The sequence below is a fragment of the Salmo salar genome, chromosome ssa06 (assembly GCF_905237065.1).
Source record: "Salmo salar chromosome ssa06, Ssal_v3.1, whole genome shotgun sequence".
NCBI lineage: Eukaryota > Metazoa > Chordata > Actinopteri > Salmoniformes > Salmonidae > Salmo > Salmo salar.
Window position 1 is genome coordinate 56,354,556 of NC_059447.1, and position 144,179 is coordinate 56,498,734.

A 144,179-nucleotide genomic window follows, 5' to 3' on the forward strand; every position below is an offset into this window, starting at 1 on the left:
TGTTTGCATGAGTGTGTGTAACCTGTGTAATCAAGGTTACGTCAAAAATGGCACCCTATTCCCTATATAGTGCACTGTTTTTTTTTTACCAGGGCCCAAAGGTCTTTGTTCAAAAGTAGGGAATAGGATGCCAATTGGGATGCAGTCAATGCCTCTCAGAGGGTGGTCTGGGTCTGGCACCAAGGTAGAGGATAACTTGACTAAGAGGAACATCCATGGAGAGAGGATATTCCTTCATTTTCTAACTGAACCTGAGGTTTGGCACTGACCTGTATTTTGTATTTCGACACACACTCAGATTCAGTTCCATTATGTTTAACCATCTCAGTCTGCTCGATCTTCTCTTTCCTTTGTTTAATCTTTAACCTCCAACTACTGTGTTTCCTGAGGTATTTCCACACACACGCATGCACACACACACACACACACACACACACACACACACACACACACACACACACACACACACACACACACACACACACACACACACACACACACACACACATATACACACCCACACACACGCACGCACGCACACACACACACGTCTATGGACCATTAGGCCAATCCTTTAGTATCAGGCAACCTACAGTACCATGGCAACTAACTGCCAATATTTACAATACATTCTGGCCAGGTCCAGTGGCACCGCTGTGCAAATGTATACAGATGGAGATAAAGGGGGTTGAGGTCGGAAACAATATGTATTATGCACGTAGCACAGGAAACGGTTCTACTGCAGAGTGGAAGCACAAAGGATTACATAGGCTACTGGTTTCCTTTCTTGTTGCATGAAATGCACGAATCCTGACAAAATAGATTCCTACCAGTGTCCAGGAGGGTATTATTGCACTTTAAAGAATGGAATTAAACTGAAAGCAAATAATGATAACAGGTGGATGTAATATGAAAAGTAGAATAGTGAAAAACCCAATTCAAGTTGTTTCAGCAGCACTGATGATCTCGAAGACTGAGGGCATGACTTAAGCAAACACAAGCCTGAAATATTATATTAATGCCATGCCTCCTTTTGGCAAAACTTTCACACACAAAAATCACACATTGCCACAGTCCAGTAGGCCTACATGAGTATAATTGTGTAAAACAATCTATGTAAAATCCAATAGGTCTATTGCACAACACATGCATTAGTAGCATGGTCCCTGGAGCTCAGCTGTGCTTCACATATAGCCTCCATCCATCCCTGCTGTTCTGATGTGGTGCCAGCTTGGAGGAAGAAGGTCCGTTTCCTGTCCTTAGGAGTAATAGTCCATTCGAATGATCCGTCTCCTCCTTCAACAACCTCCACCACCGCCCCAACCAGGTTGATGGTCTTCAGAAGCTTCTGGAAGAAGTGATGTTGTTTTAGATGGCAGATATGCTTTGCATTCCAATTGGCACCCTATTCCCTATATAGTGCACTACTTTTGATGAGGGCCCCATTGGCCCTGGTCAGAAGTAGTGCACTACAAAGTGAATAGGGTGCAATTTGGGACGAGTCCATGAACCTAGGCCAATATTTTTCTGCCTTGTAATGAAATGAAATGCAATGAATGAGAAGTACTGTCTCTACATGCCAAGGATACATGTAGACTAAATAACAATAGCCTATTATATTATTGACATTGTATTCTGAGAGAGTGTTCCCAACACCTAGCTGAGTGAGACCTTGCCACCTTGCTACAGTAGCAGTAAAAGGCACGCTGTTATGGTAACAGGACAACAATGTAGCAAGGAGTTTTCATTTGCACCGTTAGAGGTCGCAGATACTACAGCCATCATAGAGTTTTCAGACAAATAACGGGATAAATAGCTGAGAAAATAGCTTATACTTCAAGGGCGTCACACACCCAAAGCCTGTCGGGTAATGTCGTTCTTCTAGTCTAGCGGCACCATCAACAGCTGGCGGGTGGAACAAAAACTAGAACTTCTAGTCCCAGAAAGTCCTGTGTTCTGTTGTTACCGAATGAGTGGGGACGGGAGTTACTATGGTGCGATAATAGGATACGCATGAACTGGTTGCGATCTGGGCTACGGGAAAAAGTTTTGAGAGGAAAGTAACGGATAGTTACTAGTCGGGCTTCGCACTCAATGCCAAAATATCGAGTTTGGAGGCACACTCTGCCTTCGCGAATTCACAGTTCAAGCGTTGGAACTTCTTGGAAGATCGGAAATAAAACAAATGTTTAATCTCCAGAGAGCGAAAACCGACGTTTACGAAAAGGTAATGTACACGCCTATAGGCTTTATGGGGGAAGTTAGGCTATAGTGAACAATATCAAGCATAGCATAACAGTTACAAGCAATTGCATGAACATGTTTTACTTCTCCCATCCAAATGAGAGCACATATCCAGATGTGTCTCTTGGTTCCAGATGTGTTAGGCTAGTTGAAATTCCTTATGCAAAGGCACAACAAGTGATCATAAGAATACCACTAATAATACTGTTATTCTATTGTTGTCATTACTATATTATTATTACCCTTTAAAGGCTTTTATTAAATTATTGTGTACAGAACAAGCTGTTTCGCAGACTATTCATTTACAGTAACTGTTGGCTAATCAATGATCAATGATAATCTGACGCATTGATCCGACAGGAGTGTTTTTTCCCTCATCAATTTTGGCCACGCGTCTCCATTAGCCTACCTACTTTCATCGTTTGCTTTTTTTGTTGCCAGGTAATTTCTGGGGAATGACAAACGTTCTGCTACACAAGGAGCAATTGATGAGAGCTGCACTGTGCCTGTTTCTTCTACTCACCATAAGAACTGGCTGTTGCTGCCCTGCGGCTGAACATTCTCCAATGGTTGGGGGCTTTTGGAGTTTTGGCAGCTCGATTTTTTTCCTCCAGGTACACTTGTGCTCAGAATGGTGTGTAGATCTGAGTAGGACGAATCAACAGGCTTTCATTAAAACATGACTTACTGTTATGGGTCTCATGTGAGCTGTCGAAGAGGAAACGTGTACAGGGCGCAAGTTACACTTCAGAGTAGGCCTAATTGTTTATTTCTATAGTGGTTGTGTTCACTATGATCTATTACTTATTCAATCGACTGGATGTTCTAAACAAGATGACCAAGATGCTTCAACATACCCGATGGCGTTGAAAAGAACTTGAGAGCTGCTCTTCTAAACAATACATGTCGTTCAACTTTGCGTCTTTACCCCGTCAAGAATCCGTCAAGGAGACATAAGCTAGCCAATGTCTGCCTGCAGCAGTTCGTCCCTTCCACCCTTACCTAGACTTTACCCCCTCTCTGTGGCCCCCCACCCAGTGGCCCCACCGACTCCCTCGCCGTCGCCAAGCCCGCCGGCAACACTCTGCGGTCGGCTGTCAAATGGGAGTCTCAGCGCCCCGAGCCCCACCAACTCCCAGTGCTCTTTCCACGGGGTGTCTTTTCTCCTCCAGATCGGACTCACCAGGGAAACGGTGAACTTGGATGCCAGCGATCTGTCCGGGCTAGCTGCGGTGAAGGAGCTTGTATGTTCAATAGTCGATCAAAAGGTAAATACTGTCTCTAATCATTTCTGGGCAATAGTGTACAATAGCATAGTCCTCCTCATGATGTATGTGGGTATGCATGAAGACATGCACTTCATTTCATGTCATACTTCATTGCTTTGTAGTCTACACGCTAGACTAGGGCTCTCCAACCCTGTTGCTGGAGAGCTACCGTCCTGTAGGTTTTCGCTCCAACCCTAATCTAGCGCACATGATTCTGATAATTAGCTGGTTGATAAACTGAATCAGATTAGTTACAACTGGGGTTGCATTGAAAACCTATAGAAGTGTAGCTCTCCAGGAACATGGTTGGAGAGCCATGGTCTAGGCTATAGTGTTACTGGTTACATATTTTAAACGGAACGTTTGAAAGATCTTGTTGGTTTCTAAGGGTTTCACGGCTCACATCTGCACTGTTTTTGTAGTAATTACTGTTTTGTAGACTGTAAACATGTGTTGTATTATACCATGAAGTGTGGCATTATATTTAAGCAATAAGGCCCGAGGAGGTGTGGTATATGGCCACGGCTAAGGGCTTTTCTTACGCACGACGCAACACGGAGTGCCTGGACACAGCCTTTAGCAGTGATATATTGGCCATATACCACAACCCCCCCGAGGTGCCTTATTGCTATTATCAACTGGTTACCAATGTAATTAGAGCAGTAAAAATAAATGTTTTGGCCTACCCATGGTATACGGTCTGATATAATCCAGCTGTCAGCCAATCAGCATTCAGGGCTCGAACCACTCAGTTTATATTGTAAAATGAGCACCAGTGTGGGGAAAAAAAAGATGCATTTGAGAGAAAAAAATGAAAACAGAGCAACAGTATATAGTTGTGGTTTTCACATGTGTTATCTTGTGTTTAAGTTTCTGCTATGAACGTGACACTTGCATTTTGCACACAATTGATGCTCCAGTGGTTGTTTAGCTGGGAGGCAGTTTATCCCTCCTGTCTTTGCAATACACATACTGTGGTAGGCTATGAAAAACAGAAGACATGGTATGCACACCAGAGTACACTACATTACTCAACAACATATTCACTTTTTCCTGTAAGCTACATTTAAGTGAGTTTGTCCCAATACCTTTGGTCCCGTAAAATGGGGGGACTATGTACAAAAAGTGCTGTAATTTCTAAACGGTTCACCCGATATGGATGAAATTACCCTAAAATGAAAGCTGACAGTTCTCTGCAGCTTAACATCATAGTCATTGTATCATTTCAAATCCAGAATACTGGAGTACAGATCCAAAACAACAAAAATGGTCATTGTCCCAATACTTTTGGAGCTCACTGTAGATGGCCTTATCACACATACCATTCGCAGTTTGTCTTTGTGTAACAATTACACAGAGTAATGTAAAACAAGTTTTTTTCTTGTATGGTTCTTGAGTAAGGGCAGAAAAACAACCTTTTGTTATGATGATGGTTGACTGACGCGACAGCAATGACAACTGAAATGCATGCAGGTAAACTCACTCACTTCTTTTCTGTTTTTTTACTGGCCGTGTTAGATTTGACAAGGGAAACGTTGTAACATAACATGGTTCGTAGTAGTGCTACATCACATATTTTCTCTTCCTCAATCTAAACATACAGTATATATCATATTACTGCATAGATATGGTGAAAGAGTGGACAATGAGGTTGCTCGGCCTTCAATCTTGCACTAAACAATACCCTTACATCTAGTATAGAAGGCATGAGTAAATAAAAATAGAATGTTTCTGAACACTTCTACATTCATGTGGATGCTACCATGGTTACGGATAATCATGCATGAATCGTGAATAATGATGAGTGAGTAAGTTACAGATGCACGAAGATCCTTTCCCCGAAACATGCTAACCTCAAGGCCTCCCGAGTGGCGCAGTGGTCTAAGGCATCACTAAAGACCCGGGTTCGATCCCAGGCTGTGTCGCAGCCGGCCGCAATACTGGGAGACCCATGAGGTGGTGCACAATTGTCCCAGCGTCGTCCGGGTTAGGGGAGGGTTTTGACCTTGTCCTAGCAACTCTTTGTGGCGGGTTGGGCGCATGCATGCTGACTTCGGTCACCAGTTGTACGGTGTTTCCTCTGACACATTGGTGCGACTGGCTTCCGGGTTAAGCGAGCAGTGCGGCTTGGCAGGGTCGTGTTTCGGGGGACGCATGGCTATCCCGAATCCGTACGGGATAGCTATGCGATGGGACAAGACTGTAACTACCAATTGGATATCACGAAAAAGGGGTAAAAAGTACCAAAAACAGTCTCGCTAACCTCTCACCGTTACAAATAACAGAGGAGGTTAGCATATGATATTTATGCCTCTGTAACTTTCTCACTCATCATTACATCATTATTCACAATTCATGTTATCCGTAATCATGGTAGTAGCATCCACATTAATGTAGAAGTGTTCAGAAACTTATTCTATACTTATTTACAATAAAAGTGACTCCAAAATGACACAATACATTATTTACCATTCATTTCTATAGGGCACAACCAAAAACACAACCAAAACAAACTGCAACTGAAGTCACAAACTTGATTTAGTCATTGCGTGCTAGGAATATGGGACCAAATGTGGCGGACTAAACGTTCATTTTTTTAAACGAAAAACCCCTCAAATAAAAGGTGACACTATACTGTCGCCTCGTATAAAACATTTGATCTCATGTCCAAAATGCTGGAGTATGGAGCCAAATTTAAAATTGTAGCTTCACTGTCCAAATAAATACATAGGGGAGTGTATATCCACTATCCATATTATCTGTGTCAACAATACAACTACATCACATTAATGATGGTGGTTCATACCAGAAAGAGATGCTTATAGACTCTCTCACCACTTCACTTTCAGAGACTACGAGCCCGATGGGCCCTGGTCAAAAGTACTGAATAGGGTGCCATTTGTGACGCAACCCAGTGTGGGAGTATTGAAACTCCGGGACTATATTTACTGTAGGTCAGGGCCATGTAATATTTGTGATCCTGTAGGAGGGGTGGAGGGGAACAGGGACTGTCCCTGGGGGGTCCAGGAAGCCAGTGGGGAAGTTCCCCTCCCCTGCAAGCCGCCATACTGTCCAGGACCGCCTCTGCCTGCCCTGCTCGGCTCCGTAGTCACCCCGGCCTCCCTGTCCTGTCACGCAACACAGCTGCAGGTTGATGTACGCTGCGGGCCGCAGACAGAGAGATGGTAGTGTGTTAAAAAAAGACCTTATGTATTTTATTGATTTATTATTTTGTCAGAAATGAGAGGGAGGGGGGGCCGACAGGTGAGAAGGGCTGAGACAGGATTTGTTCCCACGTTGCCAGAGAGTTGTGTGTTGTGGAATTTCCTTGAGGCTACAACTGTTAAAGTCAGATGATGATTGTTGCAAGAGTGGGGGAGAAGTAAATCAGATTCTGGCCATTCAATTTCACTATCAGCCATTGAAATGCTACAGTATATAAAGAGCATGAAATAGAGCGACTTACTCAGAACGAGGGGGAAATAATCTGCTTACAGCGTTTACCACTGATTATATTTTTCATTAATGTATAACAGCGTTTTAGATCTGTTTACTACGAAGTGCAATTGAGCAAAAGGAACTGAATTGCAGATTGCTGACCTATTCCTTAATGTCCAAACAAATGCACTTTGCTCGAATAAAAAGATCGGTCTGTCTTGCAAACGCTTAACCCAGTGTTGGAACTAAAGAATTAGAATGAACTAGAACTGTAATGATTCACTCCATCCCATCATTCTATTTCTATGGTTCAGAGGTCGTCATCCTTCATCATCATTTTCGTCAGTACTGGCTATGGCGATATTATTCTAGGGTCTTTTTGCGCAGCCCCCGTTAAGCGCAAGGGCTTGTAGAGTGTCAGCCCTCAGGTTGAGGCGCAAGTCTTGTTTAGCGTGAGCCAGTTAAATTGGTCCTGGAGATATGGCTCCTTGCCAATGAATGCACTAATAACGGTCACCAACGGTGTCTTTTTGTGTTCGTAGTTATCAAATGCTCAGTGAGTTCTTCCTACACCTGATTATTGTGTAGTGGACGTCCAGCAAGTCTTTGGACAAAGCTTTATTCTCTTTTAAACCTTATGACATGAGTTGTTAATATGTTATATACTAAGTAACTTCCATAATTCCGGCGTTGTTATTATGGCTGTTATTCGACTACATGCATTGTGTGACATGAATGACATGTCAAGGTGACTGGAGCCATGGAACTATGCTGTTGGTGTATGAATGACTGGCCACCCACCCCCACCCCCTCCCCCTCTCCTGCATGTGGAGCTGTGTCGTGTTGGTGGAGTGTGTGATTCCTGCTCAAAGTACCACAGGCTAATCATTTGTTTCAGCCAGTGCACAGGACAAGACTGGAACAGCAGAGAGAACAACGATTAACTACAGATGTTGGATCTTAATTTGATCACTCTTTTGTTGCAGAGAATTTTCCTGCAGAACTTGTAGTGTAATCAAGGCGTAAAAAGGCTTCTAACTTTAAAATGACAGACTTGATTTGCCCAAACGAAAAATGTATCAACCCCTACATTATGATCCACATAATAATTCACATTTCCTGTTGCTGCAGGATTATTTCCCTGCTGTAGCAAACTGGCTCAAATTAAGATCCTACATCAGATCCTGGTTTATACTTCCTTGATGAAGTTCTGTCTATACCAATTTCTCATTAGTTCTGTAACTGATGCATCTGATGGTGTGGTGTCATAGTATGAACATGACTGAGCTCCTCTCTCTTATGAATACCACCTTTTCAATAGGCTCTGGTAAAAAGTAGTGCTTTATATAGGGAATAGGTGGATTGAAGAGCAAAGATGAAAGAGAGAGAGAGGGAGAGAGAGTGGGATAGAGAGAAAGTGTGAGAGAGCTAGCGAGAGAGAGGGCGGGAGGGAGAGAGAGAGAGAGGGAAAGAGAGGGACATTTCACCTTGCAGACCATATTCAATTCAGGGATGGCCCATAGAGAATAACATGTGTCTCTTAGGGCATATTATCAACGTTAGATAAGTGCAAATGGCAGCTGATTGTGATGACTCGTTGCGACTGACCTTGTATTATTTGAGCCAGTTCACAGGCGGCAATCCGGAATCTCTCTACGCTTTAATTCATCGGTGATGCTGCTGCTCCTTGTATGTTGGAGAATAAGAATTACAATGGAATTACCTTTCTTTGAGCATTTTGTTTAGTACCATTGCATGGTTCTTAATGATTTATATAAACTTTTATGATTGCCCTTTTTATTAATAAACCAGGCCTAATACTGGCGGAGCCAGTATTATTTTATAATCTCCACAAATCCTGATATTTTTGACTAGATTTTCTTAACCTTTATATTTAACTAGGCAAGTCAGTTAAGAACAAATTCTTATTTTCAATGACGGCCTAGGAACAGTGGGTTAACTGCCTTGTTCAGGGGCAATACAGTACATATAGAGCCCTGGGGGATTTGGTGAAATCAGTTGAGCAGGTTTTCATTGTTCAGTCTTTGTGATGTTCGTTCCTGTTACTTAGAATGATCCCCAGAATGGATGACTGCGCTTGGTGGGATTCTCTGTCCGTTCTAGCTCTAGTTCAATGCGTTAGTGCGACCTGCTAACGTTCAGGAAGGTTAAGCGTTAGCCACGCTAACAGAGCTACGTCCGAAAATTTGACCTACTCCCTCTTTATTGGACAGGCAAGGGTCATTGTCACATTCCTGTAGAATGTGTTCAGCTTTAAGGGCTTCGATCTCTGTATGAGCCGTGGGCCTTGCTTAACATCCCTGGTTTGGTTGCGTCCCAAATGGTACCCTATTACCTATATAGTGCACTACTTTTGACCAGAGCTCTAGGATCTTAACTTGAGGCAGTTTGTTACAGCAGGAATATAATCCTGAAGCAACTGGAAATGTGAATTATTATGTGGATTATAATTCCCGGATCGTTTTTGTAGGGGTTGATACATTTTTCACAAGGGGAAACTCAAGTCTTACAAACTTTAGTCGTCTTTTTAAACCTCAGAAACAGAACACATTTTACATTTGCTGCATTGCAGGAAAGTTCTCCTGCAACAGGGTGATCAAATTAAGATCCTACATAGGGAAGGGGGGCTTGGAACTAGTCTGAAATCCCTATTCAGACTATGTAATGTGAACCGTGTGTGATATGTTAGACCGTGTAAGGCCAAAAGTGGGATCTCTGGTTTGGACGTCTGAGGCAGTGTCCCAAATGGCACCCTATTCCCCTATAGACCCTGCCCAAAAGTAGTGCACTATATAGAGACTAGGGTGACATTTGGGACACGGTCTAAATTAATTGTGAAGGTACTGGAGTTATGACATTTTGAAGTTCTATATACTCATCATCGAAGGTACGCAAAAGGGCCAAATAAAAGTAATGAGGTGCATAAAGCGTTTTCTAAAATGTCAGTGAGTTTTTGGGCACACTTTATTTGGATTGTCCAGATCTGCTCTTCAGATGGACATACTATCAACAAACTATCTGTTGATAAGCAACTGCTTGTTAAGAATACGGTTAGAGTTAGGGTTAGGTTTAGAATAATGGTTAGGGTAAAGGTTAGGGTTAGGGTTATTCGATAGTTAGTTGTAATGTTACTGATAGTCTGTTGAGCAACTACAGATGGACTATCCAAATAAAGTGTTGCTAAGGAATTTCCAGATAAAATACTGGTGGTATCCACACTTAATGGAACTAATTCAATGAAATGTGAACCAATGGGAATAAAGCCATCTTCTACTCTCATGAAGTCTACATTGTGTTTGATCTTCCTCTTAGTTGTTTTTGTTATCTGTGAATTCGTCTTTCGGAAATATTCTGTCTTCCACAATAAACTAAAAGAATTGCTCCATGTGAACATTATATTTTCAGTTCCTGTCTGCAAACACCACTTCCTTTTTACTGAGCTCCTTAGACGGTGCCCCAAATAGTATTTCTAGGAAGGAGAAAAGTGACATCCATGTATGTATGTCTGTATTGTGGGGACCTCTGCCTTCCACCATTGGCTGTCACATGGTGTGGACGGTGTGGATTGGGCACGCGCAATCTTTCATTCATGGGTTTAGTGACCGGCAACGCTGCGGCCCAAATGGCACCCTATTATCTTTTCAGTGCACTACTTTTGACAAGAGACAATAGGGGTCTAGGGTGCCATGTGGTTAAATATTGCCAGTGAGTCCAGCCATCTGGCCAACTCTGCACTCCTTTCCTCAGCTCAGCGCGCACTGACCTGCCTGTCTGACATCCCCCTTCGTTATTGGATAGAGGTGGAATTTATCTGTCTTTAACTAACACAGACCCTGAAGTACTGCTGTAGGATATACAGTTGAAGTTGGAAGTTTACATACACCTTAGCCAAATACATTTAAACTCAGTTTTTCACAATTCCTGACATTTAATCAGAGTAAAAATTCCCTGTCTTAGGTCAGTTAGGATCACCACTTTATTTTAAGAATTTGAAATGTCAGAATAATAGTAGAGAGAATGATTTATTTCAGCTTTTATTTCTTTCATCACATTCCCAGTGGGTCAGAAGTTTACATACACTCAATTAGTATTTGGTAGCATTGCCTTTAAAATGTTTAACTTGGGTCAAACGTTTCGGGTATCCTTCCACAAGCTTCCCACAATAAGTTGGGTGAATTCTGGCCAATTCCTCCTGACAGAGCTGGTGTAACTGAGTCAGGTTTGTAGGCCTCATTGCTCGCACACGCTTTTTCAGTTCTGCCCACAAATGTTCTATGGGATTGAGGCCAGGGCTTTGTGATGGCCACTCCAATACCTTGACTTTATTGTCCTTAAGCCATTTTGCCACAACTTTGGAAGTATGCTTGGGGTCATTGTCCATTTGGAAGACCCATTAGCGACCAAGCTTTAACTTCCTGACTGATGTCTTGAGATGTTGCTTCAATATATCCACATAATTTTCCTCCCTCATGATGCCATCTATTTTGTGAAGTGCAGCAGTCCCTCCTGCAGCAAAGCACCCCCACAACATGATGCTGCCACCCCTGTGCTTCACGGTTGGGATGGTGTTCTTCAGCTTGCAAGCATCCCCCTTTTTCCTCCAAACATAACGATGGTCATTATGGCTAAACAGTTCTATTTTTCTTTCATCAGACCAGAGGACATTTCTCCAAAAAGTACAATCTTTGTCCCCATGTGCAGTTGCAAACCGTAGTCTGGCTTTTTTATGGCGGTTTTGGAGCAGTGGTTTTTTCCTTGCTGAGCGGCCTTTCAGGTTATGTCTATATAGGACTCGTTTTACTGTGGATGTAGATACTTTTGTACCTGTTTCCTCCAGCACCTTCACAAGGTCCTTTGCTGTTGTTCTGGGATTGATTTGCACTTTTCACACCAAAGTACGTTCATCTCTACGAGACAGAACGCATCTCCTTCCTGAGCGGTATGATGGCTGCGTGGTCCCATAGTGTTTATACTTGTGCACTATTGTTTGTACAGATGAACGTGGTACCTTCAGGAGTTAGGAAATTGGTCCCAAGGATGACCCAGACTCTACAATTTTCTTTCTGAGGTCTTGGCTGATTTCTTTTGATTTTCCCATGATGTCAAGCAAAGAGGCACTGAGTTTGAAGGTAGGCCTTGAAATACATCCACAGGTACACCTCCAATTGACTCAAATGATGTCAATTAGCCTATCAGAAGCTTCTAAAGCCATGACATCATTTTCTAGAATTTTCCAAGCTTTTTAAAGGCACAGTCAACTTAGTGTATGTGAACTTCTGACCCACTGGAATTGTGATACAGTGAATTACAAGTGAAATAATCTGTCTGTAAACAATTGTTGGATAAACTACTTGTGTCAAGCACTTTGTAGATGTCCTAACCGACTAGCCAAAACCATAGTTTGTTAACAAGAAATTTGTGGAGTGGTTGCAAAACAAGTTTTAATGACTCCAACCTAAGTGTATGTAAACTTCCGACTTCGTCTGTATCTTGTCTCTTTTCAGAAAGTCCCTGTCAGACAGTGCTATTTTTTCTACGTTGAAAGCCTTTTGTCCCTCACTGCGAAAAGAAACAGGAATAGTCTTCAGTACAATACAGTGTAAAAATAGCCAAGGACTTTTGGAGTTATACAAAAGCGTGTTTCTGAGAAGTCGACTCAAACACTTGGAAATAGAATTGTGTTGTTTTAGTTGTCTCAGTAGCCTATACTATGTATCCAGTCTGACATTCCCTAAGGCGTAGCTGGCTGTCAACATCTCTATGCTTCTTATTGTGAATCATACTGATACAGCGGGGTCTGTCCAGTACGGAACTAGGAGGTGGAGACAGAGTATTTACTGATGCCCACTGATTGTGCAATAGGACATCTACAGTATGTGGATTCTGTTCAGCCCTCTGAAACAGGGCCCTAAAGGACGAGACACACCGTAACGAAACCGTGCACACTAGATCACCTGCTGGGTGTTGACGAATGGTTAGAGTCAACATGTAGAATCATCGGAATATGATCAGAAAATCATGCCCACAGTATTCTGTGGTCAGACGCGATAGGACAGCCTCCCTCTGCTTATAACAGTGTGTCGGTGCGGTCTGTTTTGTCCTTTACGGTTAAATGCAACGACCCGGCTGCCCTCACCACCTCATATGAGGAAATATCAACTCGGCTTATTGATAGCTTCCCACATGAGGAAGGAGAACATAGGATTTGACTGGCGTCAATGTCAAGCTCATTGTGAGGGCTGGAGGGACAAACGTTGACCTGGCCGATGAGGAACAGAACAGCGATGCGGGGTGTATCTTGCAGATGCTGTTCATTGATAACAGTGCATCACTTTTCATATGATCTGTTTTGCTTAAGTTTGCTTACGTATGCCCGGAAGCTTGACTGGGATTTGACCTACACTTAATGGCAGTACACTGTATGCACTGTGTGTATGCCTTAATGTACAGTATCTCCCACTGTAGAATGCCCTCACTGTTTTAGACTTATAGTCTGACAACGTCACTATTGTGGAATCAACCCCTCCCGGTCTGAAAATGATATTATTTTAAATCAATTGCTTTATACAGGACGAGCCAGGCCTTGTGTTGTCCTTATCTCTCCCTTAGAGAGAGAGAGAGAGAGAGAGAGAGCAAGACACGAGGGAGCGAGAGTGAGAGAGAGAGAGAAAGCAAGAGGGAGCGTCAGAGAGCGTGCGAGAGCAAGAGAGATAGGAAGATCGAGAGAGAGAGAGATCCAGTAGTCTAATGCATATGGCTGCAGTTTACCAGCCTCAGAGACCAGGGCTCTCATCTGGTCAATAGAACAGTCAGATGTATGATCCGTCATTGGTCAGCTTGCTTAAGGGAGAGTTATCCCTGTGCATGTGATCAGCTTTAATATAACCTTCTCTGAATGTGACTCTCCCCTAAGTGTTTAATGTCAATGGCTACGTCCCGAATGGCACCCTATTCCTTACATAGTGCACTATTTTTGACAAGAGCCCTATGGGCACCCTGGTCAAAAGTGGTGGACTGTATAGGGAATAGGGTGCCATTTGGGACACAAACATGTACTGATATGACATACTCGTTTCCTATACCATAATGCAAGTGATCATCCCTTCCGAGAGCAAAGTAATTGAGATTTGATTATACTGTGCGCAGTTTAACCTACCATTTGAGGCATGTTTTTCCAAGAGCTTCTCGTCTGCAAAGGGAGGGAGATATGGGGTTTTTGGCTTATGAATTGGAAAAACTGTCCCAAATTGCCTCAAAAAGCAGTTTAATTAAAAGCTTTATCTCGCCTCACTGGCATGTATATGCGCTCCCTCTGGGGTTGATTGTGAGCCTCTAGAAGCCCAGTGTTTGTTGATGTCTTTTGGTAGGCAGCTGTTTGAGTGTGTGACTTCCTCTACTCTCCTGGTTGATGTCATTTCCATTTAAAAAGACCCATGAGCAGCAACATATGACGTTCATAGGTCAAATCTGAGCTCTACTGTGCTGTACTGTACTGAGCTCTACTGTGCTGTACTTTAATGTCCAAACGTGTGAAACATAGACCTCTATGATTGATTCAGAGTTGCAACCAAATTTGGTCTTGTTTGGGGGCGGAGCTCATTAAAATAATAGCCAGTTTGTAGAATAATACCCCAAAATGCAAAAGAGGATATTGCATATTTATTCCTTTGTGTACCTATTTAGGATAGATCAACATGAAGAGAAGGACATTCATGTCCATAATTATGCATTTCTGTGTAATACAGATCAGGGACCCATGGTGAAATTCTGTTACCGCAATTCTGTTACCGGATGTAAATCCACTTCACTTACTGTAGTTCAATAACCAAAATAGTTTTTGTTCTAACTCAGTGTGTCATGTCATAGCTGACACCCCGTTATTTCTGCTTAATTCAGAGTAACAGAGTTTTTGGAAAACGTGGTCACATTAACATTTTACCGAAATTCTGTTACAAAAATTTGCATCTGCACAGTTCTTCCAGTAAATGTGTTTTTGTAAAATGTGCAGTGTAAATTGTTCAAAGTAGTCCTTGTGCATAGAGTTGCATGTTTTTTTAAAACTTTTAAATCGACGCTTTTTGTTTGGCATAAACAAAAACCAAAGAAACGTTACTGTGGAATTGCCCTTGGTGCACTGCACAGTAATCCACAGTCAGGCGCGGGTGAGTAATGGTTACACAGCTGTAGCCCTAATTAAATCATTTAGCCCGTGTGTCTTTTTTTTGACCTTCTGTTTTTACAATCCTTTTTCCGTTTCATGTTTGGCTCCCTCCCTGTAACGACTTTGAAGCATATTTGTAGCAGAACAACCAAGCAGTTCAGTCATTGTTTCCAAATCTACCACCAAACCACCAGATTCAGCAGTGAAAATGTCCATATTTGAATGAAAAGTAATGAAAAATGTCATAAGGTGTCTATTCTTTAAAAAATGAAATAAAAATAAGTGTGTGTATAGCAGGGTTGTGGCGTTATCCAGGGAGAAGAACGGCACGTCTTCCAATGTGAATGTGGACAGACAGGGGGACTGAGTTCTCTTCAGGGTTACGTCCCAAATGGCACCCTATTCCCCATACAGTGCACTACTTTTGACCAGGGTCCATAGGGCTCTGGTCAAAAGGAGTGCACTATCTAGGGAAAAGAGTGTCATATGGGATGGGGACTCTGTTTGTTTGTTTTCACGTCGTTTTTGCTGGTAAAAGGAAGTTATCATGGTGACCAGGGAATATGGCGCCATTTGGGACGCAACCCTGGTGTTCTGCACTGGGACGGGATTATCCCCGTGGCCAGGCGAGGGCACGCTTATACAATCCCCATTAAGAATAGCCTAGTTTCATCCACTAGGCTTTAAGTGATTGTTATATTAAAGTGCGTTCCAGTCCATTGGCAGGCAGCGTGTTAATATTGGAGAGTGTAATTGTAATTTCCTAACTGGGGGGGGTTGATGATTTCTAGCCACCTCTTATATTGTTCCTCACCTGCATCATGTATCTGCCGTGTTCTCTGGTGAAGAGGAGGAAGTGGAGAGTGCTGTATCTTGTGTGATGTTATCCTAATGGGACGGAAAAGGTTATTCCATGCTGCTGAACGTGCTGAAAAAGGCAGGGGCAACTGGAGCTTTCAAGTCTAATTTGCATCCCTACCTTTTCATTTAGCCTGCTTAACTCGTGATTACATACTCTTTGGTGTAGGAGTGGATGGTTGCATCAAGGCTGAACCCATCTGTCGCTAGATGAGACATCGACAGTTCGTTGTACTACACCTGCTGAGACAGAGGTTGTGCTAATCCGGACACCGTAGGTATTGAACGTTGTTTGTTTAACTGCATCCACAGCAACTGTTAGCGCCAGTGATGTTACTGATATTACAGAAACAACATTATAAAACTTGTTGTTTGGGATACTGGTTGCTGATTGGACAAGCAGCGTACCAAGTTGTGGTGTGTTGGCCGTCACTGGCACACTATGCCGGCTAAACAGTTCCATCTGAAAATGATCACTGGGCCTCGATAAGAATAATCGTGTTCATGTTGCTGTCCGAATCATCCCTTGTATTTATCTAAACTCGCTCCAGCCTAGCATTTAGTTTGGTATAGCGGGGGTTAATATAAGCCTGTTCTACCTCCGAAACAATATTTTCGAATTTTGAGTCTCTGTACCAGACACAGAGAGTGAATAGCGCCCAGACTAGACCCAGACCAGACCAGGCAACTTTTTCTGAGCTAGGCAAAATCACGCATCAACATCATGGACATATCCAAGTAAATGCCAATTGAAAAAAAGCTCAAACAAATGAAAATGCAGCTTGTGTCAGCTGTCCCTGTTGAAAGATGGCGCCGGAGAGGATGGCTGCCGTCTTACCGGCTCTTAACCAACCGTGCTATTTTGTTAGTTTTTTCACATTGTTTGTAACTTATTTTGTACATAATGTTGCTGCTACCGTTTCTTATGACTGAAAAGAGTTTCTGGACATCAGAACAGCGATTACTCACCTCGAATTGGACTAAGAATTTTTCTTTAATGAGTCGGACGGGAAGGATATACTCCGAACACCCGAACAGGCCTTCATCCCCGTCATTCGCTTGAGAAAGAAACTGAGATTTCGCGGAAAGAGATCGGGGTGCCTTGTGAGGATCAGGCGACGACTGGCTATTCTGCCCTTGCCGTCCGTACTGTTAGCCAACGTTCAATTGCTGGAAAATAAATGCGATGAACTGAAAGCACGTATATCCTACCAACAGGACATTAAAAACTGTAATATCTTATGTTTCACATAGTCGTGGCTGAACGACGACACTAATAACATACAGCTGGCGGGTTATACACTCTATCGGTAGGATAGAACAGCAGCCTCTGGTAAGACACGGGGCGGTGGCCTATGTATATTTGTAAACAACAGCTGGTGCACAATAGCTAAGGAAGTCTCAAGGTTTTTCTCACCTGAGGTAGAGTATCTCATGATAAGCTGTAGACCACACTATCTACCGAAAGAGTTTTCATATGTATTTTTTGTAGCTGTCTACATACCACCACAGACCGATGCTGGCACTAAGACCGCACTCAATGAACTGTATGCAAACAGGAAAACGCTCATCCAGAGGCGGCGCTCCTAGTGGCCGGGGTACTTTAATGCAGGGAAACTTAAATCAGTTTTACCTAATTTCTATCAGCATGTTAAATGTGCAGCCAGAGGGAAAACAACTCTACACCACCTTTACTCCACACACAGAGACACGTACAAAGCTCTCCCTTGCCCTCCATTTGGCAAATCTGACCATAATTCTATCCTCCTGATTCCTGCTTACAAGCAAACATTAAAGCAGGAAGCACCAGTGACTCAGTCTATAAAAAAGTGGTCAGATGAAGCAGATTCTAAACTACAGGACTGTTTTGCTAGCACAGACTGGAATATGTTCCAGGATTCTTCCGATGGCATTGTGGAGTACACCACATCAGTCACTGGCTTCATCAATAAGTGCATCGAGGACGTCGTCCCCACAGTGATTGTATGTACATACCCCAACCAGAAGACATGGATTACAGGCAACATCCGCACTGAGCTAAAGGCTAGAGCTGCCGCTTTCAAGGAGCGGGACTGAAACCCGGAAGCTTATAAGAAATCCCGCTATGCCCTCCGACGAACCATCAAACAGGCAAAGCGTCAATACAGGACTAAGATTGAATCGTATTACACTGGCTCTGACGCTTGTCAGATGTGGCAGGGCTTGCAAACAATTACAGACTACAAAGGGAGGCACAGCCGAGAGCTGCCAGTGACACACGCCTACTAGGCGAGCTAAATTACTTCTATACTCGCTTCAAGGCAAGTAAAATTGAAACATACATGAGAGCATCAGCTGTTCCAGTCAACTGTGTGACCACGCTCTCCGCAGCGGATGTGAGTAAGACCTTTAAACAGGTCAACATTCATAAGGCCGCAGGGCCAGACGGATTACCAGGATGTGTACTCCGAGTATGCGCTGACCAACTGGCAAGTGTCTTCACTGACATTTTCAACCTCTCGCTGTCTGAGTCTGTAATACCAACATGTTTCAAGCAGACCACCATAGTCCCTGTGCCCAAGAACACCAAGGTAACCCGCCTACATGACTACTGTCTGTAGACATGAAATGCTTGGAAAGGCTGGTCATGGCTCACATCAACACCATTATCCCAGAAACCCTAGACCCACTCCAGATCCACAGATGATGCAATCTATATTGCACTCCACACTGCCCTTTCACACCTGGCCAAAAGGAACACCTATGTGAGAATGCTATTCATTGCACTCAAAGATCATCACTAAGCTAAGGACCCTGGGACTAAACACTTCCCTCTGCAACTGGATCCTGGACTTCCTGACGTCCACCCCCAGGTGGTAAGGGTAGGTAACAACACAACTGCCATGCTGATCCTCAACATGGGGCCCCTCAGGCGTGCGTGCTCAGTCCCTTCCTGTACTTCCTGTTCACTCATGACTGCACGGCCAGTCACGACTCCAACACCATCATTAAGTTTGGTAGTGGTAGGCCTGATCACCGACAACGATGAGACAGCCTATATGGAGGAGGTCAGAGACCTGACCATGTGGTCCAAGGACAACAACCTCTCCCTCAACGTGATCAAGACAAAGGAGATGATTGTAGACTACAGGAAAAGGAGGACCAAGCACGTCCCCATTCTCATCGATGGGGCTGTAGTGGAGCAGGTTGAGAGCTTCAAGTTCCTTGGCGTCCACATCACCAACAAACTAACATGATCCAAGCACACCAAGACAGTCGTGAAGAGGGCACGACAAAACCTATTCCCCCTCAGGAGACTGAAAAGATTTGGCATGGGTCCTCAGATCCTCAAAAGGTTTTACAGCTGCACCATCGAGAGCATCCTGACGGGTTGCATCACTGCTCAGCCTCCGACTGCAAGACACTACAGAGGGTAGTGCGTACTGCTCAGTACATCACCGGGGCCAAGCTTCCTGCCATCCAGTACCTCTGTACCAGGCGGTGTCAGAGGAAGGCCCTAAAAATTGTCAAAGACTCCAGCCACCCTAGTCATACTGTTCTCTCTGCTACCACACGGCAAGCGGTACCGGAGCGCCAAGTCTAGGTCCAAGAGGCTTCTAAACAGCTTCTACCCCCAAGCCATAAGACTCATGAACATCTAATCAAATGGCTACCCAGACCATTTGCGTTGCACCCCCCCCCCCTTTACGCTGCTGCTACTCTCTGTTATTATCTATGCATAGTCACTTTAATACTCTACCTATATGTACATATTACCTCAATTACCTCGAAACCGGTGCCCCCTCACGTTGACTCTGTACCGGTACCCCCTGTATATAGCCCCGCTATTGTTATTTTACTGCGCTCTTTAATTATTTGTTATCTCTAACTTTTTGGGGGGTATTTTCTTAAAACTTCATTGTTGGTTAAGGGCTTGTAAGTAAGCATTTCACTGTAAGGTGACAAATAACATTTGATTTGTACTTTCATTCCAGGTTCAACGTTTGACGTGACTTGAGTTAGCTGAACGTTATCCAGCCTGCATAGTAACCATTTTGAGTAGAATGGACAACCAGTCCTTTTGCATAGCAACTATGCAAAAATAAATAATGACTGTGTCGCGTCTTTAGCAACATGACTAAGTAACAACAACCAGATTTTTGTCCAGATTTTTGTCAGGTGGATGAATGAAATTGTATTCATTTACTTAACAAAATACGTTTTTAATAATAATATTTAATTAGTTCTTCAGTTTCATAAAAGCAATAAGGCACACGAGGCAGTGCTATATCATGAATACAGTCACAGATAAATGGGTTGTCTGACCCTACGCTATCGCGTCAGGTAGAACAACACCATTTACCTGTGACTGTATTCATGATACAGCACTGCTTCTTGTGCCTCATTGTTCACAGTCCTCCTCCCTGATCATATGCAGTGAACGTATTGCAACACGTTTGTGGCGTGTTGATATTTGACATTATGTCAGTCAGCATGTTGACATTATTTGCATCGCATATTGACCTGCTGGAGTCATTTCCTGGGATACTGCTTGTCTCTGCGTGTGGTGTGTGTGTGTGTGTGTGTGTGTGTGTGTGTGTGTGTGTTAGCACTGTTTACTAACCTATCCTGATAATCAGGTAGCAAGGAAGCGTAAGGGATTGTCCAAACGAAACGTAACATCAAATGAAAGTGGATTGCTCAGTTTGATGTTTTAGGAGCTGACAGATTTGCATTCTTAGACCATTTCAGAGACACTTGATCACTGTCTGTGACTCCTATTAAAACAACTGCGTGTTTTTCTGGTGTTTTTATAGCAACGTAACTATTCACATAGCACCATCACTCTCCTGGGTTGTTCCCAAATGCCACCGTGTTCCCTACGTAGTGCACTACTTTTGACCACCATCCTATGGGCCCTGGTTAAAAGTAGTGCACTACATAGGGAATAGGGTGCCATTTGGGCCGTAGACGTGTAGTTATGTTCCAAAGAACTCCCTGGTGATGAATAGATTGTTTCTCTTCCTCCTCTGCTCTGTGGAAAGGGGGGGGGAACTAATATCCGTTGGAGGAGAGGGGGTATAGGGTGAGTTTCTGTAGATGTTACCGGGCTATGTGCGCCCCGTCTCCTCCCCTGGTCTGAACTGTGTGTGGTTCTGTGTATGGTGTGTGTACGGCTAAGTGGGCTAAACTGCCTGCCTGCCTTGCTCTGACATAGCAGTGACTTCCTGAGTCACAACCATGACTACTGATGGCTAAGAATGAAGAGTGACAGAAGGGAACCGCTATTAAGGTAGTAGTTGCTAAGAGCTGTATGAATGCATCTTCATGTCTCCGAATGTGAGATGGGTGAAGGAAACGAATGTGGAAGATGGGGGGACTGTTGGTTTCTAAGAGAGCCTTCAAAGGCTCTGATTAAGGACACTTTCTTCTTTTCGAACATGAATTGGAGCCTTTGTAGATAAATTACATAGGGATACGACATATTCTGCAGTCACACATATCAGCGCACACACACACATCAGCACACGCATGAGTGCACACACACACACACACACACACACACACACACACACACACACACACACACACACACACACACACACACACACACACACACACACACACACACACACACACACACACACACACACACAGTCCCCTCCCTTAAGGGGGCAAGAAGGGCACAGGAAGAGCTCTGTCATGTGAAAAGAATGCTGGCGAGAGTCATAAACAGGTCATGGATTAGAGCTAAAACACAGGCAAATCATTGGTCTTATATGGACCCTCTTTATACACAGTTAAGTCCACCATGCAGTGTGAAATGACCAGCAGCGAGTTAAACCATGGCATTTGTTTCTGGAAGCATTTTCTGAACGCTACCTCTCAGACTCCCACATACACACAGAGCCTCATGGGCCCCGGTTCAAACGTAGTGTACTATAAAGGGAACAGGAAGCCATTTGGGACACACGGCCAAAGTCAGAATCTGCAGTCAGTGTGTTTACATATTCTCTACACATCCAACTGTCTCGAAAGGATTGGGTGAACTCTCAGTCTGCCTCTCTGAGGGCTGGCTGCTGGTGGTGCTCTCAGATGGGGGTTCTGTGTATGATTGCGATGGAGTGTGTGTGTCTGTGTGTGTGTTGTTTGTTTCTAACTTATGAGACCATCACAGATCAGAAATAATAGTAAGACCAAATGGAAGAGTAAGTACAAGACAATGTTCTTCCATTTCTGGTTCATGGCTACCATTTCAGAACAGAAGAATGGAACGCACAAACTCCCTGCCTCTGTTCCACGAAGAGCCTTTGAGAGAATCAAAACAACACTTGTATCTGTCAGTTGTTGGGCTGTGACGACTCAGAGCTATGTACCTCCTAGAAACTACAGCACTTCCTCTGCATCGGAACATGTGGTTTGTAACTTGGTAACAATGGTATTATAGGCTATGCACGGCAAACATGTAGTTTGCTCTACCAACAGTAGACATTGTCAATTCTGAAATGAATTAGCACACTTTATACCTGTCTTATTTGTTGAGATCTGAATCCATATGATCTTGAAATATGTGGGCTTAACTCACTTTCTTGCACAAATCTTCATCTTCACGATTTAGTCAGAGTTGCTAAGACTGAGATAACTTGAGAGTTCTTTATGCTAGCCTCCAGGATCAGGGCTCTCTTGCAAAATAGATGACATCTGAGTGAGTGAGACAACCCTGGATGAATAAAAGTTAGATGACTATGGTATGTGCTGTGTCCTGTATGTATAGTGTACAATATGAGAGTAACTGATGGTCATAAAGATGGGAATGCACAGCTGCCTGTTAAAGTAACTTTCCAGTGAAAATCTCACTGGTAAATGTTCCGATTTTGTTAACTCACATCCAAATAATGTTGTTGACTCGTCCTATAGCCGTATTTGTGGCCAAAGCATAAATTGGAGAATCCCCCCCCCCCATCTCAAACAGACGGTTTCAAGAATGTTTGCTATTTCCTCATAGAGGATGATGTCATCCTTGAGGATTAGATGGCCAATCAGCGGTCTACTCGCATAAATATTTTGAATGACCGGTATACGAACACAACATTCTGTTGTTGGGGTACGCCCACCCCATTCCAACACGGAACAGCTTATTTTTTTAACATACTTAATGGAAGTAAAAGTATTTTACTCATGTTGTAATTAATTATAAGGTCATAGTTCAAAGAAATCTGGGAAACATTGGACAGTTACTGTAAACTCCAGCTGTAATGGTATTGGGACTGACTCCTGATGTTAACAGCATACAGTTTTATGTGATGCTCACATGCCTGAAAGCTTTGTCTGAATGACACACATACTGTATATATACACACACACACACACACACACACACACACACACACACACACACACACACACACACACACACACACACACTCTCTCAGGGGTTAGAGGTCATGTTGGTGCCATGTTAAATGAAGGTAGCTGAAGACACAAGATGTTCTCGTGATGATAGACAAGAGCAGTGGTGTACAATCGAACGGCACGTGCGTCCGCAGGGAGGCTTAACTGTTGGCATTGTTATGCAGACAGATGGTACTAGCCTAATGCTAACTCTGTTCATGCGCACAGGTAAAACCAATGGAGATAAATGCCTCCGTCTGCGTCCCAAATGGCGACATATTCCCTATGTATCGCACTATACCTAAGGGTCTAAAGTAGTGTAGTACATAGCCTAAGCCTCTCTGTTTGTCTGGGCCGGGGGATTGTTTGAATGTGGCCGTGTGTGTTTTTTACGAGTACGTAGATTGGATTTGATCTGCCTCTTATAAACGTATCCATTGTAAAAAAAAAACCTGGCTCAAGGCACCAGGGTTGGGTTAGTATCATGTATCTTAGTGGTTACTGCTGCATTCACTACCATCGTGTGCTTTGATGAAATAGCAATGAATACCGCCTGTCTACCTTTGTAGTCGACGTGAATAGACAAAGGCTCTGTTTAGCAGTAGCACGGTTACATGGTTGGATATAGTCGAGCTAGCCACCTAGTTTCATGACTACTGATGCACCGAGGTTCATTTTGAAGTTCAATTCAGCTTCAGAAGTAAATTGCTGTAATGGTGATTGAAGATGTTCTGGCACTGAGAGACAAAAACAATATTTTTCCCCTTTCAAAATAACAAAAAAAGCTCTATCATATTTTCTTTCAGAGGGGAGTGTCTCTCGTAATTATTCATTTCGCCTTGGCCATCCAAATGAATGAGGCCCACTGCTTGACGACGGGGCTCTGGACGCCATGGCGACCTTGGCCCACTCAGCCGTACTTCCTGTTGTTCTATGCTAAGTGTTCTAGTGAGGTGACAGATCAGTAGGGTGCAGAAAAACAAGCAAATAGCTGTTTACCTTTCAGTTTCCTATTGGGCTGCCCTGTCCAGAGCCTCTCTGCTCACCCAGCACACTGATATGTCGAATATTAAAGGCTTGATAAGAGGTTGGCTTATATAAGGGGGTAAAGCGGCTGTGTCTTCTTCAGACTTTAAAGAACAAGACATAACAAACGTCAGCGGTACACCGTAAAGATGTCGAACGGTGGCGATTCTTTCAACGTGTAGAATCGTTGGGAATTGTAAACTAACAGAAAATGACGGCCAGTGTTCTGTGGTGTCCTATTATGTACACTGCCCGCTGTGCAGCAGCACACCAATTTCCCTAGGGTCTGTTGCAACTTCAGCCGGTTCTGCATTTGCAGTTTCTTCTGCACGATATGTACACATAGCAGGAAATATACATCCCCTCAAACACTCATCATACGTATTCCTTTCCTGCAGTCAAATAACTGTCACACCCTGACCTTAGAGATCCTTGTTATTCTCTATATTTGGTTAGATCAGGGTGTGACACGGGTGGGGAATTCTATGTTTTCTATTTCTTTGTTTTTTGGGCCGAGTGTGGTTCCCAATCAGAGGCAGCTGTCTATCGTTGTCTCTGATTGGGAATCATACTTCGGCAGCCTGTTTTCCACCTGAGTTTGTGGGAGGTTATTTTTTGTTTAGTGTCTGTGCCTGACGGAACTGTTCGCTTTCGTTTGGTTGCCGTAGTTATTTTGTTTTAGTGTTTCTTGAATAAAAGAATCATGAACACTTACCACGCTGCGCCTTGGTCTACTTCTACCACCAACGAGAGCCGCTACAATGACCAAATCACCCTCTAATGGCCTCATTGGTGGAATGTTATTAATATTGTTTCATCATTTCATAATTAATCAACCAGAAAAAATCTAGCGACGAAAATCCGGTGTTTCTATGTCAAACGGTTTTGTTATATTTCAGTCTTCTGTGGTGTATATGAACTGTACTATTGGGATGCAAACTCTAAATTTAATATATTTTTGTTTCAAAGTAGATTTGTTTAAGACTACCAAGAAACACTCTGAGACCCTGATTTAGCCCACATGCAGGCTTGGCTTTGCGGTGTAGGATTTTTACAGATGACTGATACTGACAAGCCGGTGCATTCTCTTTCGCAACCTCTGCAACACAAAGTACCCCAACCTGACCAAAGACTCATGAGCCAGTGCTTTTGGGAGAGGGGACTCTTTTAGAGTATTGTAACACAGAGAAAATACAAACCTGACCATAAACGATACGAGGCATCGCCTTCTCTGCTCCGGATGCTCTGACGTAAACCTGCACTACATCCACCCTTGGAGTCAGATAATTTGCCCTCGATAGAGACTTACTTAGTCAATGGGCTCAGATAATGGCATACGAGCGCTGTAGAGATTAGAGGTAGTACGATGGGACGGGGCGGTGAAGCCCAGCTGTTTAGATGGACTTATATAACGCGGGCATCCTGCACGGGGACGAGGCCCCCGCTGCTGCTCAGTCTGGTCTGCTCTGACTGTGGTTCCTGGGTAGCGAGCCGAGCAGAGCGGTGGCCAGCTTGGGGACGAGGTGGAGGATGAGGGTGAGGGTTAAGACATGACCCAGACCTCTGTCTCTCCTCAGTGGTTCAATCCTGTTGAAACGTCTTACTGGCATGGCGGACTGAGTAGACGGTTGTTAGAAAAACCCCTGTCGCGCTTTTCTGCATTCAAATGACTAGTGGCCTCATGGGTGGAATGTTATTCGTATTTTTCATTGTTTTATAATGAATAAACATTTGTTTTAAAAAAGGACCTAAATCCGGTGTTTCTATGTCAAACGGTTTTGTTATATTTCATTCTTCTTTGATGTATATAAAGTGTCATATTAGGATGCAAACTCAAAATGTAGTACATTTTATCTCTATATCTGACATGGTATGGGTTTCTTCTTTTTTCCCCCGAAGCCCTTAACCATGTGTGTGAGGTGTCTACTTTTGTGTCCAAGTGGGTTTGTTTGAGACTAACAAGACAGACACACTCTGATCGACCCTGTGATTTAGCCCGTCGCAATACGAGGTTTTTAAAGACTGATGACAGTGTGATAACAGGTCGAGAGAGTGTGGATGAGGGGATCGTGTGCCTGCAAGAGTTCATCTCGGGTTAATCGTGGTTTAGCACAAAGACGGGATCAGCTGTTTCCACGTGAGTTCACATCATCGCTGCTGAGTTATTGCTGCTTAGTCACACTCTGTAAGATGTGTTCACCAATCAGACAGTGGGCCACTGTTGAAACTGGAAACGTTAACGTGGCAGCGGAAGCTCTTGATTTCTATGATATACTGTACAGTGTCTGTGGTGCTCATTCCTTATGTGAATCGAAGAATCGAACCGCTGTTGAGGGTTGTGGCGGGTGCAGTGTGTGGATTTGCAGACAGATTGATGACATACAACGACGTCATGTCGTGTTGCACCTTTATGACCACCAATCGGCTCATGGGTCTGATTAGATAGATCCTGAGATTTCTGTTGCCTTATTGGCCCAAGATAATCATCTTTCAAATTGTATAATATTGAATCGTGATTAGATCTGCTTTATCCTTAAGCCTAACATGAGGTTTGGCCCGATTGTCTGACATAAAATACGTGGGGAGCGTATCACGTTGAGGGATCAACCATAAACAGTCATCCACCCTGTTGCGCGTCCCATTTACATTATTCCCTGCAGGCTCCATCCAATAGGAGACCTCAATACTTTATTTCCGATAGGATAGACAAAGGACAGCTCACTTCCTTGTTTGTCTTGTTCGGATTGGTCTGATTTGCATGTACAGCATCTCTATTGCGGAAGGTGTCAGATTAACTGTCTGATTTAGACTCCTACAGATACAGCGTCCTGTCTTCTGGGTGGATGGCTGTCTGTTGTTGATGTGGCGATAAAGTTTTTCCTGAAATATAAATTACACTGGCTTTCACATATATATACTTTTTTGCCTTCAATACTTTTCTATCGATAGATTTTACTATAAGCGGAGGTCAACCAGAAATTGACCCTTAAAGCCACAAAGCAGCCTATTGCGTGGCGGCATACACAGGCCTATGTGGTTTTGTCTTCATGGGTAACTACTTGACTGAGGCCTGCATATGCATATTTTATGGTGATGTATAATTCGGGGTCACAGTGCCTTTGTGGTAAGTAGTTCAGTATGTCAAGTGGTGGCATATTGCTTCTGAGGTCCTCTGTTTGCAGTTGGATTGAACTCGTTTGGTTGGCTTGTGGTGTGGTGTATTGTAGTAGGACAGTGTCAGTGACAAGCTGCTTGGAATGCGATGTACTAGCTAGCACATCAGGTCAGTGGCTGCTGGCAGATTGTTTGGATCCGGAATGTGTTATGGGCTTGTCAGTTGGGTGTCATATTGTTTTGGGCTGTAGCGTAGGGTAGACAGAGCAGGACGGATGGCTAATGGCAGCAGGGTGTCAGTGGCAGGACCACAGGCATAATTCATGACTAGAGGAGATTAATTGCTGCAGCTCCGGAGCCTGTGGGTTCAATTTCCTGCTGTCACTCTCTCTGTGCTGCCTGGCTGGCTGCTGCACACACACTCCATGTAAACTGCACTTGACTCGTTTCTTGCTGGTAGTGTAGGCCTTCAAGGGCCCCATCCATAATCCCCCTCCAAAAGGTTATTTCAAATTGGAATGCCTTTATATGCTTTAACCTAATCCTGGACTAAAAAGTACTTTTAATGGAGAATCTCAGGCCTGAGTCATACATACTAGGGGTTGGAACCAGTGCAGGGAACAGAACCGAAAACCGAAAAAGAACAACAACAAAAATGTGTAGCGTAAACAGAACTGGGAACGAAAGGGATCTTTAGTGTTCCAGAATGGAACTATTCTTTTCAAATCTTGAGAACGTTTTTTTTTGGTCCAAAAATATTCCTAATGTCTAGTATATCATTCTGTAATACAGTTGTAATAGTAATAGCCTAAACCCATTCCAATTCGCTTCATGTCACGATGCTCAGCGCTTCAAGCCAAGCCCCCTCCATATCTACACTGCTCTCTCCCCACCTGTGAAATTTCAGTTGCATCTCGTGCCTGCACTTATCTGTCCATCAAACATGTAAACAAGTAGCTTACCCCTTTCCATAGCAAGCTGCTCTATCCGCACGAGTTGGTGGAGTAAATGAATGAGCTAAATGTAAAAACGAGGTTGATTTCACAGGGTACAAAAACGAACTATATGAACCGCTTCAGAACTTTATTATGTTGCTCGGAAACACTGGAACAGAACACAATAAATAGGGGTTCTGCTCGGAAACAAAATGAATTATTTTGGTCCCAAACACTGATATTGTCACAGGCGTCAGAATGAGTAGACCAAGGTGCAGCGTGGAATATGTTCATCTTGAGTTTAATGAAGAAATGAACACATTACAAATTAAACAAAAAATGACAGCAGACAGTTCCGTCAGGTACTTTACAACAAAACGGAAAACAACTACCCACAAAAAACAAAGGAAAAACAGGCTGTCTAAGTATGGCTTCCAATCAGAGACAACGATAGACACCTGCCTCTGATTGGAAACCATACCCGGCCAAAACATAGAACACAAAACATAGAATTCCCACCCACCTATCACACCATGGCCAAGCTAAACAGAGAAAACACAGCTCTCCTAGGTCAGAGCGTGACAGATATATACATCACAGTAACACGTTGTGTAAACTAAACACACCTGTAATACCTCTTGCTGTTCTTCTCCCCAGTTCCCGGAGTGTGGATTCTTTGGCATGTACGACAAGATCCTTCTGTTCCGTCATGACCTGACTTCGGAGAACATCCTGCAGAGGCTGACGTCAGCGGAGGACATCCATGAGGGAGACCTGATCGAGGTGGTCCTCTCCGGTGAGGGTTTGAGATACTCCTTGTCACAAGAGATGAAGTTGATATCGAGGGAAGAAGTCGATATCGAGAGAAGGAGTTGATATCGAGAGAATTTGATATTTAGATGGTACTTTATGTGGTACAGCGATCGCTTTGTTTACCCTGTAACCTATTCAAATCCATGTTCTCTCCTTGTGTATCCCTAGATCTGTCCTGTGTAGCTACTATGTAGGCCCTATGTCACGTCATGTATCCCCCATGTATTCTCGGACCGACCCAAGATGCACCCGCAACATTTTCGGTGGACGTATCTAATTTCCTCTTGACAGTGTCTTGTGGTCTGTTGTTGACAGTCATACGTGTGAAACTCAACCAGCACCTGAACAGCGGCACACCCCAGAGTAGTATTCATGTTGAATTTCAACACATGAGACGAAACGTGTGAACTCGCAGCCAACCACACAAGACTCAACCCCAGACCACTTCCTTATCCTCTGCTTGTTTTTGGTGCAGCTGGGCCCCACAGTCAGTCAAAGTGCAGTAGTGTTGATGAGAGTGATGATACGGTGCTCGAGTCTTACTCCTCTTTCAGTCGCTTCATAGACATCGCCTGATACCCTGTGCGCCCCGGATAAAAGACAAAACATGTTTCCCCTCTCTGGTTTTGCGCAGCCAGACAGGCCCGCTGAGTTCCTCTCAGGCAGCTCAGTTCAGCTCGGTTCAGATCCCTCTCAACTTCCTTTGACACCTCTCCTTTTGTTTCGTGGCTTGTTGGGCTCCGGTCCCAAACTCCACACAACTCTGCTCCGCTCTGCTAGGTCTGAGCAAGGTCTCTCTCAGAGGGAGGCCCTGGCAGATTTCGGTTGGCGCCCAGCTCAAAGTCACGCGCTTGTTATTTCTACGTCGATTGTGAGCTGGTGACTGCTTCTCATGCCCTTTACACACCTGTCCCCACCTAGTCATTGTCAGATTAAGGTCATGTGTAGTCTTGTGAAAATATTGTAGGTACCTGTATGACATCTAGAAAACCTTGTTCAATACCAGATCTGTGTGTTTCTCTCTAGGGGCAGAATGCTCTTTCGGGGAAAGCTGTGTGGATTGTTGTGTGCCAACTGGGAATGTGGTTGCTATGGCGCTGTTGTTCATTACAACCACTTGGTTCGAAGGTGGCCTTCATGTTCGCCTATTGATTTAAAAAAAAAAAAGAGAGATAGAGGGGCTTATGAGCAGTAAATTCATTTTCTTGGAAAGTGGACATGTAATGAATGGACGGACCGAGCAAAGAGCAAAGGTGGCAAGACATTTTTATTTATTTTTTAAGCACATTTTTGCCCTCAGAGAAATGTTCATCGGGGAGAGAACAGGCACATCACCCAGCAGTACTTAATGCAACTACATTAATGCCCTGAAATGAACTGTCTACGTCCCAAATGACACCGTATTCCCTATAGTCAACTGTGGTCAAAAGTGTTAGTGGGGGACACAGCCTATGTCACATTAACCAAGTTGGGGGACACAGTGACATTCATGTGTCTGACCTAGCGTTTAGAGTAACGTCAAACTCAAAAGACGACCAGGTACATTGTCCAAGTCGAAACGCCGGGCCGTAGTAGATGACTTGCTAGGTGTCGACGGACGGTGGGGATTCAATGTGTAGCTACAATCGTCAGGAAAGCAACGGATAAATGACGAGAGATGTTCTGTGGTCGGAGGCAATAGGATGGACACCCGGTGCTGCTTTTAACGGTTCGTCAGCACGGCCTGTTTTGTCCTTGACATCCATCTGAAAGGCGTTAAAAGCACTCTGAATCCGAATGACTGTGGGAAAAACTTGAAAGAAAAATGAAGCATTGCCCTGAAAAATAATGACGTGAGCTGTGCTTTTAAGTGGGTTTGATTGTCATCTTCCAAGCCTTAGTGGCGGTCTTGTAGGATTGGTGCGATTTGTTCTGGCTTTCTGCTAAATCATTGCCTCCTAATGGTGCTAATGGTTTAATCATGTCTCATCTCATATCTAAATGGACTTCCTCTGTTATTCATATAAATGCATGTCTCACTTCTTTGTTAATGTGTTTTTCCCTGCAGTACAGTAATCCAGTGTGTATGTGCGTGTGTGTCTCAGCTCTGGCCACTGTTGAGGACTTCCAGATCCGTCCCCATGCCTTGTACGTGCACTCCTACAAGGCCCCGGCCTTCTGTGATGATTGTGGGGAGATGCTGTGGGGCCTGGTCCGACAGGGCCTCAAATGTGAAGGTAAGTCTGGACCCTGCCACCCGTGCCGCCCTAGCCTAGCTGCTTTGATCCCAGTCACTTCGCTCTTGACCTGGGCTTCACCTCAAATCAAGGCCCTGGCTCACATAGACCCGCATCAAAGCCTGGGGAATTGTACAGCAGGATGTCTTGATAGACTGTGGCTTCCTGCTTTTTGAGAGAGGACAGCTTTGAAGTCCTGATCAGAACAGCCTTTGAGTGGATCTCATTGTGGTGATGCCAAGCAGTCGATGGGCTCTTATAATGCTTTGTGGAGCAGATGGTTGTCAGATGAGAGTTATTCACCATATGTAACCTGATAGAAGAGTGAAACAACACTGAACGATCACCTGGATACTCAATACAGGAATGCTCTGTACATGACCTAACTCTGTGTCGAGAGAGAGAGAGTGAGAGAGTGAGAGAGTGAGAGAGAGAGAGAGAGAGAGAGAGAGAGAGAGAGAGAGAGAGAGAGAGAGAGAGAGGTATGGTTACTAAGTACTGTGTCACCTTCTCCATAGGATGTGGGCTGAACTACCACAAGCGCTGTGCCTTTAAGATCCCTAACAACTGCAGCGGGGTGAGGAAGAGACGGCTGTCCAACGTGTCCCTGCCTGGAACCGTGCTGTCAGTCCCCCGCCCAGCTCCCATTGAGCACGTCCCTGCACCCCAGGAAGAGGTAGGGGGACGCGCATACTGTGCAACCCAAAATGGCACCATAGGGGCTTTGTTCCAAATAAGTGCACTATATAGGGAATAGGCTGCTTTTTGGGACACTATATCTGTGCTCCTGCTGCTGTTGCTCCACTTTCCACTACTGCTGGTTGTAGCACTATGTACAGCTTCCGGCTCTTCAAGACAGACACACACACACACACACACACACACACACACACACACACTTTCTCTATACAGACAGTCACACAAGCTAAACTCAGTCAGGAGCAATAGCTTCAGGCAAACCAAAATGTTTTCCATTCAGGCTGGCCAATTAATAGTTGGGAGCATGAAGAGAGTGTTTACATCAAAACGCTGTGTATACATACCAAAACCCAGGGGCCAATTTACTGAAGAAACAAGGCCCTTTATATGAATCGCTTTCATAAAGCCTTTTCAATCCCTCCTCACACAGTATCGGACCATCTAAACATACTGCACAAAGGATTGTTTTTAATATCCACTTTTCTCTCGTTCAGTAAGTAGTCATTTGCTAAACAAAACCCCACTCATGATTATTTCCTTTCCCACACAATTTATGTCTGAAAATATTAAACTAACGTCCACTTTAGTTCTGGTCAGTTAAGTTTATAGTCGCGTTTAATATTACCACCAGTCCGGGATTCAATCCAGGGCGTATCATAGTGCAAGTATGGCCGACAATGTCCTGCACAATAACGAGCCTTGGATGGAATCCTGGCCACAGTTTAATAAGAGGCACAAAGCAGAGAGCATTATTGACTCTGCTGCCTCCCAGTCAAGGCTGACGAAACAAAGCCTTCTCGAAAGCTCTGTTCACTGTTGCCCAGTGAAATATTGTCCTTTATGTCCATATCTGAAGATCATTCAAAATGAAGTTTCACACCGGCTACTTCTAACCCGGTTGTGTGGCCAGTACCTTTCTAAAGGAGTCGTCACTTAAGATTCTGTACAATAAAATCCTATCAGTGCTATGAGATGCTATTCAGAACCTGACAGTTTATAAAGACCATACAACAGGCTACAGTAATGTCTGGTAGGATTTTCTTCATTTTTACGATTTTTATCTTTCTTTTTCTTGTGCTGTTATCCTTTTCCTTCCTTTTATGCCATTGTGCTACCTCCCCCTTCACTCTCTCTTTCTCTCTGTTGTCCTCATGCTCTCTCTCTCTCTCTCTCTCTCTCTCTCTCTCTCTCTCTCTCTCTCTCTCTCTCTCTCTCGCTCCCTCAGCTGCGCCCTCTCCTGGGGGCAGGGAAGCGTAACAGCCTGTTAAGCGGCAGACCTATCTGGATGGAGAAGATGGTGCTGGGACGGGTCAAGGTGCCTCACACCTTCTCAGTGCACACCTACACCAGACCAACCATCTGCCAGTACTGCAAACGCCTGCTCAAGGGCCTGTTCCGTCAGGGCATGCAGTGCAAAGGCGAGCTGCATATTGTGTCGGACGGATTCCATGTCGTAGCGTTTCCAATAGCTTGAAGAGTTTGTTGATACGTTCTGAAAAGAAGAATTCAACACAAATGAAGATAATGCACATCAATATGCCATCATCACAGAGCTGGTCGATTTCCAAGTGATTGAACGTGACGTTGAACGTTGAATCTTTGTGTTTTCAGATTGTAAATTTAACTGCCATAAGAGATGTGCGGCCAAGATACCAAGAGACTGCCTTGGTGAGGTTTCCTTTAATGGAGGTGAGTTTGTCTCAAGTGGTATCGCAACCTAAACTGTCCTCCGTAACTTGTCCCCACTATTTACTTAGCAGCATTTCTGCCCCCCCCCCCAGTGCATTGAATGTATTGACTCCCCATGTAGTTAGCAGCTAGCCTAGTCTCATACGATATGTACTATAGGCAACTCTTCTTTCGCAAGTACAGTATTGTGTCTACAGCGCCTACAGGAAGGGCCTGGCCAATAAGCAGCACATGTCTTTATCACACCGACTACCACACTGGGAAAAAGTGCGTTTAACGCTTGAATGTTTCATCTTTGGGTATTTTTTTGTTGTACTTCTAGAGCGTTTCAATCAATCAATATCACCCCCACCACCACCCCCGCCCCGCTCCTGTGTTTCCTGTCCCAGAACCAGCCAGCCCAGGCCCCGACTCTGAGGCCACCATGGAGGTGGACAACAGTTATGTGAACAGTGAGGGCAGCCAGAGCATGGATGACCCAGAGGAGCCTTCCACCCCAGACGATAAGTTCTACATAGAGGGGCCCTGTCTGGATGGGGACAAGGACGAGGAGACAGTCAAGGCTATCAGGTACTTGCTTAGTCTTCTTCGTCCCGGGTGGGACATAATGCCTCGGCTATCCTCTGCCACAGATTGTGCAATATCCCGTGAGGGATAGGACTGGCATGTTTAATTCATTGAATCCCTGTCATGTGTGCAGATGCGTTCAATTGTGGGTCTCCTTTTGTGTGTGTTCTGTCGTGTTTTGTATATGGGAAAAGGGTTGTGAGTTTGTTGAAACAATCACATGGGGTTTATAGATGTGTGTCAGTGCTTTGGCTATTGCCGTTAGGCGCACGTTCGTTCATTCACGCAAGCTCTTGGCACTTTGTGTAGCCCCATGACGAGCACTTTCATCCCCCTAATGCGGGTGGTTCAGTCCATAAAACAAACCAAGCGGAAGAGCTCAACCATGGTTCGGGAGGGGTGGATGGTCCACTACACCAGCCGAGACAATATGGTGAGAAACCTCGTTATAACCCTGGATATTCTTATTAGCTGAATCCCAAATGGCACCCTGTTCCCTTTGTAGTGCACTGGTTTTGACTAGAGCCCGATGGGTCCTGGTCAAAAGTAGTGCACTGCATAGGGGATAGGATGCTATTTGGGATGCACACGTAGTCTTGAATCAATAGTCTGTATAGAGATGATATTAGTTTCGGAGTTCTTGATGATAACTTACTGCTTTTATCCGTTTCCAGAGGAAGAGGCATTACTGGAGGCTGGATAGCAAGTGTCTGACCCTGCTGCAGAACGAAACCGGATCCAAGTATTACAAGGTAATGCATCTCTCATTATACCTCCCTGTCCAATTATAGCAGTTACACAGACAAAATAAGACATTACTCAAATAAAAAGACAAGTTTGTAGCGTGAGGCTCTGAGACAAGCTAGAAAGTCCTGTCATACCAGTAATTGTTTTCTATTTATGAAGTGAACATTTTAGTCATGTTTTGTGGTGTTATTTTAGGACAGTAAGGTGTTGTCTTCCTCCTCCCACAGACAGACAGGCAAGGCTATATTTTTCCTCTCTATTCTCTCCTCCCTTCATGTTCTTTTTGCATGTGACCTAACCAGCCCCTCAGAATATCACTAATCCTTCGAAGATCTCGGAGGGAGACAGAGAGAGAGGTCGACAGGTAGTGAGAGAGAGAGGTAGAGAGGTAGTGAGAGAGAGAGGTAGAGAGGTAGTGAGAGAGAGGGGTAGAGAGAGAGGTAGAGAGAGAGGTAGTGAGAGAGAGAGGTAGAGAGGTAGTGAGAGAGAGGTAGAGAGAGAGAGAGAGAGAGAGAGGTAGAGAGAGAGGTAGAGAGACTGGTAGAGAGAGTTAGAGAGAGAGGTAGAGAGCGAGAGAGAGGTAGAGAGAGAGGTAGTGAGAGAGGTAGTGAGAGAGCGAGAGAGAGAGCTGTAGAGAGGGGTAGAGAGAGATAGAGGTAGTGAGAGAGGTAAAGAGAGAGAGAGGTAGAGAGAGAGGTAGTGAGAGAGAGAGGTAGATAGAGGTAGAGAGAGTGGTAGAGAGAGGTAGAGAGAGTGGTAGAGAGAGGTAGAGAGAGCGGTAGAGAGAGGTAGAGAGAGAGGTAGAGAGAGAGGTGTAGAGAGAGAGGTAGTGAGGTAGTGAGAGAGGTAGAGAGAGAGGTGTAGAGAGAGAGAGCGGTAGAGACAGGTAGTGAGAGAGATATATATAGAGAGAGAGGTAGTGAGAGAGAGCGGTAGAGAGAGAGAGCGGTATAGAGAGGTAGAGAGAGAGAGCGGTAGAGAGAGAGAGAGGTAGTGAGAGAGCAGTAGAGAGTTAGAGAGCTAGAGAGAGAGAGAGGTAGTGAGAGAGCAGTAGAGAGTTAGAGAGCTAGAGAGAGAGAGGTAGAGAGAGAGAGGTAGTGAGAGAGAGCGGTAGAGAGAGAGAGCGGTAGAGAGAGGTAGTGAGAGAGATATATATAGAGAGAGAGGTAGTGAGAGAGAGCGGTAGAGAGAGAGAGCGGTATAGAGAGGTAGAGAGAGAGAGCGGTAGAGAGAGAGAGAGGTAGTGAGAGAGCAGTAGAGAGTTAGAGAGCTAGAGAGAGAGAGAGGTAGTGAGAGAGCAGTAGAGAGTTAGAGAGCTAGAGAGAGAGAGGTAGAGAGAGAGAGGTAGTGAGAGAGAGCGGTAGAGAGAGAGAGCGGTAGAGAGAGGTAGTGAGAGAGAGAGGGGTAGAGAGATGAGAGAGGGGTAGAGAGAGGTAAAGGGATAGAGAGAGAGAGAGAGAGAGAGAGAGAGAGAGAGGTATTGAGAGCGATAGAGAGAGGTAGAGAGAGGTAGAGAGAGAGGTAGTGAGAGAGAGGTAGAGAGAGAGAGAGGTATGGAGAGAGAGAGAGAGAGTGAGAGAGAGAGGTAGAGAGAGGTAGTGAGAGAGAGCAGTAGAGAGAGGTAGCGAGAGAGAGAGGTAGCGAGAGAGGTAGTGAGACAGAGGTGGAGTAGGAGAGAGCCCTGTGGCTAAGCCTGTAGAGAGAGAGAGGTAGAGAGAGGTAGAGAGAGAGAGGTGGAGTAGGAGAGAGCCCTGTGGCTAAGCCTGTAGAGAGAGAGAGGTAGAGAGAGGTAGAGGTAGAGAGAGAGGTGGAGTAGGAGAGAGCCCTGTGGCTAAGCCTGTAGAGAGAGGTAGAGAGAGAGAGGTGGAGTAGGAGAGAGCCCTGTGGCTAAGCCTGTAGAGAGAGAGAGAGGTAGAGAGAGAGAGGTGGAGTAGGAGAGAGCCCTGTGGCTAAGCCTGCTCCTCTTGTGGCAGACGGATAGTCAGCACCAGGACCGGGGGGCTTCCCTGTGGTGTCTCTGGCTGCTGCTCCCTCCCTGCCTGGCAGGCTGCCAGCATGCCTTGTGCCCAGATTGGGGAGGCACGTCCTGCCTTTTAATCAGGGGAGCGCTTTTCTTCCCCCCGGCCCGGCGGAGCACACTGTCATGTGGCGCACTCAGCAAACCACAAGCAGTTCTTCTGATACTGGCGACAGAGGCGTGGAGGGGCCCGGGCGGGCGCAGCAGACTGGGCTGACTGAGAGACGATTGGCTGGCCAGCAGCAGAGCAGCTCCACTCCTCTCTCTCTTCCAGATGTTTTTTTTCACCTTGTGGGTGTGTTGTCCCGCTCGGCTACAACAGAGGAAAAAAGGCAGAATGTTAAATTGGACTTGAAAAGCCCAACACACTTCATTCCTTAACGGCTGTCAAGAGAGTAAGGAGAGGCCATAGCAGAGAAAAGGAGAGAGGGAGCTAGTAAAGGTGGGAGAGTTAGGACCCTATGCTGTAGGTGTATTAGTTCCTGGAAACCCACTTTTTAGCAACTGATTGGAGGAACCTCAGCCTCACGGGTCGTTGGATTGGCTGACAATTCATTGTGACCTTTGGTGACCTTTGAGCTGCTCATCTGACCCCATCCTCAGGAGATCCCGCTGTCAGAGATCCTACAGGTGGAGCAGGTGCAGGAATTCCACAGCCTGGCCCAGGGCGGCAACCCTCACTGCTTCGAGATCATCACCGCCACCATGGTCTACTACGTTGGGGAGAATAACAGCGGTCAATTCCATAACCCTGCCCTGGCCGCCACCGGTGTGGGGCTAGAGGTGGCCCAGGGCTGGGAGAAGGCCATCCGGCAGGCACTGATGCCTGTCACTCCCCAGCCCAGCGTCTGCACTGGCCCTGGACAGGGCAAGGATCACAGTGAGTAGAGTGGTAACCCTTCTGCTAATGTGATTGAGATCTGCTGAGGAGATGAGTGAAATGTAATGTCACGTAATGTGTGTGTGTGTGTGTGTGTGTGTGTGTGTGTGTGTGTGTGTGTGTGTGTGTGTGTGTGTGTGTGTGTGTGTGTGTGTGTGTGTGTGTGTGTAGAGCTTGAGTAGATTTAGGCTTTTTTGGAAAACTCAGAGGGACTCCACTGTGACCTCCCGCTGCCGGCTCAAAGTCTATTACTGGAAAATGAAATGGTGGCATTTTAAGACGATTTAAGGGATATGAGGGGATTTTTGAGCCCTTTTTGGATTTATCTCTGGCTGTGATAAGTGATATGAAAATTCCTCCCATTAATGAATGAATAGAGAGTGACAACGTACACTGAACAAAAATATAAACTGAGCTACAGTTCATATAAGGAAATCAGTCAATTGAAATAAATTCAGTAGGACCTAATCTCTGGATTTCACATGACTGGGAATACAGATATGCATCTGTTGGTCACAGACACTTAAAAAAAAAGGTAGGGGCGTGGATCAGAAAACCAGTCAGTATCTGGTGTGACCACCATTTGCCTCACGCAGCGCAACACATCTCCTTCGCATAGAGTTGATCGGGCTGTTGATTGGGGACTGTGGAATGTTGTCTCACTCCTCTTCAACGGCTGTGCGAAGTTGCTGGATTTTGGCGGGAACACGCTGTCGTACACGTCGATCCAGAGCATCCCAAACAGGCTGAATGGGTGACGTGTCGGGTGAGTATGCAGGCCACGGAAGAACTGGGACATTTTCATCTTTCAGGAATTGTGTACAGATCCTGAAACGTGAGGTGATGGCGGCGGATGAATGGCACGACAATGGGCCTCAGGATCTCGTCACGGTGTTTCTGTGCATTCAAATCGCCATCGATAAAATGCATTTGTATTCATTGTCCGTAGCTTATGCCTGCCCATACCATAACCCCCTCGCCACCATGGGGCACTCTGTTCACAACGTTGACATCAGCAAACCGCTCGCTCACACGACGCCATACACGCTGTCTGCCATCTGCCCGGTACAGATGAAACTGGGATTCATCTGTGACGAGCACACTTCTCCAGCATGCCAGTGGTCATCGGAGGTGAAGTCGGTTATGACACTGAACTGCAGTCAGGTCAAGAGCCTGGTGAGAACGACAAGCACATAGATGAGCTTCCTGAGACGGTTTCTGACACAGTTTTATCAGCTGTCCGGGTGGCTGGTCTCCAGACGATCCTGCAGGTGAAGAAGCTGGATGTGGAGGTTCTAGTCTAGCGTGGTTACACGTGGTCTGCGATTGTGAGGCCGGTTGGACATACTGCCAAATTATCTAAAACGACGTTGGAGCCAGGTTATGGTAGAGACATCACCATTCAATTCTCAGGCAACAGCTCTGGTGGACATTCCTGCAGTCAGCATGCCATTTTCACGCTCCCGCAAAAACTTGAGACATCTGTGGCATTGTGTTGTGTGACAAAACTGCACATTTTAGAGTGGTATTTTATTGTCCCCAGCACAAGGTGCACCTGTGTGATGATCATGCGATTTAATCAGCTTCTTGATATGCTAGACCTGTCAGGTGGACGGATTATCTTGGCAAAGGAGAAATGCTCACTAACAGGGATGTCAACTAATTTCTGAACAACGTGAGAGAAACAAGATTTTTGTGCGTATGGAACATTTCTGGGATCTTTTATTTCAGCTCATGGAACATGGGACCGACACTTTACATGTTGCGTTTATATTTTTGTTCAGTGTAATTGAGTTGAACTCAGCAGAACAATTCGTGGTCACACAATGGAGTACAATGTGAGTCAATTAGGGACAGATCAACATTTTCTGGGGGGGGAGGGGCTGGTCCAACTCAATGTGTCATAGAAAAATGCCCCCCTCTCCCCAATGTAAAAAATTCCTTCACATGACCCTCCCTTGTACTGTAAAATAAATTGAACACCCCCCCTCATAGAATTAACTGAAAATAATGTTTACGACCACAAATAACAATAACTGTAGCGACTTTATGTTTATAAACTTGGATATTGATTTTGTCATAAAAGCATGCTGAAGTGGCAAAGTTGATGCCACGCAGGGCTACGGGCCAGAAGGTTGAGAGTTTGCCAACGACCACAAGCTCACTCTCCCTGCCTATTTCATTACACTACATTTAGAGCCCGGCTGCAGACATTGATCAACTAGGGGGAAATCAGATTTTCAACATTTTGATGCCATATTTGTAAGTCGCTCTGGATAAGAGCGTCTGCTAAATGACGTAAATGTAAATGTAAATATTTATAATTATATACAATATATGCCAAAAAACATCCACCAATAGCTTTCTGTGCCAATGCACCACAACCAATAAACCAAGCATACCGACTTTGGGCACTTCAATATCATGGTTTGCGTTTTCAACCCCAGAATAAATAGACTATATCAATCTTGACAAACAGAAAATACATCACTCTCTACCTTGTAGGCTTACCCAGTATCGAAGCCTTGGCTTGACAATCTCCAAATGTCAACAAAAATGTCAACAAAACAAAGGAGATGATCGTGGACTTCAGGAAACAGCAGAGGGAGAAACCCCCCCATCCACATCGATGGGACAGCAGTGGAGAAGGTGGAACGTTTTAAGTTCCTCAGCGTATACATCACTGACAAACTGAAATGGTCCACCCACACAGACAGTGTGGTGAAGAAGGCGCAACAGCGCCTCTTCAACCTCAGGAGGCTGAAGAAATTTGGCTTGTCACCTAAAACCATCATAAACGTTTACAGATGCACAATTGAGAGCATCCTGTCGAGCTGTTCACCGCCTGGTACAGAAACTGCACCGCCCACAACCACAGGGCTCTCCAGAGGGTGGTGCGGTCTGCACAACGCATCACCGGGGGTAAACTACCTGCCCTCCAGGACATCTGCAGCACCCAATGTCACAGGAAGGCCAAAAAGATCATCAAGGACAACAACCACCCGAGACACTGCCTGTTCACCCCGCTATCATCCAGAAGGTGAGGTCAGTACAGGTGCATCAAAGCTGGGACCGAGAGACTGAAAAACAGCTTCTATCTCAAGGCCATCAGACTGTTAAACAGCCATCACTAACACAGAGAGGTTGCTGCCTACATACAGACTTGAAATCATTGGCCACTTTAATAAATGGAACACTAGTCACTTTAATAATGTCACTTTAATAATGTTTACATATCTTACATTACTCATTTCATATGTACAGTTGAAGTCGGAAGTTTACATACACCTTAGCCAAATACATTTAAACTCCGTTTTTCAAAATTCCTGACATTTAATCCCAGTATTTAATCCCCATTTTGCCACAACTTTGGAAGTATGCTTGGGGTCATTGTCCATTTGGAAGAACCATTTGCGACCAAGCTTTAATTTCCTGACTGATGTCTTGAGATGTTGCTTCAATATATCCACATAATGTTCCTCCCTCATGATGCCATCTATTTTGTGAAGTGTACCAGTCCCTCCTGCAGCAAAGCACCCCCCAACATAATGCTGCCACCCCCATGCTTCACGGTTGGGATGGTGTTCTTCAGCTAGCAAGCATCCCCCTTTTTCCTCCAAACATAACGATGGTCATTATGGCCAAACAGTTATTTTTTGTTTCATCAGACCAGAGGACATTTCTCCAAAAAGTACAATCTTTGTCCCCATGTGCAGTTGCAAACCGTAGTCTGGCTTTTTTATGGCGGTTTTGGAGCAGTGGCTTCTTCCTTGCTGAGCGGCCTTTCAGGTTATGTCGATATAGGACTCGTTTTACTGTGGATATAGATACTTTTGTACCTGTTTCCTCCAGCATCTTCACAAGGTCCTTTGTTGTTGTTCTGGGATTGATTTGCACTTGTCGCACCAAAGTATGTTCCTTTTCTAGGAGACAGAATGCGTCTCCTTCCAGAGCGGTATGATGGCTACGTGGTCCCATGGTGTTTATACTTGTGTACTATTGTTTGTACAGATGAATGTGGAACCTTCAGGTGTTTGGAAATTGCTCCCAAGGATGAACCAGACTTGTGGAGGTCTACAATTTTTTTCCTGAGGTCTTGGCTGATTTCTTTTGATTTTCCCATGATGTCAAGCAAAGAGGCACTGAGTTTGAAGGTAGGCCTTGAAATACATCTACAGGTACACCGCCAATTGACTCAAATGATGTCAATTAGCCTATCAGAAGCTTCTAAAGCCATGACATAATTTTCTGGAATTTTCCGAGCTGTTTTAAGGCACAGTCAACTTAGTGTATGTAAACTTCTGACCCACTGGAATTGTGATACAGTGATTTATAAATGAAATAATCTATCTGTAAACAATTGTTGGGAAAATTTCTTCAGTCATGCACAAAGTAGATGTCCTAACTTGCCAAAACTACAATTTGTTAACAAGAAATTTGTGGAGTGGTTGAAAAACGAGTTTTAATGACTCCAACCTAAGTGTATGTAAACTTCCGACTTCAACTGTATATACTGTATTCTATCCTATTCTACTGTATCTTGGTCTATGCCACTCTGACATTGCTCGTCCATATATGTATATATTCTTAATTCCATTCCTTTACTCTGATTTGTGTGTACTGGGTATTTGTTGTGAAATTGTTAGATATTACTTATTAGATATTGCTGCACTGTCGGAACTAGAAGCGCAAGCATTTCGCTACACCCGCAATAACATCTGCTAAACACGTGTATGTGACCAATAAAATATCATTTGATTTGAGCTTTTTGGTGTTTTGTAACAGATGTCTCTTTCCATTCATTAATTGGTCACTGTACAGTTTGGATTGATTGATTGGCTGATTTTATTTGTTAGTTAAATAAAAACGTTTTTAAGTAACTGTGATTGCACAAAGTCGGGGACTTATTTACATGTGGTCCCTATTTTTTTTTTTTACATAAATACATTTACAATTACATAGATAGACACATTACAGAGACAAAGAAATGCTCAACCTCCAGATGAGTGTGAGGGGGAAGTTTAAGTACAATTCTTACAAGCTTGTTTGGCTGGTAGCTTATTCTTTAGATGTTTGGGGCTGCTGGTGAACCATGATGTGCACTTGCCTGAGTCTTTAGGGGGTCTATAGCTAGGTTTCCATTCAATATGTGACAGATTTTCATGTGAATATTCTAATATCTTTATAAAAAAAACAATATGCCATTTCACTTTTTTTTTTTGGAGAATTTGGCGCCAGACAACATGAGAGGGAAGATATGAATTTACCGGACATTTGAGAAATTTAACGGGCATCCTTATGCATTCAGATCCAACTTGGCGCAGCCAGCGCCTCAATACACAAGGGATGTTGGCCAAATGAGGCACATTTACGTGTCCTTAAAAACAGCCTATAACAAATGACAAAACACTGTTCCTTGTGTTTCCATGTGTAGCATATGCAAAACTATAGCCTATTATTATAAACAAAAATGTGGCTACTTTCCTAAAACAATAATTGTCCACCTCACGGTTCAGCTGTCAGAGATTTGAGCACTAAATGTATCAAGGCACTGCATCCATAGGCCTATAAGCTTAGGTGTCCAATGTATGATATTAATATTGAAATAAATATATAGAGCCTATATAAAGGAAGAGATGTTTAATACTAACCCCAGAGATAGAGATATGGGAATATGGGAATATTTTGTATAAAGATAAGCGTTATATTGTTAGTAACAATATAACTCTGGTAGGCCTGAAACAGACTTCCTCATCGCAAGTTCAACTCTCAGAGTCAGTAGGAGCGCACTGCCTTTGTATCATAGGCCTGCAGTAGCTAAAGCTTAATAATAGCCACACCATACCAAACCTTCACAAACGTTTCTAAACTTTGTCAGGGTAACATCAAAAGTAAGTCAAGCCATTGTTTATAGAGAAAATGCCAGCAGAAGAGCGAATGTAAACCAGGGAAAAACCACGCTAACCTCCCCTATTTTGGACCACCCCTCCCCCCGTGAATTTCTATCTGTCCCTTAGCGATCTTTGGTTATTTGATGGTTACCTACTCTCACGGGTTCAAACTAGTGGCCTACCTACCTCAAGCCCAATTAAAACATAGTTTCTATTGGTCGAGGTCTTTGGGTTCAATTTTGCGTCAACATTTTGCCTGTGTCCCAAATGGCATATATTCCCAAAATATAGTGACTCAGTTCAAAAGTAGTGCACTGCATAGGCAATAGGGTGCCATTTGGGACACTACCTTTGTTCCACTGGCCTGTGCATACAGTGCAGACAGCTTGATATATTTCTATGGATTGTGTTACATAAGCCCAGTCTTTGGGTGACCCAGCTGATTGGTATTTGGTGGCCCACTTCTGGGACCGGACTGCTGGTATAGATCAGTCCGAGTTCAGAACCAATGGAAACTCCAATGGAAATGTACTGAAAGTACAGGCTTTGGTCATTCACCTAAATAGATTTTACTTATTCTTTACATACAGCATTTAAAAATATACAGTGCATTCAGAAAGTATTCAGACCCCTTCCCTTTTTCCATTTTTTTTAAAGTTACAGCCTTATTCTAAAATGGATAAAATAAAAAAAATTAAAATCCTCATCAATCTACACACAATACCCCATAATGACAAAGCGAAAACAGGTTTTTATAAATGTTTTCTCATTTATTAAAAATAAAAGACAGAAATACCTTATTTACATAAGTATTCAGACCCTTTGCTATGAGACTTGAAATTGAGTTCAGATGCATCCTGATTCCATTGATTATCCTTGAGATGTTTCTACAATTTGATTGGAGTCCACCTGTGGTAAATTCAATTGATTGGACATGACAGTGCATGTCAGAGCAAAAACTAAGCCATGAGGTCGAAGGAATTGTCTGTAGAGCTCCGAGACAGGATTGTGACAGCCCGCTTGGAGTTTGCCAGAAAGGCCCTAAAGGACTCTCAGACCATGAGAAACAAGATTCTCTGCTTTTGATGAAAACAAGATTGAACTCTTTGGCCTGAATGCCAAGCGTCACGTCTGAAGGAAACCTGGCACCATCTTTACGGTGAAGCATGTTGGTGGAAGCATCATGCTGTGGGGATATTTTTCAGGGACTGGGAGACTAGTCAGGAACGAGGGAAAGATGAACAGAGCAAAGTACAGAGAGATCCTTGATGAAAACCTTCTTCTGTGCGCTCAGGACCTCAGACTGGGGTGAAGGTTCACCTTCCAACAGGACAGCGACCCTAAGCACGCAGCACATGAGTGGCTTTGGGACAAGTCTCTGAATGTCCTTGATTGGCCCAGCCAGAGCCCAGACTTGAACCTGATCTAACATCTCTGGGGAGACCTGAAAATAGCTGTGCAGCAACGCTCCCCATTCAATCTGACAGAGCTTGAGAGGATCTGCAAAGAATGGGAGAAACTCCCCAAATACATTTACATTTTAGTAATTTAGCAGACGCTCTTATCCAGAGCGACTTACAGTAGTGAATGCATACATTTCATTTCATGCATTTTTTATTTTTTTTGTACTGGCCCCCCGTGGGAATCGAACCCACAACCCTGGCGTTGCACACACCATGCTGGCATTGCAAACACCATGCTCTACCAACTGAGCCACAGGTGTGCCAAGCTTGTAGCGTCATACCCAAGAAGCTGTAAGGCTGTAATTGCTGCAACAGGTGCTTCAACAAAGTACTAAGTTAAGGGTATGAATACTTATGTAAATGTGATATTTCCATTTTTTATTTTTAATAGACAAAAACATGTTTTTGATTTGTCATTATGGGGTATTGTTGTGTAGATTGATGGGGGAAAAAACGATTAAATACATTTTGGAGGCTGTAATGTAACAAAAGGTGGAAAAAGTCGAAGGGCCTGAATACTTTCCGAATGTACTGAATACTACAAAATGGACATTTTCTGAAGAAAAGGCGTGTGCTTGCTTTAGCTTGAATAGTTAAGCATCAAATCTACTTTAAATATACAGTACCAGTCAAAAGTTTGGACACACCTACTCAAGGGTTTTTATTTATTTTTACTATTTTATACATTGTAGAATAACAGTGAGGACATCAAAACTATGAAATAACACATATGGAATCACGTTAACCAAAAAAGGGTTAAAACAAATCAAAATATATTTAATATTTAGTTTCTTCAAAGTAGCCACCCTTTGCCTTGATGACAGCTTTGCACACGCTTGGCATTCTCTCAACCAGCTTCACCTGGAATGCCTTTCCAACAGTCTTGAAGGAGTTCCCACATATGCTGAGCACTTGTTGGCTGCTTTTCCTTCACTCTGCGGTCCAACTCATACAAAACCATCTCAATTGGGTTGAGGTCAGGTGATTGTGGAGGCCAGGTCATCTGGTGCAGCACTCCATCACTCCTTCTTTGTCAAATTGCCCTTACACAACCTAGAGGTGTGTTGGGTCATTGTCCTGTTGAAAAATAAATGATAGTCTCACTAAGCGCAGACCAGATGTGATGGCGTATCGCTGCAGAATGCTGTGGTAGCCATGCTGGTCTCCTTCCAGACTCACATTATCTCCAATCCAAAATTAAATCTAGAATCGGCTTCCTATTCCGCAACAAAGCGCCCTTCACTCATGCTGCCAAACATACCCTAGTAAAACTGACCATCCTACCGATCCTCGACTTTGGCGATGTAATTTACAAAATAGCCTCTGACACTCTACTCAACAAACTGGATGCAGTCTATCACAGTGCCATCCGTTTTGTCACCAAAGCCCCATATACTACCCACCACTGCGAACAGTACGCTCTCGTTGGCTGGCCCTCGCTTCATACTCATTGCCAAACCCACTGGCTCCAGGTCATCTACACGTCTCTGCTAGGTAAAGCCCCGCCTTATCTCAGCTCACTGGTCACCGTAGCAGCACCCACCCGTAGCACGCGCTCCAGCAGGTATATCTCACTGGTCAACCCCAAAGCCAATTCTTCCTTTGGTCGCCTCTCCTTCCAGTTCTCTGCTGCCAATGATTGGAACGAACTGCAAAAATCATTAAAGTTGGAGACTCTTACCTCCCTCACTAGCTTTAAGCACCAGCTGTCAGAGCAGCTCACAGATCACTGCACCCGCACATAGCTCATCTGTAAATAGCCCATCCAATCTACCTCATCCCCATACAGTATTTATTTATTTATGTTGCTCCTTTGCACCCCAGTATCTCTACTTGTACATTCATCTTCTGCACATTCTACCATTCCATTGTTTAATTGCTATATTGTAATTATTTTGCCACTATGGCTTATTTATTGCCTTACCTCTCTTATCCTACCTCATTTGCACATGCTGTATATAGATTTTTCTACTGTATTATTGATTGTGTTTGTTTATTCCATGTGTAACTCTGTGTTGTTGTATGTGTCGAACTGCTTTGCTTTATCTTGGCCAGGTCGCAGTTGCAAATGAGAACTTGTTCTCAACTAGCCTACCTGGTTAAATAAAAGTGAAATAAAAAATTTAAAAATAAAAAAGTGTGCCTTGAATTCTAAATAAATCGCAGTGTCACCAGCAAAGCACCCCCACAGCATCACATCTCCTCCTCCATGTTTCACGGTGGGAACCACACATGTGGAGATCATCCGTTCACCTACTCTGTCTCACAATTACACAGCGGTTGGAACCAGAAATCTCAAATTTGGACTCATCAGACCAAAGGACAGATTTCCACCGGTCTAATGTCCATTGCTTGTGTTTCTTTCACTAAGCAAGTCTCTTATTATTATTGGTGTCCTTTAGTAGTGGTTTCTTTGTGGCAATTCAACCATGAAGGCCTGATTCACAGTCTCCTCTGAACAGTTGATGTTGAGATGTGTCTGTTACTTGAACTCTGTGAAGCATTTATTTGGGCTGCAATTTCTGTGACTGGTAACTCTAATGACATATCCTTTGCAGCAGAGGTAACTCTGGGTCTTCCTTTCCTGTGGCGGTCCTCATGAGAGCCAGTTACATCATAGAGGTTGATGTTTTTTGCGACTGCACTTGAAGAAACTTTCAAAGTTCTTGAAACTTTCCAGATTGACTGACCTTCATGCCTTAAAGTCATGATGGACTGTCATTTCTCTTTGCTTATTTGATATGGACTTGGTCTTAGGGCTATCTTCTGTATACCACTCCATACCTTGTCACAACTCAACGGATTGTCTCAAAAACATTAAGAAGGAAAGAAATTCCACAAATGAACTTTTAACTAGGCACACCTGTTAATTGAAATGCATTCCAGGTGACTACCTCATGAAGCTGGTTGAGAGAATGCCAAGCTGTCATTAAGTCAAAGGGTGGATACTTTGAAGAATCTCAAACATAAAATATATTTAGATTTGTTTAAGACTTTCTTGGTTACTACATGATTCCACATGTGTTATTTCATTGTTTGGATGTCTTCACTATTATTCTACAATGTAGAAAATAATAAAAATAAAGAAAAACCCTGGAATGAGTAGGTGTGTCCAAACTTTTAACAATTAAGAATATAATCATGTGTCCTTTCCTTGGACCTGCTTCAAATAGAGCTTGATCATTTACTGTTTCTGAAGCCTCACAGAATATTTTTCTTCTCTTCCTTCAGAGGACCTTTCAATCAGCATATCAGTGTCTAACTCACAGATCACAGAGAACGTGGTAAGTGTATATCACATACAGCATATTAGATATGTATAACTACAGCTCCACAAGCATTCCTGATAACTGAGGAATTTAGGAATATTTAAAATTGTCTGCAAAATGTTAGATGGATTGTCTGTTTAGTGAAATATGTCTTTTCTCTTTTTTTTTAGGATATCAGTTCAGTCTACCAGATCTTTGCTGATGAGGTCCTGGGGTCGGGCCAGTTTGGGATTGTGTATGGAGGTAAGTCAGACTGACTCTACAGTAGTTCCATTGGCTTTATGTACATTGTGAAGTGGAAAGGAAACTCAGCAACTCTTCAGGACCGTGGAAGTTGAAAAGAGCTTATTATTTGCTTTTAACAATAACAAAAGCTATTTTGATCAACTTCCACAGTCTTCTGAGAGTTTCTGAATTTCCTCTTCACTTCAGTTTGCTCCTCAATTCATGCACCTTGGTTGGAGAGCGTGGTAGCAGCAGAGTTCCCTTCCCTTTGGCTTCATGTACATCCATCCAGCCATGTTTTCTTCTCTTTATAGTGGCTTTAATTCAGGAAGAGGAAGACTACTAGCTTGTTTTTCTTTGTATGCTTTGCAAATAAACTTTTATTCGTGGAATTCCTCGCCGTCGGTCTATTCTATAGTTGGAGACAGAGGAAGAAATACAGACAGTTCATTTGCAACCGTCTGCAGGGAGTAGCCTGTGATTTATCTTTTTAATGTTCATGTTTAGGTAAACACAGAAAGACTGGGAGAGACGTGGCCATCAAAATCATCGACAAGATGAGGTTCCCTACCAAGCAGGAGAGCCAGCTGAGGAACGAGGTGGCTATTCTCCAGGTAGACAAAAGACTGAGAAGCCTGGCTCTTTCACAACCAGTCCAGACCCCGATAGCCTGGGGATCTGAATCTTGTTAGCTACGTTTCACTATTGTTTCACTGAACAACGTTAGTAAAACGTAGAGATTCAGTTTGGAGTCCCGGGTTAGATCCTTGAAGGGCTATTCTGAAGAAATGATGTACTTTTTCTGATTTCAAGGTGCGTCTGTGGACCCTGGTATGTACATATCTCCATTTGTAGAGTGTGGTGTTAGTTGATTAAAAAAAACATTTAATGTGTGTGCAGCACTATCCTCTGCATAGTTGAGGTCATCTGTTACCAAAGCACATAGAGAACATGTTTCTGTATATCTAAGGTCTCCTTCTCTCTAATTGCACATCAGGGATAAATATTACATTTTGAATTGAATTAAATCCCTGTCTCCCTGCCCGTCAGAACCTTCACCATCCTGGGATCGTCAACCTGGAGTGCATGTTCGAGACTCCCGAGCGGGTCTTTGTTGTCATGGAGAAGCTCCATGGCGACATGCTGGAGATGATCCTGTCCAGTGAGAAGAGCAAGCTCCCTGAGCGTCTCACCAAGTTCCTAGTCACACAGGTCAATTACAGAAAAATATCATTTATACTAATGAACCACAGTAACACTTTACGCAAAGTGTTTTTATTACTGTGTAATTGTTCCTGTACCCTAGAGATAATTACACAATACTGGAAAGCCACTGTAATGACAAGTACCACAGCTCAGCCAATAGTAAGTCTCCCCATGTGCTTCCTGACCCACAGATCCTGGTAGCTTTGAGGCATCTCCATTTTAAGAACATCGTTCACTGTGACCTGAAGCCTGAGAATGTGCTGCTGGCTTCCGCAGAGCCCTTCCCTCAGGTGAGTACATGAGCTGTCCACCACAACAAGCGAACTGGGCTATTGGGCTCATTGTGATTTGGCTTTATTTAACCAGATTGTTATTGTAAATGAGAGTTGATCAATTGCTTAGAATTACTTTGCTTATTAAAGCATTAAAAATGTAACTTACCCATAAGGAATGACAGCACAAGTATGACTTTGGTTCCTATGTGTGTTCCTATAGGTGAAGCTTTGTGACTTTGGCTTCGCTCGCATCATCGGCGAGAAGTCATTCAGGCGCTCTGTGGTGGGCACGCCCGCCTACCTGGCGCCTGAGGTCCTACGCAGTAAAGGCTACAACCGTTCCCTGGACATGTGGTCGGTGGGCGTGATCGTTTACGTCAGCCTCAGCGGAACCTTCCCCTTCAACGAGGACGAGGACATCAACGACCAGATCCACAACGCTGCCTTCATGTACCCTCCCAACCCCTGGAAGGAGATCTCTGGAGAGGGTAAGTGCGAGTGGGTGTGTGCATCCCAAATGGCACCGTATTCCCTTTATAGTGCACTATATAGCGAATACGGTGTCATTGAGGACGCACTGTTTTTTTTTCTGATCAAAAATACATGTTTTTTTTCCTTCTTCTTTTCAACACGTCCAATTTTGCTATAATGAATCATTTCTTTTGAGAGCCATCTATAGCACTCTTGCTTTATAAGAAGATTCTAGACAATAGACATGCACTGGCGCTTTTTACAGTCACCAACCCTGTAATCACCAAGTAATTGGCCATTACAGGATAAATACACCGTTGACTCACTCAGTGTACTTACAGTGTGATCTCTTGGGGTTACTCCCAGTCAAAACTAGACTGTGGCTCCATCCCAAATGGCACCCTATAGGGCCCATAGGGCTCTGGTCCAAAGTAGTGCACCGTAAAGGGAAAAGGGTGCCATTTGGGATGTAGCATGTGTTCCTATTGGGTTGACCAGTAGACCGCATTAGTTTCTGTTTCCCAGGGTCGCTGTGGTTGTAATGGGTGGTCGTCACCTTTCTCGGTGTGGTCTTTTTCAGTCTCTCCCCTCAGAAAAAGAAGCCTACTGCTCAACTCTTTGGAAGTGTCTTTGGAACTTTCTTTGGAACTTTGAGACTGATAATAGCATAATATTTGTGTAGTCCTAATTGACTCAACCTAGTGGTAGCCATGTACATTATAAATACCAAAGTATATGGACACCCCTGCAAATTTGTGGATTTGGCTATTTCAGCCACACCCGTTGCTGACAGGTGTAGAAAATCGAGCACACAGCCATGCATTCTCCTTAGACAAACATTGGCATTAAAATGGCCTGACTGAAAAGCTCAGTGACTTTCAATATGGCACTGTCATAGGATGCCACCTTTCCAGCAAGTCAGTTCGTCAAATTTCTGCCCTGCTAGAGCTGCCCCGGTCAACTGTAAGTGCTGTTATTGTGAAGTGGAAATATCTCGGAGCAACGACGGTTCAGCCACAAAGTGGTAGGCCACACAAACACACAGAATGGGACCACGGATGGGGTGAATTGCGGAGTGCGTAAAAATCATCTGTTCTCGGTTGCAACACTCACTACTGAGTTCCAAACTGCCTCTGGACGCAACGTCAGCACAAACACTGTTCATCGGGAGCTTCATGAAATGGGTTTTCATGGCCGAGCAGCCGCACACAAGCTTAAGATCACCATGCACAATGCCAAGCGTCGGCTGGAGTAGTGTAAAGCTCACCGCAATAGGACTTTGGAGCAGTGGAAATGCATTCCCTGGAGTGATGAATCACGCTTCACCATCTGGCAGTCTGATGGACAAATCTGGGTTTGGCGGATGCCAGGAGAACGCTACCTGCCCCAATGCATAGTGCTAACTGTAAAGTTTGGTGGAGGAGGAATAATGGTCTGGGGTTGTTTTTCATGGTTTGGGCTAGGGCCCTTAGTTCCAGTGAAGGGAAATGTTAACGTAACAGCATACAATGACATTCTAGACGATTCTGTGCTCCCGTGCACAAAGCGAGGTCCATACAGAAATGGTTTGTCGAGATCGGTGTGGAAGAACTTGACTGGCCTGCACAGAGCTCTGACCTCAACCCCATCAAACACCTTTGAGATTAATTGGAACGCTGACAGGAAGCCAGGCCTAATCGCCCAACATTAGTGCTCGACCTCACTAAGGCAATGGTCCAACATCTAGTGAAAAGCCTTCCCAGAAGAGTGGAGGCTGTTATATCAGCAAAAGGGGAGACCAACTCCATATTAATGTCCATGATTTTGGAATGAGATGTTCAACGAGCAGGTGTCCACATACTTTTGGTCATGTAGTGTTTTTGATACTAGTCTGGAGTGGCCAGACTGCAGAGAGCTTGTGCTGGATGGAAATGTAGCTCTCCCTTGTTTCTCATGTTGATGTTGTGCATGTTTGTCCATCCACTCACAGCCACAGACCTGATCAACAACCTCCTCCAGGTGAAGATGAGGAAGCGCTACAGTGTGGACAAGTCTCTCAGTCACCCCTGGCTCCAGGTAACACACCTGGACATTGACTTGGAGGAGCTACCTTCAGTCACACCATGTTCATCACATCATTTAAATGCAACGCATCTCTATGGTGTTCACAGTTCACTCTGTTGTTTTTTAAAAAAGGACTTACTCCGTCTAAGGATCTATGAAAAGCTACTTCTCCTAGGCTTCTTCCTGCAGTTTGCTAATGACAATACACTTAACCTATACGCTTCCCATCCTTCCTCCAGGACTATCAGACGTGGCTGGACCTCCGGGAGTTTGAGACACGCCGAGGGGAGCGCTACATCACCCACGAGAGCGACGACACCCGCTGGGAGGAGCACGCCGACGAGAGAAGCCTGCACTACCCCAAGCACTTCATCATGGCACCCAATCTGGACGACATGGAGGAGGACCCCTAGTGGCCGGGAGGACTGCCTGCAGGATGCACATGTTTCAGGAGGAGTTCACAGGGCATCCTGGGACTCAGAGTCTCATGGCTAGTGCTTGGGTCCCTGGAACCTGCCACTCCTGGCTGAGACTGTAAGCTTAAACAGGCAGAGATGCATATATAGCCTACATGTATGTGCTTGAAGGTGTAATCGTGCACTACTACATGGAACAGACAGGAGGCGATGCAGTGGACAGGCAGCTGTGTGGTGGTATAGTACCATGACATGGAAACACACGATGGTGTTGTGAGGGAGGGGGTGATGATCGAGTATCTTTAGGTTGTTTTGTTTTCATCACATTCCAGAGACGTGGCTTCTTTCTCCGCTGGCTGCCTTCTCTACAAGCCATAATATACAGTATGTCTCATGAGCCTGAAAGACATACATTACCTTTGGGGGTTGGTTAGATAGGGATTCCCCCAGCAGCAGTAATAAACATTTGCACTGCCTTTCAACCCAGAAAAAGGGTTTCTACTTTAGACCAAATCCAGGAGACCGAGAAACAGTCAAGCTTTTCAGCTTCAATAGCATATTGTTTTAATGTTGTTAGTTTAACATGTGTATTTGAAATCTCGTCACAACTACATTCAATTGTTAATTTACCATGAGAGTGCTATTTTTGGAAAACTTTTCTTTCTATTGGTTTTATGTAATGCTATTGAACTGGAACACTTAAAGGGATACGTCGGGACTTTGGCAATTAAGCACTTTCCTTCCCCAGAGTCAGATGATCTCGTGGGTACCATTTTTATGTCTCTTCATCTAGCATGAAGGAGGTAAGAGGTATTTTCGCAAGCCAATGCTAACTACCGTTAGCGGAATGCCTGGAAGTGTATGGAATCTACTAGCATGCTAGCAGTTACCATAGACTTCGTCATTGCGCTAACGCTAGTTAGCAATTGCACTGACACTACTTAGCAACTTCCTTCAAACTGCACGCAGAGACATAAAAATGGTACCCATGAGTTAATCTGACTGGGAAAGTAGATAAAGGGCTTAATTTCCAATATCCTGAAGTATACCTTTAATACAAAATATGCTAATGTCGTGGCTATACACTCAGTGGCCAGTTTATTAGCTACACCATCCCGTTCACGAAAATGGTTCACTCCTACAGACATTGAGTCACGTGGCCGTGGCCTGCTATATAAAGCAGGCAGACAGGCAGCGAGACATTCAGTTACTATTCGCTTGAACGTTAGAATGGGCAAGACGAGTGACCTAAGCAACTTTGAGCAGGGTATGATTGTCGGTGCCAGGCACACCTGTTCCAGTATCTCAGAAGTGTCCGTTCTCCTGGGCTTTTCACGCACGACAGTGTCTGGGGTTTACTGAGAATGGTAAACAAAAAACATCTAGCCAGCAGTAGTCTTGTAGGCGAAAACAGCTCGTTGATGAGCGCTTGAAGGAGAATGGCAAGAATCGTGCAAGCTAACAGGCGGGCCATGAACAGGCAAATAACGGTGCAGTACAACAGTGGTGTGCAGAACGGCATCTCGGAACACACAAGTCGTCGGTCCTTGTCACGGATGGGCTATTGCAGCAGACAACCACACCGGGTTCAACTCCTATCAGCTAAAAACAAGAAGCGGCTCCAGTGGGCACGCCATCACCAACACTGGACAATTGATGAGTAGAAAAACATCCAACAAATCTTGGTTCCTGTTTCGTCATGTGGATGGCAGAGTCAGGATTTGGCATAAGAAGCATGAGACCATAGGCCCATCCTGCCTGGTGTCAATGGTAGAGGCTGCTCGATTGGTAACAAGGTACACGTTAGATCCCTTGTTTCCAATTGAGCAACGTTTCCATTTCCCAAACAATGTTGGCGGTTCTGGAGGCAAAGGGTGGTCCGACCCGGTACTAGATGGGTGTACCTTATAAACTGGTCATTGACCACATATATATTTATTTTGCTTATTCGGTGAGATGTTTTTTTTGCACTTTTAGTTAACTGTAATCTCTGGCTCCCTTATTGGATGCCTTGGATGGAGTTGTGAACCAATCAGCAGCTGCTCCACACGGTCTTATCTTCCCTCAGAAAAATGCCAGATAAAAAAAAAAAATGAAGCTAACCGAAGCCTGAGAATTCTAACCATAGAAATATAATTAATAGAAGTAATTATATTTTTCTGATTCTACCCTTTTTTTTATATATATAACTACGAACATTCTGGATGTCAACTAAATGGAGTTCAGTGCTAAGTGTCAGAAAAACATTGATATGATTGCTCAATGATAACCAAGCCTAGGGAATTGTAGATATTAATTCTCTGCTCTCAGCCATACCGTTAGCTTACAAATGTTATATTTTTTAATGAACTAAAGATAGTTGCTAAATGTTTTTCAAGTACCAAATGTATGCTTTTTGTTCAAGAACGGATGGGCCTTCTCAAAGCTCTGCCTCATTTCTTTCCCTTCCTTGTTTCGTTACATGACCAATACCTTGTTGTTCCTTATGTCCTTTGTCCTGTTGTGTATGTATGGTTGACTGGGTCCACCCAAGGCCAGAACTACTGCTGTACTCCGGTGAGAGAGCTGCAGGGCCAAGCAGTCCAGCAGATTCACAACGTCTGCATCCCAAATGGCACCCTATTCCCTATATAGTGCACTAATTCTGACCAGAGCCAAGGGAATAGAGCGCCATTTGGGATGTAGCCACACGTCTGAGCACAGTGAAAGCATGGGAGGATACAGAGAAAGCAGCAGAAACATTTACTCAGTACTCTGTAATAATACAATGAATGCAACATGTTTGCTGAAGAGAGAAATCCTACATTTGTCATAGAGAAGAAGAGGGATGTGGCTTACCATACCTTCAATACAGTGTGTGTGTGTGTGTGTGTGTGTGTGTGTGTGTGTGTGTGTGTGTGTGTGTGTGTGTGTGTGTGTGTGTGTGTGTGTGTGTGTGTGTGTGTGTGTGTGTGTGCGTGTGCGTGCGTGCGTGCACACGTGTTACATTTTGGCTGTGTTTAGTGTTTTTCCCATCCCAACCTAAATCATGAATTGATCATGTCTCATTGAGTGATGGCCTTACAGCATGCAACTGCTTATAGCAGTTAATAACATACAAATACATCAGAAATATAATAATAGGGCAAGCATTTGACATCACTGGAACCAAGTGCAGACTTATCATGCTCAACGCAGGATACCCAGTTAAAACATACAGTAAATGAGTAGAAAGAATGAATGCAGAATTAGTTGACTGTGCAATTGTGTGCAGGGCCAAAAATGCCGATTTTTCTTTTGTGAAAACACCAAGTGACTTAATCGAAACACCAATATGTTTTCTTCTCCCTCTCCTTACTTTGGTATTAGCCTATTCAGTCTCAACCCACCACTTTGGACTGTGAAACAACGTTCTGTTATGAACTTCGCCATACAGTATACTGTATTTTCAGTATAAAAAGCTCATGTAGAAGGGTAATGACTTAAACCTGAGATTCATTTCAAATTTGTGTTGCCACTGGATTGGCAGATGTCGGTGTTTTCTTTATTTCAATACTGACATATCTAATAAATCATTTCCTCGGACAGTACTGCAGAGAATGTACTCATTTCATTTGCAGCTCGTTTACAATTGGTCCTATTTTTTTGGTTTTTAATTTATGTAAGATTACACAGTGCTCAAAACATTAATAACACCTTCCTAATATTGAGTTGCACCCTCTTTTGCCCTCAGAACAACCTTAATTTGTCAGGGCATGGGCTCTACAAGGTGTCGAAAGTGTTCCACAGGGATGCTGGCTCATGTTCACTCCAATGCTTCTCACAGTTGTGTCAAGTTGGCTGGATGTCCTTTGGGTGGTGAACCATTCTTGATACACGTGGGAAACTGTTGAGCAAAAACAGCAGCTTTGCAGTTCTTGACCCAAACCGGTGCATCTGGCACCTACTACCATACCCTGTTCAAAGGCACTTAAAATCTTTTGTCTTACCCATTCATCCTCTTAATGGCACGTAGTAGTGCACTATATAGGGTACCATTTGGGAAACATAAGAACTGGGATAAAGTGCTCTTTTTATGGCTCTAATCTGTGTAATTAAAACCAAATGTCACAGAGTGCCAGTGGAGGCTGTCACATTTCATTGTGCCATATGTTAGATGAACAGAGCCATTTGTGGCTGGGGAAGAAAATAAATGGCTAACTACTGCTGTGTAATGATAGCGCCACATGTTGAGGCCTACAGAAAGCCCCAGAAAACAAAAACATTTCTGTTGCCTTTCTAAGAAATCGACATGTTCCTTCCAAATATAAATATACTGGATTAATACCAGAAATGTCTTGATCAAATGATCACATAAAAATGAAGAAAATACTTAGTGCATTATGTGATTCCCAGACAAAGATGGTACTGCTACATAATATACACAAGAAAAATGTTGTGGAATGACTTTTAATCATCAAGTCTTTAACATCTTAGCTTCACATTAGCCTCCCTCAGTAGGACTGGCTGGTTATTTTGGCTACGGTGATAGTCCTGTGTAATAGTCTCTTTTAATTGCTACTGGGGCAGCAAGGGCGAGCTTGTCAGAGCAAAACACAGCATGCTGCGAGTGGCTGACTTGCATCCCAAATGGCACCCTATTCCCTATGTAGTGTGCACTGCTTTTGACCAGGGCTCTGGTCAAAAGTAGTGCACCACATAGGGAACGGGGCGCCATTTGGGACATGGCTGCGATCTACTACCGCCACGCTCACCCAATTGGTTCAAGATGTTAAGGCAGCCAGGCACCATGTGGCCCATTAATTGTTTCCTTCCAAAAGACAGGAGCAGAGCGGAGCTGTATTCCTATAGCTTCAAACGCTGTGACCCGGGGTGACGTTCTCTTCTGACTGACATTCCGTACCCCTCTGAATTACATGTTGCTTTAATTAACATATATATGGCAAAGAAAGACGTCAGTTACCATCGTCCCTCAGGGTGCATCATTCTTAGATTTGATTAGCACATAAGCTCAACTTTTCAAACTAAATTCAGACCAAACCCTATTGCTTCCGGAAGGTCTTGTGTATATAATCATGGTATAGTACTAAATTCATGAGTGCGAATTTTAAGTGCCTTCACAGGCGAGTTCACATTCACAGCCTCTGCAGTGCAGTCTCTGTTGGAACCCATGGTGGGGTTCACTGCTCACTGAAGCTAGCCACAGGCAGGGGCGTTAGGGCCTTCTTGGGAACCGGGGCCATCTTCTCCCCCCCTCGGACTGCTCAGGCTCGGGTCTGGTGAGGCGACTGTGGTTGAGCATGGTGAAGAACTGGAACCTCTCGCCCATCTTCTGGGGGTTGGTCAGCATGTCAAAGCCCTGGATCAGCTCGGCCTTTATAGACGGGTCTGCACAGTTCCTCAGCAGAACCTGAAGAGAAACCCAACATTGCAATTAGACAACGCTAATTGAGTAGAGGGCAAAGTAAAACGTTTATCCCAAGTGCTCTTGAAAGCCCCGATCAGCCAGTTGAAAACCATGAATGTCCACTTAATGTATTGCTTTGAAAGAAACTGATGCAAACTAATTAGTGGGTGAATTTGTCACGAAACCAGGACAAAAAAAATACACTTTTTTTTTGTCCTGGTTTTGTCAGGAATCACCCAAGTATGAAATGCTCACTTTGTAAACAAATGTGTTCACAAACAAAAAGGACAAGGAACATTTCTGGGATCTTTTATTTCAGCTCATGAAACATGGGACCAACACTTTACATGTTGCGTTTATATTTTAGTTTATACATTAGTCACCTTAGCCCCAGGAATAAATAAGTGGAATAATGCTGTGTTAACACAGGGTTCCTTCCCACCTGTAAGCGTGTATCGATGCCCATATTTTTCAGGAAGTCTCTTTGGCCCCATGCAGGCCACCGTAGCTCCAGCCATCTTCCTCAGGTAACTGAAGTCCACGACAGCAGTAAGGTCAGCAGAGCCAGGGGACGCTAGGACATCTTGGAGCTTCTGATCTTTGAAACCCTGGGGGTGGGGGACAGGAGAGACGGTCTGGTGTTATGACAACATGACGCATGACTACAATAGTTTATTTGTGTATTGTTACATTTTCATTTGACTTAATTTGTTAGTTGTTAAATATTTCCTTCTTTTTTTCAATTCCAAATCAGGTGCTTCCTTTCACGTGCAACAGCTGATAATATCTTCATGTAGTCACTTGTGACATAAGTGTGAGCCGTCCTGAACCATGGACGCCTTGTTCACAGATGGGATTGTGCAGTTCCCTGCCACATGTCTTTTGAAGGAGGGGGCCGCTTGTTTGAACCTCTCCCCCCCCCTTTTCATCACACACATTAGTGAGTCCCAGAGCCAGAGAGCCATGCGGTGAGAGCCCCCCCCCTCTTAATAGGGGCCAGATGGGGCTAGGTTAGGGTGGAGCACGAGGAACAGGACTGGAGGGCAGTTGACCCTGATTTCCGTGTGTCACCAGCAAAGGGCAAGAGAGGCATGTCGGCTTCCTGCATCGGTTTCCTTGTCGCTGAAGCTTGTTCGGCTAATCACATTACCATACATACTAAGTCAGAGACACACACAAACCGAGACGGTATTAAAACCTGCTGATAAATGGGCCAAGTTGGAGACATGATGGTACGCACTCTGAACGTGTCCGTCTTGGTCCCTCCGTGCCCGTAGTCTGCAATCAGTCCTGCGCCCCCGTCCTCTGCGATCCGATTGGCCAGTTGCTGGACGATGACCCCTCCCTCCGGGCAGACCTCCACGAGCCGTCTCACTTCATCTGCCTAGGAGGTGAGGGGTTTCAGAACAAAAACAAGAGCGGCTCTGCTTACCTCGTCTGCGTGAAGCCCAGGCCAACACACAGAGGCCTGAGAACACACATCATCAATCATACATGACTTCACTTCCAAATCATCTCCACTAAGCAGCACCGGCTCCAAGCCCCTAGGCAACACAGAACCAAAAGGAGGGGCTTGCCTGGGTGGGATAAGACGCATCCCAAACGGCACCATATTCCCTATATAGTGCACTACCCTATGGGCCCTGGTCAAAAGCAGTGCACTATATAGGGAATAGGGTGCGATTTGGGACACATACCCTTAGACTAATCGGGGAACACATGTTGAGGGGAAAAAGAGACTCAAGTGGAGTATTAAAAGCTATAAGCCTATCTACTTCTAATGGAAACTCCATTAGACCACAGTGATGAAAGAGCGGAGCAGCAGAGAAGATTATGTACAGCTTTTAACCATGGCGAGCGTAAAGAGAACAGCGTTAAGGTTAATAAACTCTACTACAATATGTGGAACCTGAGATACACATGCCTGTCAGGCACGGGCTGCAGCCATTAGTCGGGGTTTCAAACCAGTAAGGGGGTTTCACCCAAGATCACTCATGATGTCAGGCTTTGGCACGCTGTTCAAAGCCCCTGCACTCTTCCAGAGAGACCAGATGAAATAGGTTGGTACTGTATATATTGCATAAAGATGGGTAATAAAAGACAGATGCTGGAGAGTCGTCAAACTTTTAAGGAAAAAGGAGTTTGTCGAGCAATTTGTGGGTGTGTTTGTGTCTATGTACCATAAAACAAAGGCTTAAGCAAAGATATTGAACAGTTTTTAAAAAATCTTTGTAATTAAAAAAGGTTAAAGGCTCAATGCAGCCGTTTTTATCTCAATATAAAATCATTTCTGGGTCACAAAATGTTATTGGCAGAGAGGTTTGGAACTCTCATTTATTGGTCTATTAACTTATGCAGCCTGGTGATGTCACCATGCAAGCCAAAACCACACCCATGCAAAACCGGTTAAGTGTGAATTGTATTTTCAACCAGCAACTATCAGGAAATAACATTGATCACATTTCTTCACACTTTTACACTGTTAGTTTCATCAGCTGTTGTACAATATGATACAAAACTCAAGAAAAACTGAATAAAAAATGTGATTTTCCTGTGTTTTACAGTTTACATACACCTTAGCCAAATACATTTAAACTCCGTTTTTCACAATTCCTGACATTAAATCCTAGTAAAAATTCCGTCTTTGGTCAGATAGGATCACCACTTTATTTTAAGAATGGGAAATGTCAGAATAATAGTAGAGAGAATAATTTATTTCATCACATTCCCAGTGGGTCAGAAGTTTACATACACTCAATTAGTATTTGGTAGCATTGCCTTTAAATTGTTTAACTTGGGTCAAACATTTCGGGTAGCCTTCCACAAGCTTCCCACAATAAGTTGGGTGAATTTTGGCCCATTCCTCTTGACAGAGCTGGTGTAACGGAGTCAGGTTTGTAGGCCTCCTTGCTCGCACACGCGTTTTCAGTTCTGCCCACAAATTTTCTATAGGATTGAGGTCAGGGCTTTGTGATGGCCACTCCAATACCTTGACTTTGTTGTCCTTAAGCCATTTTGCCACAACTTTAGATGTATGCTTGGGGTCATTGTCTATTTGAAAGACCCATTTGCGACCAAGCTTTAACTTCCTGACTGATGTCTTGAGATGTTGCTTCAATATATCCACATAATTTTCCTACCTCATGATGCTATCTATTTTGCAAAGTGCACCAGTCCCTCCTACAGCAAAGCACCCCCACAACATGATGCTGCCACCTCCATGCTTCATGGTTGGGATGGTGTTCTTCGGCTTGCAAGCCTCCCCCTTTTCCCTCCAAACATAACGATGTTCATTATGGCCAAACAGTTATATTTTTGTTTCATCAGACCAGAGGACATTTCTCCAAAAAGTACGATCTTTGTCCCCATGTGCAGTTGCAAACGGTAATCTGCCTTTTTTATGGTGGTTTTGGAGCAGTGGCTTCTTCCTTGCTGAGCGGCCTTTCAGGTTATGTCGATATAGGACTTGTTTTACTGTGGATATAGATACTTTTGTACCTGTTTCCTCCAGCATCTTCTTCTTTTTTTATACCCCTTTTCTCTCCCCAATTTCGTGGTATCCAATTGGTAGTAGTTACAGTCTTGTCTCATCGCTGCAACTCCCGTACAACTCGGAGGGGTGAAGGTTGAGAGCCATGCGTCCTCCGAAACACAATCCAACTTAGCCGCACTGCTTAACCCGAAAGCCAGCCGCACCAATGTGTCGGAGGAAACACCGTACACCAGGCGACCTGGTCAGCGTGCACTGCGCCCGGCCCGCCACAGGAGTTTCTAGTGCGAGATGAGACAAGGATATCCCTGCCGGCCAAACCCTCCCTAACCCGGACGACGCTGGGCCAATTGTGCGTCGACACATGGACCTCCCGGTCGCGGCTGGCTGCGACAGAGCCTGGGCTCGAACCCGGAGACCACTGCGCCACCCGGGAGTCCTCCAGCATCTTCATACGGTTCTTTTCTGTTGTTCTGGGATTGCTTTGCACTTTTCGCACAAAAGTACGTTCATCTCTAGGAGACAGAACGCGTCTCCTTCCTGAGCGGTATGACGGCTGTTTGGTCCCATGGTGTTTATACTTGCGTACTGTACTATTGTTTGTACAGATTAACGTGGTACATTCAGGAGTTAGGAAATTGCTCCCAATGATGAACCAGACTCTACTATTTTTTTCTGAGGTCTTGGCTGATTTCTTTTGATTTTCCCATGATGTCAAGCAAAGAGGCACTGAGTTTGAAGGTAGGCCTTGAAATACATCCACAGGTACACCTCCAATTGACTCAAATGATGTCAATTAGCCTATCAGAAGCTTCTAAAGCCATGACATCATTTTCTGGAACTTTCCAAGCTGTTTAAAGGCACAGTCAACTTAGTGTATGTAAACTTCTGACCCACTGGAATTGTGATACAGCGAATTATAAGTGAAATAATTTGTCTGTAAACAATTGTTGGAAATATTACTTGTGTCATGCACAAAGTAGATGTCCTAACCAACTTGCCAAAACTTTGTTAACAAGAAATTTGTGGAGTGGTTGAAAAACAAGTTTTAATGACTCCAACCTAAGTGTATGTAAACTTTCGACTTCAACTGTATATACACTGAGTGTACAAAACATTTGAAAACACCTGCTCTTTCCATGACAGACTGACCAGGTGAAAGCTATGATCCCTTAATTGATGTCACACGTTAAATCCACTTCAATAAGTGTAGATGAAGGGGAGGAGACAGGTTAAATAAGGATTTTTTAAGCCTTGAGAGAATTGACATGAATTGGCATGGATTGTGTGCCATTCAGAGGGTGAATGGGAAAGTAAAAATATTTAAGTGTCTTTGAACGGAGTATCGTAGTAGGCACATCGGTTTGTGTCAAGAACTGCAACGCTGCTGTTTTTTTCCCCACGCTCAACAGTTTCTTGTGTCTATCAAGTATGGTCCAACTTGACACAACCGTGCGAACCATTGGAGTCAACATCCGTGTGGCCAGCATCCGTGTGGAACACTTTTGACACCTCGTAGAGTCCATGTTCCGATAAATTGAGCCTGTTCTGAGGGAAAAAAGGGGAGTGCAACTCAATATTAGGAAGGTTTTAATAATGTTTTGTGCACTCAGTGTACATTTCCACACTATGAGGTTGGAATAATACTGTGAAATTGATGATAATGCACTTTTCGTGTAAGGCTTGTTTGAAAAGACCACCTGAAATTTCAGCCTGTTTTGGTGGTATGGAGTTTTGGCCTGCCTGGCGACATCCCATCCCCACTCAGACCACTCTCAGACAGTCCTACCTTTCTAGCTTGCTTCTTGCTTGAGAAATTGCTCTTTGCCAAGAAGCATTTTTGTTTCTTTTTGACCATTTTAATTGAAAACAATCACAGGAAGGTCCTTAGTTGTTACACAGAAATGATTTGATATTGACATAAAAAAAAACAGCTGCATTCGACCTTTAATCATCAACACGCAGCACTCACCTGAATGAGCTGAGGAGAGGCAAGAGTAGGAGCTGGCACTATGACAAACCTCAGCTTGCCTGGCTGATCTAGTTCAATATCCACCATCACCTCCCTCCAGCCTTTCTTTGTTCTCTGTGCCCACATCACAATGAATGCACAACGCAACGGATCAAATGGCACTTACAATTCATGTTTTTCAATTACTTGTGATCTATATGTCTAATCCAAATAGCTGGTAAAGTAAATGTACATGGAATTTGTGGATGGGTAAGGCATCAAAGAACTCATGAGCAAGGTAGATGCTGAAGCCTGTTTGAAAGAAAAAAATGCCAATCAATAACAAATTCACACCCAGTAAATGAAATGTATTAAAATCTTACCATAGCTAAATTATTAAGTATTACAGCATGCATCATTAGTCTCCAGACAAGTTTCTATACTACGTCTACCTCTAGACACGTAATCCAACATGAGATGAACTAAATTAAGATGAACTACAATTACCTCATTTAAAACTATAGATTACTACCTCTGGGGACGTCATCCAGGTTGCGGTACCAGGAGATGGGGAGGCCTGTGGTGGTGGTCCCCTGGCGGTACACATGCTCATCCTTCCTGGCCCACACCTGGCTCTGGTCCCTCGTCAGAGCCTGGACCAGTTTAGAACTCACCTCCACAAGGTGAACTGAGACAGCAGCCCCGCCCAGGGCACCACGCAGCTGACTGATGACCTGGACCAACCAACCAACCAGACCAGACCAGACCAGACCAGGACAGACAGACAGACAGACAGCGTATTGTTTAGCTTATTAGATTGATGGACTAAATGTGGAAATTGCTCCCTCCACTGGTCATATATTGAACTCACATGAATACTGTCTGTTTACAAAGCATTTGGCCATGTAGTAGGACATAGCATCACTAGACTGGGCATATAGTACCAGTCCAAAGTTTGGACACATCTACTCTTTCAAGGGTTTTTCTTTATTTTTAAAATATTTCTACATTGTAGAATAGTGAAGACATCAAAACTATGAAATAACACATATGGAATCATGTAGTAAGCAAAAAAAGTGTTAAATTAAAATATATTTGAGATTCTTCAAAGAAGCCACCCTTTGCGTTGATGACAGCTTTGCACACTCTTGGCATTCTCTCAACCATGAGGAATGATTTCCCAACTGCCTTGAAGGAGTTCCCAAATATGCTGAGCACTTGTTAGCTGCTTTTCCTTCACTCTGCGGTCCAACTCATCCCAAATCATCTCAATTGGGTTGACGTCGGGTGATTGTGGAGGCCAGGTCATCTGATGCAGCACTCCATCACTCTCCTTCTTAGTCCCATTAAGCAAAAACCTGAGGGTATGGCGTATCGCTGCAGCACAGCACCCCCACATCACCTTACCTCCTCTTCCATGCTTCACTGTGAGAACCACACATGTGGAGATCATCCGTTCACCTACTCTGCGTCTCACAAAGACATGGCGGTTGGAACTAAAAAATCTCAAATTTGGACTCATCAGACCAAAGGACAGATTTCCACAGGTCTAATATCCATTGCTCGTGTTTCTTGGCCCAAGCAAGTGTCTTATTATTATTGGTGTCCTTTAGTAGTGGTTTCTTTGTGGCAATTCAACCACGAAGGCCTGATTCACAGTCTCCTCTGAACAGTTGATGTTGAGATGTGTCCGTTACTTGAACTCTGTGAAGCATTTATTTGGGCTGCAATTTCTGAAGCTGGTAACTCTAATGAACGTATCCTCTGCAGCAGAGGTAACTCTGGGTCTTCTTTTTCATCATAGCGCTTGATGTTTTTTGCAACTGCACTTGAAGAAACTTTCAAAGCTCTTGCCATTTTCCAGATTGACTGACCTTCATGTCTTAAAGTAATGATGGACTGTCATTTCTCTTTGCTTATTTGAGCTGTTCTTGACATAATATGGACTTAGCCCTATTTGGTAAAAGACCATCTTCTGTATACCTCCCTACCTTGTCACAACACAACTGATTGGCTCAAACGCATTAAGGAAAGAAATTCCTTTTAACAAGGCACACATGTTAATTGAAATGCATTCCAGGTGACTACCTCATGAAGCTGGTTGAGAGAATGACAAGAGTGTGCAAAGCTGTCATCAAGGCTACTTTGAAGAATCTCAAGTATATTTAGATTTGTTTAACACTTTATTGGTTTTTACATAATTCCATATGTGTTATTTCATAGTTTTGATGTCTTCACTATTATTGTACAATGTAGAAAATAGTAAAAATAAAGAAAAACACTTGAATGAGTAGGTGTGTCCAAACTTGTGACAGGTACTGTACATACTCTGAGAATGTAATTGGCCAAGGAGCCTCTTCCTGGTCCAAACTCCACTAACTGGAAGTGACTGGGCTTCCCTGCTCCCATCCACTCGCTTAAACACCAGATCCCCAGCAGCTACAGACAGAGAAGGGATAAGCTGAAACCATCATCATCATCATTTAGGGCATTGGTATGGAACAACATCAAGAAACTAGAACATAGAAAGACTGTTGATCAAGCATGTGTAACAGTGTAGGTTCCGTCCCTCTCTTAGCCCCAACCTGGGCTCGAACCAGGGACCCTTGCACACATCAACAACTGACACCCCACGAAGCATCGTTACCCATCGCGTCACAAAAGCCGCGGCCCTTGCAACGCAAGGGGAAACCCTACTTCAAGTCTCAGAGCGAGTGACGTCACTGATTGAAATGCTATTAGCGCGCACCACCGCTAACTAACTAGCCATTTCACATCGGTTACACTCACCCCCCCTTTGACCTCCTTTTTCCGCAGCAACCAATGATCCGGGTCACAGCACCAATGTAACAGTGTAGGTTCCGTCCCTCTCTTCGCCCCAACCTGGGCTCGAACCAGGGACCCTTGCACACATCAACAACTGACACCCCACGAAGCATCGTTACCCATCGCGCCACAAAAGCCGCGGCCCTTGCATCGCAAGGGGAAACCCTACTTCAAGTCTCAGAGCGAGTGACGTCACTGATTGAAATGCTATTAGCGCGCACCACCGCTAACTAACTAGCCATTTCACATCGGTTACACATGTATATGTGTACATCTACAACACAGCAATCCATTTTTGTATTGATTAACATGAATTAAAATATGGTTCTGATGAAAATGCTTACCTCCCCAAAGATCTGACTAATTTCTGGCATTGTGATGAAATCTCCATCTGGCCAAAGCATATCATTCTGCACATAATAGCGCTGAAAAATAAACAGACCGCTTCATCTCTGAAACAAACATTTCTTTAAAGAATAGTGGCATTGTCTGGTTTCTTTACTGTAGTGTGTGTGTGTGTGTGTGTGTGTGTGTGTGTGTGTGTGTGTGTGTGTGTGTGTGTGTGTGTGTGTGTGTGTGTGTGTGTGTGTGTGTGTGTGTGTGTGTGTGTGTGTGTGTTAGCTAGTTACAACACTCAGACAATGTTCCACTGTAACAGTAGGCTACTAACGTTATACTTTCCCAGAAATGGACATCAAGCCTGACTGCACAGTAGCATGAGAGAGACAACTGAAAGCACACCGGCGGGGATCAGCTAACTGCGTTTCATAGGCCTACATACAATATCTTGTCAAACTTCAGCCCATCTTTACTTGACAGACTTTGGCAGAAGATGAATTAATTCCTCAGACTCCACGAGTGTAGCCAACTAGCAAGCTAGCAGATTCAAAAGTGTTTGGTCCAACCAAGATGGCGTAGCAGTCAGACGTGTGTTTTGTCTTGTCCCGTGTAAATATCGTTAATATTTTAATATCACTTTCCATCTACAGACTGAATATACTCTCCTGCAACCCGCCTCACCCAATGTGGTACGCATCTGCTATTTTTTATACTTAAGAACTAGCTAGTAGTCAGTTAGCCATTGCTAGGCCCATCTACTAGGCCCATCTCCCGGCTAGCCGAAGAGGCCCATCAGCCACTCCTTGGGCTACAATACCTATTTTGCCAATTGGCATGGACCCCCGCCGACCCATCACGACTGGACTACCGACATGATTCGCCCGAGGGGGTTTCTCAACTGTCTCCTCCGTCGCGAAGTCCCCTGAATGTCCACCCGCTAGCCTGCTAGGCGCGGCCCGCTAGCTGACTAGAGCACATCGGACTGTTAGCTTAAGAGGCCCATCGGACAAATTCTTCGACCACTATACCTATTTTGCCAATTGGCCTGGTTTACCACACGGAGCCCTGCTGATCCGTCCTCTGAACCAGAACCCCCAACAGAAGCTAGCCAGCTAACTAGCAGTCAGCTAGCCACTGTTAGCGATCATCAGCTACCTTTAGCCCGGACAACTCTCGCCAGTCTGCACAGTGCAACTCAAACCAGAGCAAATCTGACTTATTTTTCTCCATATCTCCGGATTCCTACTGCAAGCTCTGAACCTTTTTTTTCACCTGGATCATCGCAGCTAGTCAGCTGCTATCCGAGTGGCCACTCCTGGCTAACGTCTCTGTCCCGAAGCAAGAACCAATTAGCCTGGAGCTAGCCTTGCTAGGCCCATCTGCTAGGCCCATCTCCCGGCTAGCTGAAGAGGTCCATCAGCCACTCCTTGGGCTTCAATACCTATTTTGCAAACTGGCCTGGACCCCCGCCGACCCATCACAACTGCACTACCGACGTGATTCGCCCGAGGCGGTTTCTCAAATGGCTCCTCCGTCGCGACGTCCCCTGAATGCCCATCTGCTAGCCTGCTAGCCACGGCCCGCTAGCTGTCTAGAGCACATTGGACTGTTAGCTTAAGAGGCCCATCGGACAAATTCTTTGGCCACTATACATATTTTGCCAATTGGCCTGGTTTACCACACGGAGCCCTGCTGATTCGTCTGCCGACGTAACAGCACAAAGGGGCCACAACAGACTTTCTTCCGTCGCGATGTCCCTCAAAGGCCCTTCTGCTAGCTTGCTAGCTCCGGCCCGCTAGCTGCCTGAAGCCATTCACTGGACTCCTATGATCACTCGGCTACGCATGCCTCTCCCTGACGTCAATATGCCTTGTCCATTGCTGTTTTGGTTAGTAATTGTTGCCTCATTTCACTGTAGAGCCTCTAGCCCTGCTCAATACGCCTTAGTTAACACTTTAGTTCCACCTCCCACACATGCGGTGACATCACCTGGTTTAAATAATATTTCTAGAGACAATATCTCTTTCATCGTCACTCTATGCACAGGTTTACCCACACTGTATTCACATCCTACCATACCTTTGTCTGTACATTATGCCTTGAATCTATTCCACCGTGCCCAGAAATCTGCTCCTTTTACTCTCTGTTCTGAACGTACTAGACGACCAGTTCTTTTAGCCTTTAGCCGTACCGTTATCCTACTCCTCCTCTGTTCCTCTGGTGATGTGGAAGTTAATCCAGGCCTTGCAGTGCCTAGCTCCACTCCCATTCCCCAGGCACTCTCATTTGTTGACTTCTGTAACCGTAAAAGCTTTGGTTTCATGCATGTTAATATTAGAAGCCTCCTCCCTAAGTTTGTTTTATTCACTGCCCTAGCACACTCTGCCAACCCGGATGTCCTAGCCGTGTCTGAATCCTGGCTTAGGAAGACCACCAAAAACCCAGAAATTGCCATCCCTAACTATAACATTTTCCGACAAGATAGAACTGCCAAAGGGGGCGGAGGTGCAATCTACTGCAGGGATAGCCTGCAGAGTTCTGTCTTACTATCCAGGTCTGTGCCCAAACAATTTGAGCTTCTACTTTTAAAAATCCACCTCTCCAGAAAAAAGTCTCTTACTGTTGCCGCTTGCTATAGACCACCTTCTACCCCCAACTGTGTCCTGGACACCATATGTGAATTGAATGCCCCCATCTATCTTCAGAGCTCGTGCTGTTAGGTGACTTAAACAGGGACATGCTTAACACCCCAGCCATTCTACAATCTAAGCTTGATGCCCTCAATCTCACACAAATTACCAATGAACCCACCAGGTACAACCCCAAATCCGTAAACATGTGCACACTCATAGATATCATCCTAACCAACCTGCCCTCCAAATACACCTCTGCTGTCTTCAACCAGGATCTCAGCGATCCCTGCCTCATTGCCTGCATCCATAATGGGTCTGCGGTCAAGCGACCAGCCCTCATCACTGTCAAACGCTCCCTAAAAGACTTCAGCGAGCAGGCCTTTCTAATCGACCTAGCACGGGTATCCTGGAAGGATATTGACCTCATTCCGTCAGTAGAGGATGCCTGGTTATTCTTTAAAAGTGCTTTCCTCACCATCTTAAATAAGCATGCCCCACTCAAAAATGTTGAACCAGGAACATATACAGCCCTTGGTTCACTCCAGACCTGACTGCCCTTGACCAGCACAAAACATCCTGTGGCGTACTGCATTAGCATTGAATAGCCTGGGGTTCCATGCAAGATCTCACCTCGTGGAGTTGCAATGATCATGAGAATGGTGAGGAATCAGCCCAGAACTACACGGGAGGATCTTGTCAATGATCTTAAGGCAGCTGGGACCATAGTCACCAAGAAAACAATTGGTAACACACTACGCCGTGAAGGACTGAAATCCTGCAGCGCCCGCAAGGTCCCCCTGCTCAAGAATACATATACATGCACATCTGAAGTTTGCCAATGAACATCTGAATGACTCAGAGGACAACTGGCGAAAGTGTTGTGGTCAGATGAGACCAAAATGGAGCTCTTTGACATCAACTCAACTCGCCGTGTTTGGAGGAGGAATGCTGCCTATGACCCCAAGAACACCATCTCCACCGTCAAACATGGAGGTGGAAACATTATGCTTTGGGGGTGTTTTTCTGCTAAGGGGACAGGACAACTTCACCGCATCAAAGGGACGATGGACGGGGCCATGTACCGTCAAATCTTGGGTGAGAACCTCCTTCCCTCAGCCAGGGCATTGAAAATGGGTCATGGATGGGTATTCCAGCATGACAATGACCCAAAACACACAGCCAAGGCAACAAAGGAGTGGCTCAAGAAGAAGCACATTAAGGTCCTGGAGTGGCCTAGCCAGTCTCGAGACCTTAATCCCATAAAAAAATCTGTGGAGGGAGCTGAAGGTTCGAGTTGCCAAACGTCAGCCTCGAAACCTTAATGACTTGGAGAAGATCTGCAAAGAGGAGTGGGACAAAATCCCTCCTGAGATGTGTGCAAACCTGGTGGCCAACTACAAGAAACGTCTGACCTCTGTGATTGCCAAGAAGGGTTTTGCCACCAAGTACTAAGTCATGTTTTGCAGAGGGGTTAAATACTTATTTCCCTCATTAAAATGCAAATAATTTTATAACATTTTTGACATGCGTTTTTCTGGATTTTTTTGTTCTGTCTCTCACTGTTCAAATAAACCTACTATTAAAATTATAGACTGATCATTTCTTTGTAAGTGGGCAAACGTACAAAATCAGCAGGGGATCAAATACTTTCCCCCCCCACTGTTGATAGCTGGTGTTCTGAAAGAGCTTTAAAATCTGGACCCCTACAATTCAGCAGGGCTAGACAATCTGGACCCTCTATTCCTAAAATGATTTGCCAAAATTGTTGCAACCCCTATTACTAGCTTGTTCAACCTCTCTTTCGTATCGTCTGAGATCCTCTTCAAAGGGGGAGACACTCTAGACCCAAACTGCTACAGACCTATATCTATCCTACCCAGCCTTTCTAAGGTGTTCGAAAGCCAAGTTAACAAACAGATCACCGACCATTTCGAATCCCACCATACCTTCTCCGCTATGCAATCTTGTTTCCGAGCTGGTGATGGGTGCACCTCAGCCACGCTCAAGGTCCTAAACGATATCATAACTGCCATCGATGAGAGACAATACTCTGCAGCTGTATTCATTGACCTGGCCAAGGCTTTCGACTCTGTCAATCACCACATTCTTATCGGTAGACTCAACAGCCTTGGTTTCTCAAATGACTGCCTCGCCTGGTTCACCAACTACTTCTCTGACAGAATCAGTGTGTCAAATCGGAGGGCCTGTTGTCAGGACCTCTGGCAGTCTCTATGGGGGTGCCACAGGGTTCAATCCTCGGGCCGACTCTTTTCTCTGTATACATCAATGATGCCGCTCTTGCTGCTGGCGATTCTCTGATCCACCTCTACGCAGACGACACCATTCTGTATACTTCTGGCCCTTCTTTGGACACTGTGTTAACTAACCTCCAGACGAGCGTCAATGCCATTCAACTATCCTTCCGTGGCCTCCAACTGCTCTTAAATGCAAGCAAAACTAAATGCATGCTCTTCAACCGATCGCTGCCCACACCTACCCACCCATCCAGCATCACTACTCTGGACGGTTCTGACTTAGAATATGTGGACAACTACAAATACCTAGGTGTCTGGTTAGACTGTAAACTCTCCTTCCAGACTCACATTAAGCATCTCCAATCCAAAATTAAACCTAGAATTGGCTTCCTATTTTGCAACAAAGCATCCTTCACTCATGCTGCCAAACATACCCTAGCAAAACTGACTATCCTACCGATCCTTGACTTCGGTGATGTCATTTACAAAATAGCCTCCAACACTCTACTCAGCAAATTGGATGCAGTCTATCACAGTGCCATCCGTTTTGTCACCAAAGCTCCATATACTACCCACCACTGCGACCTGTATGCTCTCGTTGGCTGGCCCTCGCTTCATATCCGTCGCCAAACCCACTGGCTCCAGGTCATCAATAAGTCGTTGCTAGGTAAAGCCCCGCCTTATCTCAGCTCACTGGTCACCATAGCAGCACCCACCCGCAGCACGCGCACCAGCAGGTATATTTCACTGGTCACCCCCAAAGCCAATTCCTCTTTGGCCGCCTTTCCTTCCAGTTCTCTGCTGCCAATGACTGGAACGAACTGCAAAAATCACTAATGCTGGAGACTTATACATCCCTCACTAGCTTTAAGCACCAGCTGTCAGAACAGCTCACAGATCACTGCACCTGTACATAGCCAATCTGTAAATAGCCCATCCAACTACCTCATCACCATATTGTTATTTATTTTGCTCTTTTGTACCCCAGTACCGCTACTTGCACACTCATCTTCTGCACATCTATCACCCCAGTGTTTAATTTGCCATACTGTAATAATTTTGCCACTATGGCCTATTTATATTGCCTTACCCCCCTTATCCTACCTCATTTGCACACACTGTATAGACTTTTTCTATTGTATTGTAGCGACCCGCACAGACAGTTGTGGGTTATGTGTTAGGCTATTAGTGGGTTGTGTCGTACTTACCAGTGTTCGCGGGGTCATGCCAATCAACCTGCTATCTGCCAATCACGGGAATGCCTGGAATGTTCTGATACCGGGCAGCCTGGTGGTTGGCGGAGTGGCGTGAAGGGGGGTTGGGCAGGGGGATGGAGCATTGGAAGTTAAGACCGGGTTTAGCCATTGTTCTCTCTCTTACGTCTGGGCTTCACAAGAGAAGGTCACGGTTGGTTTGTAGTGTACCTTTCATTTATTTGGCGTGGGCTACGGCCAAACAGTAGCCTGTGTTAAGTTGGGTTAATAAACCGTCCATTCGTTAACTCCATCCTCTGTCTGGACAATTGTTCCTTCATGATCTAGTCAGGTCATTACACTGGTGTCAGAAGTAAAAACGTGTATAAAAGTTAGCCAGCTAGCAGATTAGGGTGGCTAGCTAACGTAGGTGAGAACGGGGTTGAAAATGCTTCGTGGGAATCCAAAAGTGGAGGTGGAGGTAGGGGACGATTATGGCCAAGGAGGTGCGTGTGCATGGACGTCGGAGGATCTGGCTGAGGAGATCGCCAGGGCGTCGGATCCCAGAGGCCGCTTGAGGGAGGACGTTAGAGTGATGGCGGCTGAAGCGGGCATGAGTGCTTCGTCTAATGTGTTTCGCGCGGATTCTGGTGGGCGGACCGAAGGGGTGACGTCGACGCGGCGGGAATCTGGGGCTCAGGATGTAAACAAACATGGTGGCGCCCAGCCCCCGGCTGCGTCCGTATCCGTTAAGACCCCAAAGTATTCCGGTAAGGCGGATTGGGAAGCTTTTCATGCTCAGTTTGAACTGTTAGCTAATTTTAGGGGGTGGTCGAATGAAGCTAGGGCACTGCAGTTGGCTTTATGCCTGACGGATGATGCTCTGGCCTGTTTGATATTGATTAGCCCCGAGGACAGAAGCGATTATGGTGCCTTAGTGGGAGCATTGAGGAGGCGCTATGGACAGTGTGTACACCCCGGGCTGCTGCGCTCCGAACTGAGTAATAGACGCAGGCAGCCTGGAGAGCCTCTACGGGTGCTAGCTAATGACATTGAGAGCCTCTCACGGCGGGCATATGCTCACATGCCCCCCTACGTGCAGAGCGAGCTAGCACGGGACCAGTTCATACAGGCGCTTTCTCCTACGGAGCTGCGCATACAGACCCAGCTGGCTCATCCTGAGTCATTGCAGATAGCCTTGGAGATGGCTTTGGAGAGGGAGCTGGTGTGGGCTGGGGCTTCAGCTGGGCCTTTGGTGGGGGCACAGGGAGGCAGACCCTCTGGGCGAGCTGGGGGGCAGAGCAGCCCAGAGCTGGAAAAGCCTGCATGCGTGGCTGATATGACAGAACTCATTCGTGCTGTGTCGCTACAGGTGGAACGAAACACACGCCGTGGTCCCCGGGTTTGCTGGGGTTGTGGCCAGACAGGCCATCTGCGCCGGGATTGCCCCAAGTCCCCCGGAGCTCAGGGAAACGGCTCGGGGTCCGCATTGACCGGGTAGTGCGGACCCCTGGCTTTCTATCCCAACCACCACCATCTTCTTCAGGAGGAGCCCACCGGCCCAGACGGGGAAGCAAGGCTCCACTTCCCCCAGAAGCAGACATGGGCAAGCGGACGGAGCCTGTTGTTGTGGTGGGCCGGACCTGTGTTGGGGACTTTTGTCATGTCCCTGTCACTTTGAAGGGGGTGCCCTGCTCTGCCCTGGTAGACACTGGGTCCACAGTAACCCTCGTGAGGCCAGATATTGTACCAGGTTGGATTCAGTGTGAGCCCACAACTGTGCAGCTCCGCACAGTCACAGGTGAGCTGACACCCATGAAAGGGAAGGGAATAATGACTCTGACAGTAGGGGGCAGGACTGTGCGTCATCCCGTGTGGGTGGCGGCTGTGCAGGACCCTTGTATCCTGGGGTTGGACTTTCTTAGGAGCACAGGCTGCCAGTTAGACTTAAATGGGGGCACACTGAGCTTCCAGGGAGGGCCTGCAGTCATCATGGCCCCCCCTAATATCACATACACTCAACCCAACAAACCCTTTACTCCAACAGTTAAAGCAGTAGAGACTCATGGCTGCCCCCCCCTCCCCCACATCTGTGTGTGACTTTTCCCTAGCCCCCCTGTCACCTACGTCTGTGTGTTACATTCCCCCAGCTACCCCCACGACACAGCCCTCCGTGAGCCCGGGCCGCACCCCCCCAGCCCAGCTACCCCAGATGGGAGAGGAGAGGACACTGTCTGCAGTGAGGGAGATATGGGGGAGGAACTGTGTTGGTCTTGACCCTGAGCAGCAGGAACGGTTGTGGAGGTTGCTGTTTGAATTCAGAGACAGCTTTGCGCTGAGTGAGGAAGAGGTGGGTCAGACTCATCTGGTGCAGCATGAGATCGACACAGGTGATGCTCGACCCATCAAGATGCGTCCCCGCCGTATCCCGCTGGCACGCCAGGAGGCGGCAGACAAGGCTGTGTTAGAGATGCAGCGGGCAGACTTCATCGAGCCCTCAGACAGCCCCTGGGCAGCGCCGGTTGTCATGGTTCCTAAGAAGGGGGGAAAGCTGAGGTTCTGTGCGGACTACAGGCGGCTGAATGAGGTAACCAGGAAGGACTCATACCCCATACCACGTATCGATGAGTCGCTGGACCTGGTTAGGGGGGTCCTCCTGGTTCTCCTCACTAGACCTCCGCAGTGGCTACTGGCAGGTGCCCCACTCCCCAGAGGCCAGAGCCAAAACTGCGTTCTCCACTAACAGAGGACACTGGCAGTTCAAGGTCCTGTGCTTCGGCCTGTGCAACGCTCCAGCTACTTTTGAGCGTTTGATGGACAGGGTGCTGGATGGCATCCCCCGACAGCAGTGTCTGGTATACCTCGATGACATCCTGGCCCATGGCAGCTCCTTCCAGTCAGCTCTGGTGGCGCTACGGAGTGTGCTGGAGCGGGTGGCTGCCGCAGGTCTGAAGCTCCACCCCGAGAAGTGCCACTTCATGAGGAGAGAGGTGTCCTTCCTGGGCCACCGAGTGGGGAAGGAGGGGATCAGCACCATGGAGGACAAGGTGGGGGCTGTCCGAGACTGGCCCACCCCCACCGAACAGCATCAGCTGAAGAGCTTCCTGGGCCTGGCCTCGTACTACAGGAGGTTTGTACGGGGCTTCTCAAGCGTCGCTGCTCCCCTGAACCGACTGCTGCCGAAGGACAAGGCCTTCACTTGGACAGGGGAGTGTGAGGAGGCCTTCAACACCCTCAAATGTGCACTGATCGAGGCCTCTGTGCTCGCCCCCCCTGACCTCACCTTGCCCTTTATCCTGGACACAGACGCGAGCAATGTGGGCATGGGTGGGGTGCTGGCCCAGGTGGGGCCAGAGGGGGAGAGAGTGGTGACGTACTTCAGCAGAACATTTAACAAACATGAGCGCCGCTACTGTGTCACCCGGCGGGAGCTCTTGGCTGTTGTGGCTTCCATCAAACACTTCAAGTACTACCTGGGTGGCCTGCCATTTACTGTGAGGACTGACCACTCTGCTCTCCAGTGGATCATGTCGTTCAGAGAACCAGAGGGGCAGGTGGCACGCTGGTTGGAGGAGCTTCAGCCGTATGACTTCACAGTGGTGCACAGGGCAGGGGCACGCCACTCCAACGCCGACGCCATGTGCCGTCGGCCCTGTACTGCAGATGACTGCCGCCACTGTGAGCGGAGAGAGGGACGGGAGAGAGCGCTGAGTGCAGAGGAGGGGGTCTGTGCCACAGTGTGTCGGGCGAGCGGCCCTGTCTGCTATGAGCTGCAGACTGTCGACACGGCTGAATGGGGGCAGCAGCAGGGACGGGACACAGACCTACAGCCAGTGCTACAGTGGGTAGAGGCACAGGTGAGGCCACCATGGGAAGAGGTGACAGCGCTCTCACTCGCGACCAAAGGGTTGTGGTCGAAGTTTGAGAGACTGCGGCTGGCTGATGGTGTGCTACAGCGGGCATGGAAGGAGTCAGCTACAGGAGAGGAGAGGTGGCAGGTGGTGGTCCCAAAAGCACTGCGGGAGGCGTTGCTCCAGAGTACTCATGGGGGGGTGGGGACTGGACACTTTGGGGTCACAAAAACACTCCGCTGCCTCCGTCAGGGCTTTTACTGGGGGCAGCACAAGAGGGATGTGGAGGACTTTTGCCGCCGCTGTGACAACTGCACAGCGAGAAAGGGCCCCCCAGGCCGCTCTCATGCTCAGCTCCAACAGTTCCCAGTGGGGGCTCCCATGGAGAGGGTGGGAGTGGATGTAGTTGGGCCGTTCCCCACCACAGACAGTGGAAACCGCTGGGTGCTCACGGCTATGGACTATTTCACAAAATGGCCTGAGGCCTATGCTCTGCCTGACCAGGAGGCAGAGACCATCGTCGACGCCCTGACAGCGGGGATGTTCAGCAGGTTTGGAGCTGCGGAGTCCATCCACAGCGACCAAGGCAGAAACTTTGAGTCCCGTGTGTTCGCCACCATGTGTGAGAGGCTGGGTATGCACAAGACCCGCACTACTCCACTCCATCCTCAAAGTGATGGCCTTGTGGAGCGCTTCAACAAAACGCTTGGACAGCAGCTGGCCATCGTCTCTGCCAAACACCAGCGTGACTGGGACAAGCACCTGCCTATGGTCCTCATGGCATGCCGTTCCGCTGTCCAAGACTCCACCTCCTGCACGCATGCCCTCCTCATGCTGGGGAGAGAGATCCGCACCCCTGCGGAGATGGCGTTTGGTCGGCCCCTGGATAGCCCTCATGTTCCCCCGGGGCCGGAGTATGGCCGGAGACTCCAGGACCGCCTGGAGACAGCCCACAACTTCGCCAGAGAGCAGCTGGTGAATGCAGGTGTGAGGCAGAAGAGGAACTATGACGTGCACACCCGGGGAAGGCACTTTGTGGCTGGGGAGCTGGTCTGGGTCTACAGCCCCCTAAGGAAAAAAGGCAGATGCCCCAAGTTGGACAGTCACTGGGTGGGACCCTGCAGCGTCCTGGAGAGGGTAGGGGAGGTTGTTTACCGGGTGCAGCTTCCTTCTAGGGGGAGAAAGGTGGCACTGCACCGGGACAGGTTAGCCCCATACAGAGGGGCCGCTTCTCCCCAAACCCCAGGGACCCCCACAATTCCCCTCTCTGGCAAGGACATTCTCCAGGCACCCACCCCCAGGTGCCGTCGACAAGGCTCCAGACGGCCCACTCCCCCTGTCTCCCTCCCTGTGTCACCGCGTGGTTCCCCGGTGCCACGGACTGTATTCCCCGTTCCCGCTTCCTTGTCCCCCATATCCCTTCCTTCATCCCCTGGGTCCCAGAGGGGCAGCCCCCTGCCACGGATAGAGCCCCCTGTTTCACATCTGGTCACTCTGCGACCATCACGGCCACGCAGGCAAAGGAGACTTCCGGGTCGCTTCAGAGACTTTGTTTGTTCCCTCGGGGACGAGGGACTTTGTGGTGGGGGGGCTGTGTAGCGACCCGCACAGACAGTTGTGGGTTATGTGTTAGGCTATTAGTGGGTTGTGTCGTACTTACCAGTGTTCGCGGGGTCATGCCAATCAACCTGCTATCTGCCAATCACGGGAATGCCCGGAATGTTCTGATACCGGGCAGCCTGGTGGTTGGCGGAGTGGGGTGAAGGGGGGTTGGGCAGGGGGATGGAGCATTGGAAGTTAAGACCGGGTTTAGCCATTGTTCTCTCTCTTACGTCTGGGCTTCACAAGAGAAGGTCACGATTGGTTTGTAGTGTACCTTTCATTTATTTGGCGTGGGCTACGGCCAAACAGTAGCCTGTGTTAAGTTGGGTTAATAAACCGTCCATTCGTTAACTCCATCCTCTGTCTGGACAATTGTTCCTTCATGATCTAGTCAGGTCATTACAGTATTATTGACTGTATGTCTGTTTATTCCATGTGTAACTGTGTTGTTGTTTGTGTCGCACTGCTTTGCTTTATCTTGGACAGGTCACAGTTGTAAATGAGAACTTGTTCTCAACTAGCCTACCTGGTTAAATAAAGGTGAAATAAAAAAATTATAATAAAAAGTGCTAGTACATCCGCCTTACGCCAACAACACTTCTGATTTGACAATATTGGGTTAGTTTGTTTTGCATGGCGCGGTGCCCCGGGTGAGTTCACTTCAGATAAATGGAATGGTTTAGAATGTGCAAACGATCTCGCCCATTTTATGCAAAGCCGGTAACAAAACTTTTGATTGGATCAAATTTACTTGTGAACTTTGAACTTTAGTTCAAACAGTCCTGTTTGATACATACAAATCAGAAATACAATCCAGAAAATCCTATAGACTACTAATGGTTTTGGATAACAAAATAAAATACACTAATCTTCTTCTGAAATCAAGCTGGATATGAAGATCACAAATAATTGCTTTCGACGATAGTGAGGCAGTTACTGTACACACTTTCCTTCCAGGTCCTGTCGTTTTTCTACATGCTGCTTTCAGCATGGCACCGAAAGGAAAGAACCGTAAGGCATTAGCCAAAACACATTTTGTGAATGTAAAGGACGAGTTTGAAAATGACAACGATGGAGATGAGGAAGAAGAAATCAATGGAGATGGTCCTCAATCGGACGACGAATTTAATTTGGACGAGGTTTTACGTTTGGGTGGAACCCGAGTAAGTAACGTTATGAGGCTAGCACTGCATGCTAACTAGCACATTTATCCTGCTGCTAGCACTAAACACGTGCCCTTTTCTCCCAAAATATTGAATAAACTGTTTGTTGTTCAACTGTTAATGCTATCTATATTTGTTCGACTTTGTTACGCTTTATCTAGCACTGTCAGTAGTTATTGACGATGATGCTAGGTAGCTAAGTTAGCTAGCTAGTTGCCTTGAAACCCGACGATGAAATGCATTGAATTCTACGTCGTGCAAAAATGAGTGTTTGGATCTGGAAAGTTTCTTTTCACGACCTGTTTTAATAAAATTACATTTAAACATACTCAACCGGTTGTTACAGGGGTTGGTCTTTTGACGGTAGGAATGCAAGACAATATATCCACAGGAAAGTATAATTAAATCACCTTATCAAAGCGCTCATTTTACGTTCAGATTAATATCGCCTGAAGTTTTCGCAGAACCATGTACACAAGCTCGGCACGTATACATGTTTGGCCTGCATGTATTATCATTTTGTGGGCATGCTTCAGGTTATAGAAATCTGGACGCACAACCGGCGTTGTAAAAAAAAAAAAAAAGATTTAATTGTAAGTTAACGTTACCTGTGGATATATTGTATCACAGAGTACCAACTGAACGGACAACTGTAAACTAAGTTAAAATATAATTTTACTCATCATTCTGGCTTGTGGGGGTCTGTAAGATTCAAACGCACATTTCTGGTCGATGTAGAATTCAATACAATTCAACGTCGGGTTTCTAGGCAGGGTACTACAATATAACTAACGTTCGCTGCTTGCAAGTGGTTGTACTTGGTAATGTTCACAGACAAGTCATGACTGTTAAATCACCGGTTTTCTCGTGGCTTTTTTCTTGTCCTGGTGTAGGCTGACTTTGCCCTGCTTGCCGCCATCATTGATGAGAACGAGCTGATCGACGGTGGAAAGAAAGGAGCCATAGATGACCTGGAACCTGGCGAGTTGGAGACATTCATCACCAAGCTGGGCATCCGCTCATACAAAGAACATCAGATTGTCCCAGATGAGCCTACAGAGGAAGAGAAGGCAGAGGCAAGCCAAAAGGAGAGCAAAAAGGCTGATGCCAAGAAAGCCAAGTCAGATGATCAGAAGCCCAAACCAGAGCCTAAAGGCAAGGACCTGCCTACCACATCTACAGTCGAGACAAACAATAAGAAAAATAAAGAGACAGCAAAAAGCGTCCCGGCCACTGGAAAGAAAGCTAAACTAAATGCCAACGTATTTGAGTTTCAGCCGAGGCAGCTGCTTCTGATCAAACCAGGTGGCAAGTGGTTTGACTTGGAGTACACTGCAGAGGGTACCTCTAACCCACAGGATGAGTCTCAAGTCTCCCAGTACAAGGCCCTGGCTATAAAGCTGTTTGAGGCTGAGACAGGGCTCTACAAGAGCAAGAAGAACATGCAGAAGGGGGCCAACTCAGCCTGGATGAAAAATGTGGTCTCCTCAGGGACGCTGGCTGACAGGATGGCAGCCATGACAGTTCTGATCCAGGATGCCCCGGTACAGAGCATAGAGCATGTGGAGAACCTGGTCTCCATGGTGAAGAAGAAGGGTAGTCGCAGACAGGGGCTGATGGCTCTGGACACTCTCCGAGAGCTCTTCATGTCTGACCTGCTGCCAGTGAACCGCAAGCTCAGGACCTTCTCCCAACATCCCTTTGACAAGCTGGAGCAGAAGGCGAGCGGGAACAAGGACGTGCGCGACCGCCGCCTCATCCTGTGGTACTTTGAGCACCTTCTGAAGTACCACGTGGCTGAGTTCGTGGTGGCCCTGGACCAACTTGCCCACGACACGGTGGCAACCACCAAGGCCAAATCTCTGGCCACTGCCCACGAGCTGCTGCTCAACCGGCCCGAGCAGGAGAGGGCCCTTCTCATCCAGGTGGTTAACAAGCTGGGAGACCCTGAGTACAAGACGGCAGCCAAGGCCTCGTACCTGCTGGAGACCCTGCTGCACAAGCACCCCAACATGAAGGCGGTGGTGTGCAGCGAGGTGGAGCGCCTCATGTTCAGGCCCAACATCAACCTGAAGGCCCAGTACTACGCCGTGTGCTTCCTCAACCAGGTGCTGCTGAGCCACGACGAGGCCGAGCTGGCCAGCAAGCTCATCTCCATCTACTTCTCCTTCTTCCGAGCCTGCATCAAGAAGAAGGATGTGGAGTCCAAGATGCTGAGCGCCCTGCTGTCGGGCGTGAACAGGGCCTATCCCTACGCCAAGGCCGGGGACGAGAAGGTGAAGGAGCAGCTAGACACGCTGTTTAAAGTAGTGCACCTGGCGAAGTTCAACACTGCCGTCCAGGCTCTCATGCTGCTCTTCCAGGTGATGAACTCTCAGCAGATCGTCTCAGACCGCTACTACGTGGCTCTCTACAGGTAAACTGCACTTCTAGACTTGCTGGTGTGATCAAGAAGAATGGCTGTACGTTGTATCAAATCCTGTCCAAAAATATTTGACGTGTGTATTTGTTTGCTGTCTGTTTCTTAATAGTTGTCTAATTTATACTAACTTGATAGTATTTAGTCATGGGACCTCATTTTGCACTTTCTTAGTCAGTGTTATAGTAGACATACCTTTGACTACTGAACAAAAATATACACACAACATGCAACAATTTCAACAATTTTACTGAGTTACAGTTCATATAAGGAAATTAGTTAATTGAAGTAAATTCATGAGGCCCTAATCTATGGATTCACATGACTCGGCAGGAGCGCAGCCATGGGTGGGCCTGGGTGAGCATATGCCCACCCACTGGGGAGCAAGGCCCAGCCAATCAGAATACAGTTTCCCCTTCAAAATGGCTTCATTAGAGACAGAAATACTCCTCAGTTTCATCAGCTGTCTGGGTGACTGGTCTCAGATGATCCCGCAGGTGAAGAAGCCAGATGTGGCGGTCCTGGGCTGGCGTGGTTACACGTGGTCTGCGGTTGTAAGGCCAGTTGGACGTACTGCCAAATTCTCTAAAACAATGTTCAAGGCGGCTTATGGTAGTGAAATTAACATTCAATTCTCTGGAAACAGCTCTGGTGGACATTCCTGCAGTCAGCATGCCGATTGCATGCTCCCTCGAGACTTGAGACATCTGTGGCATTGTGTTGTGACAACTGCACACTTTAGGGTGGCCTTTTATTGTCCCTAGCACAAGGTGCACCTCTGTAGTGATCATGCTGTTTAATCATCATCTTGATATGACACACCTGTCAGGTAAATCAATTATCTTGGCAAAGGAGAAATGCTCACAGGGATGTAAACATATTTTTGCACAAAATCTGAGAGAAATAAGCTTTTCTGTGCGTATGGAACATTTCTGGTATCTTTTATTTTCCATTTGAGGTATTTATGAGACGCTCTTATCCAGAGCGACTTACAGCAGTGAGTGCTTGCGTTTTTTTGTTATATTTCGACTGGTCCCCTGTTGGAATCGAACCCACAACACTGGCGTTGCAAGCGCCATGCTCTACCAACTCAGCTCATGAAACATGGGACCAATCCTTTACATGTTGCGTTTTTATATATTTTTGTTTAGTATACAATAATCATGATGTTTCATTGATGCATCTATGTTTTCTGGCTTACAGGAAGCTCATGGACCCAGGTCTGTCTCTGTGCTCCAGGCAGAGTATGTTCCTCAACCTGCTGTACAAGTCTCTGAAGGCAGACATCGTCCTGCGGCGGGTCAAAGGCTTTGTGAAGAGGCTGCTGCAGGTCAGCTGTGAGCAGAACCCTACATTTGCCTGCGGGGCTCTCTTCCTTGTATCAGAGGTCATGAAGGCCAAACCAGGCCTCAAGCTGCTGCTGCAGGAGGGTGGGGTAAGGCCAAGCTCAATGACATCAGCATAAAGTACTAGTTATTTTCATTTTATGCACAATCACATAATGGAACTCTTGGGGAAAGTTTCCCAGGCACGGTCTAAAACTAGTCCAGGACTAGACTTAATCTATATCTGGGAAACCAGTCATTAGATTCATTTATTCTAATGATTTTTGTCGTCATGTCACTTGATCTCACATATTATGATATGATTGCAGGATGGTGAAGAGGAGGATTTCAAAGATCTTAAGGAAGAGGATGATGAGGAGAGGTTTGTAGATGCAGATAAGGTGGAGGAAGGACTGTGTGAGGTCAAACCGGAACTGCCGAAGCCCACTGCATCGTCGTGGGTACATCACCAAAACATTGAAGGTGAGTTTTATTATTAAGACCACCCCCTTAACATTATTTTTCAATTCACACATTTGGGGAAATCCTACACCCAGATGCTTATAAATGCATGTATTATTGTGTTGAAATTACTGTAAACATTTGTTGTAATGTAAGTAGAATTATGTTTTGATTGTGACTCCTGCATATTCAGTGGTCACCTTTCCCCCTCTTCATGCATACTCGTTCTTTTGTTGTCCAGGTGGGAAGGGTATGGAGACCTACGACCCGTTACACAGAAACCCCCTATACTGTGGGGCTGACCACACCACGTTATGGGAGCTGCAAAGGGTGAGCCTCATGACAATGTTGGGTGCATCCCAAGTGGAACCCTTTCCCCCCATATAGTGCACTACTTTTGACCAGGACCCGTATTGCACTAGATGATAGGGCGCCATTTGGGACGCAGTCGTTGTGTGATGAGAGAAAGGTGTTCTGTGTTATGGGCTTGCTTGAGAAAAGTTACTGTACCATAGGATAATCCATTTCTGTTGTTATTTTACGTCATGTCTTTCCCCCTCAGCTCTCTGCACATTTCCACCCGTCAGTGTCACTGTTTGCCAAGACAATCCTACAGGTAAAATTAACTGGTTTTTTTGTTGTTGTTTATATGCATGGGGAAACTTGGTGCTTATTACCAAAAAATTCATACAAAAGTTGCCTGTGTAACAATGGGCCCAAGTGGGTATCAGGGCTAGCCCTCACTATCCCTCTTACTACCACTGTATTTTTCCTGTGTTTAATTCATCCCCTCTGCATCATGTCCTCAGGGAGAGTTCATCAACTACACAGGAGACCCTCTCCAGGACTTCACTCTCAGCAAGTTCTTGGATCGCTTCGTCTTCAGGAATCCCAAACAACTGAAGGGCAAACGTAATATTTCCAACATTTTCAATTGCCTTTTTCTCTCAGTACACCAGAAATGCATTGCATTGCCCGATTCACATTATTAATCAACTGTCTGGTCTCAGTTCATTCCCCGAATCAGTTATTCACCCTGCCTTTTCGTCTTGGTTGAAACTGTTTTCATCTCAATCATTCACAGAAAACACAGACGCTACAGTTATGCAGCCCAAACAGAAGCTGGCTATGAATAACATCCACAATTTACCTGGTGAGTGTGCCTTTCGAATCACTATGAAGAATGATACGGGGTCCCTTTATTGAGCAGAAGTAAGGAACGTCTCCTTTCTCCCATCTCTCAGTAAACTGTGAGGAGTTCCTGTCCAATAAAGAGAGTCAGATTCCTGTGGATGAGGTCTTCTTCTATCGGTGAGTAACAATGATTATATAGACAGACCTTTTGAGTAATACTATCAGATGTAAAAAATATATGTGTATATATTATGAATAAGGCAGCAAAGGAAATTAATGGTCCATTGTTTGAGTGATTCAAGTTCTGGACTGTCTTTAAAATGCCCTGTTCCCCACGCTAGGTACTTCAAGACACGAGAAGCGGAGAAGGCACTGCATCGGCCACGAGGAGATGGAGATAACGAGAGTGTGGATGACGTGGACGATGATGAGTTTGAGAAGCTGCTCGGTAAGTTCAAGGACTCTGAAATGAACGGTTATTGGTCAAAATTCAGGAAATGGGTCAATGTATATCAGACTTCAGGCTCATCTTTGGTTGACTCATCTTTGGTTGCCTTCTCGCCCTATCCAGATTCATACGAGGGAGACAGTTACTTCACTGACTTGCCAATTGATGAAACAGACCTGGACTTTGCTGGGTAAGTACAAGTTTGATAAAGCTTTGCATTCAGATATCATCAGTGATTCATGTGTACACCTATCAAACATGGCATTGAAATGGTTCCCAGTGATTCGTTTTTTTTTATATATATATATACTGAATGATATATCTGACATTTTGTGTTTGTGCATGTTGCAGCAATGTTAAGACCAAATCTAAGAAGGGGAAGAAGGGTGGAGAGGATGATGAGGATGAGTCAGATCTGGATGATGACTTGGATGGTGATCTGGATGATGAGGAGTTGTCCCTTGGCAGTATGGACGAGGAGGACTTTGGAGATGAACTGGAGGAGGAGGGGGGGGCCTTCATGGACCCCGCTGGGGAGGAGGGTATGTTTTATGTCCCAATTATCTCTCCTTCCTCCCAAAGTGTGCACTTGTTCACTTCCCTTCACTAGTTTGAAATGAAATGAGTGGTTTATGAAATATGGTGGAAAGTCCCACTTGCCCATCCCTCCACGAGTGCAGACTTTTTACTCTAGTTTCTTTCAGAACTTGATAATGGTGATATTGCTTTTGGTGGTAATTTAAGTCAATTTTCTTAACTTAAATTACTTTCAAAAGGGCATCATTTTGAATGGCTGTTAAAAAGTTGACTCCTTCAAAAAAATATTGTTTTTCCCTTCAAGATTCAGATGATGAGATGGAGATTCCAAACCTCACTCCAGGTTCTAAAAAGAGCAAGAGGAAGGCATCACAGGATCTTAGCTGCAGTGGGTCTCTAGGTTAGTGGCTGGGCCTCTTCATACTATCGAACTGCTCCGAATCTCTTTTTAGAAGTGTAGAATCTTATCTGACAATGTTGACATTCTTCCATTGTAGGTTCCAAACCAGGGAAGAAACCCAAAGGGAAGAAGGACACGGCCATGTTTGCATCTGCTGAAGAGGTGAGACGGTCATGCCTATCACTTCTCATAACTCGCCGTGTTAACTTAGCGTGCTGATGGCTATCCTATCATGGCTATGCTATCCATCAGTTTGTTGCGTTTAGTTTCTTGTATGAAACTAAAGGATATCACCTGAATGCTAAATGTACATTACATTTCTTTCTCCCCAGTTTGGATTTATGTTGGATGAAAATGCTGGCTCAAAGTTTGACAACATCGGCATGAATGCCATGGCCAACAAAGACAAAGCAGGTAAGCCCTGGCTTAAATACAGTCTATTAAACATGTCCATGTCTTTATTGAATACTACAGTTAGTGCCACCTGACAGGGAAAAAAAGCCAAATTGTGTACGTGACTTTACTCGGTTGGCTAGATACTAGCTAAAAACGACAGCATATCCACATGGAGAGAGTCAGTAACTTCACAGAAGTTTGGAGCACACCCAGTCACTCTATTATTCCTGTCAAAGTTGCACAAAATAGATAGCTCCATCATGCTTGAGAGATGAACTGTTAACCAACCCTAAACCAATACTGAATTCAGTCCATGTCTGGGTATATTTCATATCAAACAGGTTGTTTGAATACAGTAGATGACCAAACTTTAGTAGAGGATGTAGAGTAAGTTGCTCTTCTCCCCCAGGTGTCAGGCAGCTGAAGTGGGAGGCCCAGAGAGACGATTGGGTCCGAGGTAGAGATGTCAAGACCCTACGGAAGAAGAAGGCCATGTTTAACAAGAAGAAACAGTTTGGCAAGCCACAGTTTGGCAAATCAAGGGCTGGCAAAAAGACTTTCAAGAAGTAGTAATCATTTCTGAACCTAAGATCACTTAAGTTTGTGTTCACGCACACTTCTCTACACCGCCTTGGAACAATCTTCCAAGGTCTTGCTCTCGAATCCCATAAACCCTGGCATATTCGCTGGACAGACAAAGTGATGGTATTTTAGGCTGCATAATTCAGCCTAATTCTGAAAAAAATATGTACACTAATTGGTCTTTTGACCAATCAGCTCTGAAAAAGATTTGATGTGATTGATCAAAAGGCAAATTAGTGTGGGGGGTCAGAATTAGGCTGCCTGTGTGAATGCAGCCTAACACTATTTTTTTTGTCTCCAGTTTATTACAAGTCCAACGAATATGCCAGGGTTAATGGTATTTGCGAGCAAGTGGGTGATATGCCAAGGGTGTGTTCCTTAGTGCAAACTGTATTGCCTTTATCTATACCTGTTGACAGTTCCTGGTTTGTTCTACCGATCATTGGAGAAAGTCCTTCATGGCTGTGTGAAATCAAGTAGGCTGAGTTTACACAGGCAGCCCAATTCTGATTATTTTTCCACTAATTGAACTATTGGCCAATCAGATCAGCTCTTACCCATAATTGGGCTGTCATGCTTTGAAGTTGGGCTGCCTGTGTAAACACAGCCGCATTCTCTGTATTGACATTCTTAACTCTGTTCTATATTTTGTATTGGTTTATACAAGGTAAATACAACATGAAAACATTAGCATACTATGTCTGGTCTGTAATAATTGTAACTGAAGATGAAACTTTTTATTATTTGGTGACGATTTTATTGCTGTGCGGTTTGGAATTGGAACGGCTCTTCAAGTTTGTATGTTTTGAGCTGTCTACAGCCCGTACCCTCCAGAACAGAGGGAAGCATGTTGTTCATACTGTTTCTGAAATAAAAATTTACATTTTGTTACAAAGCAAAACAGTACATAGCCCAAGATAGTCAGTGTACATGGCAAATGTCATTTCTATATAAAATGTAAATGGTACCATACCTTGACTTGTGTACATCTTGTAAAAAAAAAAAAGACCATAAGCACCCAGCATACCTGCCACTTCAAGTAGTACTACTCCTTTGAACAGTCTCTTTGCTAACAGTGCCAATGGTTCAGGGCCATCTAGGAAAGAATGAGTCGAATTTGGTCAACAACAAAAATGTAGGACTTGTCTGCCGCCTGAGGTTTATTTGATCGAATATAAGTTCCGAAATGTTACGTTTTTAAGAGTGTACTGATATATGTAGGACACGTGACATCCCGGTAAAAAAAACACTGTCGGATATGCATATATAGTAGCGTCTCTCCATTGAATACAGACGGTTGACGTAAACAAACCTAATCGAATTTTCTAGAACAGACTACAATAACGAGATCTATCCACCAATCCAAAGAAAGGATAGGCGGGAGCGAGACAGCCCGCCGTGCCGCTTTTTGGACAACAACTCCCATTGTTAGGGCGGAGAGACGTATCTTTTTAGTATATCCATGATCTTTGATTCAATCCAAATTCATAGTCTTTATTTTTTATTTAACCTTTATTTAACTAGGCAAGTCAGTTAAGAACAAATTATTATTTACAATGACGGCCAAACCCGGAAAACGCTGGGCCAATTGTGAGCCGCCGTATGGGGACTCCCAATCACGGCCGGATGTAATACATCCTGGTTTCGAACCAGAGACTGTAGTGACGCCTCTTGCACCTTCGGCGGCTGTGCCACTTGGGAGTCCGATTAAGGCAGACAAGTGTTTATTTCAGCAGAGAAGACGCGTACGCACTGACAACCCAGACTTTTCAGTACACATATCCTAACAAAACAAATACTTGTCGTTTTACAAATTAAATAGGTTGTAATATCGGTTTTTATGTTGTTATAACAACCTACATTTCTGTGCAGTACGGAAACGCAGATGAGGCATACAGGATTTCAACTGGATAGCACAGCCACCAAGTCAAAATTGGCAAGGTCTATATTGTAAAATTCATGATAACAAAAATGTGCTTTTTGGTCTTCATTTAAGGTTAGGCAAAAGGTTAGCAGTGTGGTTAAGGTTAGGGTGAATGTTTAAAATCAATTTGTAAGAAGATAAATTGTAGAAATAGGCGGGGTTGATGACTTTGTGGCTGTGGTAACTAGTGACGACCAATATGCAGGGCGGTGTGAAAGCGTTTCTATTAACACTGCTCCCTGCTACTGCGAGGACTCACCACAAGGGGTCACTGTACTCAAGATATAAACAGGCAGGGCATGATAAATCAATTTCATACGATCAAAAAAAATGTACAGGAATGATTGGGGGAGGAAGAGAGGAATTCAATTACCGAAGTCATTTATTTAGTCTATTCCCATATCACCATAGGATCAACAGTCTATAAACGCACACCTGTGCTTCTCTTCCTCCTCAGAGCAAAGATGTCCTAGTAGGGAGGACACAAGGCATTTCCAAGTAGGCTGCATTTTTAAGGAGGAGAGGATCTTATTTTCACCGCAGATCTCCATTTCACCAGAGAGACCACACCTAAGCAACTGTGCTCACAGATAGATTAACCTCAATGCTTTTAAAAAAAACGAATGCATTATGACTGTTTAGTATTATATACTATTATGTGAAATGTTTATAAGGGGATCTACACTCCCCTCCGTATGAATTCGGACAGTGAATTAGGACTGTTTTACTGTTTATAAATGAAAGTATTTTATGTATCTAGTCCCCCTATTTCAAGTAAGTATTTGAACAAATGTATTACAGTTTTTCTTAATCGTTTTGGTTCAATTCTCAAAAGATAATTATTTCTTTCAAAACAATAAGTTCAAATCTCTGAACAATTAGTTTCTTGTTCACACCAGATTTGAATTTCTTATTCATTTAAGCAAATTGCATGTGTTTTGGCAAATGTGTGCAAAAGTGTAAGTACAATTGTCTACAATTTGCACAATAACTACATGCACATGACTTGCTGATTAAAACTGATGAGTTGACTCTCAGTGAAACTGTCATACTCTTCACGACTTCTAAACATTCTTTCATCGTGCAAAATGATCCATTCAATTATCACAATCTGTCAGACATACATGTATATGCCATAAATATCTATGACATGGAATGTTTGTGATGTCTGCTAAATTGGCAAATCACCTGCCAGTTAACATAGTAATGAAATAGGAATCACAATCTTTCCAATCAAGTTTGGAAGCATATATATGGAGCTTGCCCCACAGCACAATCACTACCATTTTTGAACATGGGGGAACGTCACAACCCTGAACAGCAGCTACATGCTGGTGGAAGAGAACTAAGAATGTGTGGTGGTGGTGTTAGGGGAAGAAAGACAAAGAGTCCCTGATGAAATCAGAGCCATGTTATAAATCATGGTCTTACAATGGAAGAGGCAGGTTAGAGAGTATATTTTTGTACCTTTATTTAACTAGGCAAAGTCAGTTAAGAACAAATTCTTATTTTCAATGACAGTCTAGGAACAGTGGTTTAAACTGCCTTGTTCAGAAAGACATCAGGGATTTGATCTTGCAACCTTTCGGTTACTAGTCCAACACTCTAACCACTAGGCTACCCTGCCGCTCCTAAAGTACAGCCTAATGTAAACAGGGCCACAGTGTCATCAATTGTGCAAACATTCCATAGGGAAAACAGGTAAATGTGTACTCGTTCTTTACTTTTGTTACAGCATTTCATTCACAACAATACAGCAACTATTGTAAAGGTAAATTGTAAAAGAAAGTCACAATGTACCGTAAGATATGTATGAGGAATATACAGTAATACAGCACAATTTGAATACAATATACCATCTGTAACATGATCTATTTGTGAATTCTACATGTCATATATAGGACTGCACAACGACCTCATGCTTGTGGCAGAGTAGCAGTATTCAGCCATCAGCAAGAACGAGAAATTTGCAACATGGTCATAGCCAACAATTCCATCAGGCTAAGAGGGATCCGAAGTGCAATCATAAATGACAACGATATCTTCGCAAATATCAATTCTGTCAGCATTTCCACTATAGACAGAGTTTTGAAAAAAAATGACTATGAAACAGCTCTACAAGGTGCCATTTGAGAGGAATCGTGACAGAGTGAAGGAGCTGTGGTACCAGTATGTCTGGGTAAACCATTGGTGTGCACCTGGTATATTGTACAGGGAGTTTTACTGTACTTCAGTGATGCCTGTATATACTTCTTGAAGTTGTTGATACCTATAAGAACAGAAAACATTTATACTTTGCTAAACTGTCTGATTCTTGAATAGTCTATGTAAAACTAACTTTATATTTTGTTTCTGTGTTACTATATAGAAAATAATGTAGCTGGAAGGACATGAAATGACCCACATTCTTGTTTTTGTGGACGAGGCTGGGTTCAATCTGGCCAAAGGCAGGAGACGTGGCCGCAATCTCATTGGACACCGAGCCACAATTGGAACACCAGGCCAACGTGGGGGCAATATTATAATGTGTGCTGCCATTTCTGAGAAAGGTGTGAGCACACATATTCCACACATTGGGCTCTATAACACCCAATTTCTCCTGGCCTTCCTAAATACACTTTACAGAGACCTAATAACAGAACACGAAAGAGGTTTAGTTAGACCAGATTTGCAAATTATGTAATTGTGTGGGATAATGTCAGCTTCCACCGAACCAACATTGTTAGGGAATGGTTTGCTGCGTATGAAAGGATAACAATGGAGTTCCTTCCACCATACTCCCCATCTCTGAATCCGAAAGAAGAGTTTTGTTCAGCATGGAGGAGGAAAATATATGACTATCGGGCACAAGATCAGATGTCTCTGTTAGATGCCATGATTGCTGCTTGTGAGGAGATCACAGGCGATCATTGCAGGGGATGGTTGCGCCACGCAAGGAGATTTTTTCCCCCCTGTGCATCGCAAGGGAAAACATCAGATGTGATGTTGACGAAACTCCTTGACCTGACCAACAAAAGCAACAGGATGTCCACCAAGAAGATGGGAATTTGTAGTGTTACGTACTGTGAGGCGTACAATTTATTGTTTTTTACAGAACTACTACAGGTTTTTTCATTGTTGCATTTTTTTTTTGGCATGGATGTCATTTTGTGGCAAATTGTTTGTTCACTATATATGATTTTATATGTAAGAAATATGTAAAAATGTGTCACAGTATCTAACGAAGGTGGCGCCCCTCCTCGTCGTCGTCGCCGGCCTATTAGCTGCCACCGATCGTTGTTTCTGTGTCTTTTGGTTTTGTCTGTCTATCTCGCACCTGTTTTGTGTTTGTCATTAGTGGGGGGTTATTTAGTGTGTATTTTCAGTTGGGGTTCTCGTGCGGGATTGTTTATTGTCCACTCAGGACAGTTGTGATTGTAAATTGTTATTGTCTATTATTATTGCCGGGCTGCGCCCCGTGCGCTTTTTTTTCCAGTGCGCTTATTTTGGGAAGGTGTTTTCCCCCTGGCAGACTTCGCCACGCGCCTGGTGCCCTACGGCTATTGCGTGTTACTATTATTATTAAAACACAGTTGCTCCGGCCCTCTGTCTCCTGCTCCTGATTCCACATCTCCACTGGTCCTAGACAGTCGTGACAAAATGGACATGCAAATGTGAATTTTCTGTTTACATGTAACACATTGCTACAAAAATACATTTACTGTATACATACAAATGTGCATATCCTTTTTCTGTGTACTACAGTATTGACTTTTCCCAGTAAACTTTTACCTACTGTTGAAATCGGTATCTAAAAAGCTGTGATATACAATAGCATTCAGCTAGTGTCACATCCTGACCATAGAAAGCTCTTATTTTCTATGGTAGAGTAGGTCAGGGCGTGACTGGGGGGTTTATCTAGTTTATTTAGTTCTAGTTTCTTTTTTCTATGTTGGTATTTTTGTTCCCCAATTAGAGGCAGCTGGTCATCATTGTCTCTAATTGGGGATCATATTTAAGTAGTTCTTTTGAGTTAGTGCATGTTGCACCGCTGTCGTCACGGTTGGTGTTTTGTTTATTGTTTGTCTTGTAAAGTTTCACATTATAATAAAAGATGTGGAACGATACCAACTCTGCGTCTTGGTGTCCTTCCTACGATGAACGTGACAGCTAGACAAAACTGGTATAGTACAGTCAGCAGTCAGTGTCAACAAAAAAGTAGAACAAAACTGACATTTGTATATAACAAACATTTCCAGGGTTGACTGTCATGGTGAAAAAACATCTAAACATTTTGACCAGTACGGCTCACACGATGACAAAAAAAACGTTTCATTTTGGTGGCTTTGGCCAATTTACTGACACAATAACTAGGTTTTGAAGCATGAATTAAATGTTTTGGTTGAGTTACTACATTTTGTAGACATGCAATAGAGTTGTGACAATTGGCACTAACAGTTTAGAGAATGTTAAGACTGCTTCACAAAATGAGTCAAAGCGATTGAGAAACTGTAAAGTAGTCAAAAGTTAAGGATTTTGTCCCACATTCCATGCACTCAAATGTCTAACTCAAACTGTCATTCTGCACACATTTGTTGTACTGCGCCGTTATTTGCCTGTTTGTGGCCCACCTGTTAGCTTGCACGATTCTTACCATTCTCCTTCGACCTCTCTCATCAACAAGCTGTTTTCCGCTGACTGGATGTTTTTTGTTTATCGCACCATTCTCTGTAAACCCTAGACACTGCAGTACGTGAAAAGCCCAGCAGGGTGACCGTTTCTGAGATACTGGAACCGGCGCGCCTGGCACCTACGATCATACCACGCTCAAAGTCACTTAGGTCACTCGTTTTGCCACTTCTAATGTTCAATCGAACAGTAACTGAATGCCTCGTCGCCTGTCTGCCTGATTTATATAGCGAGCTACGGCCACGTGATGTAATGGGCTGGTGTACCTAATAAAGTTGCCACTGAATGTATATATTGCATATAATAGCCACTGCTAGTAGCCATGTATTCATCCAACAGTAAATGAAATGTCCTTTGCAGTTGTAGGCTACTATCCATGAGACCTATAGGCCTATACCCTCGTAATGGCTGCTCCATATCTAAAAGCCATATCAAATATCTTGGTTGTAAAACAGTTGACCCTGAGCTGAATATTGAGAGTTGAGAACAAAAATATACCTACAGAAAGCTGATACCCTCCTCTCCTCGACAGGGACAAGAGGAGGAAGCTTCCAAAGCTTTGTTTTTCCGCAATTGCATTTTATAATGATATACAATCAGAACGCAATGTAGAATGTGCTCTTTCTACGTTCATAGGCACCATGATACATGATCTTGGCTGTCTAACTGATTACATAGTCAGAGCAGGTCTCTTGACTGATGCCGCGTTAGACTTTGAATGTGATTTTGCGTGACCTCAGGCCATGTCACCTATTTCATTGTTTTATTTTTATATATATATATACACTGCTCAAAAAAATAAAGGGAACACTTAAACAACACAATGTAAGTCCAAGTCAATCACACTTCTGTGAAATCAAACTGTCCACTTAGGAAGCAACACTGATAGACAATACATTTCACATGCTGTTGTGCAAATGGAATAGACAACAGGTGGAAATTATAGGCAATTAGCAAGACACCTCCAATAAAGGAGTGGTTCTGCAGGTGGGGACCACAGACCACTTCTCAGTTCCTATGCTTCCTGGCTGATGTTTTGGTCACTTTTGAATGCTGGCGGTGCTTTCACTCTAGTGGTAGCATGAGACGGAGTCTACAACCCACACAAGTGGCTCAGGTAGTGCAGCTCATCCAGGATGGCACATCAATGCGAGCTGTGGCAAGAAGTCTTGCTGTGTCTGTCAGCGTAGTGTCCAGAGCATGGAGGCGCTACCAGGAGACAGGCCAGTACATCAGGAGACGTGGAGGAGGCCGTAGGAGGGCAACAACCCAGCAGCAGAACCGCTACCTCCGCCTTTGTGCAAGGAGGAGCAGGAGGAGCACTGCCAGAGCCCTGCAAAATGACCTCCAGCAGGCCACAAATGTGCATGTGTCTGCTCAAACGGTCAGAAACAGACTCCATGACGGTGGTATGAGGGCCCGACGTCCACAGGTGGGGGTTGTGCTTACAGCCCAACACCGTGCAGGACGTTTGGCATTTGCCAGAGAACACCAAGATTGGCAAATTCGCCACTGGCGCCCTGTGCTCTTCACAGATGAAAGCAGGTTCACACTGAGCACGTGACAGACGTGACAGAGTCTGGAGACGCCGTGGAGAACGTTCTGCTGCCTGCAACATCCTCCAGCATGACCGGTTTGGCGGTGGGTCAGTCATGGTGTGGGGTGGCATTTCTTTGGGGGTCCGCACAGCCCTCCATGTGCTCGCCAGAGGTAGCCTGACTGCCATTAGGTACCGAGATGAGATCCTCAGACCCCTTGAGAGACCATATGCTGGTGCGGTTGGCCCTGGGGTCCTCCTAATGCAAGACAATGCTAGACCTCATGTGGCTGGAGTGTGTCAGCAGTTCCTGCAAGAGGAAGGCATTGATGCTATGGACTGGCCCGCCCGTTCCCCAGACCTGAATCCAATTGAGCAGATCTGGGACATCATGTCTCGCTCCATCCACCAACGCCACGTTGCACCACAGACTGTCCAGGAGTTGGAGGATGCTTTAGTCCAGGTCTGGGAGGAGATCCCTCAGGAGACCATCCGCCACCTCATCAGGAGCATGCCCAGGCGTTGTAGGGAGGTCATACAGGCACGTGGAGGCCACACACACTACTGAGCCTCATTTTGACTTGTTTTAAGGACATTACATCAAAGTTGGATCAGCCTGTAGTGTGGTTTTCCACTTTAATTTTGAGTGTGACTCCAAATCCAGACCTCCATGGGTTGATAAATTGGATTTCCATTGATTATTTCTGTGTGATTTTGTTGTCAGCACATTCAACTATGTAAAGAAAAAAGTATTTAATAAGATGATTTCTTTCATTCAGATCTAGGATGTGTTGTTTAAGTGTTCCCTTTATTTTTTTGAGCAGTATATATATATAAAAAAAGCAGCCCACCCAATTAAAAAATTATCAAGCTTTGAAAATTAGCAATACAGTGAGCTTCAAAAGTATTGGGACAGTGACACATTTTCTGTTGTTTTGGCTCTGCACAAATACCAAACTTTAGACTACTTTAATGCACATATAACTGAATTTGTCACCAATACCTTTGGTCCCCTAAAATGGGAGGACTATGTACAAAAAGTGTTAGAATTAGTAAACGGTTCACCCGATATGGATGAAAATACCCTCAAATTAAAGCTGACAGTCTGCACTTTAACCTCATAGTCAATGTATCATTTCAAATCCAAAGTGCTGGAGTACAGAGGCAAAACAACATTCTAAACGGTAAAACAGATTTGGATGAAAAAAGATGACATTCTGTACGGTCGCCTCGTTTGAAACATTTGATCTCCAATCCAAAATGCTGGAGTATGCTTCACTGTCCAATTACGTGTATGTAATCAAACGGTGAAAGAATACTTTGGTCTTGCTCATGAAGGCCATACCAACCTCAGCGCAGCTAATACTGGAGCAAATATGTGTAAAGCAAAGGCATAGGGTAATATTTAGTTATAGGTATCTTTGACTTGACATAGTCTGGAGGTGATTCCTCCTCCTCAGGACAAATGTGCAATCTGTTCTATAGCCCAGAATGTGAATTGTATTTACACAAAATGTGATCAAATAGTTTGCTAAATGTGATAGGCTGGTCCTTGGCTGTGGTGATCAGACATTGTGAGGATTAAGAATGTAATAGCTATGGATGTATCCCAAATGGTACCCTATTCCATATACTGTAGTTACTGGTCACTACTTTTGACCAGTGCCCATATAGAGAACAGGGTGCCATTTGGGATGTTCCCTATCTGAGTTAAGATGAAGGGTGGGGGCATCCCTCAGCTTAATGAACAGTTGAATTACTTGCATTCTCCTGTTTCTTTAACTCACATTGTAGTTGTTGTGTTGTTTGTTCTATTTTCTATTATTATCTATACAGTACTGTTATTGTTATCACTGCATTGTTGGGAAAGAGCTCTCAAGGTAATTTCACTGTACTGTTTTGCACCTGTTCTATCCTGTGGATGTGGCGAATAAACTTTGAAACAACTTGAAACTTAACTGACCCCCCGCTGTGCATCTTCTAAGTCAAACTTCTCATGCCATAGAAACTTCACCACGCTAATAATACTTCCTGCAGACATCTGGAATACACAGCAGCCTCTGAAAGAGGGGACCAGAGAAGTCTTAGCTAAGTGACAATATTTGCTCACCTGAGATACACACATCTGGCTGTTGGAATGGCCTGCCTAGCCAGGAAGGCAGCTGGTTGCTACTGCTGAGGGCAGACAGACGGGTCAGTCGGGAAGGCCAAGGAAGTTTTGAGGAGGAGTGGTGTCTCCCCGGCCAGGTGGCTGTTTCTCACTCCATGTTTGTCCGGAGCTGTAGGAGGCTGATGAGGTGCTAATCTGAGACTCCGTCCCAAATGGCACCCTTTTCCTACGGGCCCTGGTCCAAAGTAGTACACTACATAGGGAATAGCGTGCCATTTGGAACGCAAGGTGAGGAGTGTCCATGCCATTAGCCTACACTGTGGTTAGCCTGTTAGCCTGTCAGAGCCTGTAAAGAAACTGATTGATTAGGATCTGGTAGGGCGTTCTCGGGTAGACAAACACAGATTGGACACTTATGTTGTTTGCCGCCAGGGAGCTTTGTCATGGAGCCGAGAGTGACATCAGTGAAGCTCTCACTGATTTTACTAAAGAAGACCCCACCCTGTTTTTCAGTAAACAAGACAAATTGCATCTTGCAAGTCAGAGGACCAAGGGAGGTAGCTAGATATCACTGGGATAGATGGAAGTGTCTTTGTGCTGTCATGTTTTGAAGTTCCCTTATTAAAAAAAATGATCAAAGAAGTGCCATCAGGCTGATGGAAAAAAACACGAAGCCATCAGCTATAATACATTTCTGAACAAAGGTTAACTGTATGAAAAATAATCAACTAGTTATTATAGTATAGAATGCATAAATAGGCATATCTCAACGGTTGAAATAAAACCATGTACATTTGATTCATATACAGTACACCAAAAGGCGAGCAAAATAATTATCCTTCTGTAGACTAATAATGTATTATGTATCTAGCCTTATAACAGGTGTATTACAGTGCCTTCAGAAGGTATTCACACCCATTGACCTTTTCCACATGTTGTTGTGTTACAGCCTGCATTTTAAATGGAATAAAGTGATTTTTTTTTTGTCACTGGCCTACACACAATACCCCATAATGTCAAATTGGAATTGTGTTTTTGAAATGTTTTACAAATGAATTATAAATGAGTATTCAAATAGTATTCAACCCATTTGTTATGGCAATCCTAAATAAATTCAGGATTAAAAATGTGGACAACAAGTCTCATAATAAGTTGCATGGACTCATTCTGTGTGCAATAATTGTATTTAACATGATTTTTGAATGACTACCTCATCTCTGTGTCACACATACAATTACAGTATCTGTAAGGTCCCCCAGTCAAGTAGTGAATTTCAAACACAGATTAAATCACCAAGACCAGGGAGGTTTTCCAACGCCTCGCAAAGAAGGGCACCTATTGGTAGATGGGTAAAAAATGTAAAAAGGAAACATTGACTATCCCTTTGAACATGGTGAAGTTATTAATCACACTTTGGATGGTGTATCAATACACCCAGTCACTACAAAGATACAGGCGTCCTTCCTAACTCAGTTGCCAGAGAGGAAGGAAACCGCTCAGGGATTTCATCATGAGGCCAATGGTGACTTTAAAACAGTTACTGAGTTAAAAGGCTGTGATAGGAGAAGACTGAGGATGGATCAACAACACTGTAGTTACTCCACAATACTAAGCTAATTGACAGAGTGAAAAGAAGTATCAGAACTCAGGATGAGACCCAGATGCAGACAGCTAGAATCACAGATGTTTATTGACAAAACATGGGGCAGGCAAAAGACAGGTCAAGGGCAGGCAGAGGTCCGTAATCCAGGGCAGAGTCAGGCAGGTACAGGAGAGCAGGCAGGCTTGGGGGCAGGCAGAATGGTCAGAACCGGGGAAACTAGGAAACAGAAACTTGAGAAAACAGGAAGACGGGAAAGCACGCTGGTAAGACCTGACAAGACATGACGAACTGGCAACAAACAAACAGAGAACACAGGTATAAATGCATAGGGGATAATGGGGAAGACGGGCGACACCTGGAGGGGTGGAAACAAGCACAAAGAAAGATGAAACTGATCAGGGTGTGACAAGAACGAAGATTGTACAGAATAAAAAATATTCCAAAACATGCATCCTGTTTGCAATAAGGCACTAAAGTAATACTGCAAGAAATGTAGCAAAGTAATTCACTTTTTGTCCTGAATACAAAGTGTTATGTTTGGGGGCAATCCAATACAACACATTACTGAGCACCACTCTCCATATTTTCAAGCATAGCGATGGCTGCATCATGCTATGGGTGTGTTTGTAATCAAGGACTGGGTCATTTTTCAGGATAAAAATAAGCTGAAAATTCTTGAGAAAAACCTGGTTCAGTCTACTTTCCACCAGACATTGGGAGATTAATTCACCTTTCAGCAGGACAATAACCTAAAACACAAGGCCAAATCTACACTGGAGTTGCTTACCTAGGAGACTGAATGTTCCTGAGTGGCTGAGTCACAGTTTTGGCTTAAATCTACTTGAAAATCTATGGCAAGATCTGAAAATGGTTGCCTAGCAATGATCAACACTGCTAGAGGTTGAAGAATTTGAAAAGAATAATGAGCAAATGTTGCACAATCAAGGTGTGGAAAACTCTTAGAGACTTATCCAGAAAGACTCACAGCTGTAGTCGCTGCCAAAGGTGCTTCTACAAAGTACTGACTTAAGGTTGTGAATACTTATATAAATGAGATATTTGTGTCTTTCCTTTTCAATACATTTGCTAAAATTTCTAAACATGTTTTCAATTTGTCATTATAGGGTGTTGTGTGTAAGTGTGAGAAAAAATATATGTAATCCATTTTGAATCCAGGCTGTAACAACAAAATGTGAAATAAGTCAAGGGGTATGAATACTTTCTGAAGGCACTGTACATACCAATGGATCCTGTGAAACCTAATCTGTCTTCCATTTCAACTCACAATATGCTTTCAATATGAAAAGGAGTGTATTGGTGCATTAAGAGTGACGCTTTCTGGTCTAGGACCCTGTGTGTGTGTGTATACAGAGAGCACGGTGGTCCAGCCAGCTAGTGCAATAACCGCTTTCCTTAGATCTGAAACAGCAGTCTCTTGTTCCCTTTCACCTTGGTTGTGTGTCCTCCCTGTCCCGCCGCCTTTCAGATTCATCTCCAGGTAAACACACTGTGGCAGGCCGCAAACCTGCAGCCAACAGCCGTTGTCACAGCTGTACAGGATAAAGGCCCCAACCAAAGCCTCCCTCAATTTAGTATGTTTGCTGTCACTATAGGCAAATGGCAGCAAACATTTTGTGGTTTCGTCTCACACTGAAAAGACTCTTTATTAATCACTAGCTTAACCTCTTACCCTTGTGTTTCTTGAAAAGTTGTTCTGGGGGACTAGGGTAACTGGCAGAACAACGAATTAAGGGGATTTTAACTCCCTATGCCACAGTGCAAAACATTGTAATGAAACTGGCACATTCATAGATTCCTACTCCCTGGATATTTATATGCATGCTATAGTTTGTATCGTTCTTTTCTTTTCTTCTTTATCTTCTCTCATTCTTTGGTCAATATGATGTGTTTTGGTCAATATAATGTGTTTTGGTCAATATAATGTGTTTTGGTCAATATGATGTGTTTTGGCCAATATGATGTGTTTTGGCCAATATAATGTGTTTTGGTCAATATAATGTGTTTTGGCCAATATAATGTGTTTTGGTCAATATGATGTGTTTTGGTCAATATGATGTGTTTTGGTCAATATGTTGTGTTTTGGTCAATATGATGTGTTTTGGTCAATATTATGTGTTGTAATCTTTGAGAATGCAATACATTCACTCAGCAAACACATAATTCACCCAATCAAATAGATTTCAGGGAATAAAATTGAGCAGAGACAAATTGTAAAAAATGTGCTAATGTTACTCTACTTCTAAAGTAATGATTGACTTGAAGGCCATTGTGGTGCCTTTATTGACACGCTTTGTGATGAATCAGCCTCAGCGCATTTGATAGGAGCAATACACCTACAGTAAGCCACTAGATAGTACTGTATCAGTGCTTGTGAGAAGACACTGGTTCACCTAACAGTCAACAGAACCCCTTAAGAGAGTGTGAGGTCAAACACGATTAATGTTTACCTGTTAACTACCTATGTGGCAGCACTAAATCATTATCACAAATTGTCATTGATGACAGGGTAAACAGTACCCTTAATAGAAGGGTATCCTAATGACTTTATAACACATTCATAAGCTACACACACACACACACACACACACACACACACACACACACACACACACACACATATATATATATATAACCGCATTCATAATTCGTTGACATAAGCATTACAAATGTTGGTATACTTCTCATGAATCTGTTATGTAGGCTATGGCTTACAATACATTCTAACAATTGTGCACTTTTTCGTGACATTATTATCAGAATGACTATGAATAGTAGATTAAGGAAGTTATCACAATTAAATATCAGATGTAACATTCTTCCAACACCATCATTTAAAGATTCCATCGCTGGCCTGTGCGCGTGTACTATAGTGTGTATTTGGCAAATACATCACCAGTTAAACTGCTCCATTAATATCACCTCAATAGTATCCTTGTTTTCCGTAGCTAGGATTATCAGCGATTGCTGTGGATATCCATTCCAGCTCTAGTGATCAAACACGTTAGATAAACTTTGCTTCTCTTGAAACCAGCATATCAAACATAGGGCAGCAAGGCTGCAAGGCCTTCGCAAAAGTCAATAAAATGATGGTTCCGACACATTAGTATAGACACAGTGTTATGTTTGAATAATCTCTATTCTCCAGACAGCCACTAACTACATCAGGGGAAATTAAAATAGGCCTAGATCATGTGAAAATATTTGTTTGATATTGTCTGAAATGGAGGTTCTGTTGACAGTAAGCGCCTTTCAACGGGGTATGGTAGGTAGTAGGTGCCAGGCGCACTGAGTGCACGAAACATTAGGAACACCTGCTCTTTCCATGACAAAGACTGGCCAGGGGGATCCAGGTGAAAGATATGATCCTTATTGATGTCACCTGTTAAATTCACTTCAATCAGTGTAGATGAAGGGGAGGAGACAGGTTAAAGAAGGATTTTTTTAAGCCTTAAGACAATTGAGACATGGATTGTGTATGTGTGCCATTCAGAGGGTGAATGGGCAAGACAAAAGATGTAAGTGCCTTTCAACGGGGTATGGTAGTAGGTGCCAGGCGCACCAGCTTGAGTGTGTCAATAACTTCAACGCTGCTGGGTTTTTCACGCTCAACAGTTTCCCGTGCGTATCAACAATGGTCCACTAAGGACATCCAGCCAACTTGACACAACTGTGAGAAGCATTGGAGTCAACATGGGCCAGCATCGCTGTGGAACGCTTTCGACACATTGTAGTCCATGCCCCGACGAATTGAGACTGTTTTGAGGGCAAAGGTGGGGTGCAAGTCAACATTAGGAAGGTGTTCCTAATGTTTTGTTCACTCAGTGTACTTCAGAGCTCACATTGCAGATGGATCAATCGTTTGTTGTCCACTGAAGTATTTTGTAATACACAACGGAGGTATAATAAAATAAATATGATATAATTGCATTACTTGCGTTAACACTTAGAATTCAAGAGACAATTATGCACAATATTAGGCCTATATGTTAATGATAACGACCCAAAATCTTACAGCGTCCCTCGAGTTGAGTTGACCCTGAACATTTGTTTGCGATGTTTCGAAATTCGAAATGCTGCACACAACGTTCTACGAAGTTGTGCATTTCTGTCATCACCACTGGGTAGACTAGACTACCCTTATCGCCCCCTCACTCCAGAATTTAATCGATGCATGGACCCCTGGACTTATTGCTCAAATAAAAACATTCCCATGTTACAGTCGTCAATCGTTATTCAATACGGCCTAAAATACTATTAAAAGTGGTGTTTTATAGTCACCCATAATATCTCCATATCAATATGCCTTTTTATTATATCGATGTAGCATTGTGGTTTGGTGAAGTAACTGGTTAGGAAATTGCTTGTTTATTTAGACAAAATGTTTTGATTGCATGCTGAAACTGTAAAATGTGACAGGAATGCAAATGAAGTTAGGCGAGGACCACACTCCTTGAGAGAAATGACAATACTCGGTCAGAAGACGCCAAAGCACATTCCTATAAGCCTTCTTAGAATTCAAAATTCCTTGTCTTTTTTTTTTTTCTGGTGGAAAACAATCACATTTGACATATTGGATCGAATGGGTTTGCCCTTTTCAGACAGCGCAGGTGTACAACAGAGGGCCAAACGGAGGAGTCTCGTACCTAGGTGTGAGCAGATTATTCAAATAGGGAATTGAAAGAGTGAGGGTTGGAGGCTCGAACGCCAACGCGACACATGCTGCTATACCACAGCACGACGAGGAGCTAACGTCATTACAACTCTTGTCATCGTCATTCGCTTTACTGCGTCTGAAGGCACTCCGGGCAGAAAGATACCCATGAACCAGTCCCCAGGCAGCACGCAGACTAAACGACCTGGGTTGCCTGTGGTCCCCTATCGGTTTTAGGGCAGTTTTTTTTTCACTTAATCTTCTGCTGGGACTGAGAGAGGCTGTTGACGGAAATTGGTTTTGGACGGTCCACAATGCTAAGCGCTGTTAAAATGGAAGGACACGAGCATTCAGACTGGAGCGCTTACTACGGAGAGCCCGAGGTGGGTAGAGTTTATATATATATATATATATATGCATTTTGCTGTCTATACAACTCAATATTATCCTTGAGATAATATTAACTTTGTGATCAAATATTGACTTGAGGCACCATAGAAATCCTGCCGGATCTCTTCGCTCTCCTGACCAATGTCTAGTGAGGTTGGAAAGAACATTTACGAAATATATTACTTGAATCTTTATTATTTTGAAAATCGAATTGAAACTGAAATGTATCTCTTATTATTTCATCGTAGCACATAATTTGCCTTTTGACTATGTATCGAATTAGGCTATTACGGAGACTACAATGAGCCCTTCGCCTCATTAGGCTACATTCGTTGACTAATTCTTCCCCCTTTTTCAATCGCTTTCGTTTTGCGAATAAAATAGCGTTAGAATATTCTTTAGGATGTAGGTCTATATGCACTTATTCACTGTTTGAACGTAATTGTTTGAAGTTACAAATTAAGATTGGATATTTGGCCAACTGAAAAAAACGAATTTCTGTAGGTATAATTATTTCGAGGTGATTTATATAGTGTCTACTTTATTCACATTTTTAAAGATATTATTGACGTTGTGCACTCTTTTCTCTACAGTGCTATACCTCAGTTGGGAACATGACACAACACACCGGTCTGGGAATGAACTCGATGAGCAGCTATATGAGCATGCCTGGAATGACTTCAACCAGCAACATGTCAGGCAGCCCCATGAACATGTCATACGTCAACACGGGTGTGAACCACTCCATGGCCGCGATGTCACCGGGCTCCGGGACCATGCACAGTATGGGAGCAGGGATGGCGGGCATGAGCGCGGCGCTGAACCCGAACATGAGCCCCATAAACACCCAGTCTCCATCGATGAATGCCCTGACCTCCTATAATAATATGAGCGTTATGAGCCCCATGTATGGACAGTCCAACATAAGGTCAAGGGACCCCAAAACATACAGGAGAAGCTATACGCACGCCAAGCCCCCATATTCCTACATTTCTCTCATCACCATGGCTTTACAGCAGTCTACCACAAAGATGCTGACGTTGAATGAGCTATACCAATGGATCCAGGACCTCTTCCCCTTCTACAGACAGAACCAGCAGCGCTGGCAAAACTCTATCCGCCACTCTCTATCCTTCAACGACTGCTTCCTCAAAGTGCCCAGGTCCCCGGATAAGCCGGGCAAAGGATCTTTCTGGACCCTTCACCCGGACTCAGGGAATATGTTTGAGAACGGCTGCTATCTCCGGAGGCAAAAGCGGTTCAGGTGCGAGAAAGACCTCGGCAGGGAGACCGGGAAGAAAACTTCCGAGGGCGGCTCTAACAGCAGCCCAGAGAGCTGTAACGGTAACGAATCACCCCACCCTACCCCGTCCGTAAAAGACGTCAAGCGGCCAGTATCTAACCCGAAACCCCGGCAGCAGGTAATGAGCCCCGCGGAGCACGCGCTCTCTCCTATCCCACAGACTCACCATCTCCTGTCTCAGCATCACTCGGTGCTCGTGCACGAAGCGCACCTGAAGCCGGAGCACCACTATTCATTCAATCACCCCTTCTCCATCAACAATCTAATGTCGTCGGAACAGCAGCATCACCACAAAATGGACCTAAAAACGTATGAACAGATGATGCAGTACGGCTATGGTTCACCGATGACAGGGCCGCTGTCCATGGGCTCAATGTCAACTAAAACGGGCTTAGATGTTGCTTCTACACCCACAGACACTTCCTACTACCAAGGTGTGTATTCGAGGCCAATCGTGAACCCGTCTTGAATTTGAATCTGCATTCAATTAACTTTTTCTAACAATTAAAATGTGTACATTTGTAAATTGGTAGTTTTTTGGGGGGTTTTATGGATCACCTTTTCTGGACATTGGACATGGAAGAGACTGATTCAGTGTCATGTTCGTTCAGAGTATGTTGATATGTGACGACATTATTTCATACAGACACTTACATTCATTGAAGGCGTAACTGTGGGATTCACAGGCACCTCGGTATGTTACAAATTGTGAGACGTGCTCTGTGCTAATATCGTTTGTGTATCCCTTTTAACTTAGGCTATACGTTGTTAATGTGTATTCATGTAGCAAGCGAAAATCTATATTAAAGTATTATTTGATATTACTATTCTGTCTGCATTATTATATGGTAACAGCTTAAGGTTAAGGTTAATTATGCAATAGGCTAACCATGATGAAAACATTTTTAAATATCTAACACCTTTATTTAAGAAAGACTAGCAGTTAGGTCAAATATAAAACAATGAAAGATAAGCAGCATCAATGAATAAAGAAATATGTCTGTATTTATAGGCCTACTTATAGGCCTACACTATAGGCCTATATACTATTCAATAAGACAATATATCCAAATGCACATTTAGGATTAAAGGTTGCAATTTTCGCCAAGAAACGAAACGAAGACCACCACACCCCAAAAAATGTAATAGGCTAACAATGCTTTATTCATTGTATTAAACCTAACATAAATACAATTATTATTATTATTTATAAAACGGGTTCGGTTAGTCTATTATTAACATGGCATTGTATACAACGAAGGGACGTTTTCCTCTGCACAATCTGACAATTCCCGAATGATTTCCCGTTGATATGTCACATCCCCACCAATCCTTCCTGAACCCCACCGAGCACCAACTATTTCGCAAATGAAGCATGGCATTTAAAGATATATATTTATTGTCACGAATACCAGATAGGTGCACTGAAATGTGTTGTTTTACAGGGTCAGACGTAGTACAGCGCCCCTGGAGCAAATTAGGGTTAAGTGCCTTGCTCAAAGGCACATCGACAGACTTTTCACCTGGTCGGCTTGAGTATTCGAACCAGCGACCTTTGGGTATGGCCCGACGCTCTAACCACCAGGCTACCTGCCACCAATTGTTTCATTATCACTTTTATCACCTGCAAAATAGATAAGTGCACGGGAGGGAGAAAGAACAATGCACCATGAAAGTGACGGTGATTAATTACTCCGATTTTAGTCCCACATGCCTACCCTGTCATGGGGTTACTCTTAAACCACTTAACACGTGACTCACAACAGATCCTAACTGATAAGATGTCATAGCCTTTTCTAAATACATCAACAACTTCGCGATGGGATGGTAGCCCATGCTGCTTTCACCGAGGGAACGTCAACGTAGGCCACGTTTACATGAAAAAACGGCAGCCGATAAACCTTTAAAACATGTTTTTACTCAACAACAAACTAATATTAAAATGTACCGTGTTTTTGTTATCCTTTACCCCTTTCAAATGTACAAAAAATAATAATAAAGAAAACCCTCTGTGCAAATGGTCTATAATCTCTAGAAGGTGACGTCTGAAGGCCTATCCGAACTGTCCATATTTTTCCATCTGTCCTGACACACTTTAGGACAACAGTATCCCCTCATATGAACGACTCATAATCAGAAATGATCGGGCACAATACATGGGACAATCATCTGCAAACAAAACACACGTTTACAATAAACAACTGAAGGTCACATTTGCAATATGTACTAAATATTAGGCTATAGGCCTATTAGTCTTGGTAGATACATTTACACAAACATTTTAATTGTCTTTCTTGCTGATAAAAAAACCAATCGGTATTATCAGTGTAAACATTTTTTTCTTCTTCAAAACTAGCAAGGCAGTGACATCTTTGCTTTGTGGCTCAGTAAACAGTGACAGAGTTAGCGTTGAAATAAATGCTGTGGTCCTCGGAAGCAGTTTGCTGGAGTCTTCCAAGATCGCGTCGCTTTTCAATGTCCAGCGGCAACAAACCAATATCCAGAGGTAGGCATGCAACAACACATTTATTTCTCTTGAGCCTTGTCATGCATGGGGTCTTTTTGTAGATTGGTCTTGATGTTTTTGTTTTCATGAAATTTAAATTCACCGCCAGATGGTATTTCTTTCTAGTGTTAAATTAAAATTGTTTTTCTTCGAATAGAAATGAATACCGTTGGCCAATGTGAAATGTGAACATTGTGTAGTCTATGCTATTTTTATATAGGCATAATAATATTGATAAAACATGAGGATAATAATAATATTAGTAATAATGCTTTACTATTATTATTATTATTATTATTATTATTATTATGTGTTATAAATTATTTATTTGTATAGGCTAATGTTTGTTTACAGCGGTGTGTAAAAATGGCCGATGCAAGGGCACGTTCATATTTTGAAGGTGACCCCTCTACTATCTTGGCACTTCTTTCTGATTTCATCTATAGCAGGAGATGGGATCGGTAGGCCTACCTGACAGCGCCTTAATAATAGTCTTTAAATAATTTATTAACTCCGATTCCACTGATAATGCAGGTCTTGGATTAGTCCATTACTACACATTAAATGAGTGTATGCTCAGAATATCGTACTCTGCAATATAGGGCTTCGGTCGTTATGAAAACGGCCAGAAATGAAACATAACAAGATGAAATAGGATGAATAGGCAATATAAATAGGGAAAAAAGCTTATTTAGCATCTTGCTCAACGAACAAAAATCATGCTTTTAGTAGGCTATCTTTAAAAATATATATTTTTAGGAGTATACAATTTATTTGTATATGCAATCTTAGCCCCATTATACTAGAACAAGTTAGCTTCACATTGTACCAGGAGCCATATACTTAGCTTTATATATTCAATTATAAACTGGATGGATTCGAACATGGAATGCTGATTGGCTGACAGCCATGGCATATCAGACCATATACCATGGGAATGACAAAACATGCATTTTTACTGCTCTAATTACATTGGCAACCAGTTTATAATAGCAATAAGGCACCTCGGAGGTTTGTGTCTTGCCTAAGAACAGCCCTTAGCCGTGGTATATTGGCCATATACCCCACCCCCTCGTGCCTTATTGCTTAAATATATGGCCCTGATTGTATACAGTATGACACCCATTGATTCCATGGAGGGCACTAGTACACAACTCATGCCCTCCAGATGAGCCGTTTTAGCTGCACCTGGAACAAGGTGATTTCTGATACCATTTTTCAAGCTGTAGTATTGCTTTATTATATTGGAGGGTTGGGGCTGTTCACTCCACTCTGGTTTTAGGCCTAAATATCCTTTCAATTGAGATATAATCCTAATCCCATATTTTAGACTGGGAGAGAGGCTCGCCCCATAGTATGTTAAAACAGGTTGAAACAAAATATGCTCAAATATTAGACTGACCCTCTATAAATGCAAATAATGTAGTGTTCTTGAATACCAACAAATGTACTAGACACTGTTTCCTAATTTTGAATCTAACGTTGCCTGGGGATTACACATTCGAAAATGGTCGTTTTATTTTGTTTGTGTACTGTTTAAACAAGAGGAGTTGTAGATGGAGAGCTCAGGTTTTGGACATCCTCTCTCCATTAGTGTGTGTGAAACCTAACCTGATTCATATCAGACTGCAAGGGGTGCACAGTGTTCCATCCACATGATAACAATCTGTGGGAGCAATTGGGACTTTTCTCATTATTGCCAGGGCCGCCTCTATCCTTTTGGGGGCCCTAAGGGAGATGTGGTTAGGGGGCCCCTCACCTCGTAGCAAAACATTTTAGTGCCCCCCCCCTCTTGACAGGAGAAAACGTTGCATTTTTAGAAAAAATGTCATGCAATCTACTCATTTTGCCTAAGGGCAGAAATACATTTTTTAAGCTAATTTCCTGCAGTTCTATCCATTTTGCGATGGGGTGTAGAGAACAATTTACAAGATTAGATAGCTGGCTAGACTAACTATCAATCTAAAAACCTGTATCTAACAGTGTCCAATTGAGTGACTGTCAGTGACTGACATAACAAGAGAAAAACTGCTGATGCATAACCACATTTAGAAATTGCACCTAGTGTATTCTACTATTCTTTTGATCGGGGGCCCCCTATCGGCCGGGGACCCTGCCTGGAACCGGCCCTGATTATTGCATTTCCCTCTCTCAGACATCACTGAAAAGGACCAACCTCTGACAGGAGAAGTTGGATGGGGAAGGTGCTGGTGAAAACGAACGGCGAGAATGTGAGAGGAGACTCCACTTGCCTGAGTTGATCTTTTCTGGTGACCTGGTGCGAAATTCCTGCCGTGGGGGAGCCTTTCATAGGCGGTCGCCACAGTGGCGTTGACACTTGGGGATGGAGGGAAGGAGCTCTGTGTCAACACAGTCCCATTGACTGGGCTGAGAGGCCTGCCTGCAGTCTGAACCAACCCTGACCCCCTCACAGGCTCCCCTTCACGTCCTCCTCACGGCTCTCACACTGAGTAAACAGTCAATCAATCTATCAATAAATCCATCCATCTACCCATCATGAGAGGAGGGTGATCTCTGGTCTGCACTGCAAGCAAAGCTGCTGACTGAGAGTGCTCCTGTCTAGAGGCCCGTGTGCAATAAAAACCTGGGAGCCTTATGGATTTGCAAAGTGTGGGAAAACAAATTCCAGCTGGTAGTGTTACACGTTGGTTATTAATGAAGCCACAGGTCATTGCAGTATAGTGACAGTAGAATAAAAAATATATTTCTGATATTGAAAGTGCTATAATCAACTGTAAGGATGTGAAACAATCAAACATTTCAAAAGCTACAAGACAAACAATTTCTCTGTATTTCCCACTCTATATTTTTTTGTTTCATTAATTGCATTCATTATCAAGGCATGTACCACACAAATACCCTGTCTAGGTTATGGTGGGTGCTTTAAGTCAGTGTCCTGACCATAGAGAGCTCTTATTTTCTATGGTAGAGTAGGTCAGGGCGTGACTGGGGGGGGGGGGGGGCTTATCTAGTTTATTTAGTTCTATGTTGTTTGGTTCTAGTTTCTTTTTTCTAAGTTGGGATTTTTGTATGATCCCCAATTAGAGGCAGCTGGTCATCGTTGTCTCTAATTGGGGATCATATTTAAGTAGTTGTTTTTCCCACCTGTGTTTGTGGGAGATTATTCTGAGTTAGTGCATGTTGCACCTCTGTCGTCACGGTTTGTTGTTTGTTTAAAGTTTATTGTTTGTTTGGCTAAGTTTCACTTTCAAATAAAAGATGTGGAACGATGTTCACGCTGCGCCTTGGTCTCATCCTTCGGACGAACGTGACAGAATCTCCCACCACCAGAGGACCAAGCAGTGTGGCCAGGAGTGGACATGGGAGGAGATCCTGGACGGCAAGGGGCCCTGGACGCAGATTGGGGAATATCGCCGTCCAAGGGAGGAGATAGAGGCAGCAAAAGAGGAACGGCGACGATACGAGGAATTAGCACGGCAACAACCGAAACCCGAGAGGCAGCTCCCCCCAATTTTTTTTGGGGGCAGACAGAGAGATTGGCGGAGTCAGGGTTTAGACCTGAGCCAACTCCCCGTGCTTACCGTGGGGAGCGTGTGACCAGTCAGGCACCGTGTTATGCGGTGATGCGCACTGTATCTCTAGTGCGCATTCATAGACCGGTGCACACTGTGCCTGCGCCCCGCATTTGCCGGGCTAAAGTGAGCATTCAGCCAGGACGGGTTGTGCCGGCTCAGCGCTCCTGGTCTCCAGTACACCTCCTCAGTCCAGGATATCCTGCGCCAGCTCTACGCACTGTGTCGCCAGTGCGCATTCACAGCCCAGTTCGTCCTGTGCCAGCGCCCCGCACTTGCCGGGCTAAAGTGAGCGTTCAGCCAGGACGGGTTGTGCCAGCTCTATGCTCCAGACCTCCAGTGCGCCTCCACGGTCCAGTATATCCTGCACCGGTTCTAAGCACCAGGTCTCCAGTGCGCCTCCACAGCCCAGTATGTCCTGTGCCTCCTCCTCACATTCTCCCTGGAGTGTGTGTCGTCAGTCCAGTACGTCCTATGCCTGCTCCTCGCACTCGCCCTGAAGTCGTGTCACCAGTCTGGTGCCACCTGTCCCGGCTCCACGCACTAGGCCTCCAGTGCGCCTGCCCAGTCCGGTGCGTCCTGTGCCTGCTCTCAGCACTCGCCCTGAGGTGAGTGTTACCAGTCTGGCGCCACCTGTGCCAGCACCACGCATCAGGCCTCCAGTGCGCCTTCCCGTTCCAGAGCTTCCGGCGACAGTTCCCAGTTCGGAGCTTCCGGCGACGGTTCCCAGTCCGGAGCTTCCGGCGAAGGCCCACAGTCCGGAACCTCCGGCGACGGCCCGCAGTCCGGAACCTCCGGCGACGGCCCGCAGTCCGGAACCTCCGGCGACGGCCCGCAGTCCGGAACCTCCGGCGACGGTCCCCAGTCCGCAGCCTCCGGCGACGGTCCCCAGTCCGGAGCCTCCGGCGACGGTCCGCAGTCCGGAGCCTCCGGCGACGGTCCGCAGTCCGGAGCCTCCACCGATGCTGGCGGGTTCGCAGGATGAGAGGGTTCTTCGTCCTGCACCAGAGCCGCCTCCTATGCTGGCAGATCCACAGGATGAGAGTGTTCTTCGTCCCGCACCAGAACCGCCTCCGATGCGGGAGGATCCGCGGGATGAGAAGGTTCTTCGTCCTGCATCAGAGCCGCCACCAACACTAGACACCCCCCGTAACCCTCCCTTTTGGTTTCAGGTTTTGCGGCCAGAGTCCGCACCTTTGGTGGGAGGTACTGTCACATCCTAACCATAGAGAGCTCTTATTTTCTATGGTAGAGTAGGTCAGGGCGTGACTGGGGGGGTTTATCTAGTTTATTTAGTTCTATGTTGTTTGGTTCTAGTTTCTTTTTTCTATGTTGGGATTTTTGTATGATCCCCAATTAGAGGCAGCTGGTCATCGTTGTCTCTAATTGGGAATCATATTTAAGTAGTTCTTTTTCCCACCTGTGTTTGTGGGAGATTATTCTGAGTTAGTGCATGTTGCACCTCTGTCGTCACGGTTTGTTGTTTGTTTATAGTTTATTGTAGGTTTGGCTAAGTTTCACTTTCAAATAAAAGATGTGGAACGATATTCACGCTGCGCCTTGGTCTCATCCTTCGGACGAACGTGACAGACAGGCATCATTTTCAAAGCCGTGGGATGTGTATTGCGCTTTATGGCGGAGTGAAAGGCCACCAGCTCCCTGCAGACAACTCCGCTGATGCCCACAGTTTTCCAGAGGTTGTCAATAAAGGGGTTCTGGGATCCATTTTAATTATCTGCCAGATTAAAGGAATGACCCATTGTAATGTCAATGCCCCATAGCACCCAAATCCAGATTTACCTGATGTGATTGGAGCTTGTTTTACCATTAGCAACAGAAAGACCCCCAGAGAAGGTATTGAGGTTGTGACAAGGCTGTCATCAGTGGGAGATTTAGCATGGAGATTCTCCATGTAAAGAGCTATAGTGTTTCCCACTGCAGACAGGATCAGTTTCCCACTTTATGGATGTTCCCACTGGGAAGCCTGCTGAGTGGCGTGAGAGAGACCGTGCCAATACACAAAAGAATGAACTGGGCTAGATCGACATTGTAGATTGAAATGCTGAGGAGAACAGATCGGATATGTTATGTGGGGTCTGCTAAATCTAACCCCAATATCTGAGGCTAAATGTGACAAAGAAGAAATTAAGAGATTTGTGCAATGAGAGTCAAGCCACAGCATGAATGTAAAATGCAGTATCTAAAATGTGAATTAATCACAGCTACAGATGTAGAATCTTAATATGAGCCAGTTTTCTACAGCAGGAATATAATCCTGCACCATCAGGTAATTCTAATTATTATGTGGATTATAATTAATGGAAACATTTTTGTAGGGTTTGCTACATTTTTTGTTTACGGCCATTCAAGTCTGACAATTTTAAATGGAAATTACAAACTTTATCATCCTTTTTAAACCACCTTGAATACACTTCTGCTTTGCAGGAAAATTGTCAGCAACAAAACAGTGATCAAATTAAGATCCTACATCTGTATCGGGTATGATAAAGGAAATACGTTAGAGCATAGGCTACATAATCTGGCTGGAGAGACAAGTATCTTTCAGCTCTGACCCCAGCCTGTACACGAGTCAGAGACTACCTCCCTGGGAGAAATTTGTACGTCCCAAATGGCACCTCTTCCCTATATAGTGCACTCCTTTTGACATTTGACTACTTTCTAAAGTAGTGTGCTATATAGAGGATAGGGTGCCAATTGGAACGAGCCCTTGTAAGTGCAGTAAAAAGACTGCAGTGAGCGCAGAGAACAGGTTTTGACCTGCCTGGCTGTGAGAATTGTCAGTTAAGGGTGGGTTGTGGTACAGACACTGTGAGTTACTTATTAACAGGACAGGATCGATGGCTTTCTGCAGGTACGTAGGCTATGTCCGCATCCTAAATTGCACCCTATTTCCTATTTAGTGAACTACTTTTGTCCAGGGCCCATAGGGTAGTGCACTATATATAAGGAATAGGGTGCCATTTGGGACGCAGACCCAAGGCAGGGCTATTGGATGCCTAGTTATTCATTAGTCATTATTCTGTAGATAGATTCAGGAAAGCACAAGACAGAATTCCAAACATTTTGAAAGCAATCGAAAGGAAATCAATATCTTTTGTGTGTGGCTTTTCCATGAAACCGCAACAACTCGTCAACCAAGAAATAATGAGCAAAACAACACACAATCAAAACAATTGTTTGCCTTTGAAACCCATGATGACAGACAGACACACTGAAATTATCATTCATACCACAATGGTGGCAACTGTCATTTTTTTTATCCAAACCTTTGTAAATATTTCGATACTCTGTGCAGTGGTTAGATGATAGAGGGGAGGAGACATTATTCTATAATAATCTCTAGGAAACGTTTAACGGAGCATTTGGTGATAAAGGCGGCGGTGGCCAGCCCCCCAGCTTAAAGCAATTAATTCAGCATCCTGACATAAACTCTTGGCTCCTTTGACAGCTTGGAGCTGAAATAAAAATGCTAGTTCTCCTGGGAACAGAGGAAGATGGCAGGCTCCTTTCTCCACTGTTTGCTCACTGGCCCTGAGAGCAATCTTCCCCAGTCAGAATGAAATGCAAGGACACAAACAATGTGCCGGCAAGAGAATGGGAGACGGCGAATGAACAGTTTGGACTATTTGCTCAGGAGAAGGGCAGCCACAAAGGCAGGCCGATGGCTTTCCCATGAATCAAGCGCGGTGTCTTAGGGCTCCTTTTGTTGTGGCCGGTTTGTATCCCCATCGGTCAGATAAGACTACAGATGTCTTATGCCTTTAAAAGCCTTTTCTCTGTAAAACCGTAGCGTCATGTGACCACATCTGTCCAATCTGGCCTGATTCTGCTCCATTTAACTCGATAGCCAATTGTTTTATTGGCAGAGATCAGCCATGCACGTGCCGTGGTTTAGCATGGGCTATAGTTTGTTTTGGTGGTGCCAAGTGTGGTGAATGATGTTGGATTGCCTATGATCCAGCCTCTCCATGCAGTAGACACGTTACAAACCTTTGATAGTGTTTCGATTAAATTCACGCTATAGTATTTCATCAGTTGCAGAGGTACCTGGCTGTGCTACTATAAATGTGGACCTAAAGTGACTTTTCTACTGTGTGTTTAGTAGCCCCCTAGCCACCTTCTCCACCCCACCAAAGCCCCCCAGCTTGGATCACTCTGGGTGGCCAGACCTGGGGTCTGAAAGGCATACAGATTGGCGCTTAAGCTTTTTTGCCTTAATAAAAAGAGACATTGTACATCCCTATGAATGGCGACCAGCTGTTTCTCTAGACTAGAGTGAACTCAGTTTTTGGGATATGTCTTATGCAAAAAGTTTTCATCAACGTGAATTTCTCTGCATCCTGTCACTTTCTCGAGTCAGTCCAAAAAAACGTTCCCCTATGCAGAGTCCCGCCGTAGCTTGTGGTCAGTCTGTATACAACGGCTGATGGTGTGCCATGCCTTCAGTGAGGTTACAGAGGAAAGATTTAAATGGGAAACCCCCCTATATATTTGATTCTATAGCTTCTGTGATGCTTTCTGTGAAGTTTGATGTTACAGCATTGAGTGCGTCCTAAATGGGAAAAGTAGTGCACTATATAGGGAACAGGGTGTAATTTGGGACAACCTCTGTTGGTCCCACTGCTTTCTTGGCTGTTTTAATTAACTGGCAGGAAGGCTTTGTGATAAGGAGTCATTTGAGATGTGTTGACTGACTAACCCAGTATAAAATAGGGTTGTTACAGTCTTATCCGGTTTTATAGATTGTGTTAATGGTAAGCTACATATGACTTGATAGAGTGATCTAGATAGAGTGTCTTTGTCACAGGGGTCGTAAAATGGAGACCAAGACGCAGCGTGGATAGTGCTCATTTTCTAACTCTTTAATGATGACACTTGACAAAATAACAAAAATGACCAACACAGTCCCGTCAGGTACAAAGACTATAATGGAAAACAACTACCCACAACCCCCAAAGGAAAACAGGCTGCCTAAGTATGGCTTCCAATCAGAGACAACGAAAGACACCTGCCTCTGATTGGAAACCATACCCGGCCAAAACATGGAAAACAAAACATAGAAATAGAATACTAGAAAAACCCACATAAAAACAGAAAACCCAAAATACATACAAAACAAACCCCCCTGACACGCCCTGACCATACTACTATGGCAAATGACCTCTTTCACTGGTCAGGACGTGAGTCTTATTGGATGTGAAGGATGGATTTATTCAACAACTCTACATCTCTACTTGTTCTATAATAACATAATAAGAATAGTGTGTAATAGAATACAAGACAATCTTAGGAAAGGAAAAAGTCATCCTTATTGAGTTAAAATAATTGTTCTGATCATTGCATACACACCTACAACATAAACTCAGCAAAAAAAGAAATGTCCCTTTTTCAGGACCCTGTCTTTCAAAGATAATTCGTAAAAAATCAAAATCCAAACGTCACAGATCTTCATTGTAAAGGGTTTAAACACTGTTTCCTGTGCTTGTTCAATGAACCATAAACAATGAATGAACATGCACCTGTGGAACGGTCGTTAAGACACTAACAGCTTACAGACAGTAGGCGATTAAGATCACAGTTATGAAAACTTAGGACACTAAAGAGGCCTTTCTACTGACTCTGAAAAACACCAAAAGAAAGATGCCCAGGGTCCCTTCTCATCTGCGTGAACGTGCCTTAGGCATGCTGCATGGAGGCATGAGGACTGCAGATGTGGCCAAGGCAATAAATTGCAATGTCCGTACTGTGAGACGCCTAAGACAGTGCTACAGGGAGACAGGACGGACAGCTGATCATCCTCGCAGTGGCAGACCACGTGTAAAAACACCTGCACAGGATCGGTACATCCGAACATCACACCTGCGGGACAGGTACAGGATGGCAACAACAACTGCCCGAGTTACACCAGGAATGCACAATCCCTCCATCTGTGCTCAGACTGTCCGCAATAGGCTGAGAGAGGCTGGACTGAGGGCTTGTAGGCCTGTTGTAAGGCAGATCCTCACCAGATAGCACCGGCAACAACGTCGCCTGTGGGCACAAACCCACCGTTGCTGGACCAGACAGGACTGGCAAAAAGTGCTCTTCACTGACGAGTCGCGGTTTTGTCTCACCAGGGGTGATGTTTGGATTCGCGTTTATCGTCGAAGGAATGAGCGTTACACCGAGGCCTGTACTCTGGAGTGGGATCGATTTGGAGGTGGAGGGTCCATCATGGTCTGGGATGGAGTGTCACAGCATCATCGGACTGAGCTTGTTGTCATTGCAGGCAATCTCAACGCTGTGCGTTACAGGGAAGACATCCTCCTCCCTCTTGTGGTACCCTTCCTGCAGGCTCATCCTGACATGACCCTCCAGCATGACAATGCCACCAGCCATACTGCTCGTTCTGTGCGTGATTTCCTGCAAGACAGGAATGTCAATGTTCTGCCATGGCCAGCGAAAAGCCCGGATCTCACTCCCTTTGAGCACGTCTGACCAGTTGGATCAAAGGGTGAGGGCTAGGGCCATTCTCCCCAGAAATGTCCGGGAACTTGCAGGTGCCTTGGTGGAAAAATGGGGTAACATCTCACAGCAAGAAGTGGCAAATCTGGTGCAGTCCATGAGGAGGAGTTGCAGTACTTAATGCAGCTGGTGGCCACACCAGATACTGACTTTTACTTTTGATTTTGACCCCCCCCCCTTGTTCAGGGACACATTATTCCATTTCTGTTAGTCCCATGTCTGTGGAACTTGTTCAGTTTATGACTCAGTTGTTGAATCTTGTTATGTTCACACAAATATTTACACAAGTTAAGTTTGCTGAAAATAAACGCAGTTGACAGTGAGAGGACGTTTCTTTTTTTTGCTGAGTTGAATTATTTAACCCTCTAATATGATGTTTTAAAGTGATTAAATATCACATCTCGACCAGAATGAGAGATCCCATGTCACGTAGTCCTACAGTACATTGGTATGACGACATGTTTTGAAGTCCCATTAATCATTCCGGGTGGGGTGAGTGCCACTGGAGCAACCCGTGGTTTAGGGAGATACACATAGGTAGGCCAATACATTCTCTCTGTGAGTGAGTGGGGTAGGCTACTGGGTAGTGCAGGACTCCGGCTTCATGCCTCCCTGGTGCTAAAACACAGCTCTGTTCACAGTATTTCACCACTCATTCACAGTCCTGGGCAGCGTCCCAGATTGCACTATGGAGTGCACGGCTTTTGACCAGGCCCCGGTGAAAATTAGTGCACTACATAGGGAATGGGGTGCCATTTGGGATACATCCCTGTTCACAGTCCTCATCTGCCATGAAATGAAATGATTTGGGCCGTGCTCAAGACCGTTCTCAGAGAATCCTTGTCGAGAATGATAGTGACAAATGACTTGATTACAACCCAAATCATGTTTTTTTTCAAATGTAGGCCTACCAGGACTTACCAGACATCTACAACATGACGCTGAATCTACGGAGCCATGGTATCTTTTCCTTATATTACAGACATTGGACTGAAAAGGACATTTCCAATCACAAACCCACAGTAATTCACTGATATGGCTCTTCCACTGTGTAGTTGTGGTTGTGATTTCTCTGTAAACACGCTTTCTAGCACAGTGTCTTGGGTGTGAGGGGCAGATGAGTCAAAAATTCCTTCCTGGGCTATTCTGCGTGGAGGTTTCCACCTTAGGACTAACTAATGACCATCCAACCTCAATATCTTGCAAACAAGGGGGGGGGAGACACAGGCCCTAAGAAGCTCAAGCTCTCCTTTTCTCCCCAAAGCAGGTTTCTTTCCAGTACACCCAGGAGGGCTGATGCAGTCTGAGCCAATTCCAGAGAAAGATAAGATGGAGAAAGAAATAGAGAATGAGAAAAAGAGAGAGAGAGAAATGCAGACCATTGAGTATAAAAGAAACCTGTAGACAATGTCTTACTTGCCCACTAGGTAATGACCCTTCAGTGGCACCAGCAAGGTATGTGGCAAATGTTAAACAAGACATTCACATCCATCTTACCTAATCCTCCTACACAGAGATCTTTGTTTGAACCATACAGTCATTAGGGTACTATTTTTAACTTAACACACTCACCTGAGATGCCACTCAATAAGATTGCAAATAGGATTGATGGGTCCCCTTTGATTTGTGTTTTACACCTTTGTTCATGGATTATGGGCTTTCTGCAGTAAAGTTATGCTCATTATTGCACAGTTTAGTTTGTTAGCTGCCTGAAAACACTGGTGTTACTGCTGAAAGGCAGCATTAGTTAATCGAGGCTGAAAAAGGCCAATAGGTTATAAGATTCATTTTAGGACTGGCTCACTTTTAAATGGTCTGTATTTGAGTGGCTCCACTTTTATTTGTATTTTTTTACTATTAAAAAAGTTAACTGTCATGGTCACAGTGCCTCTAGAGCCAGGCCTCTATGCTAATAAAAGTAAGGGAGGTCCCGGTTCACTCTAAAGCTCATAAATGTGACTGATAAATTACTGCAGATACTGTATATGGGTGAGTGTCCTCTGTTTCCTTGGCGTATGGAGACAACACAAGATGCTGACATGCGGGAAGCATACATTTAAAGGTCCAATGCAGCCATTTTTATCTCAATATCAAATCATTTCTGCATAACATTGAAGGACCTTACTGTGATTGTTTTCAATGAAAATAGTGAAAAAGAAACAAAATTAGCTTAGCAAAGCTCTATTTCTCAAGCAAGAATTTAGCTAGGACTGTCTAGGAGTGGTCAGAGTTGCGAGGGGAAAACTGAAAACTAGCTGTTTTTTTCAGAGAGGTTTGGAACTATCTTTCTTTCTTAGTGATGTCACCAGTCAGGCCAAAACTCCATCCCACCAAAACAGGCAGAAATTTCAAACAGCTCTTACACTAAAAGGACATTAACATAATTTTTCACAAATTCACAGTATCATTCCAACCTCATAGTGTGGAAATATATATGAAACACAAGAAAAGTCACGTATTGACTGCACTGGACCTTTAAGGCAGCCTGAGAACATTTACTGCCCAGAGAAACTTTATTTACCAGCACAAACAGTAGCTTCATGTGAAACACGAATGGCCAGGTGCTCTTTGATAAGAGACGGATGGTGTGCTCTCATAAACATCCAAGACCTATAAACTAAACCAGACAGGTGTTTTCCTGTCTGTGTCAACACGGCTTCTCCATCACTGACTAAAACTGACACTGACCAGCTAGTAAGCGTCCTGTGAGTCGTAGTATCTAGGGCTGCCGTATTGCAACCTGGTGCACGGCAACTGTTAACGGAAGTTCATCAAATCAGCTGAGTCAAAGTTACACATTAAGAAGTCGGACGCGTTTTTCAGAAAGAGCGATAGAGAAATCTATCCATTAACAAAGTATTCATTGTTCAGCCTAAGTATTGTCTTCAAATAGTTTCATCCAATCTGTGGAGGGGTGGTAGGGTTATGGAAAAATAGTAAAGAAGAAAAATATGTCATTTTTTTAAATGGAAATTATGTAGACAATTACATTGATAGAAGGCCCAGTCTATCTGCAATATTAAAGATGATCTACCCCCCCCCCCATCTACCCCCACCCCCCATTGCATTTCCATATTAAATAGTTGTATGTTTCACCGTGGCTATAACTTGAAGCTGATAGGAAAACAGTAGAGGCTTGCTTCCCATAAAGAGAAAAAACTTGACTAAACACGTTACTTTTCTCAGTTGTTCCATCATTAATCTATAAAGCCTCTCCATACTCCCTCGGTATCAATCTACGCTGCTCAGACTGTCATGGTACTCTGTCCTAAACCCCTTGGGGGCAGGCCACTCAGATCACTGTGGTAAATAATTGACCTGACACTCCCACCCACTAGAGTCCTCCTGTGTTTGGGCCTCTCTATTGACTCAGTGGAGTTTCACCATGTTTTTAACTTCTCCCTGTCCTCTCTTCAAGTTCCACAACATACCACTAAAGCGCCTGTGCTGGGAAAACATAAATAAACAAACGTTACGAGTGGGCCGGCACATAAGAAAGGATGGTTGGCTGCCACAGCGACAAAGACACACATAAACTGAGAATGAGGGTCTTGGTGTGGACTCTCATCTGAGGATGAATGGAGGTCTTTTTCTGAGAGCTTAATTTCCCCATCCAATAAAAGCACTTGACAACGAGGAAATGAGCATCAGAGTTCTCATTCAGAGCATGAATTAAGACAGAAACACGAGGGCCCCATTTAATTAACACACAGTGTTGAATGAATGAACAACCACCTATTTCAGTCATGGTGCATACATTAAGTGAAAGGCTGGACCAACTATGACTATGTCCCAAATAGCACCCTTTTCCCTATATAGGGCACTAATTTTAACCAGGGCCGGTGGTCAAAAGTAGTGCACCATATAGGGAATAGGGCCCCATTTGGGACTCAGACTAAGATTGTCATTGTAAATTGCCTGACTTTTATGAAACTATAGTAATATGTTAATATGCCTTAATATTTGCATTTAAGTGCATAAGTCATTATACCTTTCTGCTGATGGGTTTTGACAGGTGGGCCAGCAGAACCACTTCTACCTGATTGGTTAATATCTATTGTCTTACAGGTTTGTGTGCTGATCTGGCTGCAATGTGGAGGAGTTTGTAAACGGACAAGAGTTCAGACTGGCAGAAACTCTCAACGCTGGCCCTGGATTCACCCTGCATCTGTGGTACATTTAAACAGTGTTATCAACCCGAACACTGAAACGGTCCATGCTACTGCGCCATGAATGTCCTTCTCCACAAGTAACATTTCAAGAAAACATGTGAAGGCGGGAATATTAACTGCGCTGCTTGGATATGACTACATCTTAGTCCTAAAGCTAATATGAAATATCAGCACTCTTGTCAGAGAGGTTGAATGGGACAAAGCTAAATGAAAGGTGTCCATTAATCATTAATTGTACTAAAAGCCTGGCCCTTTGTATTCCCTTGGTGCCTGGGTTATCTGGCTGCCATGTGACATGCCGAGGCCTTTTCCTAGTAGATTGGGGAAAGCCAGTGAGCAAACACAGGTGTTTTGGAGTCAGTGGCGCTCACTGTCAAGGACAACCGCAAACACGAGCAGTAATGCCTGATCCTGTGAGACACAGTGTTTGCCTGCTGCTTCCTGGTGATCCAAAATTTCATGTCCAACCGTATCTCCCGACTGCCCCCCACATTCGTAACTATCCACACTGTGCATTCGAATGAAGGAATGAAAAAAAAAGAGAAAAGAGAAATTGGAAAAGAGCAGGGGAACAGGCACAGGCATTCTGAGTTTTTTGAAATGGGAGCTCTGGTTGACCAAACGATGGGGGTGAGCAAACTAATTTGTGGTGTAAAAGCCCTCACTTTGGAAAACAAAACAAATTTATTCTTCTCAAGTGGGGCTATATCCGTGACCCCTTGTGGCAAATTAAGGAAGCAGTCCAGCATTCTAGTCACCAGAGCCACCCACATGGTTTGGAAGGCTGGATAGGTAACACAAACATTGTTCACAGGTCAATACACATACATAAACACTGCCTTCAGAAAGTATTCACACCACTTGACTTTTTCCACATGTTGTTGTGTTACAGCCTGAATTTAAAATGGATTCAATTTTGATATTTTTTTGTCAATGGCCTACTCACAATACCCCATAATGTCAAAGTGGAAGTATGTTTTATTTTACAAATGAAAAGCTGAAATGTCTTGAGTCAAGGAGTATTCGAACCCTTTGTCATGGCAAGCCTAAATAACTTCAGGAGTAAAAATGTGCTTAAGTCTCATAAGTTTCATGGACTTACTCTGTGTGCAATAATAGTGTTTGACATGAATTTTGAATGACTACCTCATCTCTGTACCCCACACATACTGTTATCTGTAAAGTCCCTCAGTGGAGCAGTGAATTTCAAACACAGATTCAACCACAAAGACCAGGGAGGTTTTCCAATGCCGCACAATGAAGGGCACCAATTGGTAAATGTGTAAAAATGTAAAAAGCAGACATCGAATATCCCTTTGAGCATGGTGAAGTTATTAATTACACTTGGTGTATCAATACACCCACTCACTACAAAATGCCAGCATCTTTCCTGCCGGAGAGGGAGGAAACAGCTCAGGGAATTCACCATGAGGTCAATGGTGACTTTAAAAAACTGTTACAGAGTTCAATGGCTGTGATAGGAGAAAATTGAGGATGGATAAACAACGTTGTAGTTACTCCACAATACTAAGCTAATTGACAGAGTGAAAAGAAGGATTTAAAAAAAATGTATTTATTTAATTGAACTTTTATTTACATATTCCAAAACAGGCATCCTGTTTACAACAAGGCACTAAAGTAATACTGCAAAAAATGTGGCAAAGCAATTCACTTTTTGTCCTGAATACAAAGTGTTGTGTTGTATTTGCTCCAAACATATTACTGAGTACCACTCCCCATATTTTCAAGCATAGTGGTGGCTGCATCATGTTATGGGTATGCTTGTAATCCTTAAGGACTGGGGAGTTTTTCAGGATAAAAAAGAAACGGAATGGAGCTAAGCACAGGCAAAATCCTAGAGGAAAACCTGGTTCAGTCTGCTTTCCACTAGACAATAACCTAAAACACAAGGCAAATCTACTCTGGAGTTGCTTACCAAGAAGACAGTGAAAGTTCCTGAGTGGCAGAGTAACAGTTTTGACTAAAATCTGCTTGAAAATCTATTGCAAGACCTGAAAATGGTTGTCTATCAATTATCAAGGTGGCCTTCCCTGTGGCTCAGTTGGTAGAGCATGGTGTTTGCAACACCAGGGTTGTGGGTTCAATTCCCATGGGGGGCCAGTGTGAGAAAAAAAAAATGGGGAAAAAAATGTGTGCATTCACTACTGTAAGTCGCTCTGGATAAGAGCGTCTGCTAAATGACTGAAAATGTGTAAATGTAAATCAACAACCAATTTGACAGGGCTTGAAGAATTTAGAAAATAATAATGTTGCACAATCCAGGTGTGAGAAGCTCTTAGAGACTGACAGCTGTAACTGCTGATAAAGGTGCTTCTACAAAGTATTGACACAGGGGTGTGAATTCTAATGTAAATTACGTATTTCATTTTCAATACATTTGCTGAAATTTCTCAAAACAAGTTTTCACTTTGTCGTTATGGGGTATTGTGTATAGATGGGTAGGAAAATCATATATTTAATCCATTTTGAATTCAAGCTGTAACACAACAAAATGTGCAATAAATTATGGGGTATGAAGGTATAGGATCTTAATTTGAGCCAGATTGCTACAGCAGGAAAATAATCCTGTAGCAACAGGAAATGTGAATTATTATGTGGATTATAATTAATGGATATTTTGGTAAGGTTGATGTATTTTTCAAAATGGAAAATTAAGTCTGAAAATTCAAAGTGGAAATTACAAACTTCAGAAACCTTTTTAACTCTCAGCTACATTATACGTTTTTACATTTCCTGCATTGCAGGAAAGTTATCCTGTAACCGGATGATCAAATTAAAATCCTATATCTATAGCATGCCACACTTCCCTCACATCTGATTTTTATTATTTATTTTGCATAATAGATTTATTGACACTTCAAAATGTAACTCTGCATTTACAGCAGAGATCATAAACTAGATTCAGCCACGGGTTGATTTTCTCTTGAGCGGATGGCCGGAACATAATTACAAATGATTTGTAGACGGCAAATGATTTGAAATCAGCCCAAACAGATATACTATTTGACTAAAACCTAAGAATTTCAAACCTTGCTTATATTTGTATATGATCAGGTGTTTCTCTATTATGCGAGGAAATACTTGGGAACAGATATCCCAAATGAAAATCACTTGGAGCTAATTTCCTGGTGTTTTTACAGTTTTTTATGTCCAACAATGAAAATTCAACAACACAAAAAATTTGATTTTTTTTTTGCTCAGAAAACTTGGGGGGCCAAATACAACCACCCGCGGGCCAAATTCAGGCAACAGTGATTTACAGAGTGGTTCTACCAGTGGTGTTTAACACGTAAAATCTTTGCCCGTCTGGCACACGTCAGACTAACTACCTGTTTTTGTTCAAATATTTATATGTTTGTACTTCATCCATCCGGATTCAAATTCACAGCAATCACAGTTGTTGTAAATCAGTGAATTATCAGTAAAAAGATGATAAAGGTGTTTGAAGCAAACAGACAAAACCAACAGAAGAGAAGGTGTAAAGTTGTAAAGTAAGGGAAAAGAGGAAATGAGCATGGCTACTGGGAATCTCACGGCTCGGCTAGAATGAGGACACAATATAAATTATAATCCGCACTCACTATTACCGCACTCATTTAGGCAGATATTACCCAACACCTAGAAAGGAAGCAAGGCTGTAGTTATTATCTATCACATATTAAATAGTATTTGTACAAATGTGAGAAACTTGTATTTCTGACAACTATCATTTTTAAATAAGAGAAATAGCAATTGAGGACAATACATAAAAAAGGCAAATTTGGTCACTCGAAAAAGAAATGAGAAAACATGAGTCATTTTCCAATTCTATATACAGTTGAAGTCGGAAGTTTACATACACCTTAGCCAAATACATTTAAACTCAGTTTTTCACAATTCCTGACATTTAATCATAGTAAAACTTCCCTGTCTTAGGTCAGTTAGGATCACCACCTTATTTTAAGAATGTGAAATGTCAGAATAATAGTAGAGAGAATGATTTATTTCAGCTTTTATTTCTTTCATCACATTCCCAGTGGGTCAGAAGTTTACATACACTCAATTAGTATTTGGTAGCATTGCCTTTAAATTGTTTAATTTGGGTCAAACGTTTTGGGTAGCCTTCCACAAGCTTCCCACAATAAGTTGGGTGAATTGTTGTCCATTCCTCCTGACAGAGCTGGTGTAACTGAGTCAGGTTTTTAGGCCTCCTTGCTCGCACACACCTTTTCAGTTCTGCCCACAAATTGTCTATAGGATTGAGGTCAGGGCTTTGTGATGGCCACTCCAATACCTTGACTTTAAGCCATTTTGCCACAACTTTAGAAGTATGCTTGGGGTCATATGCTTGGGGTCATTGTCCATTTGGAAGACACATTTGCGACCAAGCTTTAACTTCCTGACTGATGTCTTGAGATGTTGCTTCAATATATCCACATAATTTTCCTCCCTCATGATGCCGTCTATTTTGTGAAGTGCACCAAAGTGCAGCAAAGCACCTCCACAACATGATGCTGCCACCCCCATGCTTCACGGTTGGGATGGTGTTCTTCGGCTTGCAAGCCTCCCCCTTTTTCCTCCAAACATAACGATGGTCATTATGTCAAACAGTTCTATTTTTGTTTCATCAGACCAGAGGACATTTCTCCAAAAAGTACGATCTTTGTCCCCATATGCAGTTGCAAACTGTAGTCTGGCTTTTTATGGCGGTTTTGGAGCAGTGGCTTCTTCCTTGCTGAGCGGCCTTTCAGGTTATCTCTATATAGGACTCGTTTTACTGTGGATATTGATACTTTTGTACTTTTGGTCTCGTGGTGTTTATACTTGCGTACTGTTGTTTGTACAGATGAACGTGGTACCTTCAGGCGTTTGTAAATTGCTCCCAAGGATGAGCCAGACTTGTGGAGGTGTACAATTGTTTTTCTGAGGTCTTGGCTGATTTCTTTTGATTTTCCCATGATGTCAAGCAAAGAGGCACTGAGTTTGAAGGTAGGCCTTGAAATACATCCACAGGTACACCTCCAATTGATTCAAATGATGTCAATTAGCCTATCAGAAGCTTCTAAAGCCATGACATCATTTTCTGGAATTTTTCAAGCTGTTTAAAAGCACAATTTAGTGTATGTAAACTTCTGACCCACTGGAATTATAAGTGAAATAATCTGTCTGTAAACAATTGTTGGAAAAATGACTTGTGTCATGCACAAAGTAGAGGTCCTAACCGACTTGCCAAAACTATAGTTTGTTAACAAGAAATTTGTGGAGTGGTTGAAAAACAAGTTTTAAGGACTCCAAACTAAGTGTATGTAAACTTCTGACTTCAACTGTATTTTTTGGTATCAATGGCTTATTTTTGGTAAGGTGAGGACTCTGCCACGAGGCGATCTAAAAGCCTGTTTCTTTGACTTTTTTGGCTTCACTGTGGTGAGAGTTTGGAGTGACCAGAAGATTGACAGCCATTTGCAGGGTTGGGCCAGAGGCATATAGATAACAGGTTAGCTATTAACTCATTGTGTCGCCAGCAAAAAAAAGGTCTGACTTTAAGAGTGAGGGAGACGGTAATCAAAGTGGGCATTCAGTAAGGATAAGAGTTTACAGCAGTTGATTGAAGAAATTGTTTATGTTTTAAAAGTATGCAACATGCAGGTTGTTATAGGTTGTACAAAGCGTATAAATAATTATATAATACATATCATTTATATAAAAAAATAAGATTTATGTAAAGAAAAACGATTACATATATTTTTTTTGTGTTGTGGGCAATTTTCTTATATCATTATTATCATACTGGGTGAATCAAATACTTCCAACACTTCCAACTACAATATAGAGTAGTTCACTACTTTATCTACTCACAGAAAATATAAGCAATGTGTCTGAATTGAACCATTTAGTATTGACAGAGAAGATGGATACATTGACGTTTCATTGGTGAGCCTGTTCACATTCCTCTCACCTGTGTGGTCTTCCCCTCTTAGTCTGCATTAACCCTCTAACAAGACCTCTCCATGTTCTCAGTGCATTAGTGCAGGGCCAGCCAGTGTGTTCGTCCCCGAGGGTCACTGCAACCAGGACACAGGGATAAAGAGTTCCCCACTAGAAGGATTACCACTGTGTCTTTGTCCCAAATGACACCCTATTCCCTACATAGTGCACTACTTTTGATCCGAACCCTATGGGCCATGGTTCAAGTTAGTGCATTATATAGGGAATAGGGTGCCAGGTTGGGACACAGGCTGTAGCTTAGCAGTACACAGCCAGGCACAGAGTTGGTTTGTAATGCATCTGCACAGAAACAAAGAGAGAACGTCAGGAGTCTGGGCATCGGTCGACATGGCAGATGTGCCGGTCACGCTCGAACTCTAGCCAACGACGGGTGCTTAACGCAGAGATGCCTCTAAGGCAGAACATAACACAAAAACACTCTTGAGAGACTTAGAGCTCAACGTATGATGACCTGCCTCGTTATCAGCAGGAAGAACACATGGAGGGAGCAGAAAGTATGTGCTCTCCAATTATACAGATGCACAGCACTATACAGGTTAATTCCATTTAAACACATTGGTGTAGCAGAGCTGTGAAGCGACAGGGAAACTGCTGGTCTAGGGAAGGGTGTGCTGACTGTGTGTAGGCAGATTGAGGTTACACCCCAAATCTTACCCTATTCCCTACATAGTGCACTACTTTTGACCAAGCACAATATAGGGAATAGGGTGCCATTTGGGAGGCAGATTAAGGCAGCTGCTGAGGATCACCTGTCTGCCAGGTAAACATGGACTGTCCTTCCCCTCCTTCCCCAGGGCTCTGGGGCAGCTGCAGAGCTGGAGAGCCCTGGGTTACATCCCAAATAGCACCCTATTCCCTACACAGTGCACTACTTTGACCAGAGACATGCACTATATAGGGAATAGGGTGTCATTTGGGATGCAGACCTTGGCCTGGAGCGACGCTAAGCAGGAACAATGGGGAAACACTCTCAATGCCAGGTGACCTGTCTGGGATCCAGCCGTCTGTGTGACACAATAGGGCCTAATGATATAAGACAAACACACAGTCGCATGTCCTCATGAGTCAGAAAACTCAGCAGACGGTTCATTGGGTTTCAAAATGATAGGTTGAGTGAAAGCAGAAGAAATGGATTTAGCAGAAAAGGACTGAACCAAAGGCCAGATTGTGCTTCAGTGTGGGGAGAAGAAGACATAATACATCTGTACAGTTCCCATTAGGGAGTGGGGAAAGAACCCCAACATCACTGATTAACCAGGAGGAGCATGGGGCCAGGACCCAGACTGTGTGATAATGATGGAGATAAGATAAGACAGGCACGTAAAATGGGGAAACTGTTTTTCCAGGGTCATTGTAAAGGTGATTGACTGCAACCGGAGCAACAACATGGACAACATGAGTGGCTGTAAAAATAACTCTGACAAGAAAGCAGCACAATGAGAGAATAAACTCTCACAAGAGCGAGAAGAAGTTGTTGAGCCTTGCTGCTCCATTCACAAAAGGAGCCATTAACTGACACAAAAGCCGCCTTTCAGTGGCTCCTCACCTTCATTCAGGCCTGTGTCAGGCTCTCATGAATAAGGTTTAACAACAGGACTTGTCCATTTCTTTACTTTGATATTTAGACAAATACTGACAGCCAGAGACAGTCAGACACAAGTTTTCACATGCAAGCACACAGGCACACAGGGGCCCTTATGTCAGAGCCCAAATCATGTAAACACAAATAATATCAAACTTCAAAAGACAACAGAGAATATACAACAAACAGACCAGATAACTTAGCAAACACATGATTATTTAGGCTGCATCCTACCAGACAGTGTTATGATCATCTTTACTGTGCCTGCACATGTGGATACAGTACAATGTCATTAAAATCAATGAGGATGACACAAAAAAGTGTACAAATATATTACCATTGTGGTCCTCTTGAAAATACATTATACACAAGATCATAACATGAAAAAAACTCTCAAATACATCTCATCAATAGGGAGGAAACAGTAAAAGGAATAAAATAGACGACCAAGTAAGCTTCATTGATACAACTATACTTTATTTAGCGTGTACAGTAAAAGAAAAAAAGGTAAACTGCCCTTTTTTTAAACGGCCTATATGACATTGATATGAGTCAGAAACATTAAGTATAGTGTAAAAATTGACTAGAAAGTGTAAATAGGATAATTTTGGTCATAAAGTCAGTCTCGTTCAAAACAGAGTTTTGTAAGTGGGCTTGGATTACTTTCATGCCCACTTTTTCCAAAGATGCCCAATTGCCCAGAGACAACACCTTGTGTTCCGCCCCCAGCTGCCATGTGGACATTTGTTGTCAAATCTGCATATGGGTGCAACACACACACACACATTTCACTCAGAAAATAGGAGTGAAAATGGGCTTCCATAAAGTTGGTGCAAACTTCCAATGCATTTTAACAATATTGCTAGATGGCCAGGAATGGATTACATCCGACACGGATGCCTGTCAACCCGTCAAACGACTGGTGTTGTTGAGTACGTAGATAGCTGTTACTAGCTAGCTAGTAACTACTTTTGGTTATACAACATTATTTGATCATGCAAGCTACGATACCACAGATGAAAGGGGAATGATACTGTAGCTAGCTAAATAAATCAAGCTAGCATGTAATGTGATGTAGCAGGTCAGAGGAAGATGTGCATAGCTCACGTTACAGTGAGGGAAAAAGTATTTGATCCCCTGCAGATTTTGTACGTTTGCCCACTGACAAAGAAATGATCAGTCTATCATTTTAATGGTAGGTTCATTTGAACAGTGAGAGACAGAATAACAACAAAAAATTCCAGAAAAACGCATGTCAAAAATGTTATAAATTGATTTGCAATTTAATGAGGGAAATTAGTATTTGACCCCCCCGTCAATCAGAAAGATTTCTGGCTCCCAGGTGTATTTTATACAGTCTTAAAGGGAGTGCTCCTAATCTCAGCTTGTTACCTGTATAAAAGACACCTGTTCACAGAAGCAATCAATCAATCAGATTCCAAACTCTCCACCATGGCCAAGACCAAAGAGCTCTCCAAGGATGTCAGGGACAAGATTGTAGACCTACACAAGGCTGGAATGGGCTACAAGATCATCGCCAAGCAGCTTGGTGAGAAGGTGACAACAGTTGGTGCGATTATTCGCAAATGGAAGAAACACAAAAGAACTGTCAATCTCCCTCGGCCTGGGGCTCCATGCAAGATCTCACCTTGTGGAGTTGCAATGATCATGAGAAAGGTGAGGAATCAGCCCAGAACTACACGGGAGGATCTTGTCAATGATCTCAAGGCAGCTGGGACCATAGTCGCCAAGAAAATAATTGGTAACACACTACGCCGTGAAGGACTGAAATCCTGCAGCGCCCGCAAGGTTCCCCTGCTCAAGAAAGCACATATACATGCCCGTCTGAAGTTTGCCAATGAACATCTGAATGATTCAGAGGATAACTGGGTGAAAGTGTTGTGGTCAGATGAGACCAAAATGGAGCTTTTTGGCATCAACTCAACTCGCCGTGTTTGGAGGAGGAGGAATGCTGCCTATGACCCCAAGAATACCATCCCCACCGTCAAACATGGAGGTGGAAACATGCTTTGGGGGTGTTTTTCTGCTAAGGGGACAGGACAACTTCACCGCATCAAAGGGACGATGGACGGGGCCATGTACCGTCAAATCTTGGGTGAGAAACTCCTTCCCTCAGCCAGGGCATTGAAAATGGGCCGGGGTTTGGTGTTCCAGCGTGACAATGACCCAAAACACATGGCCAAGGCAACAAAGGAGTGGCTCAAGAAGAAGCACATTAAGGTCCTGGAGTGGCCTAGCCAGTCTCCAGACCTTAATCCCATAGAGCTGAAGGTTCGAGTTGCCAAATGTCAGCCTCGAAACCTTAATGACTTGGAGAAGATCTGCAAAGAGGAGTGGGACAAAATGTTGTTATTCTGTCTCTCACTGTTCAAATAAACCTACCATTAAAATTATAGACTGATAATTTCTTTGTCAGTGGGCAAACGTACAAAATCAGCAGGGGATCAAATACTTTTTTCCCTCACTGTAGCTAGGTATCTTGCTAACAACAGTTAACTAAAGCCCATTGGAATTTATGGTCAACACAGGGCAGGCACTTGGATACTAGTTTGCTAGATAATCATATGATTTAGCCAGCTTCCTTTCAATAATGTTTCAACTTGAACTGGCTAGCTAACATTAGCTAGCTAGCCAACGAATTTAAACTAGTACAAAGATTTGACTATTAACCCGAACTTGCAAGTTATGTAGCTAGCTAGCATTCGGGGGCTTTGTCTGTTAACCCAAAACAACATGCCTGTTCTCATAAAAGTTTATTGTGTTTTTCTATGGCAAAAATAAATGAAGGATGGTACTTGTCTACTTCAAATATAGCTGTGGCTCTGGCAGCAAATAGCAAAACGTATCAGCAAGCATTCAGCAAAATACACAGCTGGTTGTATAGTAATGTTGTCAGCGTCACCAGCCTGAATCTATTCTGTTGTTACAATCCCTCTAGTAGCATATAAATTACTTCCAAACTAGAGTAACAATTTTTCTCACTATATGTTTATTGAGTGATGATATTTTATTTTATTCACAGGCTACGTACAAAACCTGGTGGATTTGTGGTTCAGCAGCGTCATGGGAACCACCCGACCATCTTCTTCGATGAGGTTTAACGGTGGTTGGCATGCAATAAATTAATCCAATAAATGAAAATCAACAAATACGCTACCATCTAACCCTACACTCATTAAAAACCCACCACCCTACTCCACTAAATCTATCTAGTCGTACCTCAGGCCCAGCCTGAAAGGACAGGACAGGACACCCCAACTCAATACACCCTGTAACTCTTCTGGCGTCAAATCTCGACCACCCGAATACTTCTCTGCAGCTGCCACCACAACCTCAATTTTCTGAGACTTACATTCCATCCCTGCAGTACAGTTGATAACCATTGCTATAAACACTAAAAATCCAATCGTACTGAAGCATATATTACTTGTTGGCCTATCCCTCTGTACTGGTACAGATACGGCAAATTCTGCGCTACTCTAACCCTGGTAACCTCAACCTGCCTTTCTCTCCCCAGACATATCTGATCCCCAGTCCCATGGGAACCCCTACAATTATACACATACCACTTCTTTCCCCAATGCTACACATACCTTTGTCTCATGCCCTTCTGCAGACTTCTCACACCTTGAAATCTCCCTCCTACACACTGCTGCCACATGCCCATAAGCTTGACACCTGTAACAACGTAATGGATTTGGTACAAAAGCTTGTAGGGGATAATTGATATAACAACATCAAAACACAAAAGAACAGACAACGACTCTTCTGTTTCTCCACTCACGCCACCCTGTCTGCGTCACACCAAACGACGAGCATCACAAACACCAGGAATCTTTCCCTTCAGTTTGTCCACTTTCACAATTACCCCTACCCCAGTAAATGCTCCTTTCAATGGCACCCTTTTCTTGAGAGCAAAACAATTCACATCTCTTGTCCCCAGTCATTTGATGCAGAGCACCTGCTCCCTCTGACCAACAGAAACACAAACAATTATCACAACATCACTTCTGGTTACCTTCACCAATTCCACAGCACCTAACTCCATTTTCACCCACCCTGAAACCACAAATGGATCACCCAAAAGGCAAGGGTTCACTTTTTCCAAAAATGTCACTCCTACCGTCACAGACTCATCTTTATCCTGACCCTCGGTGCAAGCCTTGGGCTCTGAGAACTTTACCACTGTTACTTCACCCTCATTCACTTCCATTTCTCCTCCTGTCTTCGATCCGGTGTACAGCTCACCCGGTTTACACTTTTTACCATTCTTTTTCAACAAACCATCTCCCTTTCTTCCTCCATTTCTAACTGATTCAAGCTCACCCTCTTCCTCCCTCTCCCCCTTCGACCTCCCCTGCCGCTCAGTTTCTCTCCATTCCTCCTCCTTAATCCACATATATGTCTCCTTATGATAATACTGCACTTCTCCACTGACATATGTTGTGGAAATTCAACACCGGGGACACATGAAGTCAATATTAAGAGGTTCCGAAAAACGTACACGTCGGTCGGGAGCTCTGCCGGGGCTGTCCCGTTAGTTCTCTTATTTACTGCTTACACAAACAAGTTATATCCACATGATTTACATTATTCATTATAATGTTTGGTTCCTGCCTGTGACCGACCACTACCTCACGAGGCTTCTTCTCTCCAAGCTGAGACCTTGAAACTGAGATACCCCTTTCTGTTCTCAAAGCAATGTCCTGGGCGTACTGCCAAATCGATTTTTCTGATAGTGAGGATTACTCCATGCACGATCAATCAGTCACTTGCATGAACCCATCTAATTGGTTATTAGAAAAGCAGCATTGATCTGATATGCAAACATAACATTTTCCCTCACACATAAATCTCATCCTTGCCCTCTCAAGGGACGCCATTCCCCGCTCGCTTCCAATACCCCCTACCATATCAGATCTATTACAGAAGACTGAGGCAGTGGCCAGACACCAGTCCCACTTCACAGTTATGGAGGACACTTGAATCAGGTTGGCCACATTTGATCTGGTTAATGGTCAAAATACTATCTGTCCTGGATTCACCAAACCACCATTTATAATCAAATACATTTTTATTGGTCACATACACATATTCAGCAGATGTTATTGTGGGTGTAGCGAAATGCTTGTGCTCCTAGCTCCAACAGTGCAGTAGTATCTAACAATTCACAATAATACACACAAATCTAAAAGTACAAGAATGGAATTAAGAAATATATACATATTAGGATGAGCAATGTGGCATTGACTAAAATATAGTAGAATAGAATGCAGTATATACAGTTGAAGTCGGAAGTTTACATACACTTAGGTTGGAGTCATTAAAACTCGTTTTTCAACCACTCCACAAATTTCTTGTTAACAAACTATAGTTTTGGCAAGTGGGTTAGGACATCTACTTTGTGCATGACACAAGTAATTTTTCCAACAATTGTTTACAGACATATTCTTTCACTTATAATTCACTGTATCACAATTCCAGTGGGTCAGAAGTTTACATACACTAAGTTGACTGTGCCTTTAAACAGCTCGGAAAATTCCAGAAAATGATGTCATGGCTTTAGAAGCTTCTGATAGGCTAATTTACATCATTTGTGTCAATTGGAGGTGTACCTGTGGATGTATTTAAAGGCCTACCTTCAAACTCAGTGCCTCTTTGCTTGACATCATGGGAAAATCAAAAGAAATCAGCCAAGACCTCAGAAAAACAATTGTAGACCTCCACAAGTCTGGCTCATCCTTGGGAGCAATTTACAAACGCCTGAAGGTACCACGCTCATCTGTACAAACAATAGTATGCAAGTATAAACACCACGGGACCACGCAGCTGTCATACTGCTCAGGAAGGAGACGTGTTCTGTCTCCTAGAGATGAATGTATTTTGTTGCGAAAAGTGCAAATCAATCCCAGAACAACAGCAAAGGACCTTGTGAAGATGCTGGAGGAAACAGGTACAAAAGTATCAATATCCACAGTAAAACGAGTCCTATATCGACATAACCTGAAAGGCCGCTCAGCAAGGAAGAAGCCACTGCTCCAAAACCGCCATAAAAAGCCAGACTACAGTTTGCAAGTGCGCATGGGGACAAAGATCGTACTTTTTGGAGAAATGTCCTCTGGTCTGATGAAACAAAAATAGAACTGTTTGGTCATAATGACCCTTGTTATGTTAGCAGGAAAAAGGGTGAGCCTTGCAAGCCGAAGAACACCATCCCAACCCTGAAGCATGTGGGTGGCAGCATCATGTTGTCGGGGTGCTTTGCTGCAGGAGGGTCTGCTGCACTTCACAAAATAGATGGCACCATGAGGAAGTTAGAAATTATGTGGATATATTGAAACAACATCTCAAGACATCAGTCAGAAAGTTACAGCTTGGTCGCAAACGGGTCTTCCAAATGGACAATGACCCCAAACATACTTCCAAAGACTGTTTGGCAAAATGGCTTAAGGACAACAAAGTCAAGGTATTGGAGTGGCCATCACAAAGCCCTGACCTCAATCCTATAGACAATTTGTGGGCAGAACTGAAAAAGCGTGTGTGAGCAAGGAGGCCTACAAACCTGACTCAGTTACACCAGCTCTGTCAGGAGGAATGGGCCAAAATTCACCCAACATATTGTAGGAAGCTTGTGGAAGGCTACCCGAAACATTTGACCTAAGTTAAACAATTTAAAGCCAATGCTACCAAATACGAATTGAGTGTATGTAAACTTCTGACCCACTGGTAATGTAATGAAAGAAATAAATGCTGAAATAAATAATTCTCTCTACTATTATTCTGACATTTCACATTCTTAAAATAAAGTGGTGATCATAACTGACCTAATACAGGGAATTTCTACTAGGATTGAATGTCAGGAATTGTGAAAAACTGAGTTTAAATGTATTTGGCTAAGGTGTATGTAAACTTCCGACTTCAATTGTACGTGCTTTCAGTTCGTCGAGTTTTTGTTCTTTTGTTTTTGTTGGTGATGTCCGGTCCGGGTGCCGTCGCCAATAGGAACCGTGGGTGCCTCAGCTGGCTCGTCGGGCTTCTATGCCATGATAGGTTTTCTTTTATTGGTTGGTTCTGCAGGAGCCCATCCCACGTCATGCCTCAACCGGTTCATCAGGCTCCCACGCCTCAGATGGTGACGACAGACATGCAGCTCTGTTTCTAATTCCTAAGCAACTTTGCAGTATTTCGTTTTTTTGGTGTGTTATTTCTTGCATTATTAGCCCATGTTCACACCCTGTACCTGCTTCTCGTCTCCAGCATTGATCTTTACCTGAGGCATGGATTCAGATTGGTCAGACCAGCGTTGAATACACCTTAGCACGGGTATTTCCTGTTTGACTTTCTGCCTATAGGAATGGAGGAGCAAAATGGAATCGTGATCTGATTTACCAAAGGGGAGGGTGTGGGAGGGCCTTGTAGGCATCCCGGAAGGGGGAGTAACAGTGTCCTATAGTCAATGTGATGATAGAACTTCGGTAGCGTTTTGCTCAAATTTGCTTTGTTAAAATACCCAGCTAAAATAAATGCGGCCTCAGGATATGTGGTTTCCAGTTTGCACAAAGTCCAGTTAGTTCCTTGAGGGCCATTGTGGTATCAGCTTTAGGGGGAATGTACATGGCTTTGACTAAAATCGAAGATAAATATCTTGGGTGGTAATACAGTCTGGTTTTGATTGTGAGCTATTCTAGGTTGGGTGAAAAAAAGGACTTGTGAGTTTCTGTTCACAATCACACCATGAGTAGTTAATCATGAGTAGTTAATCATGAAACATACATCACCACCTTTCCTCTTCCCAGAGAGTTCTTTATTCCTGTCTGCGCGATGTACTGAGAACCCAGCTGGCTGTATGGACGGGGACAGTATGTCTGGAGAGAGCCATTATTCCGTGAAACAGAGTATATTACAGTCCCTGATGTCTCTCTGGAAGGAGATCCTCTCCCTGAGCTCGTCTACTTTATCGTCCAGAGACTGAACATTAGCGGGTAACATACTCAGAAACGGTGGATGGTGTGCACGCCTCCTGAGTTGGACTAGAAGTCCACTCCGAATACCTCTTCTCAGCCGGCGGCGTCTTGGAGCAGCGTCTGGGATAAGTTCAATTGCCCTGGAGGGTACGAATAAAGGATTCAATTCGGGAAAGTCATATTCCTGGTCATAATGCTGGTGAGTTACCGTCAATCTGACATCCAAAAGTTATTTCCGGCTATATGTAATAACACAAAAAAATCTGGGCTAATAATGTAAGAAATAACAACAAAAAAAACGAAATACTGCAAAGTTGCTTAGGAATTAGAAACAGAGCTGCATGTCTGTCGTCACCATCTTGCAATGTAATCAGTGCTGTGTGTATATATGGGTCTTTTATGTTGTAAGAAGGTGCCCCTTTCCACTGTACCAATGGACTACTCCTGGGCCCGAGTGAGTAATGCCAACCAGTCAGTGCCATGCTGGGGGCCTGGAGCTGATCAATGCTGCCATGCCCATTAGGCATTGGCCAACACTTCAGAAGGGACAAAAGATGATACTATAAGACAGTACATCACAAGGGTTTAGTAATATCACCCTTTCGATACATGTCACTCATCAACTCTTCCATGTTTTTCTACAGATGGGCAGAAGAGATGTTTTTGAAATAGAGTCATCTGACTGAAAGAGGCTGATATTGATGTCTGAATTGGGAGAGACTTTGCACTCAGCATAAAAATGATACAAGACACATCTATTACTCTGTTGTTATTATTGAATCGAATGGTACTACCAATGGGGGGGGGGGGCCCTGTGTATTCTTGAAATGTGTCAGGGAACTCATGTCTTATACAGGACATCATTACAGGAAGGTATACGCTTATCTTCCTCTATCTTTTTTACTACAATACATAGAAAACCATTTTCACATACAGTATGCTGATGTTGGGGTCGTGCTGGACATGATGAATATAAAGTTGACAATTCAATTTAAAAAAAAATCTAAACGGTTTAGAATATCTACATCAATTACACTCTTCTCATATTACACTGAAGGCTACTGACCAATGCAAAGCTTCTGTCACATCATTCGTCGGAAGGATGTGCAGTGTGTGCAAAGTGCAGTGTGTGTATCGTTCCACGTATTTTATTGAACTGTGAAACTATGCAGGATACACAAATAAATTAAAGAACAAAAACAACAAACCGTGACGAAGAGGTGCAACATACACTAACTCAAAAACTATCTCCCACAAAACCAGCTGGGAAAAACAACTACTTAAGTATGATCTCCAATTAGAGACAACAATGACCAGCTGCCTCTAATTGGAGATCATCCCAAAAAACAACAACATAGAAATACAAAAACTAGAACATAATATAGAAAATCTAAACAAAAAAAACCCTGTCACACCCTGACCTACTCTACCATAGAAAATAACAGCTTTCTATGGTCAAGACGTGACAGTGCCCCCCCCCAAAGGTGCGGACTCCGAAACGCAACCTAAAACAAAAACAAAAAAACAAAAAAAAAGGGAGGGTTAGGGTGGGTGACTAATGTCGGTGCAGGACAAAGAACCTTCTCATCCCGCGGAACCTCCAGCTGAGGGGACAGCTCCGTTTCGGGGCGTAGCCCCCGCTCCGCCCGCTGATCCCTCCGCTTTTGTGTCACCGGACCCTGGATCGTTGACGAAGGACCCGGACCGAGGATCATCTCCGGAGGTTCCGGACTGCAGACCGCCGCCGGAGGTTCCGGACTGCGGACCGTCTCAGGAGGTTTCAGACTGCGGGCCGTCTCAGGAGGTTCCCGACTGCGGGTCGTCTCAGGAGGTTCCGGACTGCAGGCCGTCTCAGGAGGTTCCGGACTGTAAAACGTCTCAGGAGGTTCCGGACTGTAAAACGTCGCCGGAAGCTCTGGACTGGGAACTGTCGCCGGAAGCTCTGGACTGGGAACTGTCGCCGGAAGCTCTGGACTGGGAACTGTCGCCGGAAGCTCTGGACTGAGAACTGTCGCCGGAAGCTCTGGACTGGTAACTGTCGCCGGAAGCTCTGGACTGGGAACTGTTGCCGTAAGATCTGGACTGGGAACTGTCGCCGTAAGATCTGGACTGGGAATGCGCACTGGAGGCCTGATGCGTGGGGCTGGCACAGGTTGGGCCAGACTGGTAACACGCACCTCAGGGCAAGTGCGGGGAGCAGGAACAGGACACACTGTACTGGAGAGACTCACTGGAGGCCTAGTGCGTGGAGCCGGGACAGGTGGCCCCAGACTGGTGACACGCACTTCAGGGCGAGTGCGCGGAGCCGGGACAGGATATACTGGACCGTGGAGGCGCACTGGAGGTCTGGGGCATATAGCTGGCACAACCCATCCTGGTTGGATGCTCAGTTTAGCCCGGCAAGTGCGGGGCGCTGGCACAGGACGAACTGGGCTGTGAAGGCGTTCTGGCGACACAGTGCGTAGAGCTGGCGCAGGATATCCTGGACCGAGGAGGCATACTGGAGACCAGGAGCGCTGAGCCGGCACAATCCGTCCTGGCTGAATGCCCACTCTAGCACGGCAAATGCGGGGCGCAGGCACAGATCGCACCAGGCTATGAATGCGCACTGGTGATATACTGCGCATCACAACATAACTCGGTGCCTGACTGGTCACATGCTCCCTACGGTAAGCACGGGGAGTTGGCTCAGGTCTACAGCCTGACTCCGTCAATCTCCCCGTTTGCCCCCCAAAACAATTTTTGGAGCTGTCTCTCGGGCTTCCGTCGTTGCCGTGCTAGTTCCTCGTATTGTCGCCGTTCCTCTCTCGCTATCTCCGCCTGCTTCCATGGCAGGGTCTTGTCCCCTGCCATTACCTCCTTCCAGGTCATGGATTGCCTCCACTCTCTTCTCTCCCGAGCCCAGGATCCCTGCTCCTCCTGGGCACGCTGCTTGGTCCTTTGATGGTGGGAGATTCTGTCACGTCGTTCATCGGAAGGAGTGGACTAAAGTGCAGCGTGTGTATCATTCCACATATTTTATTGAACTGTGAAACTATGCAAGATACACAAATAAACTAAAGAACAAAAACAACAAACCGTGACGAAGAGGTGCAGCATACACTAACTCAAAAACAATCTCCGACAAACCCAGGTGGGAAAAACAACTACTTAAGTATGATCTCCAATTACAGACAACGATGACCAGCTGCCTCTAATTGGAGATCATCCCAACAAAAAAACATAGAAATACAAAAACTAGGACATAACATAGAAAATCTAAACTAGAAAAAAAACCTGTCACGCCCTGACCTACTCTACCATAGAAAATAACAGCTTTCTATGGTCAGGACGTGACAGCTTCCTCCTGGAAGAAGCCTTGAATTGGTCAGTAGCCTACAGCGGGGTAAGAGAAGAGTGCCATCCTCCTGCATCTCACATCTGTTTGTAGTTATTGAATTCTGCCTGCTGGACTGATGAGATGAGGCAAACTCTGTCATATCAAGGATGGAGTGTCAGGCACTCCACCCCTCCTGCAAATTTCCATAACCTGTAATACATTACATAGATGGAAGGGACTTCATCACCCACTGGAGACTTGAAGACAGAACCTCACCCAGAGAGCTGTGCATGTCAGTGTGTGGTTAGACTGTCAAATCCTTACATTTGGGCAAATAGACAAAGAGAATGCCACTCTAGTTGTGGTTAGACAGCTGAAGGTGTACTCTACACACAACTTATGTTTATTGTCCCCCGGATGAAATCGGGAGGGGACTGTGGATCTGTCTGTGGCTCTATAACGGGCACATTTATATCTCTTGATCTGTGACTCAGAGTGCTGAAATGTGGCACACATTCTCAGGGATACGAGTCCAGCGAACCCATGCGATACCTCAGACACCACTGACCCGATTTTGACGAAACTTGGGTGAATGATGCTTCTCGCCATAGAGGTCAGTCATGTCCAAAATTACACTGATTGGCCTGCATCATTCGTGGGGGACTACATGTTTGTTGGCTCCATCACGACCTGGTACGGCAACTCTACCGCAGCTGACCGCAAGGCTGTACAGAGGGTGGTACCCTCAGCCGAACACACCATTGGGTGCACAATGCCTGTCCTCAAGGATACCTACAACACCAGGTGTCGTAGGAAGGCCAAGAAAATCATCAAGGACCACAACCACCTGAGCCAAAGCCTGTTCTCCCCGGTTCCATCTTTCAGACATGGGCAGTATAGGAGTATCATGGCAAAGACTGGCCAATAGCTTCTACCCCCAGACCATCAGGCTGCTGAATAGCTACCACTAGGCAGCTATCTGCTCCCCCGTTTTTTTAAAATTATTATTATTATGTGTATTATTCTCTCATTCACTTATTTTTTTTTGACCTGCACTGTTGGAAATTCACTGTACCCTGCGATTACATCTGTGACCCCGTGCATGTGACTAAGAAAACATTAAGAACACCTTCCTAATATTGAGTTGCAGTGGATTTAACAAGTGACATACAGTGAGGGAAAAAAGCATTTGATCCCCTGCTGATTTTGTATGTTTGCCGACTGACAAAGAAATGATCAGTCTATAATTGTAATGGTAGGTTTATTTGAACAGTGAGAGACAGAATAACAACAAAAAAATCCATAAAAACACATGTCAAAAATGTTATAAACTGATTTGCATTTTAATGAGGGAAATAAGTATTTGACCCCTCTGCAAAACATGACTTAGTACTTGGTGGCAAAACCCTTGTTGGCAATCACAGAGGTCAGACGTTTCTTGTAGTTGGCCACCAGGTTTGCACACATCTCAGGAGGGATTTTGTCCCACTCCTCTTTGCAGATCTTCTCCAAGTCATTAAGGTTTCGAGGCTGACGTTTGGCAACTCGAACCTTCAGCTCCCTCCACAGATTTTCTATGGGATTAAGGTCTGGAGACTGGCTAGGCCACTCCAGGACCTTAATGTGCTTCTTCTTGAGCCACTCCTTTGTTGCTTTGGCCGTGTGTTTTGGGTCATTGTCATGCTGGAATACCCATCCACGACCCATTTTCAATGCCCTGGCTGAGGGAAGGAGGTTCTCACCCAAGATTTGACGGTACATGGCCCCGTCCATCACCCCTTTGATGAGGTGATGTTGTCCTGTCCCCTTAGCAGAAAAACACCCCCAAAGCATAATATTTCCACCTCCATGTTTGACGGTGGGGACGGTGTTCTTGGGGTCATAGGCAGCATTCCTCCTCCTCCAAACACGGCGAGTTGAGTTGATGCCAAAGAGCTCCATTTTGGTCTCATCTGACCACAACACTTTCACCCAGTTGTCCTCTGAATCATTCAGATGTTCATTGGCAAACTTCAGATGGGTATGGGCATAGTGTGTTACCAATTGTTTTCTTGGTGACTATGGTCCCAGCTGCCTTGAGATCATTGACAAGATCCTCCCGCGTAGTTCTGGGCTGATTCCTCACCGTTCTCATGATCATTGCAACTCCACGAGGTGAGATCTTGCATAGAGCCCCAGGCCGAGGGAGATTGACAGTTCTTTTGTGTTTCTTCCATTTGCGAATAATCGCACCAACTGTTGTCACCTTCTCACCAAGCTGCTTGGCGTTGGTCTTGTAGCCCATTCCAGCCTTGTGTAGGTCTACAATCTTGTCCCTGACATCCTTGGAGAGCTCTTTGGTCTTGGCCATGGTGGAGAGTTTGGAATCTGATTGATTGATTGCTTCTGTGGACAGGTGTCTTTTATACAGGTAACAAGCTGAGATTAGGAGCACTCCCTAAGAGTGTGCTCCTAATCTCAGCTCGTTACCTGTATAAAAGACACCTGGGAGCCAGAAATCTTTCTGATTGAGAGGGGGTCAAATACTTATTTCCCTCATTAAAATGCAAATCAATTTATACCATTTTTGACATGCGTTTTTCTGGATTTTTTTGTTGTTATTCTGTCT

General features: G+C 44.3%; 3 protein-coding genes and 1 pseudogene across 4 annotated transcripts; 3 read left to right on the top strand and 1 right to left on the bottom strand.

The window, feature by feature from the left end:
* The first annotated feature begins 1,963 nt into the window (after positions 1–1,963).
* LOC106607674 (serine/threonine-protein kinase D3) lies at positions 1,964–56,892 on the top strand. 2 transcript variants are annotated; one of them, XM_014204873.2, is made up of 19 exons: positions 1,964–2,227; positions 2,686–3,512; positions 29,094–29,232; positions 31,334–31,465; positions 31,984–32,141; positions 33,390–33,582; positions 33,776–33,853; positions 34,243–34,423; positions 34,730–34,853; positions 35,095–35,172; positions 37,788–38,064; positions 48,650–48,702; positions 48,858–48,930; positions 49,420–49,526; positions 49,963–50,124; positions 50,310–50,408; positions 50,614–50,881; positions 52,834–52,919; positions 53,147–56,892. In XM_014204873.2, the coding sequence occupies exons 2-19, from the start codon at positions 3,210–3,212 to the stop codon at positions 53,318–53,320; spliced, it is 2,685 nt and encodes an 894-aa protein (XP_014060348.1). In that variant the 5' UTR covers positions 1,964–2,227; positions 2,686–3,209; the 3' UTR covers positions 53,321–56,892. The 2 variants fall into 2 exon arrangements, with proteins under 2 accessions (XP_014060348.1, XP_014060349.1); XM_014204874.2 differs by lacking the exon at positions 2,686–3,512.
* An 894-nt stretch (positions 56,893–57,786) lies between these two features.
* On the bottom strand, positions 57,787–66,559 carry LOC106607905 (protein arginine methyltransferase NDUFAF7, mitochondrial-like; annotated as a pseudogene).
* Positions 66,560–79,631: 13,072 nt separating this feature from the next.
* On the top strand, positions 79,632–88,687 carry LOC106607675 (CCAAT enhancer binding protein zeta). Its single transcript, XM_014204875.2, has 16 exons — positions 79,632–80,012; positions 80,906–82,428; positions 83,635–83,866; positions 84,086–84,239; positions 84,460–84,548; positions 84,781–84,834; positions 85,028–85,130; positions 85,303–85,371; positions 85,463–85,529; positions 85,694–85,800; positions 85,924–85,990; positions 86,152–86,342; positions 86,642–86,737; positions 86,835–86,899; positions 87,070–87,151; positions 87,543–88,687. Exons 1-16 carry the CDS (start codon positions 79,839–79,841, stop codon positions 87,701–87,703), a joined length of 3,234 nt encoding a protein of 1,077 aa, XP_014060350.2. The 5' UTR covers positions 79,632–79,838; the 3' UTR covers positions 87,704–88,687.
* Positions 88,688–103,854: 15,167 nt separating this feature from the next.
* LOC106607676 (forkhead box protein A2) lies at positions 103,855–106,746 on the top strand. The gene is made up of 2 exons (XM_014204877.2): positions 103,855–104,612; positions 105,213–106,746. The coding sequence occupies exons 1-2, from the start codon at positions 104,544–104,546 to the stop codon at positions 106,389–106,391; spliced, it is 1,248 nt and encodes a 415-aa protein (XP_014060352.1). The 5' UTR covers positions 103,855–104,543; the 3' UTR covers positions 106,392–106,746.
* The last annotated feature ends 37,433 nt before the right edge of the window (positions 106,747–144,179 follow it).

Coding starts and splice junctions, on each gene's coding strand:
- LOC106607674 (XM_014204873.2), top strand. CDS start 3,210: ATGTCTGCCTGCAGCAGTTCGTCCCTTCCACCCTTACCTAGACTTTAC. Junction 34,424..34,729: donor GAGACAGTCAAGGCTATCAG/GTACTTGCTTAG, acceptor CACTTTGTGTAG/CCCCATGACGAGCACTTTCA. Junction 52,920..53,146: donor TCAGTCACCCCTGGCTCCAG/GTAACACACCTG, acceptor TCCTTCCTCCAG/GACTATCAGACGTGGCTGGA.
- LOC106607675 (XM_014204875.2), top strand. CDS start 79,839: ATGGCACCGAAAGGAAAGAACCGTAAGGCATTAGCCAAAACACATTTT. Junction 84,835..85,027: donor TTGCCAAGACAATCCTACAG/GTAAAATTAACT, acceptor TCATGTCCTCAG/GGAGAGTTCATCAACTACAC. Junction 86,343..86,641: donor GGACCCCGCTGGGGAGGAGG/GTATGTTTTATG, acceptor TTTCCCTTCAAG/ATTCAGATGATGAGATGGAG.
- LOC106607676 (XM_014204877.2), top strand. CDS start 104,544: ATGCTAAGCGCTGTTAAAATGGAAGGACACGAGCATTCAGACTGGAGC. Junction 104,613..105,212: donor CTTACTACGGAGAGCCCGAG/GTGGGTAGAGTT, acceptor TTTTCTCTACAG/TGCTATACCTCAGTTGGGAA.